General features: G+C 40.7%; 1 protein-coding gene across 5 annotated transcripts; it reads right to left on the reverse strand.

Annotated features, from left to right (window-relative positions):
- Positions 1-2,538: 2,538 nt before the first annotated feature.
- On the reverse strand, positions 2,539-116,874 carry RBMS1 (RNA binding motif single stranded interacting protein 1). Of its 5 annotated transcripts, none has more exons than XM_033165822.1 (14): positions 116,722-116,874; positions 52,275-52,450; positions 36,924-36,982; positions 33,608-33,699; positions 22,993-23,150; positions 20,596-20,675; positions 14,628-14,734; positions 13,200-13,249; positions 13,022-13,115; positions 10,726-10,776; positions 7,644-7,754; positions 6,673-6,753; positions 6,286-6,370; positions 2,539-5,191 (listed from the first exon to the last, which is right to left on the reverse strand). In XM_033165822.1, exons 1-13 carry the CDS (start codon positions 116,794-116,796, stop codon positions 6,293-6,295), a joined length of 1,212 nt encoding a protein of 403 aa, XP_033021713.1. In that variant the 5' UTR covers positions 116,797-116,874; the 3' UTR covers positions 2,539-5,191; positions 6,286-6,292. The 5 variants fall into 5 exon arrangements, with proteins under 5 accessions (XP_033021713.1, XP_033021703.1, XP_033021693.1 ...); XM_033165812.1 differs by having other exon boundaries at positions 14,619-14,734; positions 116,722-116,873; XM_033165802.1 differs by lacking the exon at positions 116,722-116,874 and adding an exon at positions 75,234-75,753.
- Positions 116,875-144,179: the final 27,305 nt, after the last annotated feature.

A 144,179-nucleotide genomic window follows, 5' to 3' on the forward strand; every position in this document is an offset into this window, starting at 1 on the left:
CTAGTCTGCAAATTAGAAAAAGGACTTTATGGATTAAGGCAGGCTGCTAGAGCTTGGAATCAGAAATTGCACAGTATGCTGGTGCAACTTGGATACAAGCAAGGAAACGCTGACAAGTGCTTGTACAGTAAGTCAAATAATGGACAATTTTCTTATATATTGGCTTTCGTTGATGACTTGATTATCGCAACATCTAATAACAGAGACTATGTGCAAATTGTGAAACACCTCAGCAAAGAGGTGGGAGTCAAAGAACTAGGAGACGTCAAGTACTACCTAGGAATCCAAGTGGAAAGAGAAGAAGACGGATCATTTCTTCTCAGCCAGCGACAGAAAATAAATGAACTGATTGAGTGCATGCAGTTGCAAGATGCAAACACAGTTGCAACGCCCATGGCCACAGACTTCCTGAAGAATCAGCAGGATTCGAAGCTGTTGCCAGATAACAGTGAATATAGGTCGGTAATTGGTAAACTTTTGTATTTAGTTACCACATGTAGACCTGACATAGCCAATGCAGTGGGGATTCTTAGCAGGAAAGTGAGTTCTCCCACTGAGCATGATTGGGCTGGTGTGAAGAGGGTGGTGCGTTATCTGAAGGGTACAGTGAACTGTAAATTAAGGTTGCCAGCTGTCAGTGACCCTAAGTTGGTGGGGTACACTGATGCAGATTGGGCTGGGGATAATGCTGATTATAAATCAACAAGTGGTCATGTTTTTATGTTTGGGGATGGACCTGTTGTGTGGGGCAGTTATAAACAGAACTGTGTAGCATTATCTTCCACAGAAGCTGAATATATTTCTGCATCGGAATCGTGCCGAGAGATTGCCTGGCTGGATGAACTCATCAAGGACTTTGGTTTGGTGAGAAAGGAACCTGTCAGTTTGCTGGAGGACAATCAGAGTTGCATAAAACTGACACAGAGTGAAAAGTTCCTTGCCAGGACAAAACACATAGGTGTGAGGTACCATTATATACGTCAGGCAGTCCAGGATGGACTTGTGGAACTGTCGTACTGCTGCACCAATGAGATGGCTGCGGACATCCTGACGAAGCCCCTCCCAAGAGAGAGTTTCCAGAATCTACGTGTCAAGCTGGGACTCTGGGTGGTTGAATAAAGTTGTATATTTTTGTATGTTGTGTTCGTCTGAGAAGGGGTTTGTGGGATGTAAACACAGAGCAGCCAAACACAACACTCCTAGAGAGGACATGAAGGTAACTCAGTCCTCCAGGCTTAACTTCCTGTTTACCTGGACTGAGTTACAGGAACCAGAAGTAGGTGTGGTCTTACCTGGGAGGAAGATCCCAAAGAAGACTCTCCATTTTGCCTCATCCTTTGAAGAAGCAGCATGCTATCTCTCAGCCTGCAGCTGAGAGAAGCAGAGGTGAAGCCTGTTCCCTCATGGAAGCAGCTTCACTGCATGTAAATACATTTATCTAAGTTTGTCTGCCTCCTTGAAGCATGTACTGTAACTCATGGATGTCTGTAAGTAAACTCCTTTTATATCTTATAATCAGTATTGTGTCTTTCTACTTTTAAGAGGGAACAAGGGGAATATACCAGGAATATAGCTGGCTTAAGCAAGCCTATGCAAACGTTTTTCTGCTGTGTTTTAAAAGGGAATGTAAACTCTGCTAAGTTTGGAGCTTGCTCACACAAGCTGGGATTGAGATATATAAATAATATATACTCATCCACACTCCTAAACATTCCCACACTATCAAGCCAGTTCTTATAGGTGGCACAGGCAATTCGCCAGGGCTCACTTCAGGTCACTAGATAATTTCCCTCACACACGTTCCCAAAGCAAGCCTGACTAAATTTGTGCTCTTATCTGATCTGATAGCTAAGGGACTGCCACAGAGTGCGGTCTTTCTTGGGGCTTCCTATACTAAGGTTACCAGATTTTTTTTCAATGAATCCGGGGGAACTTTTCAACTTCCTACTAAATAGATGGATTTTGTCAGGGGACTGATTTGTAAATCCGGGGAATGTCCCTGGGAAACAGGGACGTCTGGTAACCTTATCCTATACACAAGGGATCATATGACTTGGTGCAAGGAACAAGATCTCTGAAGGTACCACCCAGAGTAGAGACAGCCTACCTGGCTTGCCAAGTGAGCTAAAGTTGAAAGAAGAACTCCCCCTACATATTTGGCCAACATCCTTTGATGTGCTTTTTAATATTGTAAGATAAAGAGGAAACACTGCCACTATTTTAGATGAGGTTAGAATTATCCGAGAGGCTTATTGATACCATATCTTCCAAAAAAATTGCTGGGTCTGGAATGGAAGGACACTGAAGAGACAAATACTCCTTGTTTCATTTATGGCAGCTGGTTGTTTATGTTAGTTACATTTTACATTATGTAGCATTTCTTCCTTGAGAAGTTACTATTCATTTCAATAAAGCCTAAGTAAATTCACCTGAGATAGAAGTAATAGCTTTTCTAAGCCCCCCACAACCCATTTTTTTCCAATTATAAAGTTCAGCTGCTTGTTTCCACCCACTGTAAAAAAACCACACACATAAAAATTTATATTTTGATCTTTTTTATTCCAAAGTTTTCAAAAGAAACAAAACAGAAAAAAACTAATGATCTAATCAAATTTACAGTTCAAAAATGTCTTTTGGCATTTAACAACAAGTCCTAGGAAACAAAATGACAGAGTATCTTGAACCGGACAAATAAGTTACCACTGGCAAGTTTGTGGCACTAGTAAAACAAAAAATAAAAAATTAACTCTCTTGATCATATAGATATCTCTATGAAAATCTTTTTTTTTCAATCTGTACAAAAGGTCTTTCTTCATAAATTATTTTTTTATAATTTAATGGCTGTCTACTATGTGATGTTTAAGTAACTGATTATTTCTTTATGTACAGAGGTTACATTTTGCAAATCTTACCCAGATAATGAGTATGGCACTTAGTTCAGACTTTTCTAGCAGCATCTATTCCCTCCCTCTAACCCTAATGCTTAGCTAATTGAAATAAAACATCAAGTAGCAAATATCTGCCCCCACATCTTCTCCCCCACATCTGGAAATACACCAGCTATAGGGAATGAGTTGCAAGAAGTCTGAACTTTGACAAAGCAGTCAATTCCAGGGAGCATAGAACCAATAATACCACAACTTTTTAAAAACTTTTTTTAAAAAAACAAAAGAACTAAAACAAAAAGAAACAAACACATTTCTTATGACTATGTAATTTACTAGAATCTACACTTCTCAGAGCAGCATTGACTTTTGAAACTATGAAATGTCACTGACATCTGTACTTGAATACTCACATAAAATTTAAAAACTTAAAAAAAAATAAGTGAAAAGAAAGAATTGCTTAGGCCTAGCTCCTGAGCTAGGATGATTTGGTCTGTGGTAACAGGGAGGGCCAGCAACCTGTCCCATTACAAAAGGAAATAAGCCTTGAGGTAGATAACTGATCATACACAGTTGACCAGACAAGTACACAGTTTTGGAAGACAACTTAATTTACCGTTTGATTTAATACACATGCGATCATAATAAAATGAGCTTTTAATAGCAGTGAGTTTTATCATCTAATATGTAAAAAGTACAAATAACAGTGTATTTGTTAAATCAGGAATTTCATAGTTTCAAAATTGTATTTTCTTCTTCTTCTTTACACTTAACACTTGTAGTGATGATGTAAAGTGTGGCACTGCTTGGATCCAAGTCTTCCTTCATGCTTTTTGTTTGTTTGTTTGTGTCCATACATCAATTAAAAATTATAAAACCTAAATGCAAATGTACAAAAAAAGGCACATTCTTCTAACCGCAAACTGGTCCGGCAACAAAATTAAAAGAGTACAGAAGACGTAACTGCTGAGACAAAAATCAGAATTATTGGTTACTGGCTCTTTGTTCTTTGGTAAAGTTACCTTTAAAAAGTGCCAAGTCTTTATTTACCTAATATAGAGAGCTAGTACCCAATCTAGTATGTTTTCTACTTACATCTCAGCTTATGTTTTGAAAAAAAGTCTTTTAGCTTTTGCCTTTGCTGTAAAAGCAAACGCTTCTATTTGCTATTTTCTCTGCACAGCATCATTCTAAAGCACTATTCATTACTAGAAAGGAAGGACAGAAACATTCTGTGGATTCCCCACCCCCAAAACTCCCCCACCCTAAAACTAGAACATCAATTAGCTTCTGGAAAAAGGCAAAAAGATTTTTTTTTTTACATTGCATCATACAGCAGAGTTCCTAACTAGCAGAGGAAAACTAATTGGCATAAGGCCTTACAAACAATTTATCCTATTAAAATTTCCCCAGTCAGAAAATGTGTTTCACACAAAACATTTCCCTACCCCCCAATCTTGCATTTCACAACCTTACATTATTATGTGAGGGGAAACAAAATCATTAAAAACACCTACTACACATTTTTAAAAAGCCAAATTTTTCAGCAATTTTAATCGACTACCTGTTAAAAGCCCTATCCTGCTGTTTTACAAGGCATAATAGACCAGCTCATTTGGTCAAAAGCATTCTACACCATTAGTTTGGACTACGTACTGAAACAGCTACAGCATTAAAAGAGTTAAGGCAAATTGGAATTGATAGAAAAAGGATAAGACACTTCACACTACCTTAAAAAAAAGGAGAGAGAGAGAGAGAAAGCTATGAAAATAGACCCTACAACTGCAACACTGCACTATAGCGACACTCACACGGCAAGCACAGAACATCGGCATGGATGTTTTACTAGTTTAAACTTCAAAAAACAAAAACAAATTCTTAATACGATAAAACAAAAAAACAAAAATAAACCAAGAGACTGATTCTGTCATGCACGTGAACATGTCTCCATTGCAATCTGTGCATGGACAGATCCCCCCCCCCGCCCCATTTATTTAATTATTTACCTTTATTTTAATTTTTTGCGTCGTTAATACTTGATAAAAAATTTCTTACTAAAATAAACCTGTTCAAGGGGGGAGGGGGAGGGAAACAGCTACTAGGATGAATTTAAGGATTTTTTTTCTTTTTTCTTTATGCACCTTATAGAACTTATAGCAAAAATAGTTTCAGTTGATTTCATTATAAATAACGTTTTCAAGAACCTGTGCAAAACTGTCAATAATTTCTAAAGCACAATTGATCAGTAAAATCCATGATTGTTTCAGCCTTTGCATCCTTCTCCAGGTGAGGTCAACAACACATTTCTGAAAGGGAGAGAAAAAGAAAAAGTAGAATTCAGTTGTACTCTTCTGATTCATAGCATTATATCCTGTGTGACCTGACTCTGCAAGTCTAGAAATAGAAAAGAGCAGATAACTACATATTCTTTGTGCCTGTGTATGTACAGGCAGATTTCTACATGTGGTTACTTTGGCCAAAGGGTTTTTACTTCTGGTTCCTGGGACTGCATTAAGCATACAGAATGGGGAAGCTATACTGATCTGAGCATAGAGGAAGGAGACATACTTTTCCACATCAATATCATCCACTTAATTTATTACCTCCACTTCACCCTAAGATTCCAGGGTGCATTACAACAATTTAAAACACATTACAAGCTTTTAAAAACAACTTACAATCACAAATGCAGGCTGGATCCTTCAAACAGGCCTCATGTGCAGGACAGAGGATGTTGTTGTGAGGCAGATTCATGACCAAGTTACAATAAAAGGTTTTCAAAAAGACTCGAGTTTCTCACTTGTTTCCATATGTGCATGCCTATAGCTACAGCTGAGATGCTCTGCAGGTTCTCTTGCCTTGTGAGGCAAGGTCAGCAGCCTTCTCAGCGGTGGTGCTCTCTGGCCTCCCTAGAGAGATCTGCCTGGCACCTACTTTGTTCTCCTCCTATTCACAGGCACAGACTTTCCTATAGGATTGTGCTTCTCTTTGCCACTAACATGTTAAAATATTGCTGCCATCTTCAGTTAGCAATGAAGTATCTTATGTATGAAGCAATTATAGATCTAGTAGCTCAGTGCACTAAACAATTTGCTGCAACAGCCATAAACAGAGAACTTGGTAAATCGCTTTATCTGGAGTTGTTAAGTCACTTTTATAATAAGTTTGACAAACTGATAGTTCATACAAGCCAACTTTGGTAAGCCACAGATATTCTGAAGATGTTCAATGTACCAAGTGTATGGAATCTATGGAACATGCATGCAGCTTCTCAGTTTGTTGCATCATTAAGTGAACATCAAAAAGGCTCCAGAAAATGATTGGAAGTGTCTGAATATACTACATGAAGAGTGTTTTCCCTCCAATTATTTTTTTCAAAGAAACATGAAAGCAACTTTACCTCACAATTACTTGTTTTGCTGATAAGTATATGGCGAATGATCACTGGACGTCTCTACTGTAACTTGCTGTTGACCACTGGCTTCCTGTAAGAGAAGAGATTGTAAGCAGGAGACACACAGCATTTAATTATTAGCTGTGATATTACAAAGGGTAAATTTGTATTGAGTTTTATCATTGACTGCATGTGCATCTTCCATACTTTATATCCCTTCCTGAAGACTCGGGGGGGGGGGGGGGAGAGATCCAGGATTCATACCAATGACATCTTTTGCTTATTGCAGCACTGATATCATTTCAGCAAGTTAAATTTATTGAAACATTACGTACGATGAAAATAATGGATTTTAACTAAAACACTCTCCCATTAATTAAAAAGAAAAACTACCTCAACTGGAACAGCTGCTGTCTGAACGTGTGTATACTGGGGTATGTAGGCTCCTTGCATAGCTGTTGTGGCAGGCATGTACTGCAAAGGAAAAACAGATTAATGTATTCAGCTAAATGAAACTAATACACACAACAGATGGTTCAACCCAAAACAAATGTGAAAGGAAGGGAGATAAGCCACTAGTTGTGTTCCACAAATGCTTTCAAAAGTGTGATCTAATAAACAGGTTGCACAACACTTCTTTTACACGAGGTTGCACAGAAAAGACCATCCTTGAATTTCACTTTTCTTATGCAGCATTCCAGCATAAAACATAATGCAGTCTTTCAATGATGCATGCCCTCCACATGCATTACCGTGTCTTTGGATACCACCCAGATAATTCAAAACACATAGAAAGCCCAACAGCATTGGGTTTTGTTTCTGCTTTAGGATGTAAGAAGAAAAGGAATTGGGTCTTCTCAAAACTGTTGCTAAGAGTGATATTTCTAAAGACACTGGCAATACATCTTCCCTTTAGGACAGAGGGTCCATTTGGCAATGCCAATTCTTATCTCCAGCCTAGAGACAAGGAGACGACAGGATGATTTATGCTGCAATCCAAAAACATACATCCACAGTAGTGCTATCAGCTCTGACAGTTCCGATCACACATTTTGGTGGAGAACCCCGTCCAAGCCCCACATCCCCTCTATTCTGATAGATAAAGGAGATTCAGCATTACAGTGCTCAAAGCTGTCATTGGTAGCCAAGTTTTACCTCTTTAATATTAAAAGTAAAATTTTCGCAAGTGACTAAGATGCATTGCAATAGAAAATGGATTCATAATGTATATGCAATTACTGGTCAGTGAAAACAAAATGTGACAGATGGAATACTCTAAATGTCTTTCCTATGGGCAGAATATATAGTAAATATGTCAGTTCTTTCTGGGTGTTATTATTATTATTACTAGAATTGCCACGTACTGTTCCAGTACTGCCCAATGAAAGGTGACTCATCTGCTGTGTCAGTGGACTTATCATTGATGCAGGCTGCAGTGACATGGTGTGGTCCATGGAAGGAGTTAATACAGTACCCTGTAAGAGTGGGAAAAATTGTTTCAGATTAAAGCAGTAAAGTTGTACACAGCTTCTGTTGGTTTACGTTTTACTGACACATGTTCAATTTTTCTTTTGTAAAGGTGCATGTAATTGAAACACTTCATTGATAGCAAAACATGGTGATGTGACAAATACAGTAATAGTAAGATCCATCTATGGGTCAGAAAAGACGTGGGTATACATGAAATCCTGCACCTATGAGGATCCCTTAGGCATTTTTGTTGTTTCTTCCCACCCACCACCCCACTACCCCCGATTATGAACCTAGTATTTCACCAACCCTCACCTCCATTTTCCTACCTCCAGGAAGAAGAAGAAGAAGAAGAAGAAGAAGAAGAGTTTGGATTTGATATCCTGCTTTATCACTACCCGAAGGAGTCTCTAAGCGGCTAACATTCCCTTCCTCCCCCACAACAAACACTCTGTGAGGTGAGTGAGGCTGAGAGACTTCAAAGAAGTGTGACTAGCCCAAGCTCACCCAGCAGCTGCATGTGGAGGAGCGGAGACACGAACCCGGTTCCCCAGATTACGAGTCTACCACTCTTAACCACTACACCACACTGGCTCTCCGGATATCCCATTAAGGAATTTGAGTTAACTTTGTGGGGTTCAACATGCTCCAAAAGGTTTTGCGTTAAGACTATGTGTTTGGAATGCAATGCTAACAAAGTCTTTCTTTTATATTAAACTGGAGAAATTTTGGAATCGGCTATTAAAGTTATTCCCAGCTAGGACTTTAAAGCAGGTTAATGTTATACTGGGCACTATACAGTGGTGCCTCGCAAGACGAAATTAATTCATTCCACGAGTGCTGTCATACACATTTTGTCTTGCGAAGCACGGTCGCGGGAAGCGCGGTTTGACGGAAAACAAACAAATCGCAAAACGTTTTCGCTTTGCAAGTCGCGGCCATAGGAAAATTCGTCTTGCGAGTCGCCCTTTCGTTAGCGAATGCCTTTCGTCTAGCGAGCGGCATTCGTCTTGCGAGGTACCACTGTACAGAAGAATATGGGCTCTGCCCAGTTTCACCGAAGCAGATATCTGACTGCACAAGCTGCTTTGCCTAATTACCAGCAATTTCTCCTGACACATTCCAAATATTCAATGTGGCTCCTCTGACACTCAGGAGAGGTTTGCAGGTGGTTGCTGTGTTGTGTGTGTTCTGCAGCGGGTAAGGAGCAGGAAAGCCCCCCTCCTGCTTTTGTAATTCAGCCTACTACGTTTCAAGTGTGGGCATGGATTTTAAGTGGTATTGAGAAAATCAGTTGCAACCACACCTCTATTGGCATTTTACCTGGGGGAAATTCATCAGCCAATGATAGACTGCAGGCAACACAAAACATGTATGGTGATTGTTATCCATGGCTTAAACTTGCTTTTCTTTAAGTACCCAACTTAAAGTACCCCCAGCCACCTTAATCTGGAGCAGCTCTCAAAGAGTAAGGGAATGAAGAACTATGACCTCCATGTCCTTCCTGCCTATGTGCTTCCCTGAAGCATCTGGCTGGCCAGTGTGAGAAACAGGATGCTGAACTAGATGGACCTTTGGTCTAATCTGGCAGGACTGTTTATGTTCTGCCAATAGGACTTTTTTCTGACCAAGTCATTTGAGGACTGCGGACTGTACTGGGGTAAGGAATTAAAACACAAGCACTGGGGGGGGGGGGAGGAGGATATCCCTGCCCCATAGGTTGCAAGGTTCTTTAAATTAAATTCAGTGTCAAAAATGTGCACATAGAAAAAGTCAAACCCTAACCTTTAGAGACCACAGACAGGGAGCTTTTGTGTGTCAGAACTATACAACTGTGGAGGGTTTACATGATTCTGCATAATAGCCCAGCAATCTCAGTGCCTTGGCTTTAACTGCTTTGCTTTCGATTTGCATATTGTTTATTATTTTGGAACATTTGTTAAGTGCTATTACTGCACTTGTGAGAGACGAGTTCAGATATTCTAATTATTCTAATAGGAAGTATCAAGAGAATCTAAGTGTCCAAGACAATTGCATCTGCTTTCATATGCAGAAAAGGCATAATCAAAGATGATTCGGATTTTGATAGCTGTACGGAGATCAACACCAATACTTTGCCTATGCTAGATTGTAAAGTGCTATTGTTTGGAAGCCGTGACACTGCATACATTAACACAAGAAACCTTTATGTGTATTGTCATTGCTGTATGAATACGGTTCTCTTTTGCATCTGCCATGCAGTAGTACAATGCAGGAGATTAAGAGGCATGTATAGTCTGTGCAATATTTATATGTTAATGGAGCTTTGTTCCTTTTCCCTGCTCTGTACAGGTGCATGCATATGCTTCTTCAACAAGAAACTCTTAATTACCTTGGCTCTTTTACCTGGGGAAGGGCTGTAGCTTACCAGTAGAGGAATTGCTTAACATGCAAGAAGTCCAAGGTAGGACTGGGAGAGACCCTGACCAGGAGAGCCATTGCTAGTCAGTGTGGACAATACTGACCTAGAAGGACCAGGCAGCTTTTTGTTTACATTAACCTCTTCCTTACCTCTGTCTTTTAATCAAAATTTGACTTCTAACTTCCATGCGCCCCAACCAACACAGCCAATGGTCAAAAATGATGGAAGTTGTCATCCACAATATCTGCAGGGTCACAGGTTCCTGGCCCCCATTGCACAGCTTTCCCTCTCCCCCTCTACCACTCCCAGTTATTACTTCATTCCACTGGATGTGGCCAAAATCAATTCACTAGCCACCTATCAAGATTCTACTATTCACTCTAGGAAGACTTGGCATAAGGCTAGGCTATCTATTATTGGGCTGCAGAAAGCCATACTAGTTGGATAGTATTTAGCATGGGCATTAAGAAATAGCTCCCACCAGAAAAAGAAATAACTAATGAAAATGAGGAACAAGTAAGAATATTGACCCAAATCAATTCTAAGCTAACATAGGCGAAAGTATGCAAACTTACAGGATGCTGCATTATATATGGTTGAGGCTGCATCCATGAAGGGCTCTGCATCTAGATAATGAAAAGGTTTTGTTTTGTTAAGAAAACAATCTTCACAATTTTAATGTATATTTTGCAAACATTTCAAAGCATCATGCTTTCATCTTAACACATTGTTCTGGTGGCAGTATGGCACAGAGAGGAAAGAGAGAAATCTCCAATTCCTCAAGTTCACTCTTAGGAAGAACTGGAATGAAAGTATGATCAGTTCAATATTCACTTCTACTCAACATGCAGCAAGCCGAACGTAGACAATCCTATTCTGACATCACAAAGACAGCCAGAGTACAGGATGTGATCTTCTCTGTGTGCTTTTCTCAGAGAGCATGGAGAGGGAGTGGTTCTGCTAAGTGGTAACATCTGTTTCCTCTCTCTCCAACTGACTGAGATTTGCATTATCAGAGATGGCTTGAGCCCTGGTAGAATGCCCAACTGTGATGGCAGGTTAACTGCAGAAGATTCTAATAAATATGCTAAATAGCCATTCTGCTTTTATTTTGGAAAGGAGGGGGAAATCTGCTGTAAAAGTAACAGCTAGTTGTGAAAAGTAGAGATTCAAGAAACTTGGGGAAATTGTTCCTTAGGTCTGATAAGGAACAGCTGTAAATTGGGAGGCGGGGTAACAGAGAAGAAGCTATTCCACAACATACAACTGCAGCCCTAGATCCCTCTTTGTTTGGATAACTAAACATGAGTGTTTAAATGCTGCTTGCCTTTTCCAATAAGTACTGATTAGAATTAGAACAACATACTGAGTTGGCAGTTTAGTAGGTTTAGAGACTGACTGGAAAACCAAGTGAAAGTAACATTTGCCTTAAAAAAAAATCAAACTGAGGACCTGAAGTAAGAGGAGAGTTGTGATGCACCCTTCTACCACTCCCTCCTGCACTTAGCTCTGGGGAGGTTAGTGGAGAAGTGGAGAGGCAGAGGGATGGAGGCTCTGTTATTTGATCTCACCCATCACTTTTCACCGCATGCTCTCTTGAGCCCTCCTTTTCGGTTGCTTTTGGGAACTTGCAGGTAGGAGGATTCTGGGGAAGTGGCTAACATACCCAAATAAGATGTGGTGCAGATGCCCCCAGAGTCCCTTCTCTGTATGGAAGCTCCCGTGAGGGCAGTGGGGTTTACTGTTCTCTTTGTGACCAGCCCAGCATTCAGCCTATCTTAACCCTGAGGAGAGCAGCAGGATCTTGTGTTGGCTGAACAAAGCTCTCTTCCCTGAAACCAGAAGAGTTTCCTCTTCCAATGGGCCAAGTGTTAACACACACAACTTTGACCTTTGCTACCAGAGATATTTCCTGGAGGTATGAGGGGAAGTGTGCATGTACAACCTTCACCCAGAGCAGTTCAACCCCACTTCCCAAACCATGCCTCTTTCCCATGCTCAGTCTCTTTAGAAAGAGAAAGACAGAGACCCACAAAGGGACTCAAGAGAGGTAGAGAGTAAGTGGCGTAGCAGGATTCCCCTTACCAGTTCCCACCCATTTCTCCTACGCTAGTGGCCTATAAATCCTGGAGAGGCTGGTAAAGTATCCTGAGAACTCATGGGATGTAGGGTCAGACCTCCACAGAAACCCCCTGTGAAGAGTTTGGGGCTAGAGCAGGAGCTTGCCCACCACCTTCATTGACTCTGAGCCATTGTAGCAACTTGTCTTGGCATCACGGGATGAACACAAATTCTCTCTCCCCCTTCAGTGCCAAATCCTCTGTGGGTGGGGTATTGAGCTGAGCCAAAGGAAAGCAAACAGCAGGACATTTGCTTTCTTGCAGCCACCCATCTCTCCCCATCAAGACTGGCTGAGGTCTTTCGCTTGTGTAGTGCTCTTCAGAGTGTCCCTGCACCTCCAGACAGTGTGTATTTATAACTGCTGACCTGAAACAGGTTTTGGGAGGAGTTTACTGTGCACTTGCAGGATATGTTTGAAAGTGGTAAGCAAGCTCTCTTTCACAGAAGCTTGTCTTGCTATTACTCATCTCCTCACTGGAAAAAAAACTCCCAATGACATCTGCCTTAGCAGTAAAATTAAGCAGCACAAGCTTCTATTTCATCATACTCCACACACTGATTTCTGTTCTACAGGAAACCAAGAATACTTCAAAAGCAAGTTTCTTGTGTTTCTCTTTCTGTCTCCGGCTGTTTTATACATAGAATGACAAAAATGGTAAGGTATTGCATTCCACAAAGCCTTCATGTGAGCTCTACACAAATTCCTACTAAGTATTTTAATAGCATATCCTTCCATCTTGAAATACAGACCTGGTATGTAGAAACTGGAGAAGCAATATATGGCGTGATAGACGTCTGAGTGATCATTCTGTTTGTTGCAATACTGTATGGCGAATGATAAAATCTAAAAGCACAAACACTTTTATTAATACCTTTAAAAGGGTACCATGGAATAACTTATGTTTAATAAATGTCTGATTGTACATACCCATTTTGTAAAGCAGCTGTAGTTGGATCATACGTAAGTGTCATTCCAGCCTTTAGGGAAGGGACAAAACATATAATCAATGAAAAGATTGGCTACCACTCCAAACCAAAACATTAGCACTAGCCCATCTGTCTGAAATAGTCAAAGTTGCTGCAATGCCAGCACTGCCTTAAATTTTGTGAAATTTTGTTGGCACAAGTGATATGCAGTAAGTAACCTGCTTTGGATCTCCCTTGTGCATTAAAAGATTATGGATCCAATCCAGAGGCTTCTTGCATGGACATGGAGCTTCTGAATACACAAGGGCTTCCTCATTCGCTACAACACCAGGACAGTTTTGCTTCTGCTACATTGCAATGGCTGCTCTGCAATTATACACCAAAGTACCATTGGACCCATGTGTGTATCCACTGTATACTTTTTCACTATTTTTATGTGCACCACTAAGAAACTTTTGAAATTAAGCGGCTTATAAATACCTTAAAGAAAGTACCATCTCTTTTGAGAGGCTGTTGGTAAGATCTGCCTTCATGAAGACTCAAAAAGGCCCAGCTTACATGCACGTGAAACAATGTGCAGGAACACAGTTGAGATGTTAAATTATGTGCAATATGTTCTAGAGCGATCTACTAGCAGAGTTTCAGTATTTGCAGCCATTTCATCGGGACGCCCAACTGGCTCCAGTGTTATTTGCCTTCAGACACCAGGTTAAAAGCTGGCTTTAAAAATAAGGACTCTGGGGTCAGTGAATCTTGCTTTTCTAAAATGGACAGTTTTCTGCTTCCCTGGATTTCCCCTGATTAGATTATATCATGCTGATTTGGTTACAGATATTTGACTATTTATCTACTGACTTTGGTGGTGTCTTTATTGAGTCTGTTTGTGAGCTACTATGAATTATTTAGGAAAAGCCAGCCTTTAAAAAAATAAATACATAAATATAGGGGGGGGGGGGGGAAATACATTCGTATAAATTATTTACAATGGGTTGCATTCATATAATTACAATGGGTTGTACTCAACATTGGGCTAAGGAGATAGAAATGTGTGTGTTCATGGAATTATCTCCCTTCCCTTCCCATAGTGCACTGTTTTGGTAGTTTTCCAGACCCTCAAGAACAGATTGGGGGAGGGTGCATAGGGGGAGAAGTACTGCTGGCGGGAAGTCCCATTGCACTCACGGGAACCTTAGCACTGGTTTCCGCTAACACAATAAGTTGGTTGAATATGGCCCAATATTTTAAACAGTGCATTTAAATATGTCAAGTAATGAAGCAGAATGAAGGATTGTAATATTCCATTGAACAATGCAGGAGGACGCCAAGACAGCACATCTCTTTGCAACTATTATTTTCTTAATGCACATCCATAGACACACATACACACACACTCTGACTAAAGGTTGAGAGGAGGACTTACAAGTCTCACCTCGCCTTCTCGGTGCCACGCTCTTCCATTCTGTATATATTTGTTCTGATTCTGTCTCTTTTTTTGTCCTCCATCTGCAAACTTGCACAACAAAGGTTCTGCAGGAGCTAAAAAAAAAAAAACCAAACCAAACCATTTAGGAATAGTCTACATAATAACCTTTGTGATATCAAAGTAAAGTGCATTTCAAAAGTTGCCGCTTGTGAAAAGATGTTACGTAGTAGGTTTCCCCCAAAATTATTTTGCTTGGAAACTGTAACGTTCAGATACATTTGATAGTAGTGATCCTTCCTTACAGTGTTTTCATGCATTCCTGAACACCCTGATTGCAAAGATTTGCTGTGTTTTAGTAGATACAAGCACTCCAACACAACAACAAAGGGCCATAGCTGAAAAAGGATGGATACATAGATTAATTGATCTAATTTGGAAAGCCTGGTTTCTTTAGGATGCATCAGAGCACACTGAGCTCTAGACTGAAGGAAGGGTCTGCAATGTGGAATCTGTTTTGATGTTATGATCAAAAAAATAAGCTGAAGAGGAGGAGTAGGAGTTTGGATTTGATATTCCACTTTATCACTACCCTAAGGAGTCTCAAAGCGGCTAACATTCTCCTTTCCCTTCCTCCCCCACAACAAACACTCTGTGAGGTAAGTGAGGCTGAGAGACTTCAAAGAAGTGTGACTAGCCCAAGCTCACCCAGCAGCTGCATGTGGAGGAGCAGGGACGCAAACCCGGTTCACCAGATTACGAGTCTACCACTCTTAACCACTATACCACACTGACAAATGGTTTACACAGAATTCTTCCCTCATTATAAGTTTCTGGTTGCAGGTGTGTTATGTACGAAGTCACACCTACGTACTCTGTTACTTCATTGCTAGCAACTCAATTTCGTCCAAAAATACTGTATCTGAGACAAAAGTATTTTTTTTTTTTGCCTCTGGTATTAAACCTGCTTTGGCTTATTCACTCATGCACTTAGGTGATTGATGTGCATGTGTGCAATGGCCCTACTGAAACCAATGGGATTTACTTCCAAACAAACAGCTATGGGCTGAGGTCAGTCACTTAAATGACACTTAAATGGCATTTAAAAGGCCATTAAAAAAGCTACATTTATTGTGCTACTTTATGCAACACATGAAAGAAACTAATTAGATACAGGTATTCACTGAACATTATTTACGTAAGTGCTCTGGTTGGATTACTTATATAAATTTTAAATGAGGACACTATAAATTGCTCTCAGGACACACAATATATGTTCTGGCATGCATTTCATATTTTCATAAGCCAGCAGAATCTTGGAAGGCTAACTCTGTGCTTTGCATTCAAAAGAAAAAGTGGCAAGTTATGAGCAGAAGCCACTTGAATTCATTTCTGTGGTTTTCATGTCTGGTCCTTTCCTTAAATGAAAACACCCTTTGAGTGTTTCAACAGCATCCCTTTACTTACGTATTGTTCCAGTACCACAGATTTCTACAGAAAAGGGTTCTCTGAGAAAGTAAATTACTTTTGACAACCGTGCAACTAATGGGTAAGGGCATAGATACAAAGATGCTGCAAAAGGGTTTGAGTGCTTTTTAAAAAACTCTTTCCAGTTTGAGTGCTTCTTTAACTCTTTCCACTGCGCAAGCCAGAAAGGTGACTTTCGGCGTTTTCTGTCTTGTTCTATACAAGTATCATATTGGATGATGAGCTAGCAGGTGGCCTTTACTTAATCTGATAACATATGCAGGTGAACCATGCAAGCACTCCTATTTTACAGACATGAAACCCAGGCTGAAGAATTGAATTTACTAAGCAAGCTGGTAAAGTGCAATAACCCAGTTTCCAAGCTCCAAGTCAAGTGCTCATGTCCTTCATTATAGTTCTTGTTCTGTTTTTGAAGTTTAACACAGGACACTTTCAGGAATGGCAATACTTGTCTCAGTCATACCCCATTATCTAAATGCACCACCTGCATCTGGCTGAAATAGAGTCCTTCTCTCTTTTTCCTTGTTATCCCTAATCACTGATTGGAAATGCTGTTGTAGTCTTGGCTTGTCACACTTTTTGCTAATAGTTTCCTTCCTCACAAATCTACAGTTAGGTAACATCCCAGACAGATAAAGATGCCTATAGAAATGTGCTGTTTCACAAAATATACATCCCGTGTTAGAATTGTGTATGTCAGAGGGATTAAAAACAAAACCCAGATCATGGATGGGTGGCACAGAATCAAGCAATCAGCTTGAATATTCCAAGGTGTTGTGACAATTGCCCTCCTGCTGTGGTTTTGACAGCATTCTGGGTTCAAACAAATATTTGATGACGTTCCCCACTAAAGGCTCCTGAGAAAAATTAGCAGTCACAGGATAAGAGGACAAGCCCTTTATGAATTGACTTTTCTCACAGTGGAAGGAATTTCCCCCCCAAGGACCTATTGTAATGCCTTTATTCAAATCTATGGTATAACTTCACCTAGAATACGGTGTACAATCTGGATCAGAAAGGATATTGTAGAGCTGGAAAAAGTGCAGAAAACCGAAAACCAAAATGGCTGCAACTGGGCAAGTCCCAATATGAGGAAAAGTTACAATATCTTTTTTTGGGAGAGGCAGGGGAGTGAGTAAAGTGGGAAATGATACAGACATTTAAAAAATCATGTATGCTATGGAGAAAGGAGATAAGAGGTACATTTTTCTCCCACTCATACAGTATTAGGCCCCAGAGTCATCTAATGAAGATGACTGTTGGGATATTCAAGATGGAAAAAATGAAGCGCTTCTTCACACAGCACACAGTTAAAACTATGGAATTTGCTACCATGAGTTAATGGAGGATAATGCAATGGCTGCTAGTCATGTTGGTGGTGGTGGTGGGGAAGATTGAGGCAAAAATATTCTAGCTCCACATATACATGGATGGTGTCTGATCTGGTGGTGAGTGATGACTGATGGGGGAAGAACAGCAGGAGAGAGCTGTTGGGCTCCTATGCTTGCCGACTTCCCTAGGCATTTGGTTGGCCTCTGAAGGAAACAGGATGTAATCCAAAACATCCGGAGAGCACCAGGTTGTGGAAGACTGCTTTAATGTTACCTTGTAGCTACCGCAGGCTGTGCCTGAGACTATGGCAGGAAGTGTAATCTTCAGACTCAATCTGTTTGTGCACTCTGAAGTTTTAATGTGGTGTTTCCACATACAAATTTACAAAAAAACAACCCTACTAAAACTAAGTATGCACATATTTTTTTACCAGCTGGTCTAGTCTCCTTGGGTCTGCGCAAGAATTTCCTGATCTGCTTCGCACTATCCAGGAGGCCCAACCTCCTTTCCTATAAAACTATTTAGCTATTCCATTTTCAGTTCCAAACTCTTGTTATTTTAGCTAAGCTGCACTATGACAACATGCTTTTCTTAAACAGATGTTCCTCCTCCTCCCACACCTATTCCATTGCCATCTTCTGGATTCTCCGTCCATTATGGCATTTCCCCCCTTCCAACTGAAATTTGCCAGTTTACCCTAGTTTCTGTGAAACTTGGCGTTACAAACATTTTCATGCTGCAGATTATTACTCACCCTTTACCTGGGAAGAGCTTTGCTAATGGCATGTCTCCTGAACTTGGGAGTGAAGCAATGCCTGCCCACTCTCACAAAGCCAAGAAACAAAGTGAAGGTCAAATGAGACAGATGACTGAAGACACACATAGGGCTCCAGTAACATAACAAGGTCAGCTGAAGGCATATGTGTGTGCGCGTGCATGTAATTATGAGGCAAGGAATATTGTGTAGTGGGAAATGGCATTGACGACCTGCTCTGAGAAGATGCTCATGCTGGGTAGCATACATTATGTAGTGGTCAGGGGAGATCCCGTAGTAGGCCTCCATGTGGGATCACCTGCAGGGGCTAAGTCAACCACAAATAACCAACCATTCAAAATTATGCTGCAAATTCTATAACATCTGGGAAAGTGCTATAGTTCAGTGGTTTGCCTGCAGGAAAGTTCCAGGTTCAGTCCTCGGTACCTTCAGTGCCCCTCTTTGAAGAATTAGCCATATCCCTCCTAATAGTGATACTAACCTAAACCCAGATTTGTCACTAAGTCTGCTGCTATTTCCATAGCTCCACCCAAATGGCCTCTAAAGGCAGTAGCTGCTATGGAGTCTGTTAAAGGTTAGTTCCTGTAATATGAGAACTGCGAGTTTCTTAGTAATGATAAGAGTATGGCACGGCAAAGATTAATTTACCTTTCCCCATCAAACTGTGTATTCTGCTGGTCAGAGTCATGCTGCTCAAAAGTGGCTGGTTGCTAAGTCAGCCCAGTTACCTAAACAACAGGTGTTTGCAGTAACATCGGAAAATGAAGTTTATTGTCTTTTTCTTTTTTTGCACTGGGGGCACCCTGGGAAATTCTACATTGAAACCCCATCTTGAAGAATGTGTGGCTACCACCCACACCAGGCCGGGGGGGGGGAGGGAGAAAGAACCAAACATGGGATATAGTCTGAAGGTACATGAGGTCACGACCTTGCTGAAGTTCAGCCGGTCTGAGGGTGGCCACTGCCTGGATGAACAATCACCAGGGAATCACATGTATGCAGCCTTGGGCTCCATGATGAAATAAAGACAGGATATAAATGTAAGAAAAATAAATAAATATTAATACTCTACCTTTGATTTCTTTCTTCACCTGAATTCTGCCATGCATGCTACTATTCTCTTCTTTTTTTATAGGATACAATTTTACTATCCCCAGAAAGTCAAAGAAAAGCACTATTTATTGTATAGTAAATTTCCTCTCTCACTCTGTTATCGTCTTCTGTCTTTCTGGTCATATTAATTTAATCCTATCCAGCAATAATCTGCTACTCCCTGGCAGAGGCTGATTATAAAAGGGTGTCAACTCTTGGCTTCAAAAGAGCCCATAGTAAGAAGTGCAATCAATTATCATGAGCTGACAGCTTTCTATCATAAGATGGGTTGGGACTCTCACAGCAGCAAATGAATAAATTAAGCTGCATTAGGAGAATGCCTCATGGACCTTTTTTGTTTCCTTGCTAATTTTTTTGTACTAGAAAGACGCAAGTTAATTTAGACAGGAAGAGGGGAGATCTAAAATTATCATAGTCACCTGGTTCTATATTTGGGTATCAGGTTTTCTCATTGAGATTCATTCACCTTCAGCGCTATTGAACAAGCTCGCAAAGCCACAGGAAAAAGGGGACTAATTAAAAATAGAAGCCTTGTTTGTTCCCCTCCCTGCACACCTTATCTAGAACTATTTACAGCTGTTGGGAGGACCTGTGCCCAAAGCTTCAGAGCAATCCTTCTAAAGCAGTGGAATGTTACAATGCTCAGAGTAGCAATGGCCTATATTCAGGGTCTTCAGTGTCCAGGCTCACATGGTTTTACAGAAAATGGGATAAGCACAGTAGTTGGATCACTGGAGTCAACAACACCCTTAATCTCTCTGCCCATACTCAGCAGAAGACTGGGGCTGTGTAATACAAATTCAGAGAGCTACTTTCCCTTGTCAGTGTTACAGTATTCTCAGTGCTTTTCCTATTATATGCAAACCTCTATAATGTAAAGAAAATGCTGCTGTGATCACAGAAATTCTACCAGCTATGCCCACTTGCTCAGTTCACAAGTTGCATGTGTCCTCATGAATGCATTCTGGGGATGAGGACTTGGATGTTCAAGTAAGGGTGTGTGAATTAGTATTGGGTCTAGAAGCCCACTAGCCCACAGGGGAAGGACTCAAGGGAAAGGTAAGGAAGAAGTGATGTTTCCGCATTCCTGAAATTTCTTCCTCGACCCCCCAAGGGCCTGAACAGCCCAGAGTGTCCTTCTTCAGGGCTCCAGACAGTATGTAACAGGGTTATTGTAGTGCTGTTCACAATCCTTTTAGATGCCACTTGCATAATCTAGTTACAGGAATCATTAGATTGTAACATTTTCAGAATAATATTTAGACCTACCAGAAACTCCTGGGGGTGTTTTAATAAATTTCCCATTAAAATGAGCAATTACTGCTTCACATTTTTCTGTCGATTCCATCCTGTGTAAAAGACAAAAAAGAGATAACTCTGTAATATTAACTTGCACATGTTTTGCTTTCTTATTAGGTCACAATGACAAAGCCTCCAGCCCAGCCCAGTGGTAATGACAAAACAAGGCTTGGACAATATGTGGATAAACATATGACTTGTGCACTCCCTTCATCCCTTTGTGCACTGTGATGTCTTTCCTCGTGGCTTGCTGGCCATTGTTTGCCAGCACATGCAAAGTGGGCCAACTGTAGTTTTCTGACAAAAAGGGAGGCAGTGAGTCTTAGTAAATGAACCCAAGGCTTGTTCCTGTAGTGCCAAACCATGGAGAGAAGCCATGCTTTGAATGTAGCGTGTTCCTGGTTCACTCCCCAGAATGTATGGCTGGAAAATCTCCTTGAGAGATGCTATTGGTCAATATTGAGATGGATGGACCAGCCAGTGATCTGACTCATTATGAAGCAGCTTCCTATGGTTTGGAATTATGTCTGTGTCCATATCTGTCTATCTCACTGTCTCTCCCCGGCTCCTCCTACAAGCTCTATGCAGTGCTTGCACATTTTTGTATGTGTGTGAGAAGGATGCGTTAATTGTGTGTTTTGAAAAATAAATAAATTTGGGGTAAGGTTTATGCTTCCCCCCATTCATTGTTCCACTATTAAAGACTGAAGGTAAACATTCAAATGGCAATGTTTTTCTCACTGTACATTGGAACTATCTAAAAAGGAAATTCAACTTGTACTGGGTACAAATACAGTTTTCCTTATTTAGTTTAACAGGATTCCTGTGTCTGTGATTACTAATTGAATTCAACTTCGTATATTACCTTTGTATGGATATGGCAATACTGGGTAATTATTTCTGAGTACTCATTGTTTAAGAACCCTTAAAAGAACTGAGCCAATTAAAAACATGCAAGGGAATAAGGCAGCAATATTAGGATTGGAATAGAAGGCAACTAACAACTTGCTTGATTGCAGTTTAATATTGTCTAATAAGTCAATATTGCCCTTGTGTCAGTCGTGTCCCACCTTTTAATAGTAAGAGAGCAATAAAATTCAAATTGCACCTTAAAGCAAAGGTGGTGTGAAAACCCTTTTTTTTTTCAAAAGTCGAGGCCCCACACCCATTCCACTAAGACCAGCCTTTCCAAACCTGGTGCCCTTCAGCAGTTTTGGACTACAATTCCCATCAGCCCCAGCTGCCATGCTGATTTAGAGTAGAACATCTTATGTTCTTTAACCACACCCACCTTTAAACATACACTTTTGTCTTTTATGGCTGGTACATTAATAATAAGCTGTTAATGCCAATATTTGACATTTGCACAATTCTCTATTACAGTGGTACCTCGCAAGACGAATGCCTCGCTAGACAAAAAACTCGCTAGACGAAAGGGTTTTGCGATTTTTTTAGGTGACTCACAAGATGTAATTTTCTATGGCCGTGACTCGCAAAAGAAGGCGTTTTGTTCCGCGAGGCATGTATCCACGAGGCATTCGTATTGCGCGGTACCACTGTAAGAAGAAGCGGGGAGCCTGAACTCTGCTGCGAGGAGAGCGGGCGGCGGCAGCGGGAGAGCAAGCAGGGAGAGCGGGCGGCAGGAGAGCGAGGAGAGCAGCCTGCCCAGCAACAACACTCCTCCGATCCCAGCCTTCCGGCTCAACGGAAAGCGGATCGGAGGCGCGGCGAGGCTCTCGGAGGAAGCAACAGAGGGAGTCCCGCTTGCAATGCAAGGGAAAGTCCATGCTGACCTTTCCTCTGCCCCCCTCCTCCCTCCACCTCTGCGAGGAGAGCTGTGGCGGGAGAGCTGCCAGGAAAGTGGCAGCGGCAGGAGAGCAAGCGGGGAGAGCGGGGGGCGGGAGAGAAGCCTGCCCGACAACAACACTCCCCCTCCTGCTTCCCCTCAGGCACAGCTCAAGCCCCGTCAGGACGACAGTGCCCGGCAGCCCAGCAGAGACGGAGCTGGGAGTCGCTGCTGCTGCTTCCCCCCCCATAGGAACGCATTAATTAAATTTCAATGCATTCCTATGGGAAACCGTGCTTCGCAAGACGAAATTATCGCAAAACGAAAGGACTCGTGGAACGAATTAATTTCGTCTTGCGAGGCACCACTGTACAGTACTAATAGGTGTATGTCATGCATCCTTGAATATTGTTTGACCCGTTAGTATTTTGGTTAAATGATCAGTCCTACCATCTTTGTTTTGAGTTTCTTGTCATGGTAAGATACTGTTTTCCATTGCTAAGCACCTTCATTTTACTTTAACTATAATTGTTCTGAGGATACTATTCATGAAGCGATATAAAAGACAGCTACCATCGTACCTTGCAAAGCCCACCCCACGACTTGTGCCATTGGAATCACGAAGTATTCTTGTAGAGATAACTTGCCCAAAAGGTTTCAGCATATTCTCCAGCTCTTGTTCATCCATTGAAAGTGGCAAATTGGAAATATATAGATTAGTTGGATCCTGCTCTTGTTGCTGGAAAAAAGCAATAAAAATAATGTTACTTTTCAGAAGAATATTGGAAATTTTGAATGTAAAATTGTACCCATGAGACTTACTTTGCTGTGAAAGTCTCCACAATAAAATGGTACCAACAGCAGTCAAAAGCTAAATATGTAATTTTGAAGTCACTGAATAGCAGTCTCTCAAGACTTCCCTAGGAGATCAATGAAACTCTTCTAGAGAAATGGCCATGGCCAAAATGTATGATTACATCTATTCATCATTACTATCATTCACAGAATAAGCACTTCCTTCTTCTGACAACATAAGCCATTATCATCTCTAGAATTACATTCATGGGAAAATAAATAGATAAAAAGGAATGTATTTGCTGCACAATGGAAGGGCTTTTGCCATGCTGGACACTGCATCCCTGAAAAAATTGTCCCAATTTTAATCAGTTCACGAGGCCTATTTTAAAAGTTCTGCAGAATAAAGTGGCTTTGCTCAGAGTTGGTTAAAAAACAAACAAACATGGCTCGGGTTCAAAGATTCTGATGTGCAAGTAAGAGACCCTTCTCTCATAGGTTTTCTGTTGCCAATTTCCCCTCAAGAAATCCACATCAGGACTCCTATCCAACCCCCTGAAGCAAGCAAGGGAAGTTGTAGACAGAAAGGGAATCTGTATGTTTGCACTGGAGTATTTGGCTCTAACTTGTTTTACAAATCTTATTCAAGTGAGCTTGAGATAAAATAGAGCATGTATGATCAGGAGCTCTTTTTCTGTCTCCTGAAGCTGCCTTCCATATTTATATACACTATCTCATTCTCTCTTTGACATGGAAGACTAAGACGTCGTTGGCTCTATTTTAACATTATATAAAGATGCAGATTATGAATAAACACATGACATCAGAATAGTACAAACACCCCAAGGCGTTCATACGAAGCAGTAACAAATTTAAAGTGAGGGCAACCTCCATGCACGATCAGGCTCTGAGAATCCATTTAGCAAAGACTCACGAGAAGCACATGCTTCTCAAAGGCGAGACAATGAAACTGAATATACAATACAAAATTATGTACAATACAAAATTAATCAGAAAGCATATGTGTCACCTCAGCAACTTGTAGCAGGTCCTATCTAGTAAAAAGAAAGGAATAACATAGCAACGCTTTTAGGTAGAGGATGTTTTTCGGCCTGTCCAAAAAATACAACAGGCAGCAACACAGCAGTGGGCTTCTCAATGATGGCACCCACTTTATGCAATACAAAAGGCACCAACAGTGGTTTGTCTCAGTTACCTTTTAAATAACTATTTTATTTTTTTTATTTTTTGGATAAGCATCCCCAGATCATTGATGCCAGGTTTTATTTCACCTTCCACACTGCACTGTGGACGTTTTATGATATTTTATAATACTGTTGTCCTGTTGCTCTTCCTGTAAATATTTTTGAGATTATGTATCAAAATGTGCTGCTATGTTTCTGTTTCGAAGGGATTGCATTGTTTTATTGCATTTATTATAGTTATGTTTAATACTGCACCGCATTGAATAATAAATGCAAGAAGTAAACTGGTCCTTGCAAAAGAAGATCTCCTGTGTTGGGCTTCAGCTATCAAAAAGGGAGGGAAAGGTAACTTAGAACTAAAAGCTTTTGAGTCTGCTGAATTCACTTATTTGCTTTTCCTCAAGCATATCAAAACAAGGCTGATTTTAAGTTAGCGTTCTTCTGTATGTATGCATGTTATTCTTCCTTAGGCACTCAAGGGATTAAGTATCTAATAAGCATAAAGCTATGTTCAGCATTTATTAAGAAATGGGAACAGCCAGCCGTGAGCATCGACTTGAGCAGGGCAGGGGTGGCAGATGGGGGGGGGTGTTGGAGAGAAGAGTAGTAACTCCATGGTGTAAAACTCCCAGTCATCATCTGAAACTAATCAACAAAAACTCCCTGTGTGTAGAACTGTTCCTAACATGCAAGGGGAAAAAAATGCCCCAACAACTTGGCAGCATGATAAAACATCTGTTTTCTCTTCCATTGCAAAGGGTCACGGCTAACAGACAGCCATTCAGAAAACATGTGACCGAGGACTGTATGGAAGACCCTTTTGGCAAAAGGGATTCGATCCCAGCTGGCCTGCCTTCCCATGCAAGCAGTGCTCATGTGTATCACTGAAGATGCACCCACAGTTAAAAGTAAAACTAATTCAGCTTCAGCTGCAGTGCTGTCCGTTACTGCTCTGACCCATTCAGCAAATGGGTTGAACTAGGCATCCATATATGGCAAAAAGGTTGCTTTATTTCTGGTCTGGAGCAGCCACAAAAATGCATCAGTAAAAAAAGAACTCCCGAGTCTACATTAGCAAGCTAATTATCAGGGTCCTCTCTCTTAAAAAAAATAAAATAAAATTAGCATGGTTTTTGTTTTTGTTTATTGATCGCAGGGAACTATTTAAAGGTACTTTGTTACAATGAATGCTGTTGTAATGCTAACAGCAGAGTTAATTGTTTAATCATACGGTTTTCGTCTTCACGCACATCCTGTTTTTCCTTTTAAAAAGTACATGAAGCATGAAGTTGAAATAATTGTGCTCCAAGACCGCTTAGAACACAGAGCTCACCCTTGAAATCACAATCTCTATAATTAGAAGTTTCCCCCCCTCCTGAACAAGTTGAAATACTAAGCCTCTTTTTTTTAAAAAAAGTGGTTGTATTTATTTAGTTTGGAATGGTGCCTCGTATTGCCTATATTGTGCAATAGGTGCACAAAATAGGGGAAAAGATCGACAGAGGCAGAAAACATCATAATTGCAACAAAATTCATATGTTGTAGAAATTTGTATGGATTAATTGCAGCCACCGTGGATATACCTCAGCCTTTGATGTCTGTGACTGAATCCTTCATTCATGTTCCCAAATTTGTAAAGCCAAGTTGTAATATTAAGCTGGGCCTTTTTTCTAGTTATCATGGCATTATAGTAATTCTGTGTCTAGGAACATTGACTATGTAGCCTCCGCTCATAGCTTCTGCTGATAAAATTGTCATGCTTAGAATAAAGCAATTGAAATTGATGGGTCTTATATTAGCCACAAAAAGGGGCACGAGTGGTGCTGTGGGTTAAACCACAGAGCCTAGGGCTTGCCAATCATAAGGTCGGCAGTTCAAATCCCTGCGACGGGGTAAGCTCCTGTTGCTCGATCCCTGCTCCTGCCAACCTAGCAGTTCGAAAGCATGAAGTGCAAGTAGATAAATAGGTGCCGCTCCGGCGGGAAGGTAAACGGCGTTTCCGTGCACTGCTCTGGTTCGCCAGAAGCGGCTTAGTCATGCTGGCCACATGACCCGGAAGCTGTACACCGGCTCCCTCGGCCAGTAAAGCGAGATGAGTGCCATAACCCCAGAGTTGTCCGCGACTGGACCTAATGGTCAGGGGTCCCTTTACCTTTATATTAGCCACAACTAACATTGATTTTGTTGCATTGGGCAAAAGGCCCTTCTTCTGAGCTTTCAGTAGGTCTACTGTAAGCAAGGCTGGATCCAATCCAATCTGGCTGCTGTCATATAGGTGTCCTCCTCCTCTCACTTAATATTTTAAAATTAACTGTTGCTTTAACAACTTTTGTTATGTTTTAATATACTTGTAAGCAGCTTTTCATTCTCTTTGCTCTGCAGAAAGGCTGTGACCCTCAGGAAGTTCCAAAAGATTAGTGGGCCTTATTGCAGATTTCCTTAAAAGACCATGTTAGTAGAAGCTCTCAGTATGCTGGGAGCACCAAAAGAATATCTCAGCATATGGGGACCACCATATGCATTATCTAGCTCTCTTTGTAAGCTGGAGAGAGAGAGAGACAGGGAACACAGAGCCATTATGTTCCATGGGGATCACTTCCCAGTAAGTGGGTATAGAACTGCAGCTTTAAACTAGTTAGAGAAAGGGGAAAATTAAAACCAAAAATCAAAAACAAGAAACACACCTTGCATTATCCAGTCAAATATAAAAAATGCCAACAGAAGAAAAATTAACATTGTATGGCAACATTTTCAGTAGGCATGATTGATAACCCTTTCTGGTTCATAGAACTTGATTACATTGCAATGGCAGGGGAGAAAGTGCCATGTATATCATGGTTCAGTATGTTACTTGCTTCCCAACAAGGGATATACATAGGTAGTGAAGTGAAATGATGCTCATGTAACTCTTTCAAAAACTTGCCACCTGAGGAAAGATTGCACCCCCACCCCCCAAATGATCTAAGTATTGCAGGAGGAAACGTGTGTAGCAACCCACAATATGGGAGTCTTCAGCACATTGGTGCAATTATGACCAAATCATTCCTCACCTTGCAACTCAGTGCTGACAATCACAATGTAGTACCTCATTCATTCATTCATTCATTCACTGCATTCATATATGCTTTTCTGTGTGGATCTAAGTTAAGGGATTTTCAGAAACCCATGGAGTTTTATGAGTTCTTGGGCACCCCAGTTTGAGTGGCAGGTATCTCATGGGAGGCGGGACATTCCGCTCTTTAAAAAGAGGGAGCAGCCGTTAGAGAGGGTGAGTGGTGACTGGAAGAAGGAGGGCGTGGGGCCAGGATAGTGGTGGGTAGGTTAGGATAGGTTAGGATACGTTGAAGATGTGTATATGATGCTGAAAGAAAGAGTTTACACTGTTATGAAACTAAGCTTATAAACCATTACTGAAACCGTTATGTTCTGAAAGAATTAAAGACTTCTTATTGTTGAGCTAAGAAAATATCGTCGTTCATTTGGTCCAGCGAGTTATGTATGCTCATGAGGAGGTGAACTCAGGGAAAGGACAAAACTGACCTGCAGGGTGATAGTTTGTGTCTTGGAGTTCCCTCAGGAGGGGCTAGCGGGCGGAAACCCTGGTATTGCCACAGAGTTGCTAAGAGGGCTTAGCTAACTGATATAGTGAGGGATCTAATGAAAGAGAGACCCCCGAACTATAGGCAAAGAAGAGTTTAACCCCTGAAGCCCAGAGCAGAGGATATAACCGGCCACGGCCGCTGGACAGGAAAACTCCTGTTACTAAGGGATCCCCAGATTATAAATAAAAGGGGATTGACATAACAGACGGACCTCAGAGGGACAGGTGGGGTGGATTGAAATTTGACCCGGAACACCTGATTAGAAATTCACTTAGTAACAAGGGGAGAGTGTGAAGTGGAGGTTCGTCGCAGCGCCCAAGGCAGCTTATGATTCTAAAGGACTAAAACAAAGTTAGCCCGATGGGAGGGGACAGTCTCACTGGAGCAGGCCCTAATGTTGTCTGTACCTGCCTCTCTAGCCTCTTCTTCCTCTTCACAGGGCAGATAGTGCCGGAAGAGAAGTCTTAACCTCATAGAGCTTAGCACAAGATCCCTCGATTCAATTCCATCCCATCATGGAACTTTCACCACTGCTACTAGAAAGCTTCACTGAAACAGAAAAGTGGTGTGCCATTCATACTGGTCTTCAATCTATGTATGAACACAAAAGACAGTATCTGCTTCCTGATTATAGTGGCATTCAAACAAGACAAGCAGCATGGCTGAAAGGGGCCTTTATTTTTCTCCAGACTATGGTACAAGAACATAGCTGAGCAAATCTGAAACAGGGTTTCTTTTCAATTCATGAGAATGGAGACATTCCTAAGTGCCTTTTGGATAAGAGGACAACCCTTTGTATGAAGATGATCAGGGCTTTGTTAAGAAAACAATGCAATGAGACCTTTTAGAAGCTCTGTGTGTATTCCACTAACCTTATTTGAGAGGACCACAAAAAGCCAAAAGCATTCATGGGGGAAAAAAATCAAAATAAATACTTTTCATTTTGTAAGAGGAACTATCAATTAATAAAATCAATGGGCATATACTGTAGGCATGTGTAGGTGTTCAGGCCTCATTTTAACATTGCATTGTGCTCATGGAAATTAGGTGGAGTAGGCAAACTAACACAATAAACTTAAGAAGTGCACTTGAGTTCACATAACAGGAATCCAAGAGACCAAGCAGAGGTCCAGAGTAAGTATGTTGTAAGAGACATCTCACTCTTCTGTCTACGGTGATGGTCTGGTGTTTATGTAAATATAATTGTGTGCGTATGTCATGATATTAGAGTAATTAAGGTAAATGTGTAGGTAATTATGGTATGTAGATTAAGGTATGTGTTAGACTGGGAGAAGGAGAGAGTTCTTGGAATGCTGGAAGTGAGAGTTTGAGAGGGAGCCTCAACACTGGTGTGAGACTGTTCAGAGAGTAAGTTGAGTTCCAGACTGGGTGGTAGTTGGGAGTGAGAACTGGAGGTGTTTATGTGTGGTAGCAGGGTTGGTGTAATAGAATATTATTAGTACTACATAACCATTGCTTTATATGTAACAAAGTAAAATAAATAAATAAGATGAAACATAACAGAAACCATACCCTTCTGTGCACTAAGTGATCACATAACTTCTGTTTTAATAAAATTATTGTATTGCACCACATGCCACTTATTACATTAGAGATGGGAAGGGTTCAGGTACATCGTATGTGGGTTCGCAGTAAGATTAAAGGGAGTTTACAGAAAGCCATTAGAAGCCCAGCTCAGAACTGTACCCTTTGCAAAGAGTGAGAAGGTGGTAGAGGGGAGTAAGGAGATTAGTCTGTCAGATGACAAAAGCAACATACGAACAGTACAGAAAATAACCATAAATGAAACTGCTAAAGGACCACAGGGAAAACTTTAAGTTGTCTCATAAGCAATTTGTTTATAAAAGCAAGCATACTATATATTTTAAGAAGATTACACAGCACACCCAGATATCAAGACACAGCATCAACATCCCTTATTAAAAATAGGAAATGCTTTGTTGAAGAGCAAACATATTAATATGTCATCTCCTGAGCCCTGTCATTTATATAACAATGTTGTCAGCTGCCTAACTTTATAGCCCTAACCCCTTTAAGCAGTCAAAATAACGGTAAATTACACAAAAAATTAAGTTTACCTATGGGCTAAAACTAGATTTCCTTCTTGATTCAGGTTAGTAAACATGGTGCTCAGTCTATAGCAAACTAGATGTACGGGTTCTAGGCTAGTGCTCTCTGTGACATGTTAGCTTTCTGTGTGAGATTTTCATAATAAGCAAACAAAGGAACATTGAACCTTGTAAGCTACTGTCTGCAATGGTTCAAACCACACACAGGTTTATCCACTCTGTCAGACTAGGTCCAGGCCACTATATAATCTAGAAAATGTGGTCTCTGCATGCCTGAACCAGGATGACATCTCTGGTTAGTCAACTCTGCTATTCACATGTGAAATACATTTTCCCTTTTCTCGCCTTTGCTGACTGAAACTCTGCTCATTCCAAATACTATGGAATTAGATGCCTATCACTCATCATATGTAATAAAGGTGATGGAATTATAGTCACATTGCCTTTTGAGTTTTATAAGTGGACACCATCAGCACATACACATAGTTCAGAGCACTGTTGCCTTTTCAGATTTCTATCCTCTTGTATTTCCAACTTCCGCTTGAAATTTAAGAGCATACCCACAAACACATTGCTGCTTTTAAAAGCATCACCACCCAAATTCACACAAAGAGGGCTCGTTAACATTGGAGACAAATGTGCACTATTTCAAGTTTTTGTTTTGTGTGTGCCTCTCACCCGTCACGTGCCTAGATATTAAATATTATGACACCACCATTAACACAGAGACCCACAGAACAGCCATAACACAAGAAAGTCATCTAGTAAGAGCAAGTGTACATGCATGTGATAAAATGTGCATTAAGTAATAGACATATGGTTTTCATTTTGCTGTCCTGGAACTAATCCAAGGACATTTCAGGTTATTAGCTCCACTGTTCCTCAGTGGAGAATTTGGAAAAATATTGCCTAAGCTGAAAAAAGCCACCCTGGTTTAGACATTACTCAAGAAGAAGCAGAATGGACAAGAAAGGTATGCCAGATTTGTTTCATATTTAATCATCCTGAGCGGCTCTCACATTATTTAGTCACTTGAATACTTTAGAAAGTACTATGTTTTCAAACTTGGAAGGATAGGCTTTAAAGAATGATTGCAATATATGTGCAGAAGACCTGCATCACTCATAGTTTACAATAGTTCCCATTATTGACAGCTGCCTGTATTATAATCTGTCACAACTGGACAAAGATAAGGAACCAGACAGCAAAAGATTGGAGGATCAAAACATGGGAAATAGTAAATACAATAAAGTTAACTAACCTTGTGGAAAAGTGGAGTATGTCCATAATATATTAGTGTACCAGAGTACAGGAGTACATACTTTTCAGGATGTTGCAAGTCACTTAAGAAATTATATATATTCTGTTTAGGTAAACAGTATTGTTGGAATAGATTTGCTATTACAATGTGTTGGCAGCCAATGACCACGTATCCCAGAGAGTTCTGTTACCTTTACATCTATACCATTACAGTCATACCCTGGGTTGCGCATGCTCCGTGTTGCGTACGTTCGGATTGCGTACTCCGCTAACCCAGAAGTGCAACAAGGAGCGCGGATGCTTCTGCGAATGTCTGCACAGTCTGCACATGCGAAGCGTTCTGCGCAGTTCGCGCATGCACAGAAGTGCGATATCGCACTTTCGCGTATGCATGAAAGCGCCACCCGGGTTGCGCACTGTTCAGGGTGCAAACGGCACCCCGGAACGAATTGAGTGTGCAACCTGAGGTACCACTGTATGTCTATATCATTAATGTATCTCTTTTGTAATTATATTTTGACTGACTTGTAGTTTGATAACAACAAGAGTAACCACCACCAATGGCTCCCACTTGCTGGTGTTATGAAAGTTTGACATATAAATAAAGAAATTTATGGGTCTATGGACCGTAATAAAGATTGTTTGTTTAAATAAAGACTATTTGAACTGCTCTATTCTAACTCTGCAAAGATTCACACTCTCCGGCCATTTTCTCCTTTCATTTCATATGCCATAAATGCAAAGAGGTAAACACTGAATTACCATTGGAAGTGGGGAATTATGCTTTAGAAAAATAAAGTGTTTTGCTGCTATAACCAATACAAAATTTTCCAGGAAATGGCAGGGACTTTCTATTTAATGAAGTTCAGATTCTGAAGAAAGTTTATTCCCCCCTCCCCCCGCTGTTTAGTTCTTTCCACAAGAGTGCTCTTTCTCCTAATTTATATGCATTCTGTTGGCAGCCTTTGGCATTTGTAAAATGGGAACATTTGTAGCATTACTCAGGCTGACTTGAGTTTTATCAGATTACATTTCCTTTGGTGGCTGAAAAGGCTGGTTCTAGATCAGCAGAACCTGACAAAAATACCGCAATTTATTTTTTGGTGAGTGAACCATGCCTGACATTTGGCTTCCTCCATCTCCAAAGTAAGCCATTTTTCTAGTCCAAGTTCCATGTGCTAGGCCACAGTATGTGATGGCTGGAGTTGCAATTATTTACAAGAATTTGCCATCTTCATATTGGAGTACTATATGACCTCAGAATACTGGTTGTCACACTGTAGAGCTTGGTGTTTTGGTTCCTGATTAACTTGCATATTATGCACATAAGTCAACATACCTGTCTTTTAAGGGGAGTAAGAAGGGTGATGGGTAAATAGGCCTTAATGAGGACAATTGCACTCCCCCCCCAAATATAAATGCAGCACAAACTGCAGAGTTAAAAACTGTTGTGTTCCATCTTTTGAAAACAAGAAACAATGCATGTTTCATTGTCATAACAAGCTGCTGAGAATATGTGCCTGGTAGTGACATAATTTTTTTCTTGATGGTTAGCTTAGTATTACAAGTGGTACCTGCTGAGCATTCTGTCTTCATTGGGCTGTTTGGAGATTTCATCTTCCCTTACTTTTCTTCCTAAAGGTTTGTTGTTGCACACCTTGGAGTTTCCCCTCCTCTACTGATACCTCCTTTCTCTGCGTTGTTGTGCTGTTTTGGCTACATTAATCAACAACACTCATGCCTGAAGACTGGAATTAGAGGGAAAGATTCCAGGCATGCTCTGTAAGGTAGCCAAAAGTGATGACTACTTCCTGAGTAAAGTATTTAGTTTCTCTTCAAGTAACAAATTGTCATCACTATAGATTTATGGTAACAAAATCTAACTAACCCAGGAGTAGTACTGTCAAAAGTCATCCTAGGCAATGGTTTAATACCTTGCCCCATGAGTATGTTTTGTTTTTTAAAATGATGGAGGACCTCAAGTAGACATGAGAAGATCCATTATGAGAAGGAATTGACGAGAAGATATTAATTTCATGCCAGGAAGGATCCACTATCACCAGAGTGTAGAGCAGGGGTGAGGAATCTGTGGCCCTCCAGGTGTTGCTGGGCTACAACTCTATTATCATCCCCAGCCAATATGGTCAGCAGTGAGGGATGATGAGAGTTAAAAAGTCCAACAATAACTGGAAGCCACAGGTTTCTGAGGCTACTTTCCGAGTGGTCCAAATGCATTTATCTTACCTTTGCCATCTGTGCTTGGACTCCAGTGGCCTTCAGAGCGGATACTGCTTTCTGAGCTGCGGCTGGACTGTCAAAGTCTACAAAACCATAACCTGGAATTTAAAACATCACTTATTTATTGTGTAAGAAAAGCTGAAATGTTCACTTTCCTTTTCATTTGAAAGCTTAAGGGCAGTGGCTTATAACATGCATGTTTTATTTCATCCTCATAACCATCCCCCGAAAAATTAGGATGAGGAAATAGTGTCTATGAAAGCAGACTCTGCATTGTTTTCCTGAGATTCCTGAGCTTGTACTACTGTACAATTCACTAGAAGAGAGATGTTGTCTTAGTTTGAAACATTTCATATTGTGAAAAACAAATATCTTAGACGTTTGTTTAGATTTGGTTTTTTTATTGGCACATGCTCCATTTACTACCTATAATGATTCCTTGTTCAGTGCCATATATAAGGCTATCACTTGTAGCCTTTTACAAAAATTGTATATGCACATTATTTGTACATCTACTGAATATACAATGGGCATTCATCCATGAATGGTGATATCTCATCATGAAGAGAATGGCGAAATGTATTTAGCCCATATTTGTTGCTAACCCTTATCTGCACTGAAATATAACTGCAACATCACTAAATACAACAACCTGCTTATCCAGTTTTTTTTAAAAATAAACATGCTATTCTTGGGCTGGTTCATACTTGCACCATGTATTCATGGATGAGTGCTTATGTTGCCAAGCTTCTGAGATATTCAGCAAAGAGTAGGGCCTGCATGCTCTCCATCACCCACATGGCCAAGACTAGTTTGAAAGAACCATGCATGAACCAAGAATCCTGGTTTAAAACAAGCAACAGGCTGTTACAACAAGCCAGCTTCATAAACCATGGTTTGAAGTTGGCTTATTTAGCAACTAATCATTGGTTGTTGTAAACCGGGGTGTAATACGAAGCAGATATTCTTTTAAACTAAAAGTAAATTAGGAAGGTGCAGCCATGCAAGAAGATGTGAGGAAGAGGATGTGTCTGAGCTCATTAAAGCTTGCTCATGGTTTTGAGTGCTTTGTGCAGACCAGCAGATTTTCACTACATGCAGTTAAATTAAAAGGAGGAATGCATGCTGTCTGCTTGGGTGGACACTTTCATTGCAGTCATCCTAGATGGGAATCTGGAAATCTTTATTAAACCCGGTCAAGGATTAGATGGCAACTGGGAGTGCACCCATATACTAAATTAAAGAGACTGTTTTGCAACTTATTATATGTTCTTTATTGATGAAGGTCATGGTGGTAAAACAGAGGGGATTAAGCAGTCTTTTCGGTGGTGGAACCCATACCCTTCCCTGAGCAATAAGGCATGTGCCAATGCTAGTTCAGTTGCCGAATACCTTTTTATTTACTTTTGCCTTTGTTGGCCCTTGATGCCCATTGTTACAAGTTTTGATTTATTTGGAATATAGGTTGTGTTTGGATTTTAATTTTATTGTACATTGTATTTTTTTATTGTAGTGCATTTTCCCAACTATCAGAAATGTTTGAAATCAAGTATTTGATTAAAAGGGAGAAAGTCAACAAAGCTCTTTTTATATGCTTTGAATATGACATTTAAAGAAATGCAAAGCTTTACTTTGATATATATATATATATATATATATATATATATATATATATATATATATATATATATATATCACATCACAGTAGGTAGTATCCAACAAAGTAGTTCCATTAGTGCAAAGATTTCCATTTATTCAATGGAACTGTCAGGGAACTGTCCCTGGCTCAGCGCAGGAGTTTCCTGCAGCCAATTAGAAGCCGTGGTTTGGTTTCCAAGCGTTTTGGAAGTTGAACGGACTTCCGGAATGGATTCCGTCCAACTTCCAAGGTACAACTATAGTGGCCTTCTGCAAATGGAAGGAGTCTTTCCGTTCGCAGAAGAGTCTTTATTCTAGCATATGCCTTTGTTAATGAAAGAGCAAGAGAGACGGTTTGTGCAGACTGCTCTGGATGGTCCCCACAACCTCCTGGGAAGACACGCCTCACATGAAATGAGGGATTGCTGCACAACAATTTAGTACAAAACAATCCAATAAAGAAGATGGATAACATATGACAATTGCAGTAAGCAGGACTCATTTGACTAGTATCAAAGGCCAGCGGAAGCCTGAGTAAGTAAAAGCTCACTACAGTTGCCCGCTGTATGTATGTGGGAAGGTCATTCCACAGGCTGGGGACACCATGGAAAAGGTACTTTGTCATCCTAACACTGCAATCCTATACATGTTTATTCAGGTGAAGTCCCACTGAATTCCGTGGGACACTCCCACAAATGGATATAGGACTGCAGCCTACTTCAGTTTAAGTAATTCCTGTTTTCAAACACTGGATACATCTGAGCATTAAGTTTAGCATCAGTATGAAAATAATGTGGAAAAATCCAATTAACAGAATCCCTTTTGAGATTAAAATCCTCTGTATGTGTTATGAAATAACTGGCTTTTTAGCACCAGCCTTTGAGTAAAATGTTTGGGTTCAGTTAATGATGAGCTTTCACTTTCTTTGTTCTTGCTTGTCAACTTTGTCCCTAATCGTGGAGGGAGTCAATATTAGCCTTGCTAAGTTGGCAGATGTTTTCCTGTGCTTAAGAGTGGTGTTCCTCCCCTTTTGGAAAGAGGGGCTGCAACCTGATATGTCAGTGTTTGCCATTACGTTCCACCCACCACTCATTCTGTTAGGAAATGATCTAATCATAATTACACTGAAGGTCACCAAACTAAATTAATGCACCCGGTGTCTCAGAAAGAACTTTATTGTTTTTCCCCCAGCTATAATTATATCAGTGAAAATGAAACCCTCCCCCCCCCCGCTCCATTATATTCAAAAAGAAACAGAACACAAATACAATTAGAGGATTGGAACATGCAATTAAGAACTGCTTAACACTACTTCATTCTAATTAATAAAGCCAATTTACACAATATGTAATCTTTTCAGATACTTTCTGCCATCAAATGGTCCTTTGTAAAGAGTTCTCATCTCGGCAGGCTAAGGGGGGTGGAAGCATTTCAAACCTCCCTTTCTTCTTTGAAGCTGAAGCTAAATGGCAAACAGTGCCATGCATGTTAAATTTGACTGAAGTCATCTGACGTTTTGGCACCCTGTTTGTAGTAGGAACATTCCAGACCTACTAGGAACAAATGCTCCAGAGTAATGCATGGCAAGACCATGTGTGTGTGTGTGTGTGTGTGTGTGTGTGTTTAAAGCAAATTTTAAAGGATATTAAATCAAAAATTGAAAAAGAATCAACAAGGAACATACCTTTGCATTTGTTTGTCGTTTTATCCAAAATAGCTTTCGTAGACACAATTTTCCCATATCTAAATTTTTTTTCATAAAAGGAAGAAAGCAGAAGTTAAGCTTACAAAATTCCAGTACTAAGAACGAAACTGCAGTGCTACTGTGCAACCCTGCACTTGTGAAAATACATTTACTCAATTGCTTTAACTTCCAAAAAGAAAAAAGTACTGCCCAACAACCGAGTCCTACCCATAGCTGCAGTCACCTGAGTAAACAACAGGGCTTTGCATCAGACCAGCAATAGTGGCATCCACTGTGCCTACTTTCTATTAAACAGAAGGTGGAGGACCTGCATGCTTCAACTGCTTTATATTACGTAATACTGCATTTGTGGACCAGAACAGCTGGATTCCATCCTTTGTCCTTAAATTTTATCTGTAGCATTTCATTTTGGATTTTTTGTTCCCATTTTTCAGAATTGATACTTGAGAGTAGTAGAGAGAAGGTGTGGTCCACAACATTTGGAGGGAATGTCTACCCCTCGTATAGACATTATGTAGCTAGATGGAAAAATGGTCCGGACTTGATAGAAGGAAAAGTCCTTCTTATTTTCCATCAATTAGACTCAAGATCTGGGCTCTGATCAGAGTGAAGTCTGCTTAGTTTTATGTGCTCTAAGACATGTATTTCATGTGGCTGTTGCATGAAAGCTGCACTTTAGTTTTATAGTACACTGCAATAAGGTACAGTAATACTACACAGCATAAAATTGTCCTTTATTTCCTGATAAATGTATTTATCAAGAAATATGCAGACTAAAAATATGAACTCACAGTAGGAACCCCTCCATTGCATTGCTGCAACAGAAAACCTGTGTTTTCAGGGCTACGGGCTAATAAACATTTTTTAAAAATGTTTTATTTAGTGGCATAATAATACCCACTTTCAAGTTTTCCAAGGATGATGCAGGCCAGTAATACAGGGGTGGTAGTTTGCTTTCAGATGCTAGGTGCAGATGTATACAATTTATAGAAATTTTGAAACCAGGGGGGCATTTTGTTTCCTGATTTGTGGGTGGAAGGAATGGAAATCTTAGAGAAAATAGGAAAAATATGTTTTTTAACACCATTTACAGATCAAAACCCACTTGGTTTGTCATAAAATTATCATGTTTGGAAAGTAAAAGTACAGTTCATTTATACAATACTTACAATTTAAAATTCCTTAATTTTCCCCCTATATTAAAACAAATTATTGTGTATTTTGGAATACATAATTGGAATACACAGTCTCCACAGTGCCAAGCAGACATAAAGCATTCATTGCCATAAAAAGAGGGTTTTATTCTGGATTGTTCTATTTCATGGTTTAATGTGTTGTAAACTGTTTTAAGATTTGTTCTTTAAAATATAAAGCAGTATAGAAATGAAGTGAATAATAATAATAATAATAATAATAATAATAAAGTCCACCGCAAAACTAAAGCAAACAAAAACGGTGCCTAGACATTCCATTATGGCGACTGTAACCCATGTTTATGGCGCCATTTGGCACATATACCATGTTTCTCCTAAAATAAGACACCGTCTTATATTTTTTTTCCACTCAACAAAACACAGTATGGCTTATTTTCAGGGGATGTCTTATTTTAACCGTGTCACGTCGGCACGCTGCATAGCCACGCCTCTCCAGGCTGTATTAATGGGAGGTGCCGCGTCACTATGGCTTATTTTCGGGGTATGGCTTATTTTCGGGGAACGGCTTATATTTCACAAATGCATAGAAATCCTGCTATGTCTTATTTTATGGCTATGTCTTATTTTAGGAGAAACACGGTATATATCTGGGGATGATGAATGAACTAGGGAGGAGATGGATCATTCAGAAACACTTTTTGGTCTTACACATACTTCTCGCTTTAAAAAAAAATCTTCAAAGGAGCAGCACACATTCCTAAGAGGAAACTGTGCCCTTTTTGGTGGGTGGGGGACTGGAGGCAAGAGGTGCAGATCAGCAGCAGCTGCTAACTAGCTCAAGGTACCCCACATAGAACTGGACTTATTATGTCATAGGTCCATGCCCACATGGGATGCTACTGGCCAATAAGCAGCTGTGTGCCTGCACCATGGTGCCACTCCTAGACCTATCTGCCCTCCACCTCTAATTTCTGCATAAGAAAAGCCCTGCTGGATCAAGGCAATGGCCCATCTAGTCCTGCATGCTGTTCGTACAGCAACCAAACAGATGTCTGTTGGAAACATGCAAGCAGGATTTGAGCAGGAGAGAACTCTCCCCCCTCCCTTTGGTTTACAGCAACCGATTTCCAGAAGCATTGTGCCTCCAGCCATGGCTGGTGCCTAGCAGCTGACTTAGAACTGGTGCAGACCAGAGGAATCTAACTGTTCAATGTCGCTCAGAAGTAATGTTTTAAATATATTTAAAAATGGTTTTGTTGAAACTCCACAAACCTATACAATAATTCAAATCAAACATATGGGCAGCATCTTTTTTTCACAGATAGTTGCACATTTGTTCTCAAAAAATTAATAGCCAATTTCTTTGGAAGATTCTATCACTATCTAACTTCTCTGGACAGAATGTGTTGATTTTGAGAAGAGCAGAAGATCCATGCATTTTGTTTTCCCACTCCTAGGCACTTGGAATTTCCTCCAACCTCTAGTATTTTTCATGAGTTCCCTGCTACCATAAACAAGCATCATTACATCCCACCTCTCTCTTTAGTTATTAAAAAAAAAAACAAGTTAGAAGGAAAACAACATGATCTACATCTATTAAAGATTATTATACAAACCACATTCCCAATAATCACAGCAATACTTTTATTTAACTGGGCACATTCAGTCTTGAAGCAGCTTTATACAAATACAAAAAATAAATCATCATCATGAAATATTTTACGGTGATGTAGATCCTTAACAGTCAACAATGATTACAGTCTTACGTTGGAAGTTGAACAGAATCTGTTCTGGAAGTCTATTCGACTTCCAAAATGTTCCAAAACCAAATTGCGGCTTCTGATTGGCTGCAGGAAGCTCCTGTAGCCAATCAGAAGCTGCAGAAGCCCGTCCCAAAGAACGGTTTTGCAAACCAGAACAATCACTTCCAGTTAGGAAGGGAGGAGGGAGAGGCAAACAAAGCAGGAGACATGGTGCCTGAAAATTATCTGCAAATTATCTGTAAAGTATCTGTTCAGCTGATCTACCCCCTGGGAAGCTGTCAAGTCTCTACCTTTTGTTCACAGGTAAATTGCCTTGTTGAAACACTTATCACAATGTTATTTCAATACCGGTATTCAACATATGGCGATTTATCACACAGCCCTATATATATGTGTGTGTACATATATAAAGTAAATAAGGATTTATTACACATGCATTCTCTATCTGTTGTTTCATTTATTCCCCTACAGCTAACATTTTCACACCTCTTCTTGAGCTTCATAATTTTATATTTCTTTCCTGTATAAATCATTATGGATTGTTTCACATTATACAATCCTTTCAATAAAAAAGGGAGAAGGGAAGACTGTATATGTAAGTATACTTTCTACTGCATGTAACACAATAGAACAGCAGCATATGCAACTCTGCTGTTTTCAAGTCCAGATCACTTTTAAGTAACATCACTCAAGGTACTTTAAATTAAATACTTTAATAAGCATAGTGTCTCGGAATGTGTTCATCACACAAGAAATACAAGTCAAGCCAGTTTCTCTTCACTTAAAAAAAAAAGTGAATGGGAAGCCACATCCCTGCACTATTCATTTTACAATGGAAGTATCTAGACAAGTCAAGAACAACAAACGCAGACTTCAACAACTCATGCCCAAATCCTCCAAGGGAAACATTTTGTCAAGTCAGGTGGATGTAGCATGTGGCTGGAAGTTCCATGTGGTGTAGTTGGGGTTCTCTCTTGTTAACCATAGAAACTACCCTATGAGGCAAGTAGGTTGAGTCACTGCAATTTATCCAAGGCCACCCAGTGAGAGCTTGATAGCTCAACCAAGAATTTCATCTGAGCTACAAAACAACAAACTCTAACCACTACAGCATATGTAGAAGCTGGTCCGTTGCACAAAGTATTTCAAGGAACACGTAAGAAATGTAGACAACTCTAAAGACTCAACTCTCACTCTTCACTTTTTTTGCTATCAGCCGCATGTGCTAAAATGGACAGAACTCACCCTATTTTGTTTATACAGTGTTCAGTTTATTCTATTCACTTTCAAACTACATTTTGTAAGTCCCTCATTCTCAATTACCTTCACAAATGTCAATAACCTTTCATAAGTACAGTGGTACCTCTAGATGCGAACGGGACCCATTCCAGAGCCCAGTTCGCATCTGGAGCAGTCCGCAACCTGCAGCACTGCTTCTGCGCATGCGCGGGTCGCAATTCGGTGCATATGCGTGTGACGTCATTTGACGCACCTGTGCATGCGCGACCAGCCAAACCCGGAAGTAATCAATTCTGTTACTTCCGGGTTCAGCGCATTCATAACCTGTGCCGTTCGCAACCCGCAGCAAATGCAACACGAGGTACGACTGTATGTCCCCCCTTCAGGAAAAGGCAGAGGCGAGTCACACTGTGCACTCTTATGTGCGAATAAACCCCACTGAATATAATAGGACTTACTTCACTGTTAATTGGTACTCTTAATCAAAATCAGCATTAATTCAAAGAGAATGGGATCTTGGAATTCCCATTACGGAACAAACATGGCTCCCCATATTTCATTCTATTAAGACAATGCCATTAAGTCTGAAAATACAGTATAAACTGTTGCTTCAGTGGTTCTTATAACACCAGTGCAACTTAATAGGATATCCTCAATCATTCAATTCAAATGCTAGAATGTAAGGCATCTGGAGCAGATCATCTTCATATCTGATGGGGATGCCTAGAGGCTCAGGTGTACGAGCAACAAATACTGCACCATATCTCAACATAGCATCTCTCACATTTGGTTCATATCCTACTGATATCATTTAATGCGACAAAGACAGATTTACCAAGCCCTATGAAACTGTTCACGAAACTCATTGATTTCTGTTAAGACAATTATGGGCAAGACATTGGAAACATTCCCAATCAACCACAATTTGGGAATGGTTATTAAAACATGTTAAAACTGGGCTGCAATGGATAAATTAACCAAAGAGGTGCACAGGAAAGAAGGCTTGCAACATACAATCAGGGGAGAAGATAAGGATAGAATTTTAAGAGTTAATGATAAGATTATGGATAGCACTGAGCAAATGGCATTCCAATGCGAGTGCCAATTCATTATTATGAAATATGAGTATAAGTGTGTATAAATGACAAAGATGCCATTTCCCAAAGATGGATAATTTAGGACAGAGAAATGGACTAGGCCTACAACTATGGATAATGGGGATGCTATTCCTTTAGGGAAAGTGAACAAAGCATTCTGGAAGCAAAGGAGGAGCAGAAGCAAAGACAGAAGTTCAGTATCTTCAAAGTACTAACATCAGTGTCAAAGCATGACCCTGCATGTGTTTTCCCAAGAGGCTCTGTAGTGCTGGATGGAAGGGATACAGCGAGATGTGCATCCCACTGTGATAGGAATGTCCATGTCGCCTGGTGGCCAGCAGCATTAGTAGAACTTCAAAAGCAAAGTAGAATTTTATTCTGGAGTGTTTTGACATATGCTTGCATGTACCTGTGAAATGACTTTGTTCAAAGACTTGAAGAGGGCCCAATTATTTTCACAACATAAAAATAATTATATCCTTTTAAAAAATGTTTTAAATTGTGCTTCTGTGTTGCTATGAAGCTTGACCCTTCAGGGACCAGGTAAATCTAACTTTAAGCTTCATGGTTTCAAAGAAAATTAAAGTTCATGGTTGTTTTCTATGAAGTACTTATGCATAATAATAATAATTTAATTCAGTTATTAAATGTGTATACAGCCCTTCATCTGAAGGCCACAGAGCGGTTCACAACATAAAAAAACAAAATACACAACAAAAAACCAAATCTAGCCATATTAAGATTTATAATTTAGAAGAATGAATTATTTTGCACTGTATCACCCAGTGGCCATGTTTGCACATCATGGGAAGTCATACACTATGACTTAGTGCATACAAGTGAATTGTATCCACTTTGATCCTTCCCATTAGCTTGCAAAGGAAACAAAGTCTGCCATAGCAGTATGTCTAAATTTAAACAAACCTTGATCAAAGAACAAAATTTGGCTTACCAATCTTGATTTAAGGTTTACTGTGATGTGTGAATGCAGCCAATGCCTTTTGCTGGTTGTTTCATAACAATTTGTGTCAGGGCCAGATTTCTTTTGCTGGCACATCTTTGGATCCAACCCATGACATTTAAATTGTCTTGTGTATGCAAAGCTTGCTATGGAAAAGTTCAGCTGTGCAATAATTTTGGCATAGGAAATGAAATGAAGGCTATGCAAACAAGAGAAAAGGAGGGAAATGCTTTAGAAGTCAGGAAATGTTTCTTTCCTCCTGTTTGTAGAGACTGGGTACCAGCCTGTGTAGTCCAAAATCCAACTGGAAGTGCAGTAACCCACACATTATTTTAGCCTTGAACAGGCATTTTTTGGGTCAAAATTAAACTCAGTTGTTTCAATATGGGGAATGCATTTTGGTATACTAATAGACGAACAGGGAATTACCGTAAGTGTATTATGGCTGTGTCATCTCTAGGACATTTTGAATAAACACATCAAAGTGCAATTCCTAATCATGACCATAAGATCTGTTACTGGTTTACAGAGAGGAAAGCAACAGTTTTTGTTACAGAAGTTTCAATGTGAAAGTTTCCACCAGACAGAAGACAGAGCCTGGCAAGACACATCAAAGCATCCTTTAATTATTTTAAGAATATTGTATTCCATGAAAACATGTGATACGACACCATGCTCTAGTCATTGGGCTGGATCCAAAGGACTAAAAGTGGAAGGAAAATAGTCATTGGCTCTGTTCTGCAACAGATCACAAAGTGGGAGCAACTATGGCTCAGTGGCACAGTGCATGCTCTACAAGTAGAATATCCCAAGTTGAATCCCCATCATTTGGAGTTACAAGCAGGGAACTTGCCAGAACTGAGTTCTGGCACCTATCAGGTGGGCACCATTGCCATTATAAGAGAACAAGAGAGGCGTTCATGGTGAGTTCCGGCACCTCTTTTTCTAGAAAAAAATAGCACTGGTTATAAGGCTCAGGTAACAGGTGATAGGAAAGACCTCTGTCCAACTGTGGGGTGCCATAAGCCATAGGAATATTGCCATGTATACACCAAGAACAAGCACACACACTTCCTGTGGGAACAGAAATAATTTTGTTTTCTTTATAAAGCAAGGCCAAAAGGTTAAGCTAATCAAGAATTTACTGTGTTTCACAGTAATGTGCAGAACACAAACGAATGAAAAATCCAATAAAATAAATAAGATCCAAGCTTGCAGGCGACCCTTTACTGACCAAGGGTCTCTGGTAATGAATAGGCATAGCAAGATCAATAGTATAGACAGACACCTAAAGAGAGCCAATTACACTGAACAGTGAATTGTGAAAAATTAATGTGGCATTCATACAAGCAAAATTCATAGTTTGCTTTTTGTGATTTAGCAAGACAAGAGTGTAGCAATCACTAATCTCAAAATTTGATTACTTCGGCCTGGTGATGGTGCAATGTTCTTGTTGCTTAACCATGTTTAGGAGACTGGGATCATCTCATCTGAGAGCAACACATGTGCTATTCTTCTACCTCTCATTACTATTGGTCTTGAAACATACAAGAACATGAATAGGCTTAATTGGGACAGAAGAGTAATTGATGCCCTTATATTCCTATGCTCTTCTACTTAACTATTGTAAATTAAGTCAATTACCCTCCAAAACAATGGTCTGAAATCCATTATATGGGGTGGAAACTTTTCCATTACTGTAGTTTTCCATAGGAAAATATTCCACCTTTAAAACTGATCACACTAACATTATACACACAATACAAACTGAGCAAATAGAAAAGATACAGTATCTAAAAATCAAAGTTGTAATTTTTTTCATAGCTTCATTTTTCTCTTAAAATCTAACTGCACACTAATGAGTTGTCTTTAACATTATTTACACATATTCCAATGAAGTAACAATAACTACTAAGCTAAGCTTTGCCTTTCTTTCTAGTAGAACCTCCCCCCCGCTCCAATGCTGTGCAGCAGACTAGTCCTTTAAGTTGTTGCTGGTTGGAGGAACATGGGAAGCTGCCTTATACCCAGTCAAACCATTGAGTCCATCTAGGTCAATACAGTCTATACTAGTTGGGACTGGCTCTCTAGGGGACATTCCCAGCCCTACCTTAGAGATGCCAGGGATTGATCATGGAGCCTTCTGCAAGTGGTTGCTGTATCACAGACTTATGGTCCTTCTTGAAACTTGGAGAGTGCCTCTGATTCAACAGGAGAAACTAAGGCTAGCATAAAACATGAGGGAAACCACGAGGGAGAACACAGAAGTGCCTGAACACACCTCTGTGACTATCTTTTTAAAGTATGCCATTCCCCCCCTTTAAAAGGCTAAGTTACTAGAATCCCAGTATTCTGCCTGCCCCATCAGAAGGTATTAAAAATCACCAGGACAATCACCAGGACAAGATAATCAAAGATTACAAATATCTATTAATATGTATATAGCAGGTGTGGGGAGCCTATGGCCCTCCAGGTATTGTTGGACCCCCAACTCCCATCAATCCTAGTCCACACAGGTAATGGTCAAGGATGATGAGAACTGCAATCAAAAAAATATATGGAGGGTCACAGTTTCCCACCCTGATGTGTGGAGTGTGCTTCCCTTCTGCACGGGGAATTCCCAGGCCTCCACCAATACTGAACTGAACAGTAAGCTTGGCCTCAGAAACAAGCCAGGTTTAATGTACCTGCCAACCCCAACTCCCTGATGACAGAGGGGAGGAATATGTTTATATTCAGAGCAAAAACCTATCGTGCTCCCAGCTGGCTTTATACTTATCTTGGCTTCCTCATCTCAGAGGTGAGTCCTCCCAGGTTGGTCACCCCAGGTCTAACACCATATCCATTTAAGACTATCTGCTGCTAGCCTCCCCTTCTCCCACCAGGCCTAATAGGAAGCATTACCTTTCTGAGAATTCAAGTGATCCCTGAAGTTGTTTTACCCAGGGACTTCTGGGGTTGGTGCCTAACCATAACATATCAAATGAAGCAACAAACAAACAAGCTTAATGGATAAGCCCAGTTAGGAGCACCCTACTAGGAAAAGGCCAGAGTAATTTCAAAGGAGAGAACAACAAGAGGTTGCTTCTCTCTTGAATCTTACTGCCCAGTATAATCATTCTGCCAAGAATTCAAAGCAAGCACTACAATATTAGCTACAACACTGAATAAGACTATATTTAAATACATTAATCAAGATCAAAACAGGGTCCTTGCCAAGTGGTAACAATTTACACCACAAAGGAATTCATTCCTTGGGTTATTTGAATTAAAAAAGATCAACATTTCCTCTTCTGATTCCAGAATTAGAAATAGCTGTCATTAAATTGGGGGGGGGGGGAAGAGAGAGAAATTATTGTTATTATTAAACTGAAGGCATTAAAGATGCTTAATAAGAATGATAAAATTAAAAGTACTGGAATAATTTAAATAAATCCTTCCTCTAAAGACTGAATCAATGGTTAGGTTTCTGAAATAGTTAATGTTGAAAGGCCATCAAACGGTGGAGTCTCATTCCTACAACACTGCTTAGCATCTTTGTTCAGCAAGCATAGCCATTATGCTCTTGGGTCCCATTATCCATGACCACCTGGTGAGAGCTGCAGTCCAACAACATCTGGAAAGTGCCATGTGGGCTACTCCTGCTGTGTAGGATATTTTAAAAAAAATGATGCAAATGTGCATTACTTAAAGAGTGTGGCTTAGCAGCAGAGCACAGAAGGTCCAGATTTAATCCTTGGCATCTCTAGATGGGACTGTGGAAAACGCCTGTCTCAAATGCTGCAGAGAAGCAGAGCAGCTGCCTGTTGCTGTAGACAACACTGAGCTAGATGGCTCTAGTAGTATAAGGTAGTTAGATGCATTCTCTGTAAGGCAACTTCTTCCTATATTCCTACAACATAGCAGTTTGCACATTTTCCTTTTGATGTACAAGGCATTTTAATGTATGGCAAAGAGTATGCCAGGTAAAACATTTCAGATATTTATGCAGAAAGATTTTATTATTTCATGTTTGGTAATGCATTAAGAAAATTAACCTAGGCACAAAGGGAAGGATCTTTCTATATCTCCATTTCCCAGACCAGAGAATAGAATAAGTGCACACAGATCTGCGAATCAGCTGAGGTACCTCAATTTCTAACTAGTATTTTTTATTGCCACCCAGAAAGTAAGAAAGTGTGATTGATTCACTGCTGCATACCAATCTCTTTGTAGCCCTTCAGTAATCCAAGATCCAGCAAGGAGAAGATTCATAGATTCGCAGCCCTGCCCATCAGTGGCTGTTGTTTGGAGGCAGGAGGGCAAAAGACTTTAATTCCCAACCGCATCCATGTCCTCCCTTTTTTAAGGACAGCCAACAGGAGACATGGTGCAGTGAGAAGAAGCTGTTAAAGCAAGCATCTGTTCTAATGGGAACGAACAATGCATTTGTGCATAAAACTCAACACTGAAAACTTTCTTCCCCATGTTCTTCTGATAGAATGAGGATCTTGCCAGTTCAGAGACATGTGCAGACTTCGTGAGTAAGAAGAGGTGAGTGCCATGCCACTAAAGGTGCTGCATTAGGAGGCTTAACTGTAAGATTACTACACCACTCAGTTAAGAACAGTAGTAAGATTGGCAATGGTGAGCATTATGATTAGGGTTACTTACTCAGTTGACCTGAGGCTCCAGTACTTTGGCCACCTCATGAGAAGAGAAGACTCCCTGGAAAAGACCCTGATGTTGGGAAAGATGGAGGGCACAAGGAGAAGGGGACGACAGAGGATGAGATGGTTGGACAGTATTCTCGAAGCTACTAACATGAGTTTGGCCAAACTGCGGGAGGCAGTGAAGGATAGGCGTGCCTGGCGTGCTCTGGTCCATGGGGTCACGAAGAGTCGGACACGACTGAACGACTGAACAACAACACTCAGTTGAAACTATCAACATGTTAGCCCAAATGGAATGCACATGCTCTGCACCATGATCTCCTCTACACAAAATACTCATCCATGACTTGAAGGAACATGATCTTATTGATGGGGCTCACAAGAATGGAATTAGCACAGAAAGCGGAGGAAACTGTCAGTCAGGTCTTCTGTGCTCTTCTTGCCAACAAAGCATTTAAATCTTGCTACATGCATCTTTCCTCCTATCAACTGAAAAATCAGTGGTACCAAGTCAAGGTGCCATTGTTTTTGGCATACATTTAAAAACCTGTTCTGCTGGTTTTCCATACTTATGGCTAAGTTTGTAACAAATATTCAAGTGTTTATCTTAATTTTGTTTACTTTAACTTTTTACATCCCACTTTTTCAGCTGTTATGAGTGGCCAAAATCAGCTTAGAACTAAACTATTTGAATGTAATAATGATAAGCAGGTAAGAAGCAATGCAGCATGTATAATATTCCAAAGAAGAAATGGGAAAACAAAGTACACTGACAAACACCAGCTGGGCATATAAACCTGCTGATACAAACCAGTTTTCACTGCCATAGTAGGAACCAAACCATAATCAAGGGCAATGTGTTTCATAATCTGGAAATTACTATGGATAAGGCCGTCTTGTGGGGGAGGAGAAGAAGAAGAAGGAGTTTGGATTTGATATCCCGATTTATCACTACCCGAAGGAGTCTCAAAGCGGCTAACATTCTCCTTTCCCTTCCTCCCCCACAACAAACACTCTTTGAGATGAGTGGGGCTGAGTTACTTCAAAGAAGTGTGACTAGCCCAAGGTCACCCAGCAGCTGCATGTGGAGGAGCGGAGACGCGAACCCGGTTCACCAGATTACGAGACTACTGCTCTTAACCACTACACCACACTGGGAGGAAGGGAAAGGAGAATGTTAGCCGCTTTGAGACTCCTTTGGGTAGTGAAAAGCGGGATATCAAATCCAAACTCTTCTTCTTTTCTTCTTCTTCTCTTTGGCATCACCACCAACTAAGTCTCTTACTTGTATTACAGATGGCAAGAGAGACTTGTAACAATGGCAATGTAAAGTGCTCTTCATGAGGGTTCTAGGTAGTGAAGCAACAATGCCTTCTTTCAGGATACACCATTTCATAGTAACTACTATCTCAGAACTATGCATTTATGAAATTGGGAGGCAAATGAGGAAAACCTAAGGTTACTAATTTAGTTACCCATGCAGAAATGAGGACAATTCATCTAACTACACAATGATGTAGAAATACCTGCAATCTTGTTGGTGATACTCAAATATACAGAATTAGGCTACATGTGTAGCAGAAAAGCTTATTGCTGGACTGTTACATCTAAATGTTTTGCACATAAAGCCATCAAGTCAGCTACCTCTTGGATTATGCTGGAGCTACCTACAAAAAAAGTTTTGCTTCCTTGGTGCTAAAGTGTTCAACTTTCTAAGGCTAAATCTGCATCTTTCTGAAGTTCAAGTAGGGTTATAAAGGCATAATTCCAAAAGATTTGCAGTCTCTTTGGTTCATGTATCACAAAGCTAGTCTTTAAGAGACTGTGGTCCATTATTACATCAATCCTGGAAGAGCACTGTGATCTGCAGCCATAATTATATCACTAATTGTATTATCTTAAGAACAGCTGCTTTTCTAATTGTAGTTCAGTTTAATGTCTATGTGTGGCAGCCATAACAGCAACATTATAGGAAGAGGAAGAACTTGAGCAAAGCTTTGTTTCTGATATTTTATTATATATGCCTGCCAGGATTTTAAAGAATAAACAAATCAAATAGATTTTGAATAGAATATTCAAAGCTAGATATGTCAACCATGTTTCAGCAGCAGGAGGGCCACTTAAGAACAGAACACCACTTAATACTAAAAAAAAGAGAAATGTGCAAAAAAAAAAGTTTTATCTTGGAATATCTCCAACCAATGGACTCCTGACACAGGCATTGGTTAAGTTACACTGCTTTTTACAGTGTGGGGTTGGAAAGATAACAAGAGGACTTCAGGTTTTAGCAGCAATCTGGTGTTCTTATCACAAACTGTTTTGCTCTACCCTCGAGATATTATTGGACTCCAACTCCCATCAGCCCCAGCAAGGATTGTCAGGGATGATGGGAGCTGACGTTCAACATCACCATCTCTATTCTATGACACCCAACTATAGAATGAATGGGAGACAGCCAAGAAAAGGCCACCATCACAAAAAAGTGCTATGCATAAAAATTCCTATCCTTGGATCAAAGTACAACATGTTCTTAAGTTCTGAACCATGGGACTTATATAGGTATTCACCCCATCCATCTTTTGCTTCAGTGAGATGCCCATAGTTCAGTAATATTTTTCCCCCTGGGAAGCATTTGTATGATAATTTGAAAATGCAAAGCACTGGCTGCAAAATCACCTCAACAAAAAGTCCAATTGAGCACAATCCTCAAATCATTCCGCCGTCTCTCAAAGAGCAGGGGGAGGACTTGGCTGTCCTAAAGCAAAACAACACTGGTACATTTGTGTTTCAAAATAGGGCAACCTATTGAAAACAGAGTCCTGTCCCCTCACTTTCAGCGAGAGCTGCACTAATGCCATCTGAAAACACCTGCTCTCCCAAGCGAGTGTTTGACATACACTATACAGAGGTCTGTTCCAATCTGGCAGGAAAAGCACAAGCTGTACACCCGTTAGAAAGAACAGATGAATAGAGGTGAGGAATAGAAGATACCCACAGAGGAAACATACTGGCAACAAGAAATGGTCACCCCAGCAAAAGTACTTCTCCCCACATTAATCTGTTTTAAAAAAAGCACCCAAAGCAGTACAAAAAAAGAATGCAAACATTATAACTGTACTGCTACAAATAAGGAAGTAAAAAACACAACATGCCTGTAATTAGATAAGAGCTCTCTCAAGCAACTTCCCAAAAGAAGAAAATAATCATCAGAATACAAACACGTTCAAGTTTATCACTGCCAGTAGCACTATGCCAAAACCGAGCTGAATGCAGTGGACGAAGCATTAAGGGGCAGAAACAAATGGACACAGAAGTAAGAGCAACACAGATATAGCAAAAGCTCCTTCTAAAACCAGAACAAGAATCCAGAACAGAAATACAAATGAGCAGTTTAGGTGTAATTTTTAAAGTCAAACTGGGAAGATTTGTATCACTTTGCCCCTCTTGCCAAGTACAGGATGCAACATTTGCTGCTGTGGTATCAAACCACTTTGCATGTTATTGCTGCTAAAAGCACATTAATAAGGCAGTGTTGTCTGAGAGAGAAATTTAGCAGGGAACAACATTGTCCAAAGAGAAATTTAGCAGGAAGAACTTGGCTTGTGCTTAACTTTCCACAATACATAAAATTAATACAGTGACAACTTGGCGAAGGCCAGCTAGTTTTTATCTTCTTGAACCATTTGCTTCTAGTTGTTAAGGATCATGTTGAAACAAGTTAGCTTTCACAGACCCACATATGTTCGCTACAGTGACCCCAAGCCTCATGCATGTATCCGGATATCTTTTGTTAGAGAAATCTGGGCCTGTTCTATCTACATAGTTGCCACTTGATTCAGTTATAAACTTAACGGATTGTATCCAAATAATTGTGAGTGGAAGGAAAACAGCCACTAGCACTGCTCCACAAATGCCCATCCAAGAACTTGAACATATAGTGCTATAATATGTAGGTTCTCTTGTAGTTGTTATGCTTCCAAGTTCACAAGCTTTTGTGCTTATACAAAAGAATGTAACTGGATTTAGTCAAACTTTTCTTGTACATCACTTTAGTATGAGGTGTAAAAGACATCCCTTCAACAAGGAGAATACACATTCTTGCATATGAGGCACAATAGCCTAAAAAAGACCCCAACACAATATCCTAAAAAAGAACAGCACAAATGTTTTATTAGTTTTTATTCAAACAATTTCTGCAAAGCTAACAGCATCCCTTTTAAAGTATGCAAACAACAACCTTATATTTATATATGAGGAAGACGTTTTTGCAAGTGAATAGCTCCATAACACAAGTTGCTCTACAGCATACAGGTGATGCATATGGGCAACCTCAACCATTTTGACTTACTACGCTTCGGTATTTATTTATTTAGGGGTTGTCTGCATGCCCTGCACAAAATCACTTAAAGCATCTTCTCACTTTAACAACATATTTCTCAATTAATTTTCAAAATGTATACTTACGGTTGGCATAGTTTCACTAAGTCCTGGTCAGTGGTGTTTGGTGGCAGACCTCGGATATAAAGATTTGTTTTGCTTAATTGATCCCATCCTGAGTTGCTGCTGCTGCTGTTGTTGCTATTGCTGCTGGTGATGATGGGGCTAGGAGGAGCCATTGGATGGGCAGGCACGATGGGCTGCTGAAAAACAAAGCAAGAACAGAGGAGCTCATTTAGGACATACAATATGAACTGCACAGCGCTTTGATTCATCCTTAGAAAAGTTCTGATGCTATTACTCCGTGGTACAAATATCCCTGCTTCCACAGCACCTTGGAAGCCTACAGAGCAAGTCACTCAAAGCACGCAAGGAGACGACACACGTATTATGGTGCAGATACATCATATTGCCCTTTCACAGGATGGCATATAATACAAAGCAGAATGGTTCTCTTTAAACAGAGAAGCACAACTGAAGATGTAGAGAACATAAACCTATTATCATCAGCATGTCTCTCTTTGACCAGGCCAAAGCCTCCAATTTAAATAAGGCTGTCAAATCAGCATGAGCTGACTATATCTACAGCCTGTGTCTACCCTAGACATAGTGCATGGAAAGTTAGTCATTCCTTTGTGCAGGGGGAAGGGAGAAGAAATTTTTCAGGTAGAGGCAATGTACATGCTTGGTGATTTATTATTTAAGTTCATACACACTGAATGGCTTGGTCCTCATTGGAAATACATACATAACTGAATTTACAACAATTATTCTTTATTAATTTACTTCTCCTCTCTGTTACTGCTCTGCTGCTTCCTCACCCACCCATCAAGATCTAGCTGTAAGCTCCTTGAAGCAAGAGTTGACATTTTTAGTTCTGTTGCAATGAATTATGTACATTTATGGCATCCATTATCATAAGTGTACTGGATTACCAACCATATAGAACAGGGGTCAGCAAACTTTTTCAGCAGGGGGCTGGTCCACTTTTAATATTTGTTGTATTATTTGTTGCATTTTAATATTTGTTGGAAGCCACCCAGAGTGGCCGGAGAGACCCAGCCAGATGGGCGGGGTACAAATAATAAATAAACAAATAAATAAATATCCCTGGACTATATTTTGGAAAAAAATAATAATGAACGAATTCCTATGCCCCACAAATAACCCAGAGATGCATTTTTTTTAAAGGACACATTCTACTCATGTAAAAACACACTGATTCCAGGACCATCCGCGGGCCGGATTGAGAAGGCGATTAGGTCGCATCCAGCCCCTAGGCCTTGGTTTGCCTACCCATGATATAGAATAACAAGTCTTGCTGAAGCTAAACCAGCATGGCTTTTGCAAGGGTAATCTGCCCTGCCTCCTGGATATGGAGAACATTCTTCTTGGATCAGCAACAGCTAGTCAAAGTTATGGGGTAAGCTAGTTAGCATATGTTTATGTTGTTCTCTTCTGCTGGATTTTGGAGCTCATAGTCTGTTTACTCCAAATAAGTTTAAGCTTCAAAGTTAGTAAAATGCTTCTTCTATGTTTTCTCTGGTCAGAACAATCATCCCAGCAGCAAAGCCAGAAAGAACAATCTCTCTGTTAACAAATATATTAGCTGGTAGCAGTGAAAACCCCGATATAAGAAATGATTCCCTTGTTTCTGACTGTTACCACACATGTCCTCAAGGTCTGGTTTTGAGTAATACTAGAGTGACTTTCCTCCCCCAAATGCAAATAATATGTTAAATGCATAAAATCAGGTCAGAGTCTGTACAGGACCTTAACTATATAGTTACAGTTTTCATAGTGTCATATTTCTAATATTCTGTTATGATGTATATAAGCAGAACTACACAATTATATTATTGGCCAACTTTTTAATAGTCCCAGTGATGTTTGCTTTCATGCCCTTTTTAGGATACCTATATTTTAAGCAGTTGAATAAAATATGAATGCAATATGAATGTGAATGATCTTCACACCCACAGACAAGAAGAGCAGGCATCAAATTAGGTCATATTTTCTGCATGTGTTCCTAGTTATAAAATTAACTTGGATTTTTAATGTTGAAACAAAGAATGTATATATAAACCACTCAGCATATTAAAGGCAACCACTATTTCTACAGCAAATATTTATATTACCAAATGAGGGGAAATGTTCAGAGGACAAGCCAAATGTTCCAACCAAAATTAAGCAGTTTTAAGCTCAAAGGAAAGAGTAAAGAAGATGCATAAATCACTCCAACTTAAATGAATGAAACCAAGAGTTTGACTTGAGTTGGACTGTGCCCTAGACTTGAGATCTTCAAAAACACTGGTGCTTGGTAGTCTAAGCCAGCTGCACAGACAAAGCATGAAAGTCTGGCAATGGAAAAACTGAAAGTCTTAATTCCAAGAGTACCAAATTGTTCATAAGTACAGTGGTACCTCAGGTTACATACACTTCAGGTTACAGACTCCGCTAACCCAGAAATAACGCTTCAGGTTAAGAACTTTGCTTCAGGATAAGAACAGAAATTGTGCTCTTGTGGTGCAGCGGCAGCAAGAGGTCCCATTAGCTAAAGTGGTGCTTCAGGTTAAGAACAGTTTCAGGTTAAGAACGGACCTCCAGAACGAATTAAGTTCTTAACCCGAGGTACCACTGTACTGTTTTAAACAATGTTTTTAGACATGCAAAAACTGTTCACCTTGAAAGCCAGTAGGTACTGTCTGAACCCTGAAAAGACCTAGTGGCTGCTTAAAATGACATATTTCGACTCAATTAAATGCTTATGGACACTATGGGCAGAATAGTTCCGCTGGTGGAAGCCTACACAAGGGCTTCCATTAGTGCAATGGGGCTTCCCCTGGTCTCCTCAACTTGTACCCATGACACTCCCCCCAAAAAAATTGGCTTGGGAGAACTCTCCAAGTAGTGTATGCTGGAATGGGGGCTCATTCCATCTGGCAAGCTGAAAAGTTTGTGCTGACAGAATGATTGTCGTAACTGCTATGCTGAATTTCTCCCATGACAACTTAAAATTTGAGAAACACTGAAATATGCACCTCAAGCTAAAGAGCCCTATGAAAGCCAATTACTTTGATAATTGAACCCAATTAAGTGGGATGAAGAATAAGAAATTAGAACCAGTTTCTACTGCAGCCCTACTCAATTGTTAAAGTGGGCATGGAAATATCTAATACTGCAGACACATCTCCCCGCCTATATATATTTTAAATATCTCAAGAAATATTTGTAGCCATGGGAGGGTGGTTGGAATGTCATAACACCGTTTAGTTAAGATGAAAGAATTTTGTTCCAAAAATAATCTATAAACAGATATTTTTGGTCAACACAAAGTAAATCTGAGTCCTGTTTCAACAATAGTGAGGCTGATTTGCAGAAGACCCTTATCCAAAATAACATGTGCAATAAGTTTCAGGATGGGAGCATTGTTGTTGTTGTTCAGTCGTGTCCGACTCTTCGCGACCCCATGGACCAGAGCACGCCAGGCACGCCTATCCTTCACTACCTCTCACAGTTTGGCCAAACTCATGTTAGTAGCTTCGAGAACACTGTCCAACCATCTCATCCTCTGTCGTCCCCTTCTCCTTGTGCCCTCCATCTTTCCCAACATCAGGGTCTTTTCTAGGGAGTCTTTCCTTCTCATGAGGTGGCCAAAGTACTGGAGCCTCAACTTCAGGATCTGTCCTTCTAATGAGCATTCAGGGCTGATTTCTTTGAGAATGGATAGGTTTGATCTTCTTGCAGTCCATGGGACTCTCAAGAGTCTCCTCCAGCACCATAATTCAAAAGCATCAATTCTTCGGCGATCAGCCTTCTTGATGGTCCAGCTCTCACTTCCGTATATTACTACTGGGAAGACCATAGCTTTAACTATATGGACCTTTGTCGGCAAGGTGATGTCTTTGCTTTTTAAGATGCTGTCTAGGTTTTTCATTGCTTTTCTCCCAAGAAGCAGGCGTCTTCTAATTTCGTGACTGCTGTCACCATCTGCAGTGATCATGGAACCCAGGAAAGTGAAATCTCTCACTGCCTCACTGCATTAGGGAGCATTAGGACACACAATAGGGCAGGAGTGGGAAGACTCTGTCAAGATTATCCTATATTATCCAACTCCCTCTTTGTGGAAAGCGCCTAGGTAATACTGGTGAAGTGCATAATCAAGGAAATGGAGTAATCTGCATGGTATACCAGCTCCTTGGTACTGCAGCAAGAGTCCCCTAACCACCGCCGGGCACTGCTGGTAGAGGGACTCGCTCCACCACCAGTGTCCAGCACACAGAAGAACAAGCTGCATGACTCTGGGGCAAATGCAGCTCATTTTTCACTCTGTGCACTGCCGGGTCGGGACCAATGCAGCTCCTTCCTCTGCCTAACAGTCATCTTGTCCAGTCCACATTTTACTGGCTTCCCTGCAATAATACCATGAGGGATTTTGTCAAAAGCCTTACTGAAATAAAGATCCAACCCTCTAGCATCTGATGAGAACAAGAAAGCTACTCCTTTTACACAGGGGCCAAAGCAGATAGGGAGGCAGCTGTAGAGTTTTTAAACACAGACCTGCCCCCCCCCAAGTGTAGGTAACCCATGGCCCTCAAACCTTATTTTATGCAGGTCATTGAGGAAAAAGGGGGAAGGGGGATGACAGAAGAGACAAATGGCTTTTGACTCTGCCCACCACCACGGTGCAGCCTCCAACAGATTCTATCAGAAGTAGCATGACCCACAGCAAAGATTGCCTGATCCTGTTATGGAATGGGTGCTGGATTTTAGAGCCATGCACCCAGGGAGGACACATCCTTCTTCAACTATGCTGTGGCTCAGCTCCCTTCATTTTTCTGCTAGCAGGGAATCAGATGCCAAAAGTGATCCTGGGTTGAGAGAAAAATGATTAAGACAGCAGAGCTGCAGTGACATAAAACCTCAGGAGGGGGATGCTTCAGCTCTCCTAATTTGGATTACTGGTACCCTTTTGCTTAAGACACATGCCCCCTTTTAAACTATTGAGGAGAACCATGTTATGTTTAAACTCACAGGACTGCCCTAGTTTGGCCTTTGAACAAAAGCAGACTGTCTTCCTGTACAAAACATGCAATGCAATCCTATGCTTATTTTTATTTTTTTACAGTGTTTTTTTAAACAGGTTTTATAGTGCTATCCTATGCATAACTTGCTTGGAAGTAAGTCTCGCTCATCTAAATGAAGCCAACTTCCTACCAGTGTTAGAAACTCAGATAAATAATTTAATCGCCAAATGGCACCTTAAACCTAGAGTTACGTTCTAGGCACAGGTTGTTGGGGTTTTTTGCAATTGAAACTATTATTATTATTATTATTATTACTACTACTACTACAGTGGTACTTCTGGTTACGAACTTAATTCATTCCGGAGGTCCGTTCTTAACCTGAAACCATTCTGAACCTGAGGTACCACTTTAGCTAATGGGGCGTTCTGCTGCCGCCGCGGGCGCACAATTTCTGTTCTCATCCTGGGGCAAAGTTCTTAACCCGAGGTACTACTTCCGGGTTAGCGGAGTCTGTAACCTGAAGTGTTTGTAACCCAAGGTACCGCTGTATTTTAAATTTCATTTCTATACTGCTTTATACTTTAAAGAACAAATCTCAAAGAACAAATCTTTAGAACACATTAAAACAGCAAATAAAACAATCCAGAACAAAAGAAATTCAAGCTTCAAGGTAAGTATTTCAGATCCTTCTCTAAGTGAATTTTCCTTTTCCCCAGTCGCCAACTTGGGATCCTGAGATCACAACATGATTGCAATTGGACCTATGCCAGTCACAAAATGTGCCTGGTGCCTGGCTAGTTTCTAGCACTGCTTCCTACATAGGGTGCACAAGGTTGCCACTCTGTACCCTGAACTGTGGTCTAGAGGTCTAACAATATTCTCAGCACGCTTCACAGTATGCCATTCATTTCCAGGATTCTAAAGCCACAGCAGTTAAAAATGTAAGGAAACCATCACACATTTGTAGTAAAGCTAAGAACTTAGACACAATTATGCTCTGTATACGTAACCTGCAATAGATGTTAGGAGGATGCACAAGACTTAACTTGTCACTAGAGTGAGGCCACCTTCTTCCAAAAAGAAAGAAGGCAATGTTAGATGTCCAGATGTAATAGATTCACTAAGTTAGCCAAGTTAATTGGCTAATGATTTGTGACTCCTGCCCCTTACTAGGGAATTAAATCTGAAATGTTGCATACTAGCATGGACAGATAGTAATCTACCATTCTCCAAAAGCAAATGCTAGTTTGTTACATTTAATAAGCTGTATATAAAGGCTAATTGTATTTTCTTAACTTTGGTAAGGAGATTGTTTTCAGTATCCAAGTAATCTAATTCTAATATATGGTTGAAGGAGAGTCTGCGCTATGGGGAAATCGTCTCAAAATGAAGTACTAGCTGAATATTTGGATGATCTGAACAATCTTGCCATTGGCATTCAGCTTGCGACAAGGAATTAAACGTGAAGTATCAGCTTTAATCCACTTAACTGCCGTGCCTTTCATTAAGCCAGTGTCTTGACGTACAAAGACCAGCAGGTGTAGTTTTAAAATATAAGATGAGATGAAGTGTTTTGCCCAAGATACCTAAATTAGTGTGAGTGTCTGCACGTCCAAAATGCCCCTGAATTTGCAAGTATTTTTTTATTTTCCATCAGCAAACAAAATACATATACATTCATCAAATAAAGTTTCACAATTGTTACACAAACTCCGCCGAGCTTTCCTGACTTCCCTCCTTCTCTTCTCTGGTTTTTTTATTGTTCTAGCTATTCCCTCGCTTTCTCTTCATTCCCACATGTTTTATTGTCATATTGTTATCATTTTTTGTTATACATTTCTGTCCTGTTACAAGAAGTTCGTCAATCCTGTAAGTGTTTGCATATCTTTACAATCTTTTACATAATCCAGAAATTTACCCCATTCCAATTGAAACCTTTGGTCACTTTGCTCTCTTATTTTCCCAGTCAATTTCGCCAATTCAGAATATTCCATTAATTTCCTTTTCCATTCATTTACCGTTGGTACCTCTTTTAATTTCCAATTTTGCGCTATTAATATCCTCGCTGCTGTGGTGGCATATAAGAAGAATCTTTGATCTTTTTTTTCGATTTCTTCTCCAACTAAACCAATCAGGAAGGCTTCTGGTTTTTTCGTAAACGTATATTTAAAAATTTTTTTTAATTCATTATAAATTGCTTCCCAATAAGGTTTTATTTTTTCACATGTCCACCACATATGGAAAAACTCACCATCTTTCACTTCGCATCTCCAACATTTCTTATCATATTTCTTATATATTTTTGCTAATTTTACTGGGGTTAAGTACCATCGGTACATCATTTTCATAATGTTTTCCTTTAAGATTATACAGGCAGTAAATTTCATATGATCTTTCCATAGTTTTTCCCACATTTCGATTTGGATATTGTGCCCGACATCTATCGCCCATTTTATCATAACATCTTTAATCTCTTCGTCTTTTGTATGCCATTCTAATAAATAATTATACATCTTGGATAATATTTTCTCATCACTTTCTAAAATTTCCACTTGAAATTTCGATTTCTTATTATCAAAATTACGTTTTCTTTTGTCTTCATTAAATAGACCACACACCTGGTGATATTGGATCCACCCAGTCAATTTATCTGCCACCTGATCATAAGTTTTAATTTTCCAATCTTTCTCTGATTCAATCAACAAATCCTCATATGTTAGCCAATTTTCTTCCTCTGTATTAATTTTCTTTATGCCCCTGAATTTGAGAACAAAGGTCTGAAGTAAAGTAGTAATAAGGTTTTACAGGGTATTGCAAGAGGAATCACTGAAAATCTTCTCCCCTATCCTCCTCCAGCAGCATTCCGAAAGCAAAGTCCTACTCATCAGGAACTCTGTATCCAAACCATACAATTCCTTTGAAATTTTGAAAAGTCTGTTTTTCTATTCGGTACTACTCTGTTCATCTCTTCCTGGTTTTCCCTTCATAATTATGAGCCAGTTACCAGCACGGCACGCAAACCTCCCCTTTCTTGGTGACCAATAAATTTGCAACACCTGCCAAATGGAGAGTGCTTCAAATTGCTCCCAGTAGCAGTGGGAATTCTACAAGTAGACTCTAGTCCACAAAAGCTTCTGCCATAATAAATCCATTAGTCTTTAAGATATAACAAGGCTGAAGCAGACTAATGTGACTTCTATGCCCTCTAGAAGCTGGTCAATTAGAATATTTGGTGATGTGTCCATGTTTTGTTTTGTTTTGTTTTGTTTTGTTTTGGTTTGGTGTTTTTTTTTTTTAAAACACTCCTAATTTTATCTGGTGGTGGTGTTTCATATTATTTTATGTACACAGCTTAGATTTTTTTATTATTAAATGGTTTACACCTTTTTTCTAAATGAGCCAAATACAAATAAAATAAATTCTAATAATTTGAAGCTCCACTAAGTGAAAACTTAATAAAGCATGGACTGTGAGGTACAGGGGGCAACTGAATAGGAATCCTATGAATCACGAGTGGCTTTCAACTTCCAACACAGGGATTTTCTCCACTCTGCCCTCACATATGAGGCTGCTGCTGCAGGGAGAGGAGAAATTAGCCTATGGAAATCAGGAAAAGAACATGAAAAAACTTGAACAAATAAATAAAACACATGAGTGCTTTCTGCTCACATACTAGTGAGTATCTAATGTGGTAGTCTGTCCTTGGACAATGATGGAGGGAGAAGGTGCTTGGCATATCTGTGGTTAAGGATTTAGTTGGTTTATCTTTAAATGTGTTAAACTTTTCAGCCCTAATGTAAACACTGCCTGATAAGTAGAAGCTAAAGTGTGTGTGTGGGGGGGTGCCTCCTCCTCTATTTTTAAAGCAAACCAACAACCCCAAAACGTTGTATGTGTTTTTTAAAATCTGCATCAAAACAATTGGATAAAAAGTTACTAGAGTCAAGTTGTTACTACTTCTTTCAGTTCTTAAAAATGCTTTCTAGCAAGAAGTAGTTACTGTGAATTGTAGTGGTTAGAGTGCAGGATGAAGTGTGGGGCAACCCAAGCTTAAGGTCTCACTTTGCCATGAAGCTTTTGAAAGACCACACCTCTGATGCCCACGTGTTAAGTCAAGCTATATATGAAAACCCTTAGTTTAATACCAAACAGCGTTAACTGATGAAGTGATCTGGCAGCATTTAAGTGAAGGGCAATTATCCAGAGGGTTGAGCAACTCTTAGGAACAGAGTGAGAGATGGTGTACAGGACTGCAGGGGGGGGGCAGGGTGTGTGTGTGTGTGGGGGGGGTGAATGGCCTCTCTTTTCTTCTTCCCCTGGGAGATGCTGCTGGATCTCAACCTCTTCTGTTCACAGAAGGGACATTTGCCAGCCTTGAGTGTTTATTTAAAGAGATTGATTCTAAGCCTGCAATTCTATCTCCAATTACCTGGGAGTACGTCCCACTGAATTAAATAGATATATTTCTGAAAAGATATGGTTAGGATTTCCCTGTAAGATGGCGAGCAAACACAAATAAAACCACTCTTAAAATGCTAACATCAAATACCATTTGAAAACTAACGCCAACAATAAAAACAGCAGGTAAAAACTAGAAGGAAAGCAGCCACAACACAAGGCAAACAGCAGAAATAGAAGTATTCATTAAAGGAGAAAATAAATATGCCTTAAATAGTCCTTACTGTACCACCAAATTTGGTGCCACCTGAGGGTCCCTGGGGATGGCACAACCAGGGTGGTTGCCATTTTTGCAGGTGGCAACACTTCCAGGAGTGTCTTGGATGCAGATCTTAATAATCAAATAAGCTCTATAGAGCTAGGTGGTCCTTCAGATACATATTAACAATAGTATTGTGGAGTTGGAAGGGACCACAAGAGTCATCTTGTCCAACCCCCTGCAATGCAGGAATCTTTTTGCCCAACATGGGGCTTGAACCTTTGACCCTGGGATTGAATATTGCATGCTCTACCAACTGAGCTATGTTGAGCTCAAAGTGGCTCAAAATAGCATTAAAAAGCAAACATTGCAATCACTGTAATATCAAAAACAGCATAAAGCAAACAACAAATTCATCAAAGCAATTAATACAATTTAACAAAGTTATAGTAATGCATCACTGAGGAAGTTATGGGAATAAATAGGCTGGCAAAGGTTTTGTGCATAGGTGCAATTTCATTCCTGTATATTCAGAAAATTATTTTTCCACCTCCAAGCATGAACAAAATAGAAACAAGCCAGATCCCGTGTTAGCCAGAAAATCCATCTGTGGTCTAATCCTGTGACAAAACAACCTAGCAACAATCCCAGCGCCACCAATACTATAGGCTGGGTTTGCCAAAGAAGCAGATGCATCTTATAATAGATATCCTTGGCACACAATTTTTGCTTCATAATGGCTGTTTTAAGAGGAAAGAGAAGAATAACAGGATGTACATGTAGTCTGAGGAGGCCAGTCATTCATAGAAAATGTACTAAAAAAAAGTACACTAATGCAGGACTATTTGTAGCTGTTGTATAGCTTTCCCACTAATGACTTGTACAGTGTGGCTCATGCTATCTGAATTCTTTCAGAGACAATTCCAATACAAACTTCACAGATAAGATACTCTGGATCAATCATGTTTGTTTGTACTGAACATGGAACCTTTGCCTCTTCCTGATGGGCACAGAAAAGGCTATTATGCTTTTGCCATTTTTCTGAAAGAAAATCTGTTCCAGTTACTCAGAACTATCAGGGAATGGTAAATATTTGTGCTGAATTTCACATTAGGCAGCTGTAACAAGATTTTAACTTTAGCAAAACTGTCATTGGTTCTACAGCAGAGCGTCTGAACCAAATTTTTGTCAATTTCAACATGTCTTCCTGATGCACACTAAATGCTAAAATATTTTTTTCCAACTTCCATTCTCTTAAGAGATGGTGGAGCATTATATTTTGCTCCATTTACATTTAAATCTTGGATCCAGAGTCAAACACAAAGAACATGAAGTATTGTAGACAACATGTCATAGAGATGTCTCCAACACTTTCTGGCAGATGTATCTTAAATAAAGGCTTTAATAGTTATGTTAGTCATGTATTACAAAAAATTATCCAAAAATTTTTATTTTTCTGGGAAAGCTGGTTGCTCAAAAGGGTTTGCAAAGCTTGGAATCTTTGCTCTACTTACAAATACAGTGGTACCTCGGGTTACATATGCTTCAGGTTACATACTCTGCTAACCCAGAAATAACGCTTCAGGTTAAGAACTTTGCTTCAGGGTAAGAACAGAAATCGTGCTCTGGTGGTGCAGCGGCAGCGGGAGGCCCCATTAACTAAAGTGGTGCTTCAGGTTAAGAACAGTTTCAGGTTAAGAATGGAACTCCGGAACAAATTAAGTATGTAACCAGAGGTACCACTGTACTATAAATTTCTTAAATGAAATTGTGTAGCTTCCGAAGATGATATGACTGGATGTGGTACTATTATTTTAAAGTCTGACTTTTGTTGTGTTTTTTTGGTACTAACTAAAAATTCCAAATTTTTTGAACTCTCCTCCCTTGGTGATGTCTTGTTTTCCAAAAAGGCATTGCAACAATTCCTCTTTCCTCTGAAATTATGAACCACAAACTGCAAAACAGCTTCAAATTCTGCATAAAGATACCATTCCAAACAGCATCAGCCATGCACCACCTCCTTTTTTAATGAATGGGTTATGTGAGAGAATAAGTCATTGATTGAATGCACCATAAAACTAGAAGAACCTTGCCAAATATTAGTGGCAACCTAAGCCACGTTAGTTGAAAATTTACCCCAAATTTTGTTATGTCAGCCACTATTTAGTAATTGTTCCAGTAATTATCCAGTTTTCAGAAATGCTTTTTAACAGCTCTAAAGACATTGTTTAGGTGACTATACCTCAACATGTCCTGCATATGAGCACAGATTGCTTGAAATTTATCATTCACTTGAGTAAATTATTTAGTATGCAAATTTCAAGAAACACACTTGGGAAGTTATAGAATAGTTACTTTGGTTCAGAGACCTTGTGCATGTGATTTGAAAATGCACTACCTGAAGCAAAAACACACTAAGCAATCAGCTGAGTAGAAGCAGATGGGGATGTTGTGATCTTATTAGCACCAAACAAGTCTTGTATACATCTGTGAACTGCACACGGATGCAAATGTAATTCCCAGATGTATTGGGGGGGGGGGGGAATGATGTAGCAACCAAAGTGTCCCTGTAATCACAGTAGTCTTGGCATCTGCCATCTCCCAAGCACTGCATGCTGCTTCAGCTTGCTATATCACTGTGCCTATACTTAGCCTTTTTTGTAGTAGGTATTTATCACAAATCAATAAAACTGTATTTTATTTTACTTTTTTATTAAATTTCTATACTGCCCATCACCCAAAGATCAGAGAGCGGTTTACAATATAAACACACACACACACAAAAATGGCTTTGTAGGTCAAAATCAGAACTTTGAATTGGGCCTGAAAAATAATTGGCAGCCAGTGCAGTCGGCCCGTGGTTGACATTCTATGCTTAAACCATCTTGCCCCAGTGAGCAACCTGGCTGGTGAATTCTGCACCAGATAAAAGTTTCTGAACCATCTTCAGAGGCAGCCCCATGTATAACACATTGCAGTAATCCAACCTAGTGGTTACTAGAGTATAGACAACATACGTTAAGCTCTCACTGTCTAGATATGGGCACAGCTGGGCCACAAGCCAAAACTGATGTAAGGCACCCTGCACCACTGATGCTACTTGAGCCTCAAGCAACAGCAATAGATTCAGAAGTACCCCCAAGCTGTGTACCTGATCCTTCAGAGGGACTGCAACCCCATCAATAACAGGCATCCTCCCATCCATGCAGTCTAGGGAACTACTGACTAACAGTGCCTCAGACTTATCTGGATTTATCTTCAGTTATCTGGATTTATCTTCAGTTTATCAGCTGTCATCTAGTCCATTACTGAAGCAAGACAACACCACTCAGTGGTTTCAAACAGTATTTTAAACAGTATAGGGGATAAAATCAGTCCCTGAGGAACACCACACTGAAGGCTCCACGAAACCGAAAAGCATTCCACCCTCTGGAAAACCCATCTAAGTAAGACCAGAACCACTGCAAATTGGTGCCACCCACCCCTAACTCTTCGACAACTACTCCAGAAGGATACCATGGATTATGGTATCAAAAGCCACCGAGAGGTCGAGGAGAATTAACAAGGACACATTTTCCCTATCTCTCTCCTGACAGTGCAATACTACCTGAGAGAACATTGGAATAAAGCCAAGTATCATTAAACTGTAGGCACCATCTACAGCTTCACCAATATATATTAAGGAATTTATGAACGAAACAATGGGTAGGAGGGAAAGCAACTTATTTAGATATTGCGGCTTGTTCAGAAGTAAGCGTCTCCTTATCATGAAACATTAGAAATAAGCTTCAAGAAAGGGGTTGTGGTTTCTTTGTCCTCTGGCCCCTCAGCAGGTTACCTCCAGAGGCTCCTTTCCTGTGGAATAGATTCTTTACCCCCTGGAGGACCAGAACCTGTGGATTTGATCCAATATACACATCCAGTTAAAAATACATGTGCCAAAACTCTTAGGCAATATGACCTTCATTAATGGCCAACAGATTTTTCAATCAATATTTAGTAAAAGGAGGCAGTTTCAGCAAAAATGTATTCAGTGTTAGTTAACTTGGGACTTCTCTACCAAAAAGTTTCAGAATATCTGCAAAAAGGATTAGAGGACAATGATTACTAATGAAGATGGGTAGTGTACCTTTGGTTCTTTTACACTGGCAATTTATCATTCTTATTTCACATTGCTCTTTAGCAAGTCAGACTAAAAATAAAATATTTTTTTTGATTAATTAATCAAACAAACAGAAGCACTTGCTACAACGAACAAGAAATTCTAATATAATGTATATGTAATACAAACAGACCAGAAGCAATTCTCAGTGAGATCAACTTGTCCCTCAATTAACTAGGTACAAGGAAGCAATTACTCTGAAGTGGCTGGGTTCATACTTTGGCCAAGCCACACAGGGGACCTAGCTGCTCAGGGATAAGCAGCCAGAAGCACAAAACAAGCGCTAGACACAAATATTCAGTAAGAAGCTGGTGCGTCAGACAATCCACATGATCCCAACACTTGCCTCAAAACTGTGGTCAGTTGTGGTTTGAAGCTTTACATCATCTGATGCAAATAAACAAAACCAGAAATTCTAGAATACCATATTGAAACCAAGTCAGCCTCATAAATCCTTTCAATAAGTGCAGTTTCTAGGCTACCTCAACCTTCATTAGAATATTTAGCTACTCCAACATTGATTAGCCAACGTATTATAAATGTACAAGGACAGCTTTGTCACCTAATCAAAGGGCCTACTTGTAGTCTTCCAAAGAATGAATCAGTGCCCTATTACCACTGCAGACGTTACCATACCTGCTGCTCCTGCCCATCTTCCAGTAACAACACAACTAGGTCCATCAAGAGTTGCAAATCTAATTATGTAATTGCATCATGTTTTCCATTAAAGCACCTCAACAACTATATGTGGACTCCCAGAAGTTGTCAGACTCCAACTCTAATCAGCACCAGTCAGCCTGGTCAATGGTGAGAGCTAATAGGAGTTGCTGCCCACCAACGTCTAGAAGGTAAAGGTTCACCATCCCTGCTACAGGTCTTTTTTGACAGGCTAAAAGATGGTAATATAAGCAAGGCTTCTATAACAGGTCATTGCAAGAGTCAGGGGGCAATGGAAATCAGTTATGTATGCCATATGCCACCTGCTAAGCATAAAGGATGTGCTTTGGGGAGAGTTGAACTGGTCTTGGAAAACACATACTTCATGCTGCAAATTTCCTGAAGAAAATCACACCACTTTCAGACCTCAGTCTGAAGAGAAGTTTTCACAGGCAGGAGGCTGAAGGTTTCCTCACAAGTGTAGTGAATACATCTTAGTCCAGAACTGTCCTGTCTTCTGTTTTGCAACCCAACAGAGCTCTTAACATACCAATAAAGGAAGTAGTCCAAAAAGTGACAGTGTTGTAAAGGGGGAGAATGAAGGACGTCAATTGTCAAGCATAATACATTGTGAGTGAAATTGTAAGAGAAGCTTATATATTACCAAGTAGACTAGCCTGGCAACTAGTACCAAGAAAGGATTGCCATCAGGTAGCTCTGAAGGAGCTTTTGTAATCTGGAAGGAGACACTGTTCCCTGCCACCCTGCCCAAACAAAACAGGCCTTCAAATCCACCACAAAACTGCTAACAGAATTTTGTGTTTGCAGACAGGTTAGTAATTATTATTTATGGCATGGCAACTTTTGTTGGCATATTGGCAATGATTCAATTAAGTCATAATGAACTAATGACTGCTCTCCACTTGTGAACACCATCTCCTTCTGGCTTTTCGAATATCGCAAATGTTAAGGGCATTATGTATTTTAGCCGAGTCTTCGTCTTGTTAGGATATTGACGTTCCATGTTAAACTGGTTTTTTAAAGTTACAGTTTTTAAGTGAAGCAGGATAAAGACAAAATTGGCTAACACCTAGCTCAAACTCAACGAACAGTTTGCACTGTCTAAAATTGCCAAATTGTTCAGATGCTCTTAAAGCAATTTAAGCATATATTTTAATCTGGCTCCTTGCTATCTTTCCCTACATCTCACCAGAACAAGACTGAGTAGGTATTTCAGGAGGAGAGGATAGCGTAAGCATAAATGCAGCTGTAGTACAACACTAATTAAACCTGTACTAGGCTTGCAGCATTCTAGTTAATAGACAGTGCCGGTCTTACACTCCCTGCTGAATTAACAAATGGTTCTCCACCCACTTCTCTCATCTGTCTGCAGCACATCCCTTCCCTTTCCTGTTGCATCAGGAAACTGCAAATTGAGACGCTTCTGCAGGGTGCAGCTAAATTTACCACACTGCAATGCAAGCATCTAACTTATCCTTCCCCTATGGCAATGGCTTCAACCTCTTCTTTGAATTTAGTCAAGTGCAAAACCCCAGGCAAATTTCCTTAAGGAGAAAACATTCGTTATTATGGAGAGAGAGAGAAACTCATTTGGAAATACATTCCTTTGTTTTGAGATTTTTTTTCTCTGGAGAATCTCCCTTCATAAAGTGAAAACAGCTGCTTGAGAGAGCGAGACAGAGGCCTCCTATACATGAAAACTTTATTGACTGTTGTTAGCTATGGCTGTATTTCACACTGCGGTACACATCCTTGCTTCTTAGATACGATGGGATTTGCTTCATACAAGAGCAGTCTATTTATCCACCTAGCTCGGTATTATTGTGATTGACAGCAGTTTGCCATGATCTCAGGCAGGGATTTTGCCCATCATCTGCTACCTAGAAATACCAGGTATTGAGCCACATGCGATGTGTGAGATCTCCTACCAAGCTAATTACTTCAAGTTGACTTGTATGAAGTTCTAAACATTTCTAGCAGCCTCAGTTACTGCTATTTTGTCACCAGTTACAATCCTCTTTGCAATGGAACTGCATATACCATCCATAAAGATATACCACCAGCACAGGTGTAGGATCCCTTGGTAACTGGGGGAGGGGGAGGGGAGGAAGAACAAGAAGGCATGCTGTATTTTCTAAGAACTATATAGTTCTTAATCTCCATATTTTTTAAAATCTTGGGAGTTTCAAATAATGGCATGCCAAACAAGCAGAAAAATGACCAGCTTTTGTTATCCGATTCCAGCTATAACACTAATACTAAGCAGCAGCTTTTGCTAACATGCTTCTAAGACAGGTACAAGGGTGATTTAGGCTGCAATCCTAAACTTGCTTGTCTAGAAGTAAGTGCTACAGAACTCAGCAGGATTCAGTTCTGTCCATGAGTAGTCACAGTGTTGCAATGTACATTAGGTCACCTTGCTTGGATTTAAGATACAGTATTGATTTCAAACCACTAAAAATGAATGCCAACATTATTCCGTTTTCTCCTCCCAATGGACTTTCAAACGCCTGTCCTAAAAAATGCAAGGAGAGGGCACTTCATGATATATGTATTTCACTGCTATGTTTGGCAAGCCTATGGAAGCTGGTCAGCCAAATTTATGGTTTGCTAGTAAAACAATCTTTCTAAGTACATTTGCACACATGTTAAGATTCATGCCTTATAAAGTGTGAATAAAGTAGTGTCAGAAATAGTCTACAATAAAGATGTTTTGACAGATGCTCATAGAGGAAAACAAATGTGAGCATCTCCTGAACAGAATGACAATTTACAATCTACCTGAAGAATTGGAAGAAATTCAAGCAAGGGAGCTACTAACTCAATGTATTAAAAATGGGGAGAAAAGCAAGCAGTGATTGAAAAAAGGACCAAGGCAGGATCACCACTATAACTCACTGCAAGTGTGCACACTTTAGACCAATGGTAGTTGTCCTGTCAAGGACGGAGAGGTCTTTTGTCATATCCAGCTGTTCAAAAGAAAGAGGAATTTGTTGAATATTTTAATGTATTTTATGCTGTTGCCAGAAATGTATGTCACGGGCCTGAAGACCAACTGTGATCCACATGCATCATGCTTAAATGTTACAGGTGGGATAGGGATCATTTGTTGTGTGTGTTTGGTGGGATTTCAGTGCCAAGTTTAATATGTTCATCAACCATAACAATGTGTGTGACTAATTGGTCAGGACTCCTTGTTATGCTTCATCAATATATCAGTATACTAAAAACGTGCAACACATTTTTCCACTAATCAAAAATAAGTGGAGAATAAGTGGAGCAAAATTAGAACACCCAGATCAAAGTATTTTCAAGTTGTAATGTTTTTTTTCTGCAATTATACTAACGATATGATATGAGAGGCTGGTGAAATTGTATTATCAACCACAAGACAAACCAGTACATGGCGGAAAATAAAGCAATTCAAGTACATCTACAGATTAGCAGCAGAGTTTTTATATTTAAAAAGAGAAAAGAAAAAAAAGAAAGAATTGCAAGTAGATGATGACACATAAATTTCACTTCATGCTCCCATTGGAAACTACAACAGACCATAGCTTCAAGTGCAAAGCACTTCATGTACATATTCAGAAACACACGCGTATGCAATTAGTGCAAGCCATAAGAAACATTATTCTGTACCCAGAACTACTCTGTGTGCAGAAAATTGATATCTGAAGTATCTCTTACCCCACAAATCCCATTTTTAATAGGATTATTCCTGAGTAAATTAATTGTGGACTGATGCCTAAATGTTAATCCAGAAGGCATTTGTATACACATGCTTTTCCAAGTTCAAATGCAACTATAAAAATCTAAATATGTTAAAAGTTTTTAGGATCAAAGTGTGCTGGTGGGGGTGCTTTTAATTGTTATTAGTTTCCTGCAAATTACTGAGCTAAAATGCATCACCAAGCTTTTTCCTCTCCCTTGTATAAGGCTTTAACTTTCAAAGCTCTATACCATCGCTATCTACCCCCATTAGAAAAAAAAATATCAAAATTGAAGAAGGAATTTTACAATGGCAAACAGATGTGATGCTTTCATGCTATACTTTAAAATCAAAATGTTGAGAATCAGACATCGTACATTTTTAACTTGGATCCCCATATAGCTTTTTTTTTCTTTTTACCACTTCTAAGCAAAAAAAAGAAAAGAAAAGAAAAGAAAAGCCAGTTTTATCCAAATTTAAAATTCATAATACAAATCCTGTTGTGAACAGACCTGGGATCAAGAGTTTTGTGTGTCAGCCACTGAACAATCAGTGTTAAATTCCTCACATGCAGCTACGCCCAGTTAATCTGCTTGAAAGCAGCAAACTATGTAAATCTACTTATGCTGGTGAGATAAACATTACAGTCATCAAAAATGTAACAACATGCAACAAGAATGACTGTTACTTGGCAAAAGTGGATGTTGGCGAGGAGAGCAAAACACCTCACAAAACAGGTTGCCTTACAACCAACTCATTTTCAAGCAGTACTGACTGGCAACACACACACACACACACACACCAACTTCCTCCGCTAGTCAAGTTTCTCCACCAGCTCTGCAGAGGCACAAACTGCATACAGAATGGACAGCAAACCATGCTTTCCTAAGGAAAGCTTAAATCAGTTTTTGCTTTCACATCTGCAATTCAAATGCATTTGAGAAGCTGCTCTCTGTCTCACACTAAGATTCACAAGAGACAAAATTCCAGGCTAAATTTGCATCACCTGTGAAAACACCCCAATTCTCTATTCATATAGCAACACCCAGGAGCCTCAAAGAAATGTCTCGGATTTATACAAAGTGAGAAGGAAAAACCAGACTGCATAAACAGGTTTCTGAAATGGTGAAAACAAAAAAAATGTATTTGGTAAAAGAGTTAAAATTTGATAGCGCTCCAAGGTAGCCTCTTTGTTGGTAAAATGCACTTTTAACTTTAAATATTGTCTAAAGTAAAGCATCAATAACTTTTAAAGATATCACTGCTCTTGCTTGGAAGATTATTATTTGTATCTGGATATTCTAGAAAAAGAACACATGCACATTTCAACTGTGTTCCATTAGTCTGTATTACCTCCTAGCCAGAGTTTCCAAAATAATTCTGACCTGAGCAAAAGAGGACTTTAGCATGCTCCATTCTGACCGCGATGCAGGAAAATCCTGTTTAAACAGATGACTTCAGAGATCACTGTTCACCATAACAGTAGAATACAGGAAAAGATTAGGCACCACCTATCTCTTTCTGAACTGAAAAAAGAGAGCTAGCTGACTGGCTCCTATGACTAATGCAGACGAGAAGCAGAAAGCAGTATAGCAGGTCTTTACTCAAAGTACTGTAATTATATATTCTTCTGTAACGTGAACAGGTTATTTAAGCAGCAACACACTCATGCGCATATGGAAGACACATGAACTTTCAACATTTTGAAATTAATGCGCAATTTCTTTCTACAAAAGTTGTCAAGAAAGTGTCTTCCCTTTGCCTTATGCCATGTCCCAAGGTTGTCCAGGCTCTATGACCTTGGACAGCCCATCCTTCTCCACCTCTTCAGTGGGAGTAAGCCCCCTGAGATGAATGGAACTTCATTTCAAGTAGACATGTATGGGACTACCCTGTGACATATACTAAGAGCGCCTCAATGATAGTTCAAAAGATTTTTGGAACCCAGACTTTATTATCTTGTAGAACGATATCATAATAACATATACGCTTCGTTTTTCTTTTTGTTTGAACTCTATTATTTTGTCTGATCAACAACAAACGCATATGTGTTCTTATGATATATGTTTCATGAAAAGGCACATTTATGTTCTATTATGACTTATTTAAAAAGGGATATAATGTGACAATAATGTATTTAATTTTATTGGATTTTTCTAACTTAATGAACAAAACTGGGAAACATACTGAAGTGGTGTGTGTGTGTGTGTAACCTGTGCCAAAAAGCTTAACATGGGTCATTAAATTTTCTATTTAAAAATATTAGGAGAATTTTAGGGTGAAATAAGAATATCTGCACATTAAAAACCAGACAACTTTTTTTAATCACCTAGATTCATAAAGACATCTGCAAAAATGACATCACGAAAAGCACTTTTGAGTGACGAGGAGCCACAGTTGTCCCCAATTAAAATCAATAGGAGCTTATGCAGGCAAGAATGCAGGCACACTCAGCCTTCCCTGTGTGGGAAGTGTTTCACCAAAGAATGGCTTGACACCAATAAAAGGAATCTTTGGTACCCAGGGTCTTAGGACCACATAATGACCACACATTCGTTTTTTCCGCTCGCCATTGAAAAAGAAGTCTGTTTGTTTTTCTGATTCAGTCAGCCCTTTTAGCTCTTTGAATTCAAGGAGTGCACTGTGAAAAGAAGAGCATCTTATCAGTGTGTTCCAGACCAGCAGGCCGACTCACATCCACATGCAAAACATACACCCCTTCCAAGTGAAAGGCTTGCCCTCTGCACTCCCCACCCCCACCCCGCCTTTCATCATCAACAGCCCATGGTGCCACTGACAAATCAATGAACACACAAGACTCCAAAAAGTGCCTGGCTTAATTAACAGCTTTTCAGACTCCAACACTCCCTAAGTATTTGTTTACACAGTATTTGCAGACCGAATAATGCTATCCTTTACTGTATCATCCACACAGTAATAGTTCTCTATTAAAAAGTGAGAGGATACCAGCTAACCAAAAGTATTCACTAACTATGCCAACTAATAAAATTTACCAACACAATTCAAGGCTTTAAAACTTGGTAAAACCTGAAACAAAATAAGATAGGGTTTTCATCGTTCAAAGTACATTATGAAATTCACAGTATCCTCAAAAACTATTGGTGAGGTGGCTTTAAAAATTAAATCAGTACTCCATGAAATCCTTGGCAGAAGTATATATTGTGTAGTAACTATTCTCTGACTACAAGAGAGTCAAAGACAGGCCAATTCTGCTTGCTTGCTTATTTATTTATTTATTTATTTATTTTATTAAATTTATATGCCACTCTTCATTGTAAGATATCAGAGCGGTTCACAGAATAAAATACAGGATAAAAACCTGTAAATAAGTAAAACAAAAGAGCAAAACAATACTGTACCCCCATGCCTGTAAAGTTACAATAATTAACTTACTTAACCACTTACACTGGTGTAATCTCACTGAAGTCATCAAAGTCACTGATTCACTTCCTTTAAGTTACTGAGAACAGGCCCAACTCCCCACCACAAGAAAACCATGAATTCTTATTTTCTAACCCAATTTCTTCTTGATCACCTCTAACAGAGGATTCACAAACACACACACAATACATGCATACCCAAACAAAGAAACATCCAACAGCAAAATAACTTTGTGGAAGGCGGCAAAGTAAAAAATGAATGAACCACAACTGCTTCATAATGAACAGCGGAAAGCTCAAGATTGTTGGAGGAGGCATTTCCAACTGCCGTCTTATTTTAAAAATCAGGTTGTTGGTACAACCATTGTACAAACTCTGCCTACTACGATGTCCTTATGCGGCATAATTAAATCAACATGTCATACTGAGGCAGATTCATCCCATTTATTAGAATCCAATTTTCCTACAGTCTGAGACAGGATGGAGAAGAAAGTGAGCTGGAAACAATTCCGTAAGAATTTTGCATCTAGTTACCCTTTAACACGTTTTAAATATTATTCCTTAAGATTAAAGAATGGCAATTGGAGTAATTACACATGTTTTTACCTTACATGCTATTATTATTATTAGACACTAAAGGGGTATCTTATCCAAAATGATGTTGTTGTTTTTTAAACCTGGGGGGATATTTCCCACAAGTACGGGCCATCAAGCCCCGCGACCGCACTATTTTGGGGGTGGCTTTTTATTTTATTTTAAGGATATAAGTGGAATCGCTTCGTGTTAAGGGGTTCCCACTCCTTCTTGGCTGTTTCAGTAAAAACGGAAACGGTCGGTCTCAAAGTTTCGATTTCCAAATCATGTCGTCGCAGGCTCTAGAAAGCCAAAAGGAAAAAAAGGAGGGGGGGGGGGGAGCCAAAGGGAAAAAAACCCTAACTTGTTGCTCGGAGCCTGATAGGGAGTTCCCCCTGGCCTGCAGTGGTTGTACCACCTAGGAAAGTTGCCCAATCTGGCACCTCCTGCTCAACCCAATTACGACGAGGCAAAAGATGTCCTTTCTTAAATCTCCGGGGGTGGGGTGGGAAGGAGAGTGAAGGTTACAGAGGATCGCACGTGACATAAACTTAACAGCAAAAGAGACACAGACTTCTTGTCTATGGCCCCCCTCCCCCCGGGCGCTGGGGGTGGGGTGGCCCGAAGACGCTTCCTCCGCAGACTGTTCAAGAGCAAGCCCCAACGCCTCCAAGTCCCCACCCCTCTTCCTCTCCCCGAGACCACCTCCGCCTCTCCCCCTGCCATACCCACCCACGAATATTATAACGCGATTCCCCACCCCCACCCCCGTTTACCTGCTTTCTATAAGGAGTCCTGCCGCCGCCCGCAGAGTTACTGCTGCTGCTGCTGTTGGGGAAAATCATCGCCCAGCCAAACAGCGAGCCTCCCCTCCGCCCGGGAAGCAACTTTGGAGGCAACTTGGCCGGCGCGCGATTCAGGGAGGCGGCCGCGGGGAAGTGCCTCTCCCTCGCCGGCTGCTGGGACTGGGCTCCTCTTCTCCTGCCGCTGGCTGGCTCGACGCCTCTGCCGCCGCCGCCGCCGCCTCCACCCTCTACTTCTCCCTTGGCTGAGTCTCTCATGCAACGCTGCTGCTGCCGCTGCTGCTGCGCGTCCTCCTTCCCCTCTCCCGGGATCACTGGCGGCTGCAAAGCCAGGCTGAACGCAGACAATCAGCCCAGCCTGCCAGCCATAAAAGTCACTTCATTGATCGATCTACTACGATCCGCGGCGGCGACTTCTCCACCTACTATCGGCCTCAACCACCGCCCAGAGAGGGAGAGAGAAACACACACACACACACAGCGGCTGAGAGAGCGCAACCGAAGAGGAGGGAGGTGGTGGTGGGGGGGGGGGAGGAACAGCCCAGTGCAGGAACCGCGCCGCCTACACGCCTCCAAGCTGCAGCGGCGACAGTGAAGTCTTCGGCATTCGGCGCCGCTTGCCTTTGTCCCCCGAGGGGCGGGCTGCTCCCCCGAGCGCGCGGGGTTCTGCGCCGGCAGGAGGCGTCGGCCGCTCCCTTCCCCCCTGCCCGTCCCGCCGAATGGTTGGTTCTGCCTCCTGCATACCGCGCATTCCTCGGGGCAGCCAGTCAGTCGGCGCGCTCGGCCGCCCCTCGCCTCTTTGCGCGCACTAAAGCGGCGGCGGCAGCAGCAGCAGCACTGCTCTCTACGTGCCGCCCCAATAGCTCTCCGGTGGCGCGCGGGGGAGAAGGAGCGGGTGTGTGTGGGAAGGGGAACCCAGAAAGCCCCCCGCTGACACCTTCGTCTACCTTGGAGAACAAAGAAGCCCAAACTTGGCCAAAAGACTCGCGCTCTTCCACGCTGTAAATCACGGGGAAAGCTCGAAATGTAAGCGGGTCTGTTTGAGAGAGAAACGAGAGAAACTGCCAAGGGAGTGCACCCTCCCAAGCCTCTCGCGTTGCGTTTTCGCCGACGAGCACCGTAGTGGGCGCGGAAAACCGCGCACCATTTTAGTTTCTGTGTTCAAGGAGAGGCCCAGCTGTGTCTCTTATACAGTGGCCGACTCCAGCTTCTTGCAGATGGCTTGGAAAGGGCCCAGTCTTCATGCGGGCGCAGCCAGGACGCTTCACGTCTTCCCAAACACTTTAGGTCTCAGGGAGAAAGGTACTCTAGTCTCTTACCAACAGGTTCAGAAGCCAGAGAATTAATTCGCGGTGGCGCGAATACCGCGCTCCACTCACTGCAGAGTGTGGCATGAACTTTTCGACTCGTGCCACATCAAGGGACAAAACTAAAACGCGTCTCTCCACCCCACCTCCCTACCCCGCTGTCCCCGGGGAGACTGCAAGCTACCCTAGTGGCAGAGGAAAGAATGTGCGTGCGTAAAAACTTGACAGAGGACTCCAAAGCTTGTGCCAAAGCCTTGTGATCTCCAGTAATATGATTCCCGACACAGGCGCGTACAGAGATTGTGAAACTGCTATTAAAGCGCCAAACCCTGCTCTTCAAGTAAATGCGATCAACTTTTTAAAATGACCTAATTTTCATATACAGAGCGGCCAGCCCAATAGCAGTCAGGCGGCCAACAACAGTCCCTCCAATAAAACGATGAATATCTGTAAAGTAGTCGCACTGGTTTTTATGTCCCCTTAAGTTGCTTTGCTGTGGATTTGATTTGTTGACTGAACAACGAAAATGAGAGATATTATAGAATCTTAACTTGGGAGTAAGGTAAAGGGACCCCTGACCATTAGGTCCAGTCACGGATGACTCTGGGGTTGCGCAGCATGGAAACATAGCTTACCTTCCTGCCGGAGCGGTACCTATTTATCTGCTTGCACTTTGACGTGCTTTTGAACTGCTAGGTTGGCAGGAGCAGGGACCAAGCAACAGGAGCTCACCCTGGGGGGGGGGGAATCGAAGTGCCGACCTTCTGATCGGCAAGCCCTAGGCTCTACTTGTATCTTCCCTTTAAAAGTAACTCCCAACAAAAAACAACAACAGTAGTATGGGGTTGTATGTTTGTAATGGCTACAAAATTGAATGATTAGACTGCAGACAACCACAAACGTGAATAAGATTCTGCGGAGTAAGAGGGCCATAGGTTGCAACCTTGTTTCTTTTCTTTTGTTTGGGGGCACTGATTGACTATGGCTGCTAAGTCTAGACTTAAATGTTATACAGGAACATTACTTTGTTTCAACATAGTAACCCTGTGGCCAAAAAGTCTTTCCAGCATGGGAATGTAGGAGGAAACAAGCCAGTTTTTAAAAGCATATTGGCTTTACAACAATAAAAAAATGCATTTTTACCACCTGGCCCTATATGTGTTTACTTGGATGTAAGACACTCTGTTAAATGGTACACACTCCACATTTTAAGTGTCCACAAGAGTACAACGCTGGTACTTAGATAAGCTGCCAGATTTATGCCCATCTTGGTAGGGGGGAACCTCGATTTTCCTCATTCACTACTACCTTATATATTACACAACTGAGCAATTATGGAAACTTCAGGTTTTGACAACTTGGGAAATGTCCACTCATTTGCCAGTTACCATGAACAATGAAGAGTCACAAGCACTGGCTCCCGTTTAACTTGCTATCTGTGCAACTGAAAACATGCCACAACTAAATAGCAAATAAATGAACACCTAAATATGGAATTTACACTTCTGTTCTAAAACTAAACTTTTGAATGACAACGTAGTGCATCATCTGCTTGCTTCTAAACAATGACTATATGCCCGTATGGGAAAAGTCTCCACACTTTAATTTTATTATAGTATCACAGACAGATGACCTGAGCCGGTAGATGCATTTCCAGTGAGACAGAAAAGGAAACAGAGTTTTGCTGCACAACCCTAAGCAGTCTTGCATCATGTCATGGTTTATTCTACTATACTGGCAAGTCAAGCAATGCTGACACATTAGCACGGCACTTAGCCTTCGACATCAACAGATGCAAAGTTTTATACACCTCTTTTCTCATCACTGAAATAAGGGAAAGAGAAACATGGGGTGAGACCACAATGAGGAAGTCCTCATAAAGAGTGAACCTGCATAATATCTAAAAGTAATTCGGGACATTAGGGTAACTTTTACTAATCTAATACAGTCATACCTCAGGTTATGGCTGCTTCAGTTTGTGTGTTTTCGGGTTGCACACCACGCCGAACCCGGAAGTACCAGAACGGGTTACTTCCGGGTTCGGCACTTCGTGCATGCACAGAAGCGGCGAGTCGCAACCCGCACATGCACAGATGCGGTGCTGCAGGTTACGGATGCTGCGGGTTGCGAACGTGCCTCCCGTACAGATTGCATTCGCAACCCAGGTGTCCACTGTATTTGGTAGGATGGTGTTACAAGAAGATTTAAATTGAAAGTGCTGTTTGTTTCCTAATCCCACATGCTGCCAGCACTCTTCTCATTTTGTAAATTGCATAGCTCTAAGCTTGAAGTTTGTGATTTTTTTAAAAAAAGCTTTCTAAGATTATTAATTGTGGCTTATTTACAGTATGGTACAATCTGTGACCTGACACTAGTTCAATGATTCTTGGTTACTGTGAATTGTGATACATTGTTTTTCATGAATTGTTTGTATTCTGTGTTGAATCGCTTATAATTGTTGTTTAGCAATGAATTATTTTGTTGTATGCTACCTTAGTATTATGTACCGGTATATACTGCCTCTGATTCAAATATTTGAAATGAATACAAAAAAGTAAAGAAACACATTTTGCTGCTTTTTGCTATTCCTATGAATACAGTTTAGAATTTGGAAAAATGCAGCTACAGCTCATGGTTTGTTGCAAGCAAGACAAATCATTTTATCTCCACACCATTAAAAACGATGCCTGCAGATCAAGTTCTGCTAAAAGTCTAGGACACTTCTTCAAACTATTTGGCAACTAAACTTTCACTGAAAGCCAACACTCCACTAGCCAACCATTGGCCTAGACATGCTGCAGAGCCTTATACCTACTGAACAAGTTGGTTCAACAACATGGAATAATTTATTTTATTTTATTCATTCATTCGGTTTATACACTGCCCTTCCTCCATAGAGGAAGGAGGAATATGGGTACCAAGATAATAAATATCAATATGTGATACTGATGAAGGCAATCTTTTAGGTACTTGGGTCCCAAGTCTTTTAGGGCTTTGTATGCTAGTATTGGGCCCAGTAACTCATTGGCAGCTTTCATGGTTGGTGGTACATGGCCCTATCAGACTGTCCCTCTTACCAACCTAGCAGTCACATTCTGCACTAGGTGCAGCTTCCAGACCCCCTTCAAAGGGAGTCCCACACAGAGTGCACTGCAGTAGTCCAAGTGGGAGATCATGAGAGCATGGGCAGCTAAGGCCAAGCAGTCTTGATCCAGGAACAGCTGTAGCTGCCAAACCAGTCTAAGCTGGGCATAAACATTCCTAACTACAGAAGCCATTACTACTCTTGTGAGAAAACTGGAACCCAGGAATAGTTCCATATTATGTAATAAATAGAACAACTGCTCCATTGCTTGACAACATGCTACCAATTCTGCAGGCATATCTGTGTTGCAAATTAAGCTACACATCTGCACTGCAGACTCAGCTGTCACGGTTTATTTAAACTTGCAGCTCTTTGAAGAGCCTCAAGAATTGCTATTGACCTCAGGCTTCTTTGGGGTTCACATGCTAGTCAAAATATATGCTCACATTATTTCCAAACTGATTGAAATTTGTAGTGCAGCAGGTCTGTGTGGCTTATGCTTCATACACAGACATTCTGTTCCATGTTCTACAAACAGCTGCATTCGTATTTGTAATACAGGGGTTTTGCCTGTTTGTTTGTTTTTAAAGCTGCAAAATAAATTTTTCTGTGCTCCCTCATCAGCAAGAATTGTCCTTTTTTAATGCACAAAGAAATTCTTCCTCAATATCAACAATATTGCACTTGTTTGGCAAATGTTAGTAATCAGGTAAAGAGTTGACAACTGTGACCAGTTTCCTTTGTTCTTATTTACACCTGTCAAATGCCTTTCTCTTTCTCCCCCCCCTCCCCCGCCGGCCTGACAATATTTCTGTGTTCAAGGTCTCTCGAGTAGACCAATCACCTTGGAATAGTTCCATAATATGGATGTGATGTTTGGCAGTTTTAAAGGTGAGTAGTAGTGTTGTTTCCATTTGTAATGAAAAGTCTCACATTCCATCCCACTCGCAAACCCTCCTACTTCCTCTTTGATAGCGTAACTAGTCCAGAACTAGCCCCTACTAGCAGTGCCGGATTTATGTATAGGCTAAGTAGGCTGAAGCCTAGGGCCTCTAAATCTAGGGGGCCTCACCAGCCTGCCCTCTCCCCAATGCTGCAGTCTCCCCTCTCCCAAAATTGTAAACCCAAGACTTCATGCGAGGGCAGGGCAACTCAGGCCCAGCAACTATGAGACTCAGGGCTAGACAGTGGGGTCCAATTTGAAGCAGTGGGGCGCAACTTGATTATTATTATTTTTTTGTAGGGCCCCAGTTCACAGCCAGATAATGGAGAAAGCTCATAAACTGTATCCCTTCTGGCATCCTGGTGTATCAGAAGCACAGAATAGCAGCAAATAAAATCCGCTCATACATCAGCAACTGATAACACTTGTCAACCAGTTCTTCCAAAGTCTTCCTAAATTATAAAGCTCCAAAATACAGGCCGAAAGAGAGCAGGTCTGGGAAGAGCGGGGCATACAATGGGCACCACCAGTGAAAAGGCCCTGTTCTGTGTAACTCCTGCCTTGTCATTTGATAGAATGCCCACTTGCCCTCCTTCTTGACATGGAATGCTCTCTATTGGAGTCTCCAGGTCAAGTACAAAGACCATAAGAAGGGAGAGCAGGGACCTTGAAGTTCCTAACAGCTGTTAATGAAGCAAGCAAGCACGCAGGTCACCTTTGTCACAGGTCACCTTTGTCACAGTCAGGATGCCTATGTCCTGGCCAGGCCTGCACCCAATCTTGCTTTTGTACAATCCTGTTTGTCCTCAGTAACCAAAATTATATTATCAACATATACAAGCAGAAAAGTTGTTTTCCTTCATTTGCTAGGAATCGTACAAAACAAAGTGGCACTAATAAAGAAAAGTTCCAGGGTGGCAACAGAAAGCAAACTAAAAATGCTTTTGCAGTTCATCAAAACTATCCAGCAATATCAAGTTATAGGAAAACTGGTGCTATTAACAGTAATCCTTCTAGTTGGTTAATTGGTTCGGCAACTTCCATGCACATGACGTGTGATGCTAATTATTTTCCCCAAGGGTTAAATGATAACTAATCAGAGGCAGCTACAGGAGAACTATGAGATTCAGGTGAGGGTCAGATGCCTTGTCAACCCCAGTAGGTATATAAGAGGATGACCCTGCGGCCTTCCCCTAAAACCAACAAAACGTTCACTAGCTGACAGATACTCATCTATCATTAACATTGCATCAATTATAGACTAATCATAATAATCTTCTATTAATATCCAGAGAGTTGACAAAAATTTACCTGACAGACTCTCAGGGTAGGTATTTAACAAAATAAATATGTTTTGAGTGTTTTATTTCAATAGAGGTGTAAGTACTTTTAACAAACATTTAATCTTGCTGAGTATTCTCTTTTCAAGGTTTTTAAATGTACTCTCATACTGCTTTGAGATACAGTGGTACCTCTGGTTACGAACTTAATTCATTCCGGACGTCCGTTCTTAACCTGAAACCATTCTTAACTTGAGGTATCACTTTAGCTAATGGGGCCTCCTGCTGCCGCCGGCACGTGATTTCTGTTCTCACCCTGAGGTAAAGTTCTTAACCCAAGGTACTACTTCTGGGTTAGTGGAGTCTGTAACCCAAAGTGTTTGTAACCCGAGGTGTTTGTAACCCGAGGTACCACTGTATTCTGGTTGCATCCAGATGTAACATCAAATCATGGTTTAGCATTATGTCTAAACTTTGCCAACTTACAAGCCATGTAGGCCTATTGCAAGGTGCTGTTTAGGCCCGGTCCTTCTGTTAGGCAGAATGAGTCAAACTGCCTTAGGCAACAGATTTTGGGTATCATGAAAAAGCAACAAAATGCTATTTAATTTTAGTTCTTATTGCATTTTTATTGCTAGGGAAGAGTAGAAGTGCATGGGTTTTTTTCTGGTGCCAAAATAATTTGGTGAGCCCTGCGTTTTCTACAGCTTGCCTTGGTAGGAGGGTTGGAAGCCATTTGCTACTCTGTCTCACGGAAGGCAGGGAGGGAAGGAGGAAAGTATAGTGCCATACATGGGGCTCTTGTACTGGGATATGAAACCATGATTTCAAGCTAGTTTGCACACCATTGGGTCTAAGTCCAAAGGCCCCTCTGAGAGAAAGATCTAACCCTTGAAGCCACTTCTGTGAGGCTGCCAACTATAGTTGGTGCTGCCCTGACATCAGACAGGTGAAGAAGACCCATTATTACAGTATGCCAAGATAGGCTGTGAATCTTAAGGATGCAAAGCTCTCCCATTCCTCTGGCATGCCCACAGAATGGGTGACAAATTACATTTGCCTTGGTGCAGTCTTCTCCCTTCCATGGAGTCTATGAAGACACATAATTATTAAGGGCGTTGAGGGAATCAGTTCACACAAATCCTTTCTGCCCTGCTGGGAGAAGCCTGGAAGGGCTTGGATATGGTGGACTCTCTACCTTCGGTTCTCCCTTTATCACTTCCTTTCAGTTGCTGTGGTTGCTGTTATGCCTGAATTCACAAGCTATGGTTAGTATAACTACTCCACCACAATAGGCTGCTGCGCCATAGTTATAGAAAACTGAGTTCTGAGCAGTTGGAAGACTTATGCAGTCAAGCAGCTTTAAATCATGGTTTGCCTGCTGTGAGTTGTATCCAATGAAGTCGTCCCATTTGGGCAAGGAGTTCAATTTGTGCACCCAAAATCTGTGCTGGGTGTCCTCTCCAACCCTCCAGAACAGATTTGTAGGATGTGTGGAAGAGAATGGAGGTTCCACTGCACAAGTTGAAGTGCTTGTACGAATAGGACCACTTCATTGGATACAATCTTGTATGCCTAGAACAGGCATAGGCAAACTCAGCCCTCCAGATGTTTTGGGACTACAATTCCCATCATCCCTAGCTAACAGGACCAGTGGTCAGGGATGATGGGAGTTGTAGTCCCAAAACACCTGGAGGGCCGAGTTTGCCTATGCCTGGCCTAGAAATTCAAACCATAGAGTGGTTTGGGTCGCCAAACCATAGGTTTGTCATTTTCCCCCTGCACTGAGCCACTGTTGCTTTTAAGGTAGAGAGATTAACAAAATTGGAACATCTATTCCTATTATTATCCAGGTAAAGCTTGGGTTAAAATAAGTTGAATGAGTAAGGGTTGAACCTGTCTGAATCAGAATTCTCGTTTTACTTTCTATAAGTGGATGACGATAATATCTACTTCTTACACAGTTTATTCCAAGCAGCTACATCTTGCTGCTGCAGATTGCACTACAGGGGGAACAGAATGCATAAGAATCATGTTGTGTCATGTCAGCCGAGTTTTATAAAGCTAAAGTGAAAAATAATTTTGAATCCAAGAAATGCCAGCTTGTTCAATGAATAGAGAATAATCTACTTGTGGTTTTCAAGACCCCTAAGAAACAATTCCAATGAACAGATAGGAAAAAGAAGCTTCCTTAAGTATCACATCTATTTTTTTGGTCCTGCTGTTGTGCCTTTAATAATAAAAAAGAGCAGTCATATACATAGAGTGGAATTCAATATTGTGCTATGTTGAATGTTCTGTCTGCACAAGCATATCAGCTTGCCAGACAGAACAAGCATGGGGGGGGGATCCTTGTTGTGCAAGGAGAAGCCCTTCCACTGATGGAGTTCATTAGGTGAATCCTGCCCAAAGAAACTGAAGTGAAATTTTTATGAACTGTGGATAAAGTAATTTAATTTATGTGGGTCAGGCTGGTGTTATAAGGTGCAAGAGTGGAGTCAATGAGCAAGGATCAGGATGAGTCTTCTTCCATTTTATAGTGAGGCAGAGGTTTACACTGGCTGTCAGTAGAGGTGATATTATGAGTGGCACCATCACCACCCTGCTTTCAGAAGGGAGTCTTCACCACATCCTAATCCCTCCATTGCAATGGATTGAGGGTTAGGATGGCTCTGCTGGTCCTAATCTTTCTGAATTTATTGTTTAAAATAAAAGCAAAACTTGAAGAATTGTTACTTGAGGAACACAAAACTGCTTTCTCATGTTCTGTAAACGTCAGTTCCAGAAACATATATGGGCTTAATTCAATTGCATTTTAATGCATCTTAACTCATAGGTAAGCGTGTTTATTATTTTCAGCTTCTGGTATATTCCATAAATTTACAATATAAATAATATGCACTAGTTTTTGGGCAAATTCAGTATTTTTATCCCCCACCCCTGGTGGATCTTAAAGGGCACTGAGTACTCATGCAACTTACCAGACATCAATAACTATTGCTTTACAACCCTGTTTGTTGCAGTTCTATTCAAGCCTCAGCAAAATAAATGGAGGCTGCACTGCAGCAGTGGAATATGAATTGCCCCCTATATCTGTCAAGGATTAAAGCACATTTTACAGAGCCTATTAATAAAACAATGGTGATAGAGGAGCCATTAAGCAACAGGCTAGATTATAAATTCTTTTTCTGGGTAGATGTTCCTTTTCTATGAGTCTGAGGGAGTAAGCAGTATTTTTACACCTGTTTTACTTTTCAGCAAGGCCAGTTCCATAGTCATTTTTTAATTCTCTTAATTTATTTACTTAACAAAAGGTATATATCACTTGAATGCAATAAAAACTCAAAGCAGTGTACCACAAAAAAATAAACCATGAAAACTATCAATACCAAATAAATGTTAATCCTTAGTTATTTCTTTTATATTTCTTGCAAAAAAAGCACTAAATCCTTTTATCTTACAGCTAGTAAATGAATCAGTTTTACAATGCAATCCTAATACTGAGAATTAAGTCTCATTGGGACCAATGGGGCTCACTCCCTTGAGTTTAGTCCCACTCATAACTGAACAATTTCAGGCAACCCACCAGCATATCTTTACTGGTTCATCATATCTGTCCCCACATTTTCTGCAAGCATATTTTTAATGGCGCATTTAGTCTTCCGCTAGCACAGTGGAGCTTCCATCAAATGCTATAGGTTCTCCCCAGCAGATATTCATTATAGGATTATGCCTTAAATCTGTAAACTATTATTGCAAACTACTTACTTATGACAGATGGACTACTTATAAAACAACAACCATGCACACCACAAAAATCAAGCTAAAATCTGTAGCTGGCTGGAGATGCAGCATGATTTTTTTTTTTGCAATATATTTTTATTTTCCAAAAATGAACATAAACATACATTTGTCAAGTACACTTTTTGCAATATAACAGGAACTCCGCCGAGTTTTGACTTCCCTCCTGCTCTACTCCAGTTTTCTTGGTCTACATCATTCATCCGCTTTCCCATAAGTTTCCAATTTTATATCCCCTATTACAATCTCACCATTTTTGATCATACTTTCCTGCTAGGTTACAAGAATTCTGTTCCGCCTGTTAGTGAATTACATGACTATAGACTTCTAGATATTTCAAAAATTTACTCCAATCGTCCTGAACTTGTTGATCTCTCTGGTCTCTTATCCTTGCAGTTAATCTCGCTAAATCCAAATACTCCATTAATTTTATTCTCCATTCCTCTACCGTTGGTAAGCTTTTCAATTTCCAATTCTGAGCCAATAAAATTCTGGCTGCTGTGGTGGCATATAAGAAAATTCTCTGATCCTTCCCTTTGATTTCCTCACCAACCAAACCAATTAAAAACGCCTCTGGTTTTTTCGGGAATGTATATTGCAGTATCTTCTTTAACTCATTATATATCGCCTCCCAAAAAACTTTAACTTTGTCACACAGCCACCACACTTCCAGCATCTTTTACTGCCTTTCCTATACATCCTGGCTATTTTAACTGGTGTTAAGTACCAGCGGTACATCATTTTCATTAAATTCTCTTTTAAATTTGTACAGGCCGTAAATTTTATGTGGTGATTCCACAGTTTTTCCCACCTATCCAGTTGTATATTGTATCCTACATCAATCGCCCACTTCGTCATGACTTCCTTCACCTCCTCATCTTTTGTATACCATTCTAAAAGTAAATTATACATCTTTGATAGTAATTTTCTATTTCCTTCCAATATCTCAATTTGAAATTTAGATTTCCTTATATCAAAGTTACATTTTCTTTTCTCTTCGAGATGCAGCATGATTTTTTAATACAATGCCAAAGCAATCCTATGCATGTTCACCCCACTGTATTCAGTTAGGCTTACTCCTTAGTGAACATGCTTAGGATCGGAGCTTGAGTTTGGAATGCTGGTGTTTCAATGCCTTCATTGAGTACACCCAAAAAACCCTTGTTTTTAAAAGGTTTTTATTTTTTTTTAAGTGCAGGTCTAGGTGTAGATTGAAGAAAAATGGGAAGCACGTTTAAAATGTGTGAATCCTTAGCTCTAAAAATTGTGACATTGAGTATTTCCACAGTGAACTGTTTATAAGAAATTACCTCAGCAGGGTGCACATGTTCATTTTCATAATCAGGCTCCCCTACTCTACAGTATTATATTCCAAAGAAGTTTGCATACTAAGTTGAATTTCACTCTTTCCAGGAAATCATTTTTGTCCAGATTGAATACAGCTGTAAAAGGATTTGTCATTGTCAATAAATATAGCCCGAAAATGTTTCACAAGCAGCCAATGCTTGCTTCTGTGAAACATGCACACACCAGCACACACTCTAACAGAGAGAATAATAATATAGAATAACCCTATTCTTCTGAGGGCTGCAGAAAATTCATTACCTTTCCAAACAAATAATACAACTACCATAAAAGGTTTTTTTTAAAAAATGTTTTGCACCAGCTATCTTTTATGTTGTTTTCTAACTCCAAAGAGATCCAAAATAATGGGGAGATATATGTTGTTGCTGGCATCCATCTGTCTTGAGAGACAATGGAGTGCGCCTCTGGGGGGTGAAGTCAAGCCGCAGCATCACCAGACCTGAAGTGAGGAAGCAGTGTGTATGGAGGTCCTGGGCAGAGTGTATGGAGGTCCTGAGCTGACCAGGTGACAAGACCCTCCTCTTGACCTCGCTCAGAGAGCCGAGCAATGTTTGGCAGCAGCTTGGCTGCAAGAGTTGCCGGAAGGAAGCATACAAGGTGCTATCCAACTGTCTTAAGGACTCCACTCTGGATTTGTGTAGGGTTTACTCCTTAGCCTTTTCTTCTCCCAAAGATATCCCACAATGCAGTGGAGGTTTAGAACCAGAGTTTTCCTTCTCTTAGATGGGCAAGCTTCCCAGGTTGACGAGCCCCATCTACCCCACACTTCCCATTATGGTATGTGCAGAAACTGCCTTCTTGACTGGTGGACCCAATATTGGTCTTGTCTGTTCCACCAGCCAGAGACCCATCAGCTACCCTCACCTGGTTTAGTCGGCCAGATATTGATATTGATATAGATTATATAGATATATTTATTGCTTTGCCTCATATTCTAGTATGGAATATCACGCTCCTACCCTTAAAAAACAACACCATTCTGTGTTCTCTTGATGTGTGTTACAAATGCACCCTGGCAAAGACTGGGGCCTTCAGAGAGGAAATGCTGCCAATTACTAACACAGGATATAACTGAGACCACAATAGACACACACTCTGTTTTAACTGTTGAGTATGGGGACGACGACCCAACACTCTGGTTGTTTCATTGAAACAATTAAAATAATCTCACTCTCTTGTTCTAATGATACACAAATACATATTGTAAGTCTGTGTGACATCTAGTCATTTCTGCTGGCCTAGATTTTTGTAGTAGTCCCTCTGCACCACCCAGTTCGGACCAGGGCTGGTTTTTATTTTTATCTTAAAAGTATACTGACTGGATACAAGGAAGCAGTATCCTCTTTAGAATCCAATGCGCAAAGTGACCAGTTCACCTTACTGTATAGTAAGGCCAGTCTTGCACTTTATCTTCCTAGAAACCTTGTTGTGCTGGGAATTTAAGACTGGAAAAATGGGAATCTGAAAATCTGGGTTTCCACATCCACCCTTAATTCACTTGCCTCAGAGAAGCAGAGTTGGGTGTCAGTAGCTTACCGACCACACTTTGTCCAGGTCTCCCAATTACCACACTCAACAACAAATAACTGGTTAAACAGCAGTACCATGGTACCCCATGGAATCCCACAGCATAGTTGCCAGGGGGCAATAGGAAGGCCCCAGTACTGTTTGCTAAAACCAACCCTGCATATAGGAGTGGGTCCACTGAAGATCAGTGTTCTCCTAATTACCGGTAACTTCCCACATACAGGCATTGTGCCAGACTCACCCAGCTGTCAAATACATTACAATTCACAGGCCGTCAATGATTCTACTGGACATTAAAAACTATAACTTATATTTAATTCGCTTATTTATATATTGCCGTGTCATCATAAAAAACATCAAAGTGGTTTACGACAACAATATATATATGCAATAAAAAACCGCGTAAAAATGTTAACATCGCAGACCAACTAAGGAAATGCGCTTTCTTTATTGCCTGCATGAGCATGGCGAAAGTCTGAAGTTGTCTACAGATTTACTGTCATCTACAGATTTACATACGCATATATGAAATATACAAAGAAATGTATGGGGAAAGTTAATCTTACCTACTAATGTCTTAGAGTTTTCAGGTCAAAGTGTACCAATTATTTCAAGTTGAGTGACTCAAATGCATTTGTGGAATTTCCCTGTACATTTCTTTGTATATTTCATATATGCGTATGTAAATCTGTAGATGACTAAATCTGTATACAACTGCAGACTTTCGATATGATAATTAACATAGGGTCTCTTAATTTTCCAGCTGAGGAAGAATACCGAAACAAGGCCTTGCCCTGGCATTTTCATCTCATTTGTATTACAAACCTCAAGGAATAAAACCTACAAGAGACTTGAATAATTTATATCTATCAAATTGTTATTTTGGCCTGCGTCCTTGGTGTCCTTTTTGCCTCTTTTCCTGCATTATTCTACCAAGAACTCCACTTTATTGCATGAGCATGGCAGCATGGAAAGGTTTTGATTGGGTGTTTAAGTGGTAAAACACAAGGCTTTGTAGAAACCTTGTTTTCCACCTCAAAAAAGGGTGAGGAGAAGGTCCATGGATTAGTTAATGCAGCATCATATATACCTCCATGATATAAAAAGCCTGATGTGCCTTATCACCCTGTTTTCAATGCATGCATTTTGAGCTGCTGGAAACAAAATTGCTACACTGCTGCAATCCCAGTGGTTGTTTTGGTTTTTTGGTTGTTTTTTTAGAGTGGAGGAAGTTAAACATAAACTTTGTTAGCCAAAGATTTGCTTCAAACCTGGCACACAGCTATCTTAGTAATTAAAATATTGACTTTGGGCAAAAGGCCATAAAGTGTATGATTAAAAAGTTTATGAGCACCTCTTATCAAATGACACAACAACATAGCATACATTATACATTTCTCTGCCTCACTTGTTGTGATTTGTTTCTATTCGATCATGCTTCCTTTAAACCAAAAAACCATTTATTTATTTAAAATACGTATATAATCCTATTCATAAAAAATATCAGAGAGGTTTACTATAGCAATACATAAAACCTTATAGTAAAAACCACATAAGAAAAGTAAAAGTAGTAAAATAAGAAATCAGCTAACTATTGTAGAAATATGTATTCTTAATGGTCTGCATAGGTCTGGCAGAATAGAAAAGTTTTCAGCTAGCATTTGAAAGTTGAGACAGGAGGCACTTGCTGAATTCCCATTGGCAAAGTATTCCACAATACTGGGTCCATGCCACTAAAGGCTCCATTTATTGTCGTCGTCAAAAGAGGAATGACGTTGCTGCAGATGATCTCAGTGATCAAGCTGGGTTATAAGAGTTCAGGCACTCCCTGGGGTACCCTGGACCCAAGTTGTTCAGGGCTTTGTCCATTAACACAGGGACCTTGAACCTGGCTCGTTATGTTCTGTTTGTTTGCACTATGAAAGATTTCAAGACATCCCACCCCTGCAAGAGTCAGTGCTGCTGCTGAACAAGGGGAACCAATGCATACAGTACATAGCTCTTGGTTTATATACAGTACAATGAAAGGCATGGCCAGACACAGCCAAGGAAAATGCCAGCAAGTCGGCAGGCAATTGTTCGGTTATTCTAGCTGCTGGATAGTTCCAAGGAGGAGGAGGTGGTGGGTGCTGGTGGTGCTGGTTTGGGATTCCTTGTCCGGGGGTGGGGTGGGGAACAGCCCCTTCAACCTCCATCTTGGTCAATAGCAAAGTGTGGAGGACTCACAGATTGCCACCTTAGAAAAATACCACCTGACCCCTTCAACAAATTCATATGGTGACAGACAGACACTGGTGAAGAAAGTTTTCTCATACCTGCCTCTTTTAAGCAGAGTATATAAAGAGTACATGAGCATGTGTGCTACATATAAATAGTACACAAACAAAGATTTAGATAAATCTATTTATTCATCAGTTTTGTGACCTGCTCTTTCTATCAAGGAATACATATCATTCTATCTTTATCCAGACAAGCAGGCTAGGCTGAGCGATTGTTAACTCCCCACAACTGCCCACTGAGCTTCATGGCAGAGTAGAGATTTCAACCAGTTGAAGCCCAAAAATCCATCCACTGTGACTATGCTATGTTGGTTCTCAGTGTGAATAAATAATCTCATGGTACCACCATTCCTCTAAATCAGCTTGCTTGCACAACAGAATTCCACTTGCACAATGGGACTTCCCTTTCCTCTTTCCTCCCACAACTCCCTCAATATATTAAGGAGAGGTCAACAGAAGGCAGACCAGGATTTACAGGTAGATCGGTTGGTGATTGGAAGTCGATTAGCAAGGATTTGTAGCTCCCAGTTGTTGAACAATGGCAACAAAATGTCCCCCCACCAAATTATGCTACTGAAAGGAAGAAGGGTGGGGACCAGAAGTGGGGTTTTTTGTTTGTTTGTTTGTTTGAAAGGAATGTGAACTACAAACAAATCCCCGGGCTCAGAATTTTTTAAATTCTAAGTGTATATCATTTGCACCTGGCTCCTGTGTTTAGTGGATTTCAGTGTTCTAGTAGAAACTAAGTAGATGCCAGAATCCTGAAGTATGCCTACCCTTGGTTAGGATATGCCGAGTTTTCTCCCTCCTATGGGATTTCTCAACATGAGAAATGAGCTTTAAAACATTTGTTCTCTAAGGAAGGGCAATGTGGGATCAGCCCTTATAAGCCATTTCTGATGTAACCATTTTGTTTGTGGAGGGCCTCTGCCAATAACTCATATGATGAAAACAGTAACATTAGAAAACCCCCATACCACTTTTGACAAGCAAGCCAACCTGTATTCATTACCAACCAAAATACAGCAATGTTAGGTACTATGGAAAGGGTCACTTAGAAGGCTGTGGTGTGCTAATTTTTGACTGTATTTGTATTTTGTCATTTTATAATTGTGTACCATTCAGGTGACATGGTTTACTAATGCAATGATTTAAATAATTCTTGAATTTTCATTTTTAAAGCCACCAGGATGGTCATATTGGGGTTTCTCTCCTATAAACAGATGGCGATTCCTCCTCTGGTACTGGAGGAGAGGGAGGTATTTCGTCACTTATCTTGTTGTGCTACTCTTATTGCACTGTAATGGGTTGTTCTTAATATTTTATTATTTCCAACTAAACATCAGGAAGAACGTTCTGAAAGTAAGAGCTGTTCAATAATAATAATAATAATAATAATAATAATAATAATAATAATAATAATTTTTTATTTCTATCCCGCCCTTCCTGATCCAAAAACCGAGCTCAGGGCAGCTAACAACAAATGTAAGACAATGATTAAAACAACTTAAAAACAGCATAAAAACAGCATAAAAAATGCATCAATGGGATCACCAGGGCTAACTGGCCAGGTTAGTCATGCTAGGCCAATAGGGAGACCAGGGAGGAATTTTAATGTGGGGACCAGAAAGGTTACTTCAGAAAAAAGGGACGGGGAAAAGGAATAGGGGATCAGGCTAGATTAAAGGCCAGGCAGAATAACTCTGTCTTACAGGCCCTGTGGAAGGAGGTCGGGTCCCGCAGGGCCCTAGTCTCGTTGGACAGAGTATTCCACCAGGTCGGAGCCAACAATGAAAAAGCGCTGGCCCTTGTGGAGGATCATCTGGCTTCTTTTGGGCCCAGGACCCTTAGGCTATTGTTATTTGTGGACCTTAAGGTCCTTTGTGGGGCATACCAGGAGAGGCAGTCCTGTAAGTACGAGGGTCCTAAGCCGCAAAACAGACTCCCACAAGAGGTGGTGGAGTCTCCTTCCTTGGAGATTTTAAAGCAGAGTTTGGATGGGTGTTGGACTAGATGACCCTTGGTACCTTTCAGCTTGGCAATTCTATGATTCTATTATTCTAAATCCCCACCCATTTCAGCCCCTTAAACTAGGCAGAGTTACCACAAGAGTGCTGTGCTCCAAAGAGAGGAAATCATTCTTCCCTTTATAGTAGGCAGAGGCACCATAGGAAAAGTTGGAACTTAACCCTGCTCTTGTAACGATTACAGGAACCAAGAAGTCAGGAGCAATTTCTACTTACTAAGTATTGTTAGGCAGGTAAGTTAAACGGTGTTAAGGGTTTAATAAACTGATGGAAATGCTTATAGTTTCAGGGAATGCCAACCCTTTCCATGGTTTTTAAAGGGTCAAGTGTAAGCTCAGTGTTACTATTTTGATCACAGTGGTCACTTGCAAGAACACTTCTATGGACAAAAATAGTAACATTAGAAGCAGCCAGCGGCACCACCATGTGTGCCATCCAAGGCACATAGAGAAACATTTCTCTTCTCTTTATTCTCCTGCAAAACCAGTGCCAGCACTCAATTTACATGCTGCAGGAATACAATACACTGTACTTTTGGAAAACAGGGTAACTCCTGCGGTAGAAAATATTAAGGGGCACATACATTATCCCATGATTCCAAAGGTCTATCTAGTTAAGCATCTTCTTCTTACAGAAACCATCCAGATACCTACGGGAAGTCTCATGCATGGCCTGAATGCAGCAGCAGTCTTCCCACTTATGATTCCAGCAGCAGGTATTCAGAGACTAGAGGCAGAACAAAGCCATCACAACTAGTAGCCATTGATACCCCTATCTTCCGCAAATTTGCTAATTCTCACTTAGAGCCATCCAAGATGGTGGCCGTTACAACAACCTGCTTAGCTGTGTGAAGTGCTTCCTTTTGTCTGTCCCAAATCTTCCAACATTCAGCTTAATTGGATGGTCCTGAATACTAGCATTATAAAAAAGGAAGAAAACTTCCACCAACTTTCTCCACATCATGCACAAACTTATTCAATTATACCATGCCCCCATTATATGCCTCCCCCCAAAAAAATAAACCCCTTAAAATCTCCAATGGTTGTTACCTTTCCTCATAGTGGACTTGCTTCATTCCCTTAAACATCTTGGTTATCCTTTTATGAAACTTTTCCAGCTGTACAATAATCATTTTAAGATGTGGTGATCCAAATTGTATGCAGTATTTCAAGTGTTGATGCACCATATATTTGTGTAATGGGATTGTGCTTTTGGCAGTGTTATTTTCAATCCCTTTCCTGATGATCCCTAGCATTGAATTTGGCTTTTTACAGCTGCCACTCATAGGGTTTACATCTTCATGGAGCTATCTGCTACAATCCCAAGGTTCAGCCCCCATTAATCTATATGTTATACAGGGGAGGACTGCCCCAATGTGCATAATTTTACATTTGCTCACATTGAAGCCATTTGCCATTTTCCTGCTTATTTATCCTGGTTTCAGGGATTTTTTGGAGTTCCCCACATTCTTTTTTTTTTTGTCTTAACAATCCTGGGGAATTTGGCATCCTCAGTAACCTTGGCTACCTCGCTGCTCTCCTCTTAGATCATTTATGAACAAGTTTAAAAGCTCATAATTGTCCCAATACTGATCTTTGGGAGAATCTCCTTTCTACTTCCCTCCATTGGGAAAACTGTCCAGTTATGCTTCCCGTTCCTCAGCCAGAATGACATCTGAACTTGGCCAAAGAGTGCTCTTATTTAGCAGTGTAAGAGTGGAGGATGCATGTTTTTATTAAGTTCTTATTAAGTAAACAAAAAGGTTAGGATTACCCCTCAAGGCATTACTTTGGCTGTTATGGGTACACTTTATTGTGTTATTCATAGTAACATAAAGGAGTGGGTGGGAATGTGGGTGTACACTAAACTGGAAGACAATGGGGTTGACTTGGTGATAACGTCTGAAAAGTTCCATTAACAATATGGTCTGTTGGTTGATTAATGCTGCTGATCTGAGTTTTAAAATAATAATAATAATAATTTTGTGGTTGTTTTAAACATTGCTTTAATAGTATTGTGCATGTTTTATGGTGTTAGTCACCTTGTGCTCCTGTTAAGATGAACAGTTGGATCTAAAAATAATACAATAAATACATAAATATGTCAAACTGTACAACTTCTACTGCTGTTTTCTTTATTGTTAAAAATGTCTGTCTTTTTGATTGCTAGCAAATGTATTAAAACATAAATTCAATCAACTCTAATCTTGTTGCTAAGATCTATTTTGCGGTGTTTTTTATTTTTATTTTGCAAAGCTTCTGAAGAATGCACCATTGCAGGAAAGGTTGGCAAGTAGTACCTTGAGTGTGGGAAGAAAGGAACCCTTCCTTTGGCACTGTGCCCCACTGTGTACCCAAAGCAGACCAATATCTCACACAGCCACAGTCTGCCATAGCCTTTCTAAATAGTAACTGCAGATATGAAGCTCAGCATTCTAGGCTGCATTTCCATTAAACCAGAAAATAAATTTACAAATGCTTCTGGTGTGGATTTTCAATTATGTCTTGTTTCTGTATAGAGCAGATCCACGTCAGATTAAATATCACTTACTTGCTTCTGCTGCCAAAAAGTAAGTGACCCTCCTTTGCCCACAGGCCATAATGGCAGAGAAACACAATCTGTATGCACAACGTCCGGGGTTTAATCTGTAGCATCTCCACTTTAAGAGTTCTGAGATTAGCCAGTCTAGGAGAGACCTTGGAGAAATGCTGCCAGTCAAAATATAGGCTTTGGGGCCTGTGGTCTGATTCAGTACTAGAAAGATAAACAACAGCAGGCAAATGATATATTCCAGAGTTGGGAAGCCTGTGTCCCTCTGGTTGGACATTCATTCATTCATTCAAATTGATACATCAGTTGATTATTTTTAAAACCCTCAAAGCAGTTCAGAAAACAACAACAACTACTACTACTACTACTACTACTACTACTGCAACTACCATAATCTCTGACCACTGGACATGCTAGTAGGGGGCAGATGGGAGTCAGTATGTCCACTATCTGGAGAGCTACAGGTTCTGTACTTATAATCTTTGAATGAAAGGTGAGTAGATGGATAGATAGATGATAGATAGATGATAGATATGCATTATATCTTGACACTCAAAGAATGTGTTTTTAACCTAGAACAGTGGTGGATCTTGGCATCTCAAATTTCAGTGGCACCCTGTGCGATGCCAGAATCTGGTGGCCCCTGCCTCTTGCCTTCCATTAGGCGTCATTGCTGCAGCACCTGCTGCAGTGCCCCAGAAGCTTAGCGCCCCTCCACTAGATCCGCCTTTGCTGAGAAGGATAAAGGATGATGGAGAAGAAGAGTTGTTATCTGTTATCTGTTTCTTTGCATTTTCAGAATCTTCTGGCAATTTCCCCCACTATATTAGAAACATTTACTAAGAACAAGAAACTGAGTCCCCTTCCACATTTACAATAGCGGATTTAAGTGCACAGTTGCAGTTATCATCTTCACCAGCTAAAGAAGTACATAAATAATACTCAGATTGTTCACAAGATTTTGCCTCTTATTTAAAAGATGGGAAACTGCTCCCAGTTTCATTAATTGGTAATGAATTACTCTTAATTTGGTTAGACTTACTTTCATGTTAACAGAGACATACGAAGAAAAACATTTTATGTGATAGAACTGAGGTTTTCATTCATTTTACTGTAGGCTAAGAACAAGATTTTACTTTCTTGGGATCCATGATCACTGCAGATGGTGACAGCAGTCACAAAATTAAAAGATCCCTGCTTCTTGGGAGGAAAGCAATGACAAACCTAGACAGCATCTTAAAAAGCAGAGACATCACCTTGCCGACAAAGGTCTATATAGTTAAAGCTATGGTTTTCCCAGTAAAAGCTATGGTTTTCCCAGTAGTAATGTATGGAAGTGAGAGCTGGACCATAAAGAAGACTGATCGCCAAAGAATTGATGCTTTTGAATTATGGTGCTGGAGGAGACTCTTGAGAGTCCCATGGACTGCAAAAAGATCAAACTTATCAATTCTTAAAGAAATCAGCCCTGAGTGCTCACTGGAAGGACAGTTCCTGAAGTTGAGGCTCCAGTACTTTGGCCACCCCATGAGAAGAGAAGACTCCCTGGAAAAGACCCTGATGTTGGGAAAGATAGACGGCACAAGGAGAAGGGGACGACAGAGGATGAGATGGTTGGACAGTGTTCTCAAAGCGACTAGCATGAGTTTGGCCAAACTGTGGGAGGCAGTGGAGGATAGGGGTGCCTGGCGTGCTCTGGTCCATGGGGTCACGAAGAGTCGGACACGACTGAACGACTGAACAACAACAACAACAACAACAACAACAAGAACAATATAAGTTTATATATATATATATATATATATATATATATATATATATATATATATATATATATATCTTACTTTGTTGTGCATCCTTAAGAATCCACATTATTTTTGTGCAACCCAACTCTTCTATCCTTGCTTTAATGATTTTCTTCCTTGGTTTAGTATGTTGGACATGGATACACACTCACACACATACACGTATATATATCTTATTACATCCCACTTTCATGTTAAAAATTTGTAACCAAAAGCTTGCAACACAGCAATAAGAACAATTAAAACAAAACAAAACTACAACCCGCAAAACATCAGTAAAATAGCAGAATAAAAGACAACATACCTAAAGCTGAGAGCAAGTAAGAAATGAATTAGAATTAAAAGTCCAGGCATTTTTAAAATCTTCCCTCCTGATTCTTAATATTGGGTGCTCAAAGACTAGATAGTGATCATTAGACTAGGATTAGACTAGTGTTCATTATACATTTTCAGCTGCAGCAACATTATGTTGCTTCTTTGCTTGATGGAGTAAATTCAGAAAGGAGGGGAACAGGCAGATATCAAGTAAAAAGAGTTCCCTGCTGCAACCTGAAAAAGATGTTCTTTCCCACTGTATTGTACTCTGATACAACTACACACCATCTCTCAGATAAACTTAGTCTTCCACTAAGAAAGGTTTGTTTAAACAAGCATTGTTTAAAGTTATTATGTTATTATGGTTCTGCCCCCTCAAATGAATATTGAAAATCATTTTGTCTAGTCATGTCCAATCTATTAACTAAGACACAACAAAACATTTCCCTAACTTTTGTAACTTGTTCTTCAACCTGGTTTCTGCTTTCCTGAGTTGCATCCTACAACAGGGTCCACTCCTACGTTTGCTAATAGGGATTAATTACAGAAACAAGGCAGCGTCTTATCTACACAGGATGAAGGATAATAATGCAAAGGAGTGCTGCTGTGAAGATACCAGCGAGTGTCATTTAGGATGCAATCCTAAACACACTTATCCAAAAGTCAGTATCTTTGAACTCAGTGGGAATTAGTTCTGAGCGGGCCTGGATAGGAATGTTGTGGTATAAGTCTCTTAAATAAAAGAGACTTGGTGAGAGACTTCATTAAGAAAGATGAAAGGTGGCAATAGTTACACTTTCTTGGAGTATCATCATTTTAGAATATTAAGCATGCAGAGGCACCGCCTGTAGTAAGTAGTTTTATTTTCCAAATTCATGCCATTGTTCATCTGTATGTTGCTTTCTCTTGGTACTTCAATTCTATCCAACAAGACTTTTAAGTAGAGATATTTCTCAGTCTGCATCTGTACAGGAATTGAGTTGGAGATGTCGTTATATGTTTTATCAATTCGTGTTTGCTGTCTTGGGCTCCTTTGGGATATAAATTTAATAATAAATGAATAGATAGATGATAGATAGATAGATAGATAGATAGATAGATAGATAGATAGATAGATATGTAATGTGGCTCTAGCACATCCTAGTGCATTAACTGGGGAAATAGGTAATTATTTGAAATTAATTAATTAATAATTCTCATTTTGATCTCTAGGGCCAAACAGGCCATAATATCAATTAATGAATTTTGTTTATAATTGATTCTTCTCTGGTTCACAGGCTATATATTTGTTCTTTGGTGAACATATTGAATCTCAGTTCAGCCCTTTAGAAAAGCTCACAAACCATGAGAATTTAATTCTCGATATTCTGAATTGCTTATATAATTCAATTCAAAAGTCATAGTTCTGTCACCAGCACATGCATTCTCCATTAAAATCAATTCAATCTCATAGAAATGAGGAAGAAGAATTATAGGGTATAACCTCACCATTCATTTTTGTGCAGAATCTGCCATTTCCTCTTTATAAACAGCCAGTGGGTAACATGCCTAAGACTTAATGTTCTCATATCCTGGTTTGATTTACAACTCTACTTCTGGGGGTTTGTATAGGAAATCTGACACTTCCCAAATAGATATCAATAGGACTGTCAGCTGTCAACACTACTGGAAAAGAACTTAATTAAAACATCTTGAATAGAACATTAATACTTTGCCCCAATAGTCCTGTATTTTATATTACTGAGGAACTCTTGAAATTAAAGGAGAAATGTGCTGAACATTTAATTATACTTGATAAGGTCTGGTGGGGTGGAGCAAAAGAATAAAGCATTCATTTTGCAATATATGTAGTGGATGAGTATTGCCTGCAGACCTACAGACCAGCTAACAAATGCAACCATACATCCACTAGCCTGGTGTACAAATCCATTAGTATTTCATAGTATTGCATTATTCTGCATTACTTGATTTCTAGCTTCTGTTCCATCATATCTAAAACTTTATTCTCTGTGTACTCAGGAAGCATAGGAAACAGTTACAGATTACAGTTTTCTGCTCCTGTTTATGTGAAAAGTTCCAAGAACGGCTATCATATGAGTACAATGGAGGTCTTTTAGCAGTGTGCTGACACGAGAGAGTCATGGAACTATGTTGTTTAATTGTGTATTCTCCAGTGCTAGGCAACTCTCCAAAACCTTATTGTAAACATTGTATAAGATTTGCCAGGATCAGCACAATAATGGAACTCATGCCTTTATATGCCTAACCAAAAGTGACAGTTACTTCTTCTTTAGCATTTACATTTCTCTTACTCTGAATTGCAGATTGTGACTTTATGCCTTTGACTGACCTTTCCATGGACACGATTAAAACCTGCCATTTACAGCTCCAGCCTCATACCAAGCTCATGTACTGGCATATTTTTAATAATAATAATAATAATAATAATAATAATAATAATAATAATACAGAAGCACTCATCAGTTATCTTGGGGTTGCCTGCCTTTTTACACCCCCAAAATATTCATTTGTATGGTAATATGTGACAACAAGCAATAGATTAAAGGTGAGCATGCATCTTTTGCAATCATTTTGTGCACATTTCTACTGCAGTAAAAAATGTGCAATTCTTTCTCAATGTGTTTGTTTGCTGTGTTTTTAACTAGTGTTCACCCACATTTTAATATTATCACTATTAACTACAGTGGTTTATAGTTACGGTGTTATGGGACAAAGAGTATAGTGCAGAAATAACAGAGACAATTTACTGTTCAAAGAATGTGATTTATATAGTTCAAATTTCCATTGTATAGTTGCTCTGTTAACTACATAAAATAAAATAAAATAAAATAAAATAAAATAAAATAAAATAAAATAAAATAATAATAATAATAATCTAGTGCAGCTGGTACCCCAAAATATCTACTATCTTTAGCCAGAATAAACCATACTTTAGTTTCTCCTATGTCTAACGATTGCATGTTACAAATGCCAATCACAGTGCATTTTAATATAAATAAGAAGCGAATCTCTCATCTTTCAGCTTTTTACATGATGTCTCGATTGAAATAATGCAATTTATATGGAAGTTTTCAGTTACAAAGACAGACTATCTCAGGCTCTGCAAGGTACAAGGAAAAACAAAAAGGAACTGCATGGTATGATCTGCAGCTATTCTCACAATTAAATGTTTTAGAGTCACGTGGTTGACTGGCAATTTATAAAGAAACAACAAGAGAAAGCATCCAACTGGTAAAAAGTTGTTCCCAACCAGGTCAAAAAATGTTTGCATATCTTAGATTTTGCAGTGCAGTATCTTCTTTTAAAACCAAGATTGAGAAAGCCAAAATTTTCTTTGGTTTTGACATATTATTCTTTCTCCCCTCTTTCAGTGAACAACCATGCATTATTTCTGTCTGATTCAAGAAGTCCATTGCCAAAGAGCCAGAACCATTCACCAAAGAGCAGGTGTGTCCATTTTGGCTACCTCAAGAAAGATAACTGATTATATATATTAATGATTGATTGAATGAAAGCAAGACTTGTTTATAACAAATGGTATTTGCAGTGAAATATTGCTATATTGTACCATCACCTCTAAACAGGAGTGTTTCTGTTCCAGATTCCAGCCTTGTAGTCTTCACCAGGGATACAGAGACTCAGGCAAGCCAATTCACTTGTCTTCCTCACCCCAGTTTTTTTGTTTTCTTTTTCCAGCTGACTTTCAACATTCCATGTTGTGCTTTGAGACCAGTCCTGTTGGCGTTTATCCACCATTCCTTTAAGTGTGCCATTAGATGAATGATTTATGCAACATTGGTAAGAACTATCAATTTGACAAAAGGCACAATGTTCACAACCCCCTGTTATCATATGCTTAATATATCAGTATCTAAAACATTTACATTTGATAATTCTCTGTCCCATGTTATAATTTATCTGGGAATATCTATAAACCTTTTGAAATGCAGGACACATACATGTGCTTTTAGGTTCACAGAGTCTTCCTTTCGTAATTTTGTTCTGCCTTGTGTGCCACTGTAAGCCTTTAAGACATGGGTAGAGTTGCACTGGGCAAAACTGCAGCTTTATAGCAAAATTTTCACATGACCAGTTTTCAATCTGTAGAAAGCTACCATGAGAGTGGGAGAAAAAATAAGCTATTATGGGCATCCAGCACTGATGGTCTGGTTCAGCTCTTAGGAAATCCTATCAGCTGGAGAAGCATCATCATTGGCCAATATGTAACCCATGTATCCCAAATGTTAAGGGTCTGTGTCATACCTGGACCTAGGAACAGCAAAAAACAAACCCAAGCCTGCACTCCTGCCTGAATCCTTTGTGCTGTTCTGCCCATTGGCTCAATAAGCAAAATCACTCCAAAGCATGGGAAGGAAGGGGCTAAAAAGTATGCTTGGCAGTGGCACTCTGTCATATTTTGAGATTTGACTTGTAGCCCACTTGATAAAAACAATAGTAGGTTAAGTTATCTGTCAAAAACTTTCCATGCATGAATCTGGTCTACCAAGACAACAAACAAGATGGACTAGTAATAGGATTCTTCTTGTCAGTAACCCCCTGTTATGGGTTACATTGATATATTAGATTTGCTGATCTCATAGCAAAAAATAAAATACAATAAAGGATATGATGTCTTTCCAAGTTGATGGGTGAATGCTAATGCCAATTAAAAATGAGAAGGATTCATTTTCTTCTTGAAAGAAGTTTACTTTAAAGGCATCCTTTTTACTGGCAGTACAACTAAAATTGTAACATGTCTGCGTATTAATCAAACCATGTACTTATTCATTTCACTCATCCTTGCAACCTAAGCTTTCCATTAAGTATATGACTTTCAGAAGAAAGAACTAGAGAGCATTCATTATTCACATTGTGCAATATGTTTCCTTGAAAAGGACTGTTTAAATCATTCCCACTGCATCGTTTGATTTGAATTCCCTGTAACATGTTCGTCATGAGACAAATTCCATTCTTATGACGTGCTTTGTTGATGAAAAATGTGTGCTTCCTAGCATCATGATGAATTCTGTCCTTTCAAAGAAATTATACTCAATATTGTTCATATGTGGCTAATATCGTACCTTTGATTATTCACGTATATTGGTGGTGCTGCCCCACTGATATGCTCCTTGCCATTTCCATTTGCTCAACCTACTTTACAGAGGACAACCCTCTATCTGAAGCGCTATCAGAGGACAGTCCTTTTGGAATAGGTTATGAAGATCACTGGCTGGCCTTTTTAGGAAAGTTTAGAGCTCCAGGCAGGTGTGATCCACAGGGAGAAATAACTAAGGAGTTGAAGAAGCCATATGTAGTGCAACAATGGGATTGACCCAGCACACTCAGTTCAAAAACCCTTTCAAAGTTCATTATGCTATCTGAGGGAGCTCTGATTCACAAAGAATCCCTGCCCACTGAAGTAAAAAGGACCCAAATAATACAAGTGACTTTCCAGTACAGGACTACTAATGAGAAAAGAGGGGTCCATGATGGAAATAATGCAGGGTATAAATGAAAGAAAACGAATCAATATATTTTCGCAACGGGAGCGTACTTTTCCTGTCGTGCACCGGCAGCATGAAACACCTTCTGAAAACTAAGGTGTCTCTTTCTTGGAGAAAAACGTAAGAATGGTGTAATCAAATAAAACATGTTTTTACAAGCTTCACTGAATCACAACACGAGATGCTGAAGCCCCCAAGACATTCCATGAACTTCCACAAAACATGGACCCAGATTTATCTTTGCAAGTCACTTATTGGATCAGGAACTGCAGACCTACAGTTCTTCACCCCAATGCACCTCAGAATGCATACCTTACTGCCGATACAAGCTTTCAGTAGCTGCATTGCTTTCAATGGGATACACCGAGACTACAAAAATCAGCAACAGAATATATTTCTTGGAGGTTTTCTTACTCAGAAAGGAACCACCATATAATAATAATAATAATAATAATAATAATAATAATAATAATAATAATAATTTATTTATACCCTATCCATCTGGCTGGATTTCCCCAGCCACTCTGGGTGGCTCCCAACAGAATTAAAAGCACAATAAACCATCAAACATTAAAAACTTCCCTAAACAGGGCTGCCTTCAGGTGTCTTCTAAAAGTCAGATAGTTGTTTATTTCCTTGACATCTGATGGGAGGGCATTCCACAGGGTGGGCTCCACCACTAAGAAAGCCCTCTGCCTGGTTCCCTGTAACCTCACTTCTCACAGGGAAGGGAACTGCCAGAAAGCCCTCAGCGCTGGACCTCAGGGTCTGGACTGAATGTTGGGGGTGGAGACACTCCTTAAATACCTCAGTGCAAACTGAAGGATGCTGCCTTATACTGTGTCAGACCATCTGGTCTAGTATTGTCAGAAATGCCTAGCAGTGGCTCTCCAGGGTCTATCCCAGCTAGAGATGCTAGAGACTGAACCTAAGAACTTCTGAAAGCAGCTGATCTACCCACTGACCTACCACCATTCCCTTGTGGCAGCAAATGTGAATATTGTGCATATTATGAATATTGTACATATTGTGAATTGTGCAAATGGAGCCAAAAATGCAAGTTACTATTATGACACCTTAGCTGAGATATTTGTTCCCTCTTGTCTGTTTGCAAATGTATTGTGTCAAGTTGGAAACTGAATATACGGAGGGTGGATGGCCAGTGCTGCACTTTCAAAATTGTATGAAAAGTGTTTAATGGAGTTAATTTAACTTCCAGAAACATACTGTTGCTGTGCTAGGTAACTGTTTACTGATCATCTGTTTAATCAAGCTAAAAAAGTATGATCCCTAGCTCCTTGGGATTGCATTCCCACCCAATATATAGTTATAGAGAAGCAATATTAGTACGCTTTTAGAACTCTTCTGTTTTCGTTTTCGTTTACACATTCAGTAAATTGTGTTTTCCATTATTTAAGTTTAAAATATCCCTAAATACATGTTTTTCATTCTGTGCCACTCTTCCAAAGTTTCATTTATTTATTATTTTAAACCCTGCTTCAGCTTCCTTGTTTTTAAACAGAAGACATGACAGACACAGATGGAGTGTTGCCTTTGTGTGCACAAGCTATGATGCTTCTTTCTTTCTTTCTTTCTTTCTTTCTTTCTTTCTTTCTTTCTTTCTTTCTTTCCCTTCTTTCCCTTCCTTCCTTCCTTCCTTCCTTATCTCTGGGGCAAGGAGACACTTCACCTTGGCAGAATCAGGTGACAAACACCAGCACTAGATAGTGACAGACCTATTTGGCAGGTATAAACCAAATTTGTTCTCATTAAACAATAAAAACAGCAGCAGCAGTAGCAGCAACATAGCAGCAACATACCTATGAAGTATGCTTCATAGACTGTGTGGAAGGTCGCTGGCAGATGAGCTGTTCCATTGTGCATTAGAACCACACAAAGGAGAATCATAGTCCCACTCCCACCCATGAATATTAGGTATACTGTAGGGGCATGAAAAGAACATTGTTAAAAAACTGTGGCAAGCTTGGGACCCTCTTTGATCTGCACTGCTACAAGAAATTAGGAGCAATATTGGAACAGTTGGTCCTGTAGATACAGTAATGATTATCCTTATTTCGTTATGTTACCCTTGATATTCATAGATTTTTTAAAAACAGCATTGGTTTTAAAACAGGTGCTAAACTAGTATTTAGAGGCAGGGATGGGATGAATGAGGGCTAGTAAACTAAATATGAATCTCTAGAGGGAAGACATGTAGGTGAGTGATTGTCAGGTAGGCAGCCTGTTCTGGATGGGGACACACTCCCCCTGAAAGAACATGTGTGCATTGTATGGTACTCATTGATTTAACTCTGTCACTGGAGGCTCAAGTGGCTTCAGTGGCACAGGTTACCTTTGTCCAGGTCTGGTTGACTCACCAGCTATAGGCTTCCTAAACAGAGATTACCAGAGCTGTAGGTCTTGGTTTGCTAGGTTATCTGCTCTCTGTATTACTGTAATACACTTTAGGCTGCTGTTGAAAATGGTCTGTATGCTAAAATTAATGCAAAATACAGCTGTGAGGATGTTGCCTGGGGCAGTAGCTGGGATCGTATAACACCGTTGGGTGCCTATAAATGTCTTGACTGCATTGAAGGTACTGGTATTGACTTAGAAAGCCCAAAACAATATGGGACCTAGGTGGCTGAAGGAGCATGTCTCCCTCTACCCTTATATTTAGGCATGAAGTCCTTCTCAAGACACTATGCAGCAGACAGAGCAAGTATATTCTGTGGTGAGATGAAATAGGCCCTAGACTCTAGATCTAATTTAGAGCATACAGAATGATCTAATTTAGCAGGTTTATTTTACTTGTATTTAGAAAACAAAGCTGAAAACTTTGAAACTGCCAAATTTGCGTATTGCTGTACTTGCAGTTGGCACTGATTCATAGCTACTAATGAATTTATGAAACAAACAAACAAAAAAAATGTTCTGCAAGAAAACGAAGCCCTGGAAAATTTCCCATAAAATTTCCTGCCTCAAATCACTGTGACTAGAGGGCCAGAAATCTCTCAGATAGATAGATAGACAGAGAGATAGATAGAACAGAAAAACAAAAATATAATTCTATAATAGTAATCAATGGCCATATCAATTTAGTGCTCCTGCTGTGCTTGCAGCCTGCTAATGGTGATGTAACATCAAGACCCAGACATACAGCTATCTAGCCAACATACTCAGAACGTAGGCTTCCATCCTTATAGCTCAATCCTAAGCATCCCAAGTCCCGTTCAGATACATGGAGCTTACTTTTTCTCTACCTTTAGAACAGGGGTGGCCAACTCCCAAGAGACTGCGATCTACTCACACAGTTAAAAACTGGCAGTGATCTACCCCCTTTTGGGTGGTTCAGGTCAAAGTTGTTGAGTTTTTTTTAGGGAGGAAGGCCCTGTTTTGGGGGTTCAGGTCAAAGTTTTTGAGCTTCTTTTAGGAAGGAGGAAGGCCCATTTTTTAGGGGTTCAGGTCAAAGATGTTGAGCTGGTTTGACGGAGGAGGAAAACCCCGCTTTTTGGGGTACAATGCAAAAATGTTGAGTTTTTTTTAGGGGAGCCAAAGTTGTTGAGCTTCTTTGAGGGGAGCCAGTGATCTACCAGTGATCTACCACAAGACGTCCAGTGATCTACTGGTAGATCACGATCTACCTGTTGGACATGCCTGCTTTAGAAGATTGGGTGTTCCTGATTTAAAGCAATAAAAACCATTTAAAAACCTTCAAGGCAGCTCACAATATTTGGTAAAACACCACAAGACAACCCAATAAAAATTGAGAGGATAATAGAAGAAAAAGTTCACAAAGTCAACATATACCATAAATGGGAACTGGGGTTGTACTCAGTGTAGCTCTAAGCAGATTGTTCCATCAGTGCAAGGATTTCTCCTGATGCAATGGAACAATCTACCACCTCAGTCCTCCACACACACTCCCAATTAGTTCTGGGATTTCTCATCTACCCTCCAGAACCAATTTGGTGGGTTATGTGGGGTGCACATAGAGGCAGGAAGGGGGGGGGGGGTAAATACCCTTGAGCTAGTGTTAATTCTCATACTACTGCAAAAATTCAGTTGGATACCACCCCATTGTATATCACCTCATTTTTGAAATTAGGAGGTCATTAAATTGTTGTAAACCTATCTTTTCTCGTTTGTTTAACAGTTCTTCTTATATTCAAAAAAGATACTAAATTTTAGAAAGTAAGACATCAAGACCTCACAACAACAGACAGTTCTTCCATAGGAGGCACATCTTATAGCTGGCAAACTGAAATACATTGTAGCACGACAATGACATGTTGTCATAGATAGATTTGTTAAAACAGACAAAGTGAGTTACTTCCAAAGCTCCCCCCACCTTTTAAAAAGACCTACATTTTAAGAATACTTCTGTAGCATTTTGACTCTTCTGCCTTCATGTCCTGAGGTAGCAGAAACAAACAAGGAAATCCTAAATATAAACTACAGGAAATAAATAGAAATTAAACCATCAATTCTGAGCAAAGAATTTGATAGAGACTGCTCTCCATATATGGTCAAATTCTCATAGCACATCTGGGGTGGTTCATTCCATCCATGAAACCTCTGAAATGCTCCCTGTGTCTGTGCACATTTCACCTACTTTTGGAAGAATAAGAGGTTTCAAAACACAGAAATTTAGCTTGTCTTCTAGCTAACCAAAACATCTTTTGGAAAGGTAAAACTGAGATTATCTTCCACTGTCACAAAGATTTGTGTCCAGCAATACTTGTATACTGGTATTTGTTCTTTTCTGTGTCCCTCCCTGCAGTCATTCCTGATTTCCCATATCAAGTATGCTTTGCAGTCATTATATTCCAGCCCTCCAAAGAAGCAAGTGTTCATTTTCCTGTTTGCTCTTCCTGAATTATGATTATGTTCTGGTTATGTAGTTTCCTTGAGTGCTGCAGAAACACCTACAGGTGAAACTCGAAAAATTAGAATATCATGGAAAAGTCCATTTATGTAAGCAATTGTTTTCATTAGCTACTGGAGTTTAATATATTAGATAGACTCATGACATGCAAAGCAAGATATGTCAAGCCTTTGCTTGTTATAATTGTGATGATTATGGCATACAGCTGATGAAAACCCCAAAGTTGAAATTGTGAATTTGGGGTTCTCATCAGCTGTACACCATAATCATCACAATTATAACAAATAAAGGCTTGACATATCTCGCTTTCCATGTTACGAGTCTATCTCATATACTAGTTTCACCTTTTAAGTTGAATTACTGAAAGAAATGAACCTTTCCACGATATTCTATTTTTTCGAGTTTCACCTGTATAACCCAAGTGAGTGCGTGCGGTGCCACTTGAAAGTGTTATACCAGTATTAATATTTTTATGCTGACAGCCATTCACATATTTCACAGGCCAAAGGCCTACAGCCAACAAGGTCCAATCATATGCACTGAAGGAAGATGTAGTTCTATGAAGTGTAGGTTCACATGTAGACAAACCCAGGCTCAGAGCACTTCACATGCATTATCTAGTTGTAATCCTTACAATGGAGGTCAACAGCAACTCCCATATTGCAGGTGGGGAAATGAATGTTTAGGGAGATGCTTAGGCTTGCCCAAGATCACCTAATAAGTTCATGGCAGAGATGAGATTCAAGCTGGGGAATTCCAGGTTCATAGTCTATTTAACCAATATTTAACCACTACACCTCCCTGGGCCAGGGAGGTGATCAATGCCTCTTTACGAGAGGGGGTGGTTCCTGCCTGTTTGAAGGAGGCAGTGGTAAAACCACTCCTTAAGAAACCTTCACTCGATTCGGAAAACCTTACTAACTACCAGCCAGTTGCTAATCCCCCTTTCCTGAGCAAGGTTCTGAAGTGAGTGGTCGCAGACCGGATCCAGGTACTCTTAGAAGAAACTGATTTTCTGGATCCATTTCAATCAGGGTTTTGGCCCGGTTTTGGCACAGAAACTGTTTTGGTTGCCCTGTATAATGACCAATGTTAATTCTCCTTGATCTCTCAGTGGCCTTCGATTCCATTGACCATGCTATCCTTCTGGAGTGACTGTCTGAACTAGGGGTGGGTGGCACCGCTTTGCAGTGGTTCCAGTCCTACTTGGATAGTCATTCCCAAAGGGTGTTGCTTGGGGAATGCTTTTCAGCCCCAGGGAACCTTCAATGTGGGGTTCCACAGGGCTCAATCCTATCCCCTGTGTTGTTTAACATCTACATGAAACCACTGGGTAGGGTTATCCAGAGGTCTGGATTACGTTGTCAGCAGCATGCTGGTGTCACTCAGCTCTGTTTCTCTTTTACATTTTGTTAGGATGCCAACAAGTTGGCGTGCTGAAGAACAGCAGTCAGAGTCGGATAAAGCCGAGGTCAAACAGTCCGGGTCAGAAGCCAGCTGAAGTCAGGCAGTAGCACAGGGGTCAGGAGTAGCCGAAGTCGGTTCAAGCCAGGAGTCAGGAAGCCAAAGAAATAGTACCTTGGATTAAGAACTTTGCTTCAGGATGAGAACAAAAAACATGCGGTGGCAGTGCAAGACCCCATTAGCTAAAGTGGTACCTCAGATTAAGAAACAGTTTCAGGTTAAGAACGGAAACAGCAGTGAAGTGTTGTTTCCAACCATTCAGTCCTGGGTGATAAATTTCTTGAATCTCTTACAATGTATATGTTTTCTGTGTTTTCTGGCTCTTGTATCTGGGCCTGTATTGACATTTTTGGTTTATATATCATTAGATAAAATATGTTTTAGCAACTCTTAATTTCCCACCAAAACGACTTAAGAAAAAATGATACATGGATTTTGCATACTAATATGATATAACAATCAACATTTGTTTGGAATCACCAAATAACATTCACATACGACCAGCTAAAGGTAAAGGTAAAGGTACCCCTGACCGTTAGGTCCAGTCGCAGACGACTCTGGGGTTGCACGCTCATCTTTCTCTATAGGTCGAGGGAGCCAGTGTTTCTCCGCAGACAGCTTCCGGGTCATGTGGCCAGCATGACTAAGCCGCTTCTGGCGAACCAGAGCGACACATGGAAACGCCGTTTACCTTCCCGCCATAGCAGCACCTATTTATCTACTTGCACTTTGACGTGCTTTCGAACTGCTAGGTGGGCAGGAGCTGGGACCAAACAACGGGAGCTCACTCCGTCGTGGGGATTTGAACCGCCGACCTTCTGATCAGCAAGCCCTAGGCTCTGTGGTTTAGACCACAGCACCACCCACATTCCCCATATGACCAGCTAGCCAACAACAAACCATGGCTTAAGGTCAGCTACTGATCATGGCTTGCTAGAGAGCAACATATCACTCTTCCTGGTTTAGATATAATGGGAAGCTAAGTCTTCTGGGTTTGCTGCTCCACTAGCACAAATGTTATAAGCAAAGTGGGAGTGATTTAGCAGTGTGCACTAGCAAGCTGCTCGTTCACAATAAACCATGATTAGCCTGAAAGTTTGATTTATCCTTACAGGAGAAAACAGATACCATGCAGATAAGTTGTGCTGAACTAGGCATCATTGTTGTGAAATCCTATCACTCTAACACTTCCCAGAACCAAAGAGTTTGGCTAAAACTCGGTAGTCTAGTTATTTCAAATCTGACAGTTGTGTGGGAAGCTCAAGTTTTATGTTTCGGCTGGCCAAAGGCAGGATATATTTTATATACTATATTCATTTTACAGTATGCAACAGCCAGCTTAAAAAAAGTTGCATTCACACAGCACCTTTGTTTCACAATTCTGTTTTGTTATTAAGCTAAGGGTGGGTGGGGAGGACCACTATAACTACATGTTCAGAATATTTTTACAGTGTTGTAAATCATCCTGAGTGTTGTGCCTGCAATTGGAGTCCAGAGTATAAATTCTCTTTAACAGGATAAATAAATAAATTTACAGACAGAAAATAACAAAAAGGAACCTTTTTAAAACAAACAAACAAACAAACAAACAAACAAACAAACAAACAAGGGCATTTATCCTAAGTCAGTTTTCTTCCCGTTTTAAAGCGTAAGGTAGAAGTGGGATTTTACACATAAATTTAAATATATACACCTTTTTGCACACATCAGCTCCCTAAACATTGTTAACTCACAGGAAGCACCTTGTTCAAAATGTTGCTTAACCTTAGAAATTGCTCTCTTTACTTTTTTTCATCCTGCATCATTTATCGTTGTATTTCTAAACTTGCCTTGAAACCAATATTGAAGGATAGTATAGCAAGATATGTAGGTATGCAAATGAAAAGTGGGGCAATTCCCCTCTTCCACCTGCTGCTTTCCAACTCTGTGCTTTACACAGTGAGCCATTGGAGAATGCTGCCATGAATGTGTGTCTGTGAATTCCCTTGTTGCATGACACTAATTAGGTTTTTGCAGTTCTTATAATGGAAAAGGGGGATATTACGCTACTATGGGAACTGTGGATAAGCAAAACCAGCTTGCTATGGAAATGATAGATGATAACCTAGTAGATATTTAGTTGCATACGCTGACATTTTGAAAATGTCTCAGATTTTAGGAAGTGTTTTGGAGAACATTTTAAGAAAGCAGACTTCTGTTTTCAGGCCTATTAGTTTCATCAATGTTAAACAACTAAATATACATGCGTTAAATGGAGGTAGAGCATATCATTTATTCACTTATTCAATGGGATTTGAAAGTCCCTGAAAACTGTGAACCTGGTGTTTTAGGAAGACGGCAACCCCTTCCAGAACAGGTTGAATACTATTCTCTTGGTGGACAACCAAGATTGCATGGTCTAACTACCCACAAGAGGATTTGGTTTATTTATCTGTTTGTTTCATTCACTTATTTTTTCAGGCCACTGTATAGAGTACAGCTTAGGCTGTCAATATACAAAGGTTGGTCAACCCTGGGCTAGGTCAGCCACTGTTGTTCATTCTGGTATATATAATATATTGACATAGCTATTTCACTACCTCCACCCACAACAATGACCATGAGAGAAAAGTACATTGTGTTATCTTTACAATCTGTTATCACAGGGCCATATCCATTTTTGTAATACTTAAATACTATGCACATGGCTGCAGTTGGAACATATTCAGATAATATTTATGGTATACAGTTGGGCTTCCAGCCACTAAATTACAGCTAAAATGAATTGTGGATTTTCCTTGGAAAATCTTAATATAGGTCTAGCATCAAACTCACAAAGCTGCATGTGTAATAATTATTGAATTTTCCACATATCATACAAATGCTACAAGTGCATTCTTATAGGAATTCCAGAACAAAATTCAGTCTTGTTGTTCCAAAGTTTACTACACCAGTAAGCAAGCACACTAAAGAAGAAGAGTGTTGGTATTTGAAGTTGCTGTGTTTGAATGTTCCTCCTTATTCCAGGTATCAGGTATTCACAGCATTAACAGGAATAAACAAGTATATTTAAAGTGTTCTCAAAGCAAAATGTTATAGCATCACCAGTAGAGTTTGTTTATGTACCATTCATGATCTGGAGATAAGGGCAAAATTAAAGTTTCATCAACCACACGGCGACATTTTGTAATACTTTGAACCAGGAGAGGCTATGTTAAGAAACATGGTCAATACTTTATTACGACTAGGTAAAAAGCTATTGGATTTGCCTGCATTCCAGATGGTTTAGCCACTGTCATGAAGTTCTGAATTCAACAAAATGCAAGGAGAACCTATAGTATTCATCCTTAATATTTCTGCACTTGCATTGTATTACAACTTTTGCTTAGTAGAACAGGTCAGCTGTGCAAATATGCATGTTAAAATGGCCTGTTTTATATGAATGTGGACACAGCCTTAACATTGCAGTTATCACCTGCTAATCATGTCTCCATTGTAAAACCAGATCACTTATTCTGCAGGAATATAAATATTATGGGCAGGGTGCAGCCAAAGTTAAGTGATACAGATATAAGTGTTTTCTCATGGAAATATGTTGTACTTAAAAGAGTTTAACTTCGGCTGAATGATCACCTATGAAATCTACCCAATAACTTATTACAAAATAAATTGTCTCTATTTATAGCAATAGACAGAGGAGAATTCTTATTCAAAACCTATTCTATACAAGATAGCTCTTTCTATTTTGGGAAGAGTCATTGTGTCCTTGATCCACAAAATTTACCATCTAAATGTGGAGAAGGGAAAAGAGATGGAATCACAGCTACTTACACTACTCTGTGCTTTCATCGTATGACTATACTGCAGAAATAATGAGAATGTTTCATGACTAACTGCAATGAACACATTAAAAATGAAGATTGGGTCGTTTAAATTGCTTCATGCATTTTGAATCTGATGAATTCATTTACAGTCATTAAAATATCATATAGGGATATTTGACCTTAAAACCCCATTTGGGTTTTTTGTGGGGGTTTTTTGGTTTATAATGAATATTTTTGCTAGCTTAAAGATGGGGATCTTTAAACTAAGTAGCTTGTCAATTCACATCTTTTGATGGCTGTGTAATTTTTATTTAAATCTGCTTTAAAGAAAAATCTTATTATATCGCATTATATCTAAACGTGCTATATAAAACCTGTGGAGCACTTCTATTGCTGCCGTGTAACAAAACCTGAAGCCACTTGAACTACTGGAGTATTTAAACCTATTTGGGTGAGTATGCGCTTTTAAGCTAAATTACAGGGCAAATGAGCTTTTGTGTATGGAAACAATTTGCCTACATGTCCAGACCAGATTTATGTACTGACAAGAAATTGCTTACTTATTCCACTGAATTATACAAAGTAGCTGTCTGCCCTTTTTCAATTGGAAACATCTATAATTTGTTTTTATTTCTCCCCTCTCCCCTCTCCCTCTCAAAAAAGAAAAAAGAAAACAAAGAGCAGGATGTCACTAAATCAGGAAATTTGGATATACCGGTAATCATCAAATCTAGCAGTTCATATATGTAGGTCAAACTGACGTGTGAGCTTCCCTTATGAAACAAAGACTAATGTGATTTCAGACCATAATTTCATAGGAATAATTGCAAGACATGTTTTGAAGAAGTCACTGACTACAGAATAAATCAATATTAAATACTTTATACAGGAAGCATACTTTCAGAAGATGGTCCTTGAGGCTTTTCTCTAGATGATATCCTAATTACAAGTGCAAGCTTATTACGGTTTATCTCTCCCTTCAATTATTTACAGGGCAAAAAAGGCAAGAGGTACTGCATTAGCTATATTAAAATATTGTGTGCTTTGTTTCTCTATTATTAATAACATACAAAAATAGCTCAGGCAAATATTCCCGTGCAAAAGTGTGCTTTCCCCACCTGAGCTCATTCATTTATTATTCATATTGTTATGTGCAGAAAAGAAAAACAGAAAAGAAAAACACACCAAACCCTTTAGGCTTCTACTCTGCATTACTGAAATAATGAAGGTTGCACTTCAGTCATAAACCATAACACTTGGTAATAAATGATTCTGTTGTCTCATATGCATGTGTTGACTTAAACCTGAGTCGAGGCAGAGCTTCTAAGGACCAACCGTATTCCAATGCCTACTATGGTTTCAATTCAAAATATCCAAAAGTGCTGATACATTTAGTAAGGCAACAACAACAACAACTTGAGGTTACTTTTTATGAAATGCAGCTAATCTGTAGCAACTTGATGTGAAATAATGTGATTGCTAACAGATAAGAATTTGCCAAGCTCAAACTGCTGCTGCCAAAGACACCAAGACAGAGAGAGTTCAGAGATCCATGTTTCTCAAAGCAGGAGGCCAAGGGTTCCCAATATAGCTGCTAGAAGTGTGAGTTCCTTCCCATTCCCTCTTATCATAGGCTCAGCACTCCTGCCTACTAGTCACAGCCTGGTAACTGCTCCATTTTATAAATTACAGTCTTAGGTGGCTTCCCTCTAAGAGAACTAGCATGTGAACTCTTCTAGTTTGTATAAAACAAATGCTAAGATTTGTGGACTTTGGGGGTACCCATGTGAACACTAGCAGTCTCAGATTAATTTAATGAATGTCTGAGAACATATGTACCGTAAATACACACACACACACACAATTAGTACCGGTAGGTGCTAACAGTCCTATTTCGGTGATTGTCAACATTCACCGGCCTATATGTAAGTTTTAAGACAATTTGTCCGAGACTGTCAATGTTCACAACTGACTTTTCACATTCACCACATTTTGGACGGTTGCATTTTGGATGGTCTGTTAGCTAGCAATCCATTACTGAATAATGGTTGCCAAAGTTCACATATGATACAATTTGTGTATTGTGTGCAATGCTGGTAGCTGGAGAACATTTGGGATGCCAAATATTCCAGACAGTTGATGCAACCAGCCCTGAATTTGCCAGTTTGCAGCATGATGTACCGACTGGCCTTAGGGATTCCACAGGCATCCACAGTCACAGACATGAGCATAACAAGAGATGTCAAATGCACTTGAATAGAAAAACAAAACAAAACAGCAAACAACAAATCCATCTGCAATCAAACTAGCTTCGAGAGCTGTACTTTCACTGAGATTCCTCTGACTCTCATCATCCAGTGATGAAAGATAAATGAGAGATAAATCTGAGCTTCATTAAAATGTAAACCACAGCTACTGACAACTGATTTCATTTTAAGCAGTCTGGATAACATTTTAAATTTCTAAAAGCAAACTTTCAAACGCACACACAATCACCGTCATTTTAAAAAGGGTTTTCAGTTGCAGTACAGCTGTTTCCAGACCTGAAAGTATCTTTAAGGTCAATTGCAAGTTACAATGCACTTATAAGGGGGGGGGGGAGGCAACAGAATGTGGATGAGGGCTGGCTAAACTTGATCCCATTTTGTTACTGCACAGAACAGAGATGGAATGAGCGGAAATGGGGAAGGCTTCACTTAAACGCCCAAGGGAAGCCCCAAAGCCCAGGGGCAGCGAAATGCCCATCCCTGCACGGATCTCTATTTAACATTGTGGAAGGGGAGAAAAGAGGGTTGTCAACGGAGGATACATCTCAGATGGAGGCCAAAAAAAAAAAAAAAGGAAAGGAAAGGAAAGGAAAGGGAAAAAAGGAATGTTCTCTGGATGAAGGAAGACAGAGTGAGGTAAAGGGGAGGGATGAAGAGGAGGGGAGAGAGAGAAGACAGCTGAAGACAAGGAGAAAACAGAGAAGGGTCAAGAGTCGCTGATAGATCTGAGAGAGGAGGAAAGCCTGGGAGATGGCAGCAAGGCAAGAGATGGGCACAGAGAGGCAGCTCTTGCAGTTCAGTGACCCAGCCAGCTTCAGAGGGGAAAGCCTGACACTCATTTCTTTCTTTCTCTCCCAAACACACATAAATATATATATATCCTGAGAGGGAGCAGAGGAGAGGCAGAGCCAGGAAAGGGGCTGCAGGCTCTTTCCTGTGTGTGTGTGTGTGTGTGTGTGTGTGTGACTGTAACCTGATGCCATCCCCAAGAGCCTTTCCCCTCCCCCTTCCCCCAGAGCGCCCCCTCCCTCCCTCCCTCCCTCCCTCCCTCCTTCCCGGCTATAGTTAGCAAGCCTGCAAAACTGCAGCCCAGCCCAGCCCAGCCGCCCCCCTGTGCCCTTCGCTGGCAAGGGAGAAGAAGAAGAAGAAGAAGAAGAAGAAGAAGAAGAAGAAGAAGAAGAAGAAGAAGAAGAAGAAGAGAGGGAGAGCAGCCCGGCGGCAGTACCGTACCTTAGCCTGCAGATACTGGGGGTAGTAGTAGGTGGTGTACTGGGGGTACATCTGCTGTTTCCACACTTTGCCCATGAAGCTGGAATAAGGGAGCTCGCAGCGCAGGGATGAGGGAGGGCACTTGACAAGGGGAGGGGAAGGAGGGGGGGGAGAGAGAGAGAGAGAGAGGAAAGAGAAGGAGACGGAGAAAGGAAGGCGCGGGAGTGGGGGGGGGGCTCTCTCGCCCGCTCTCCCTTGCGCGCGCGCTCTCCCGCTCCCTCCAAATGTCCCTGGCTCGGCTCCTTTCTTCCTGGCGGCGGTAGCTGCGGGGCTCCTCCTTCCTCGGCTGAGCCCAGACCTTCCTCCTGCTGCTGCCCTGAAAGGCGGCGGCGGCGGCGGCAAGAAAGAGGCTGCAGAGGGCACCGAGGACGGCACCAGAGCGCTCTCTTCTCCCTCACTCGTGTGTGTGTGTGTGTGTGTGTGTGTATGCGCGAGGGCGAGGGCGCGCGCGCGCGAGGGCCGGGAGTCGTCTCTCTCTCTCTCCCTCTCCTCACCCCCCCTCGTTCGCTCTCCTCAGCAGCCCAGACACGACGAGGGAACAGACGGCGCTACCACCACCAGCGCCCGGCCGGTTGGGAAGAGACCGAAGAGTCCTGCGCGCGCGCGAAGTGGGGTGGGGTGGGGTGGGGTGTCGTGCCCGCTGTGTGGCAATGCCAAGGGGCGGAAAGGAAAGGGCCGGGGTGAAAGAGAGAGAGACAGAGTCAGCGGTAGTGGTGGTGGTGGTGGTGGGGGGGGGGGGAGAAGAGGCGAGGAGAAGAGAGGCGCGCGGGGAGGGCAAGGTGGGCGGTGCTTAATCCCTCCGAGGGTGGGATGGGCTTCCAGTACTACTGACTTGGGGGAAGCGGCGGCAGGTCCAGGGAGAAGCGCGCGCGACGAGCGCTCCGGAGTAGCGTCCACTCGGTCGTCGTGAGGGGAGGTCCGAGAGGCAGCCGGGCCAGCAAGCGGCGGGAGCCGACCCACTCAGGGTTGCTTCGAAGGGGCATTGCAGCGTTGGCGCCCGGTGCTCCGGCTGCTGGACGTTGGAAAGCGAGAACTTTAAAAGAAAGGAGAGGAACGGAGCACCTGCCTCCCGGGATTCCTGGCTTCTCGCTATAGATGCTCAGCTGCCTCCCCGGAAACATTTTTGGAGAATTGAACGAGTCTCGCATTGTTCCTTGCAGAGCACGTTCCCTGCGCTGCTAGTGGGGGCACTTGGCTGTTTTTTTGAAAGTTTTTTTTTTTTGTTTGATTTTAGTTTGGATTTTCAGGAACACACAGCTCAGCCTTGAACAGGGGTGCCTCGACTGTACATTATCAACAACGGCATCACAGAGCAGGAGGGAACCCCCCCCCCAAAAAAAAACAACCACCCTGTTTCGGTGGTTTATATGATGCTTGTTGCTCAAGATTGTTCTTGCAGCTCATTTCCCAAGCGAAATTCTGGGGGAATTGAACGGTGTCATCATAGTCTCCATTCTGTAACTTACAAGTAGTTGACTTTCTACCCTGATTTAAGTTTCTCCTGGATACATTTGTGTCTATCTAGACTAGCCTACTGTACATCTGACATTGTACCATTAAGTAGGCTATATTTATATTACAAATGCAGTTAAAGAAGTACAAGCATGACAGGAGCAGAGGTTGTTCATAATTCTGTTCTTGACTCTTGGCAGCTTGTTTCTCCCATTCAGTTTTCCAGTTCTTCCCATTCAGTTTTCCAGAACTCATGCTGAGTTAGCTTCTCTGTGCAATTCCTTGTTTCAGGGTTGAGCCTCTTCACCTAATAATCCTATAGTAGCAGTAGTTGTTGTCACTTGGAAAGAGTAAGGGAAATAGCAATTCATAATGAAGTATGTCACGCAGCATAGAAACAAATGTTTCTTGGTCATCTTAAAAATGAACATAGGATTTAACATAGCGTTCTTCTTCTCAACAACAGAGAAGCCTGGACTGACACATCATCAACATTTTTGGTACCACAACTGAAGAGGTGGAGAAATGCAGGCACATTTAGGCTGCAGTCTTATGCACAGTTATATGAGAACAAGCTCCCATTACATCTGAATTTTGATGTACAGAATCTGACTTCTGGAGTCTTTTGAGAAAAATTACAAATATGATGATTTAGAATGCCCTTAATATTTATTACTGCTATTAACAACATTTCTATGTTGTGATCAACTTCATCCTTTGAGGTGGTGTTAAACGATATATACGGAAACATAGTTAGAACATGGTGCCAAGGTTGCAGGTTCGATCCCTGTAAGGGACAGCTGCATATTCCTGCATTGCAAGGGGTTGGATACTAGATGATCCTCAGGCTCCCTTCCAACTCTGTGATTCTATGAAATACATCATATACATATCAAAGCATTAAAATGCAGGAAGGAAATCTTCAGATGAATAATAATAGCAATAGTAATAAACGCAACTGAAAAATGAGGGCTTCTGTTTCCATTGTTCAGAGGTGAGTGCAAATGCTTATGCAAACAAAACTTAACTTGACACTAGGCAAAACTCCCTGAGAAGAAAATTTCACAGTGAGGTGCCACCACTGGAAAGGCCCTCTCTGATCACTACCTGCCTGGTCTCAGAGAGTATTGGAACTCAGAAAGTGACATTTGAGGAAAATCTTATGTGGGATGCTCATATTGAATAAAGGCTTCCATAAGAAATTTAGGTCTCACTCCAAGTCTTATAAATTTTGAGGCTGCAGTCCTATATTCCTTTTCATGGAAGAAAGACATGTTGAACTCAATGAGATTGCTGCTGAGTAAGGATGTTATAGGACTGTAAATGTGAATGTCAGAATCAACATTTTAATTTGCACTTCATAACACACTGGAAGCCTGTACAGCTGTTTTAAGACTGGTGAGATACATTCTCTACATGTTCTCCAATGCGTTTTGTACTAAATATAATGTCCACTCACTCAAGGCAGCCCCATGTACAACACTTTTCAGTAGCTCAAATGGGATGCTACCAGAGCTTGGATAACTGTGGCCAGGTTTATGTCTTCAGCAGCTGCCCTCTGCAGTTTTGGCATGACACTTAAATATTGTATTTAATTTGAGGTTACCTGATTTAGCTCACTGCTTGTTGATTTTTCATATTTATGAGGAAGATAAGTCACAATATCTGGTGCCTGGTTTATGGTATTGATTACTAATTAGACAAACAGCAAAAAAAATGTTGATAAGCAGAAGCAACCATATAATTGAAAAGATGGGTTCCTTTCCTTGTGCAGCAATGTATGTATATACTGTATGTATGTATGTACAGTTTTAATGGTTGATTTCCAGTTCTTTTACTTCTATGGGCCATCTGTAAATTTTGTTTGATTTTTGCTATGATCAATGTATAATACCAGCCAGTTTTCTCCTGGTGGAATGTAGTAGTGTATGCAGAATGCTTTCACTCATGTATTCAGATATGCTTTATTAAGGATTCTTGTTAAGTAGCAACACTGATCCATCCCCCACATCCTCACCATGATCGTCACACTCACAGCATTAGAACAGCATGTCTCTATGGCTGGCATTTACAAAGGTCAGCAGATGTACAGTGCTATGTCTGAACGGGTTCCATGGAACTTCATGGAGAAATATGTGGAGGGCAGGAAGCATGTTTAGAATTAGAAAGGGTTAGGCTTTGCAAGGTCGGAATTTCTTTCTCTCTTTCTGAAGAAGAAGATTTTATAGTATTTAATTTAATAAAGCAAATATGCTTCCTGCAAAACCTGCCGAAATTCAATGTTAGGTAGTCAAAACCAAACACAATCCCTTTTACCACTTAATATAATTTCAGCTGAATTGTATGCTATGTACACGATCACTGGCTTAAAACATAGCAAGGTGCTTTGTGCGTGTGTATGTATATGTGTGAGAGAGTGGGAGAGGGGGGAGTGCCTTGTTGCATTTCAAGTCACATTTTTATGCTGCTGTATGCACTAGGGAGAGTCAGAGATGTTTTCACCTGATGCACATCACCTGTTTCTCCATGCTTGTAATAGGGCAGGCATAGGCAGACTCCGGCCCTCCAGATGGTTGGGACTACAATTCCCATCATCCCTGACCACAGGCCCTGTTAGCTAGGGATGATGGGAATTGTAGTCCCAAACATCTGGAGGGCCGGAGTTTGCCTATGCCTGCAATAGGGGTTGCATTCCAAAACCCCTATTCAGTGAAAGCACCATTTACACAGCTGCTTTAAATGTACACACCCCACCTTAACTGCATCTTATGTTTTCCAATTGGATGGAAGCTGGTTTGTGGGGAAACATATCAATCAGCAGTATTTCTTAGGAATATACAAGATACAAATGGATTGTGGCTAACATCATGCGTACTCGGCTTCAAACACCTGCAGTAGGAGCCGGTGTTAACGGTAATGTTTGCACTGTCTAAATCTGCAGTGTTTCAGTTGTAGTCATTGTAAACTTGAAGCCAGACAAGGATGTCCTTATCAATCCATTTTATAGTGTCACCAGAACACTGTCTCCTCTTCCCTTAACCACGATGTTAAGGCCTTATAAAGTAATCCATGTTTAATGATGGGATCTCTACTGCTTCCTCAAGAAACAGTTAAGCAAGAAACAAAGAGCTGTACTCCCCCCCCCCCCATTTCATTGCCACCAAACACTACCTTTTACAATTATTTTCCCTCTGCGGCGGAGTCTACAACAATGAATACACATACCTGCCATGTCATTTGAAGGAAACTCAAATCCACAGAACATTATGCCGTAATAAATTTGTTATTCTTCAAGGTGCTACAAGATTCTTCATATTTTCTTTTCCGGGCTGCAACAGCTAAAATACCTACCCCCAGAAAGGAATGGTTGTTATGCTCTGCAATTCAGGCATTTGAAAATTCATGCTTCTTTTCCTTATTTAGCAAAGCCACAGCCAGTTGTCTGTTCTTCTGTTGTGTTAGTATTTGTCTCTCTCTCCCAGGCATCTTTGACTTTCCCCACTCCTAACTTTGTTTTTCAACCTACCAAGCAGGACAGCTGGGGGGAGGGATGAGGGTGACTGTCTATCCCCTGCCTACATAAATATTTGACTGATAGCATGGCATTGTTCCTTGCCATTTTCCCTTCCACTGGAAGTAGCCTCCTGTGTAAAAGAGAAGGCTAGGTTTCTTTCTTTCTTTCTTTCTTTCTTTCTTTCTTTCTTTCTTTCTTTCTTTCTTTCAAACTTGTTTCTCCTATCACTTCTGGCCTTAAAAACAAAACTGAAGGCAGTAGACTGGCAGAACATGGACCTGCTTTTGGCCCCAAGAGAATTTGTGGATTCTGGGAATTGTTTCTGTGGATGAAAACATCCTTTGCTGCAATACTAATCCTACATCTTAATAGCTAACTCATCATCCAAGTTCCAGTTACAGGTAGGCAGCCGTGTTGGTCTGCCATAGTCAAAACAAAATAAAATAAAAAATTCCTTCCAGTAGCACCTTAGAGACCAACTAAGTTTGTTCTTGGTATGAGCTTTCGTGTGCATGCACATGAAAGCTCATACCAAGAACAAACTTAATTGGTCTCTAAGGTGCTACTGGAAGGAATTTTTATTTCATCATCCAAGTGTGGATCCTTATGTAGCCATAACAGCACCATCCACACACCAAAGGGTGGTATCAGCAGGCTCTGTGGGAAGCCACAGTTTTGCAAAGGCAGAAAATGGCTTTAGGGGATACAACACTAAGAAGGGAGAATATATGTTTATTAAAAAGTAGCTCAATGAGGACTGAGTGTTGAGGAGGGGGGAAACTGGGAAAAGGGGGGGGGAGAGGAGATGGAATGAATGATTGACTGGGGGTGGGGGAGAACCCTGAACAGCATAATTTTGCAATATAACATTTTGTTGAAGGTCCCAGTTGGTTAAAATCATGTTTAGAGAACTGCAATGGATATCAGTTTTGTTACCCTCCAAGATTATGTGAGTGTAGGGCATTTTTATCAGATCCAAACTATGGGCACCTGCCCATAGTGCCTCCTTTTGTCTCCTAAAGAGATTGCAAGCTGTCAAGGTCACTTGTATAATTTCATGAAACATGGCCCTGTTTTGTATAAGAAAGGGTACAATCCAGCCAAAGTTAAACACATTTAAATCCTGCAGATTTCAATGGGATAGTTTATCATCCAAGTAAATCTCTTGAATTTAAGTGAACAGGACATAAAAGCACAACTTTAGATGGATCGTGCCTTTAATCTTTATTTAAAAAAATTAAAATCCAACCCAATATGATGTGGCAAGCATTCAATTTACACAGGGGTCATGAGAATGGAGAACATTTTCTTGAGGGACATACAATTGCACTAAGAAAGAGTTCTTACAATTCGTATAAGTATAATCAACACCTGTCTATTACAGAATCAAAACACCTGCCAAGTGAAAAGACGGTTAATTATTTTTCCCTGTGAATGTGCAGATTAAAATAAATTTTGGTAACTTCAACAGCCATTTACAAATGTTTTAAATGTGGTTTTAAAATGACAAGTTGGTTTAAAGGGGACTGTTGTAACCCTCTTTGGCACATAGCAGACCTTGTTTTCCTCCAGGATTGTGAGGTCTTTCCATTGTCCAAGGAGGAGTGAGGAGGTACAGGTGCTGGGCAAATGAGGACAAACTTAAGTTTACCATTACTTACCATTACTTGTGAACCAGTGCTGATGGTTTGTTGCCTTCTGACAAACCTTGGTTTACCAGGTTGGGCAGAAGGCAAATAAACCATGAGCAATGGTTCACAAGTAATGGTAAGACAGCCTCTGGTCCCCCCCCCCCTTACACCCCAGTGTGCTGAAGAACAGAGTAGGGAAGGAGTGAAGTTCAGTCTTTTGAGCAGTGCGGATCAGCCTACTGCTCATTCACATGAAACCATAATTTAAACTATGGTCTGATGTGACATGTGAACCAAGTCAGTGGCAGAATGTAGACACACAAAATATTTCCCCAGCCCTTATCTTAGATTCTATTTTTAATCATTATGTGGATGAGGATCCAAAGAACTAAATACCTTGTTCCATGACCCAAAGGGAACTTTGTGACTGTGTTCCTCAAACAGCAGTTGGCCCATACCATGCAGCAATTTGCTTTTGGAACTGAAGACAGCTTGAAAAAGGAGTTTATGATATACCATGTGTCTAATGTGCAAACAAAAAAGGTTGTAAAATAATCCCAAGGTGCATACCTAAACTCTTGGGTGTGACTAAAGTAGTTCTTTGGATCCTGGCCATAAATATTTGGGCCACAATCCAAATGCAGAGTTAAGTGCACTTGGGCCAACTCATTTCAATGGGTGTAAGTGCAGAAGATCTTAACCTGGTGTCCTTTGAAAGCAGTGGAATAACTTAAGCTACGTGGCGTTGAGTTGAAGTGCCTGTGGCTCCAGTCCAGCTGTCCTTGGCTTCAGAAAGACCTCTTCAACCTGCGTAAATGGGCATTAAAATGGCAGAAGTGGTTCAATGTTAGTAAATGCTAAGTTAAGAACATGGGTTTCAAAATAAAAATTCAAACTTTACGTATATACTGGTGGGGTCTGAGTTGGAGGTGAGTGATCAGGAAAGGGATCTTGAGAGGCATCAACAACACAGAAGGCTGAAGACCAATCCCTTCAAGTTAATAACAAGAGTGTGAACATGCATTAGCCTTTTATGTGTGCACCTGTGAGCAAAATGCATTGTTTTGGATATACCATTAACAGTTGTACACATAAATAAAAGTAATAGTTTTGGAGGAGCATGTATTCCATCCCTGAACACAAAGCTCAGTTTGTACTTAGAACACAAAGCCAGATTGTAGCCAGTTTCTACATATATGGAAAGCCTCTCTTATGCTTTACAATTATACTAATTAAAAGGAAAACAGATTAGAATCACACCAATACCCATGTGCTAATTAAATGTGGCAAAGGCTGATCTGTTTCCTTTTTCATCTCTCTGCGATAACGAAATAGTAACAATGCCTCACCGCTGTAATGTACAAAGAATTTCCTCCCACATTCACCCATACAACACCTTCTGTTATTGTTTGGTCTTGTGTCTTTTGTTACTTTTTCCTATTTGCTCCTAAGATAATTCCATTTCACACACACACCAAAATAAATCTTCTTGAATGAGCTGGTCTTACATTTGTCTCTCTAAACCAATGAGATGTCCAGCACATAATACATGAGATTTATATTAAACAGTAACAGGAAGGGGGGGGGGGAAGGAAGATACTATAAGAGAAGCCAAAGCTTGCAATGTTAGCACAAATTTAAATTCCACAGGTGTCCATAGGAGTTCAGCTGCCTGTGTGCAGCATTGCAGCCAAAATGAGATGTGTGACAGCTGGAGTATTCCAGAACATCTGGATGGCAGCAGGTTGGACCTAGATATCCCTCTTGCATTGCAGGTCCACAAGTATTTAAACATTGTACACATTATTCCAAACCTACAAGCACACACACTGTGTTGCAAGGACCACACCCTAAACAGATTAGAAGCATTTCACATACTACTTCAGAAATATAAGACTGCATTTTTTTTATTCTTAAAAAGTCAACCAGGCTGTGAAATAGTTTTCCTAGCATGTCATAAGGAGCCCCAGCTAACAGATTTTCAACTGAATACTCTTTAAAATTCGATCAGATAGCCAGCATATTAAATGCTGAATAGTTCCACCCTACCTCACCCATCCTTGCAACCAAATCAAAAATAACAAACACTGTATTTGTTCAAATCCCAAATCAGTAAAGTGGAGTCAGCACAGGGGGAGGGGAAACCCACCAATGCTCACTTCAGATCCAAGTGGGAAAGTGTAAGTAGAGTTTTCTCCTCCCAACTGAGTGCCCAGGGGAGAGACAGACTTACACAGCTGCTCTAATGAGTACAGACCAGAGCCAGAAAGTCTTTCCCATAGCAGAACTTGCAAGAGAGCAAAAACTACTATAAGAACACCACATTGTTTTGCACTTACAAGTGCCTCATGCTTTTCTCAAATGCAGGAGTTCTGATGGCTTTTGCTCCATTGTAAGAATCTCAGCTTTCCTTTTCGAAGAAGCACATTAGAAGACCACTCAGGCCTATTCACAATAATGAATGTTTATCCTCATGGTTCTTATTACCAGGCTAGGCCCTACCATCGGGCAGGGTGAGGCGGCTGCCTTAGGCAGTGTATGCTTTTGTCTGGCTTGAATGAGCCCTTCAGCTGTGATAAGGCCACCCGCTTGCCTGGAAGGAGTAGGGAGAGAGGTGTGATATGTGTGCCTGCACAGGAGTCAACTCCTAGGGGCTGAGAGGGCTTTGGTCCTTCCAATAAAATATTTGAGGGGGACAAGGGCCCCCTAGTTAATGTGCATTGCCATTCAAATTGTGTGCATGCACCGCATGATGTGACGGATTATGCAGGGTGAGGCTTACCTGCCCCCCCCTCCAATACTTTATTCAAGTTGGCACCCCTATGTGCATGTGTGCAAAGAAATTTCTGCATGGCTGGAATGTGCCTGATTGTACAAAGGTAAGATTCACAACCATCGCTCTGCTCACTTTTGCATCTGGCGACGGGGTGAGCTCCCGTTGCTTGGTCCCTGCTCCTGCAACCTAGCAGTTCGAAAGCACATCAAAATGCAAGCAGATAAATAGGTACTGCTCTGGCGGGAAGGTAAACAGTGTTTCTGTGTGCTGCTCTGGTTTTGCCAGGAGCGGCTTAGTCATGCTGGCCACATGACCCGGAAAAACTGTCTGCGGAAAAACATTGGCTCCCTCGGCCAGTAAAACAAGATGAGCGCCACAACCCAGAGTCATCCATGACTGGACTTAACGGTCAGGGGTCCCTTTACCTTTAAGCCCACCACTGGTTTGCGGCTCCCTGGAAGGCTGCACATGAGGGAATGTGGCCCTTGGGATGCAAAATGTGACAAAGGGATGCAGACTGATCTGATGATTTGGGGGGGGGGGGCTGGAGGCAGACAATGGGGGAAATTATGTTTAGCTTCATGTTGTGAATGACTATATCTGCATGTGTGTGTGTGTGGGGGAAGACTCTTACATACACACACTAGGCAGTCTCACACACAGAACAGAGAGACTACATATCATGCATTTAAAGCGTCTTGAAAGAATTGTGGCGACTGAATTTGTTAAGGGTGCTGGGAACTGTAGGACTGTGAGGCATAAAAACAAATACAAATTACAAACTAAATATCCCCTTTGACTCCCCCCCTTTTGTGGATCCTTATGTTATGATTTCCCCCCCTATATCTCCATAGTTCAGATTTCAACTACAAGTTTTCTGTCAATCCTACTAATGAATGTAATTTTGTCTGTTGCAGCTTTCAATCTGGCTATGCCCACTGCTGGAACACAGCCTTCAGAGGCTTGCCAATAGTGAATAGTATGCCAATGGCACAAAACCTGCCCTATATTGTTAATATTTTGAATATAAAATAAGAAAAACCCAAAGTTTCAAGTTCTCAATAATCATTCCCCCCCCCCCACAAATATACCTTACTGGAATCAACATTTGTTGTCGTCATCAATGCTGTTTTTAATTTAACTTTTAGGGTTGCTCCATTGGTTGGCTTTGACACTGGGAACATTGCAAACCTGTCAGAAAATATTTTTAGCACTTCCTGGTTTTGACATAGGGCTCAAAAATGTTTTGTTTTTCATCTTTTTAAGTGTGCTTCTAATTCCTAGGAAATGTCATGTAGAAAAAGTCAAGTAAGCAAATGAGATTCAGTGGCCTCCAAAACGATTCAAATATAAACGGATGTTTTGCAGCGTGTGTGTGTGTGTGTGTGTGTGTTTTAGATTATTATTTTGCTCAAACTGTCTCTCAGTGTCTAGCTTGTCAGCAAAGGATTTCTCAAGCATATTTCCATAACAGGCCTATCTTGAAGGCAGACCAGCAATGTGGAATCCCTAACCCAGCTTGTATTCTGTTGCAACTAAAAACAGCAAGTACATTTAAAACAAAGTGGAGCTGATAACACAACTAAGACAATAAACAATGCACTATTTTATAGTCTCACCTACATGTTTCATATGCACAATAATGCAATTGTCATCCTCTAGGCTATTGAATGAGTTATTTCTACAAGGAAATGATGAAAACCTGTTCCCCAGGGACAAGAATCTCTCTCTACCTGTAAGATTGCTGCTGATGGACTTCCAGGCTTTTAGGGAAAACAAATAAAAAATGCATGGTGAAATTATCACATACTCCTTAAGAGAAGCTATCAAGAGAGTTTAAAAAATGGTTGACAAAAAAAACCCTGAGAATCAAATATTAAATTCCTAACAAGGTTTTTTTGGGTTTTTTTTTTGTTATTTTGACTATCCAGTTAGATGTTATTTACCGGTATTTATTTATTTAACATATTTAAGAGCTGCTTTTCTGAACAATTGCTACCTATATTCAACATCAGCATAGTTTTAAGATACAATATAACATAATATGTTACTGTATTAAAAGCTGGCCTCAACAGTTGGGAAATGATGGTACAAAAAGATAAGTTACTGAAGCACATGGGTGCCAGCCATATTGTCAAAGTGAGATCATTCCAGAGTAGGCACCACCACAGAGAAGGCCACTTTCTGTGTTGCTGCATGATGGAGTTCTGAAGGTCATGGTACATATAACAGGACCTTCTCTGAAGATCTTTGTGATCAGGTAGCTCTATATGGGGGAAGGTGCCTGTCTGAATCAGGAGCTATCTGAGAGCCAGGAATGGGAGGATCCTCTTATAGGAATATAGCCTCTCGGTCTAAGCCAGGTGGTTATTAATGCAGCAGCTCCTTTGGGGCTCTCCAACCAGCCTCTCCTTTGCCACATTTGCACCCACTACTGCAGGGGTAGGCAACCTAAGGCCCGGGGGCCAGCTGTGGCCCAATTGCCTTCTCAATCCAGCCTGCGGACAGTCCACGAATCAGTGTGTTTTTACATGAGTAGAATGTGTGCTTTTATTTGAAATGCATCTCTGGGTTATTTGTGGGGCCTGCCTGGTGTTTTTACATGAGTAGAATGTGTGCTTTTATTTGAAATGCATCTCTGGGTTATTTGTGGGGCCTGCCTGGTGTTTTTACATAAGTAGAATGTGTGCTTTTATTTAAAATGCATCTCTGGGTTACTTGTGGGGCATAGGAATTTGTTCATTCCCCCCCTCCAAAAAAAAGTATAGTCCAGCCCACCACATGGTCTGAGGGACGGTGGACCATCCCCCTGCTGAAAAAGTTTGCTGACCCCTGCTCTACCCAGATGGGCCAGGGGAGAAACAGACATTCAAGTGTTTATATTCTTAAATGTCTGCCCCCATCTTATCTGTATTATAAAACATCAGGATGGCGTGCTTGTCCAGAGTCAGGAACATATGAAGCTGCCTTATACTGAGTCAAACCAGTAGTCCATCTAGCTCAGGATTGTCTAGAGTGATTAGTAGCTGCTCTCCAGGGTTTTAGACAGGAAAGTCTTCTGGGTTTCAGACAGGATACCAACTTTGAGATACCAGAGTTTGAACCTGGGACCTTCTGTATGCAAAACAGGTGTCCTACTGCTGAGTAGAAAGCCACTGTTCTCTCTCAGCCTCAGATCCTCATCTGCAATGTGATAATAATAACACTGATTCACTTTTCTTTACTGTTGTGAGGATCGCTGAGATAATATCTGTGAAGTGCTTTGAACAGTTGAAAGTGATAGGTGAATTATGTCAGTTATATGAGTTAAGTATTTATTAACCAACACTAAAACAAAACAAAACCCAAATGCTTAACATTACATGACAGGCATAGTTGCTACTGCAATTATCCAGATGTTGGCTTATATGTTGTTGTACCAGTGTGCACAAGTCTTTCAAGCTTTTCTTAAATGGCTTTTGAGGTGCCACATTTTGTAATGGAGCACAAATCTTTTTGTCCACAAATAGTAAATAACAGAGATGTGAGCCTGCATCCTCAGTTGTGTGTCTTAAAGTACTGCTCTAGCCTGACCACAGACATTCCAGCATCACACAGCACATCCCCATGGACACCATAGCTTTATTTTCATCACTAGAGCAAAAGTTCCATGAACACTCAGTTGAGAAGGCGTGAAAGCATTATTAGAGCCAACATAGTACTTTGCATGGCTCCTGTATGAATGCAATTAACTGTTGTTATTGTCTTTATTGGGACCCAGGTGGCACTGTGGGTTAAACCACAGAGTCTAGGGCTTGCTGATCAGAAGGTCGGCGGTTCGAATACCTGCCACAGGGTGAGCTCCTGTTGCTCGGTCCCAGCTCCTGCCCACCTAGCAGTTTGAAAGCACGTCAAAGTGCAAGTAGAGAAATAGGTGCTGCTATGGTGGGAAGGTAAATGGCGTTTCCATGCGCTGCTCTGATTCACCAGAAGTGGCTTTGTCATGCTGGCCACATGACCCGAAAGCTGTCTGCGAACAAACGCCGGCACCCTTGGCCTATAGAGCGAGAAGAGCACTGCAACCCCAGAGTCGGACACGACTGGACCTGATGGTCAGGGGTCCCTTTACCTTTATTGTCTTTATTACAATCATAATCACCACCATTGCTATTACTTATTTCGTTCATAAATCACTTTAAACCCTAGAATTTCAATTCAGTGTCTATACTAAACATGGTTGTCCTCCTCCTGCATCACATTCTAGATTATGGCTTGTATATTGATAATTTATATTCAGTACATAGTGCGGTCTTCAACAGAGGTTTGAGTGCCATCAAACAGAAGAGTATGGGATTTCGCTGCCATATATTTAAAGTTCTAAGTATGAACTTCCTCCTATCTTACAGAGTGTAACAGAGTTAATGTATACACAACTATTTTAGCACTGCACATGTTCTTTTTCTGTGAATCTATGTGTCATTGCTGTAATGTGAATGGTCATAGGCAGACATTCGGATATTTTGCAGCTGAACCCACCCTTTTATTATTCTTACACATGCACATGTTCAGATTTGGCTGAATACATGCAATGCAAAATTGAAAAATGGACCATCTTTCAGTGGTGCCATGTTTATTTGGCAACTGGCAACAACTGATGAAAACATTTCCACATTTGATAGGTGCTTCTGCCAATATGTGATTTTTTCCTCATTTCTATAACCCAAGCTACTGAGCATCCCAAGGGAAGTTATTAATATTATCTTGAGAAACTATTAACAGGCCTCCTCATTAGCACATTCCACCACCCCCTGCCCGTATCCCGTGTACACTACTAGTGCTTGGAATCAGCACTGATGGATGCTCAGTAAATAGTGAGTCACAGTATGTTAATATTGCTCCACTATGCTAATGTGTTTATCTATTAAGCATGCCAGAGAATTGTGTTTTCTGTTTCCTTCTTGTTCACCTGCATGCATATGCAAGGCTCTGTCCACAACCATTCTGCATGACAATATGTGCTTTCTGAATACCTTGATCCCGCCCAACCTGTGTGCATCTGAAACAATCACTGTGGCAGTGAAATATATACAGGGTATGCGGTTATACAAAGCCCTCTTCAGGCACTACAACCATGAATGAACAACACAATTAGAAAGGACTTTGGCACCACACTCCTCTCATTGGGCTGCTCTGGTTGGCTTCCCCATGTCTGCAGTGGGGAGCCTTTTAATCCACAAGATTAAGGACTATGATCTAAAAGGCATGGATGGCCCCATAGCCCTTTTCTTCTCATGCTGTCCCTTCGTGAACAGAACACCTGAAGAGGACCACCAAGAGTGGCAACATAATGCTGTAGGAAAAGCCCTTTCATTGTCCATAAATAGCTGTACAGCTTAAACACTTTGGACACAAGCCAATCAAAGGCCCATTGATTTCATTGGGAAAGGTTTAAACATGTGCTTAACTTTCATGGTGAAACCAATGGAATGTGAAAGTTAGGATCAATGTTGGACAAATTAATCTGAATGGATCAAGTGATACAAAATTAAGCAGGATGATTATCTATCTATCTATCATCTATATCTATCTATCTATCTATCATTTATTTGTCTGTCTGTCTGTCTATCTATCTATCTATCTATCTATCTATCTATCTATCTATCTATCTTCTATATCTAATCTATCATCTATCTGGGTTGCTGTTGAACTGACCTGTTACTTGCAGCAAAAGTGTGTTTCATTTTTCACCTTGCTTAAAAGTTATTCTGAATACAGTATTTACCCTTCTCTGAATGTGATCTGCATGCTTTATGTGCCACAAATTGAAGCATACAAAAGATCAGTGAAGGATGTTAGGAAGGTAGGTGGAAGAGAAGCACACTAAGCCATTGTCGTGTGCCATTATCACCATGTTTTTTATATATTTTGCAAAACAAAGCATGCAATGTCACTTTGTTGTTTTACTACCGTATTTAGCTTGCACACTCAAGAATAAAATGTAAATGCATTCATCATGCAGTAATGGGCTGTACAAGAAAGCAGCAACAGGAGGCGTGGTGGTACATTGGAGAGATTATTCTCAGGTATGCCATGATGCATGGTAGAATTAATTCCAAGGTGCCCACTATGACAGGTGTGAAGGGCAGGCTTAGTTAAAGAGACTATTTGGAATACAATTTCAAATTTTATAAAAGTCCTAGGGCATATTTGGCAATCTGCTCCAGAAGGAAGGAGAGTTGTGCCAGCTCTACAATACTTTCAGAACCAGTTCATCACACATCATCAGCTGAGGTGGCAATGATCACAGACCATTTTACTTCAATAGCAACTACTCAGTTCACATTATAATAAAGCTCTGTCCATGGTAGCTGTTCAGGGACAGCTGATTTCACAACTCCAGTGTATAAATAACAGCATAGCTGCAGCTGGCACATGATAACAATGGTTTTGTTAAATGGACTCAACACACTTGAAAACCATTGTTAGCTGCCAGAAAGAATTCTGGTTACTGGAGAGTTCTGCTCACAATCTTTGGTTCTCACCATAGCTAATGCTTTTTCTACCATTGATCAGCTTTACATTCACCTCCTAGCACTCTTTCTAGTCTGCATAAAAGTGAACCATGTTAAACTGAGTGAGGGGCTTATTCTCCTTAGTGCAGGATGAGGGGTGTGGTCATATCCCTTCATCCTCCACACTAATTCTGCCTGGGTTGGTGGAACAAACATTTATGAACACTCTCTGAGTGCTTCATTAATCACTTGCATCAAGAAATGCATCACATGAAATAGATTTAAGGCAGAAGGGGAATGATGACCACAGCAAGTTGTTTTAAATGGCCAGTGAGTTTTGTACTTATCAGAAGCATTGCAACATTGATTATGGGTGCTATTGTTTGTTTGTTTGTTATGAACTGATTATTTTACTCTTCTGAGATGGTGGGTTGACAGCAAAAGGGAAGTTGAGTTATTTCCTTAAGTTTCTGCTGTCAATTAACCTTGTTTGACTATGAAGTTGTAACTGTCTGTCAGGCAGCAGAGAAACCAACCCCCATGGCAGGTTGCCAGGAACAGATAAGACAGGGAAAAGTCCTTACCATCTGCTTTTTATTCAATATTCACAGAGAGAGTCTTGGGAATGCAGCCTCTTGGAATAATAGTGTTGCCCTGAGAGACTATCCACTCCCTTTTCTCCCACTTCCTCATTCGTCACCTTCTCCCCTATGGGTGGCACTGAGGGCCCTTTGCTTCTGAGACCTTTGCTCTACTACTTTCAAGACTCGCCAGGTTTTGGGAGAGGGGGTGGGTCTGGAATGCTTTCTAAAGACACTGTGTCCATCAGCTGTTGCCCTCCTGGTGCTTCTTCTTCCTCCTCTCCCATTATTTCTCAGCTCCCCCCCTCATATGCCTCTCATAAGCCCAGCTCCCCCCTCCATCATATGCCCAGCTCCCCCCCCCATATGCCTCTCAATCCTGGATTGAGAGCCAGTGTGGTGTAGTGGTTTAGAGCGGTGGACTAGTAATCTGGGGAACTGGGTTCGCGTCTCCGCTCCTCCACATCCAGCTGCTGGGTGACCTTGGGCTAGTCACACTTCTTTGAAGTCTCTCAGCCCCACTCACCTCACAGAGTGTTTGTTGTGGGGGAGGAAGGGAAAGGAGAATGTTAGCAGCTTTGAGACTCCTTTGGGTAGTGATAAAGCGGGATATCAAATCCAAACTCTTCTTCTCTGAGCTGTGATGTCCCTCAACCCCCTGTTGTAATTCTGAACTGTCTTCTTCTTCTCTGGAAGGGTCAGGCTGGGGAGGTGGTCTCCACCATTCCTCCTCTGCCCAGTCCCTGACACTGTGTGATGAAGGTTATCTGATCTAAATAACCTAAAGGAGCTCATCAAAATTAAGAAGCATCATGTCATTGAGAATACTATTACCCACCTAGGCATAAGAATAACCCAAGAAGATCCATGGTTCAAGGTCCATCTAGTCCAGCATCCTGTTCTCACAGTTGCCAACCAGGTGCCTAAGGGAAGTCCAAAAACAGAACATGAGTGCAACAGCACTCTCTCCACTTGTGGTTCCCAGCCACTGGTGTCCAGAGTCATACTGCTTCAGTCACTGGAGGAAGTACATAGCCACCAGGCAACTACCCATTGATAGCTCTTTTCTCTATGAATTTGTCCAACCTCCTTTTAAAGCCATTCAATAAAGGAATGTTATCATATGGCCATTTGCATACAGTGATTCCAGTAGGAATGTATTGAGTGTAAGATATCAATTAGGGTATCCTGGATTGCAATGATACCTGCCAAAGGGTGGGGTGGCAGGATGCCCTGGGCAACTAGACCTGGAAGCCACCCACAATCCTGGTTACAGGATGAAGCCCACCAAAGGGCATGCTGCTGTGGGCTCCATTCAAACCTGGTGCCATCTTTGCCACTAAGCCATGTAAACTGGTAGGTAACCTTGGACCAATCGCCACCTCCCAGCTTTAGCTCAATTGTTCATTTTATTTTCTTTTACATTTTTCTGGCTTTAAATTGCTTTTATGTGTTGTATTTCATGTTGTCAAGTTGCTTTAATATTTTTTATTGAAGTGACTGATTGACATAATAAATAACAGCAACAATATGAGGATAAAAACACAAGAATACATTGCCCAGCCATGTGTGCATTGGCTCATTTTCCGATCCTAATTGGAAATTTGTTTGAAAAACAAGAACCCTGCCAGCATCTGCAAATAAGCGTTTCTCTTCCTGTTTCCACTTTAGCTGTTGATCTCTGATCCTCCTCCAAGTGACTTTATTTGACAGATAATAAACATTTGTTTGTTCGGCTAGTAAAATAGTCACTGTCAATTCTGACCATAGAGATTTGAGTAAAAAAATAGATCTTTAAGCTCGAAGCAGAAAGTCGACTGTGCAGGTTTCTCCTCAAGAGGTGTAACACATCTCATTACCACATTTTGGAAGAAATCTGCTGTTAACAGAGGATTTTCTTCTTGTTTCAAGGGCATGAATATAATTATCACTTTATAATTTATGGAGTGCCAACTGCTCTACCACACATCTCCGAAACAGTAATGTGCTTTGGGGAATGCAAAAGTGTGTGGCACCTGCAACTCATTAGGAGGGCAGATTTTTAAAATCTATATCTATATCTATATATCTATATAGATAAAGGTATTAAGGAAATACTTGAGCAACCTGCAGTTTTTCATTTATTTATGTGGACAATTTATATGCTACCCATATTTAGCAAATCTCTGGTTTACAACAGAATTTAAAACATATTTAATAAAGGACAAATTAATACCAGACACCGTAAGACACAACAGCTAAATAGAATAGCTTCAAACTAAACATTACCTGCCCTGAATTCACACAGGGAGGGCAGTCCAGGATCAAGCTGCTGAATGCTAGAAAGGAATCGGGACATCTATTCGTTAGACGGCTAATTAACAACTTTGGATGAGTTGCAACATAAATATTGCCAACAGACTATGCACTTTGAATGACACCTTATGAATGTAAATCGGTGGTGTAATTCTGGAACCTTGCAGAGCACAGCCAAGAATGACAGACAGACGGCACTTGGTGCTGGTAAGACAGATCATGTCACACTGAATATGAGAAGAATATCAAGACAGCATTTGTAGAATTCTATCAAATGTCTAGCAAAAACCCAAGCTACACTGCTTTGATCACCCTCCCTTTCCTCTATACTCTCTTATTTCCTATGTTCTTGGCTTGTTTCTCTTGTCCACAGAGCACATAACTAGAAGTCATCCATATTCTGCAGGGATGTCCTCACATTCGTTTCCCAACACAAGGTGATGAGTCCCAAGTTATAACGGAGTAGGGCAATATTTCTCCCCTATTTTTTTTTATTAAGATTGGGATGCATGTATCATCTGTCTGTTAAAGATGGAAGTGTGGATGAAAAATATGCTAGAGTGAGGGGGCAGGGAGAGAGAAAGAAGCTCTGAGTCACTTCATGAAACAGATGCAGTTGCCCCAAATGTTTTCCTTCCTGCATTTTCATGCAACAAATAAACCACACATAGTTCCAGAACGTGCAGGCTGCTGAATACGTCAGTGCAGCACTCAGCCGTTTCAAGGTGGCGATGGGGTTTGGTCCATACTATGCCAATAGACCATGTTTCATACTTAGAGCAAAATACAAACCTAAATGGAGATCTTAGTCAACTTTTTCTTTGCAGTATTCAGCTTGTTTCCAGATATCACTAGGGACTGGACAGTGGTTGTCAAAAATATGTTTACTTGCAACTGTGGAAATGCCACACCTGGATCAGAAAACAGGCACTCTAGTTTTTGGGGTCCCCTCTTCCAAATTTTCATATTAGAAGAATACTGTTAATTTTTCATGAATGATATTTATGATTGCACAGTGTCTTTTTAAGGTTACAGGTAGGTAGCCGTGTTGGTCTGCCATAGTGCATGCACACGGAAGCTCATACCAAGAACAAACTTAGTTGGTCTCTAAGGTGCTACTGAAGGGTTTTTTATTGTGTTTTTAAGGGTATGTTTTCTCCAAGATATACAGTACACTTTTCCCTGGGAAAAATAAATATTAATCACTATTCCCAAGGAAAAGAAACGACACTTTTCTCAGGAAAAGTGTCAAGATTTTTTTTTTAATATGCAGTTTTTAGCCTCCTAGCAAGCTTCCTTGCCAAGTCACACCACCAGTCCACCTAATTCAGTACTGTTGACATTGAGTTGCAATAGCTCTGTAGGGTTTCAGAAAGGATCTTTCCCAGCTTTACCAAGAGACACCAGGGATTGAACATGGAGTCATTTATATGCAAAGCAAGCACTCTACCTACTGAGCTACGGCCCTTCAAAGATTCCCCCCCCACACACCTCATTCTATCATTTTCTGACATCTTTGTAGCTTTCCTGTTGCTTTGTATATTCTAGATTGCATTATTATTCACTCAACTTGGCATACCAGCCTTGGGTGCAGAAAATATGAAAACATGACGAGAACACAGAGGCTTCACAGTTCCGTGAAACAGGGATTCCATGGCAGAGAGTTCTATCCCCATTGGAATGTATCCTGGTACAGTGCTGTCTTTCTAGAAAAAGAGGTGCCAAAACACACCATTAACACCTCCCTCCTTCTCTTAGAGTGGCAGTGGTGCCCACCTGAAAGGTGCTGGAACTGAGTTCTGGGAAAAAGCCCTGCTGGTGGGCAGGTAAATCTGGGTACACAGGAGCAAAGGAAGCCTAGAAGTAGAGGCAGAGCCTGCTATGGAACAATGAAGTGGCAGCTACAAGGGTCAGACTTGTGGGATGTAATATCACAAAAGCAGTCAAATACAACATTTCCTGTTTGCCCAGAGTGGACACACAGGGGAATGTTGCTCCAGCCAGGAGGACTTCCTGTCACATCTGGTCTGGAGCATCCTCCCTCTGCATGTGACCAGGTAGATGGGTGTGACCCTGGCAGACCCTATAAAAGGGCTGGCCATGCAGCCATCTTCCCCTTTTCCCTTTCACTTTTTTGCCTTGTTCCATCTTGATGCCTTTTGCTGTGTGCTGGCTCTCAGCCAGCAGCACATGGGCTCATCCCTCACAAGACGATGAACCCACACCTTTCTCTGTAACTGTAACTAAAAGCTAAAGCCTGCCTTCAGGATCATACTGTGAACTGAATGTAAGTAAACCTCTATCATTACTTTTAAAAGAAGACTGTGTGTCATTATTGTTTACAAGAGGGAACAAAAGGGGATTTACCAGCAACAATCCAATCTGGACAAGCCAGACTGGATTGCTTAATCAAATGGTTCTAACGAATCTATCAACCAACTTCCTGCTATGTGCACGGGAATGTGCTCTGCTACTAGCTCACTAGCATGAGTGATGAAGGCTAATATTTAATCAATATATCCTCTCCTACTATCCTCAACATTCCCACAAGACTGAATGTCTACACAAGCCTTCACAAGCCTTCCCCGCCCCTGAAGTCTTGGTCACATGGAGAGTGGGCATCCCTGCCCCAACCACTGTAAGGAATGTGTAGCATGCAAACTGCAGCATGGAAACTTTTCATGCAACCAGCTGGTGAGTGGCTACTTCAAACATAGTTTCAGTTCAGTGGGTCCCCACTCATCCAACAGAATTCAATGATCCGAAAAGTTGTCTTCTGACTGATCATGTGAACAAACTTATATACATGTCAGCTGAAGGACTAGAGCTACTAGCTATCTGAGAAGCAAGCAGAAATGTGTTCTAGTTGCTCATAGATAGAGTTGTGCAAAAATGCAACAAGGAGGCTATCAGCTCTCACAGAGAAAAACAGATCCTCTGTGTTCCCAGGCAGGTTGACAGGTGCAGGAGACAAACAACAGAGGAAAGCTATTACAATCATTACCTTGCTTTTGATCTTCCAGGGCATCTGATTGGCCACCTTAGGAGTGCTGAAGCTGAATGGCAACTCTAATGCTCCGTCATTCTTTGACTATAATGAAACAATTGTCTGTCTGTTTTTATAAAAAGGAAGAATGGTGGCAAGCAACTCACCCTGTTCAACTTCTGAACGCATTGGTGGGCTAAACAGTTACCAGGGCTGGAAACTATCCCAGTTGCAGTTAATATCAATGGATATCTTCCACTGTTAAAGTGAATACCGGTATGTCCCTGAAAACAAATGCTACCAAAGGCCACTTGACCATCAAGTGGACAGTGATGGATCCAGAAGTACCCCCGGGCTATATACCTGCTCCTTCCTGGTAGGGTGCTTTAAAGGTATGGTATGTCAGCCTATGCTAGCAGAATGCCCCATCTGAAGGCATTTTAAATTAGCTATGTCCAAGTCCTTCCTGTGGGTAACTCAAGTTGCTGAACGCCATGATACAGTAACCATTGTAGAAGCTTAACCTATAGTGCCTCGCTATATGTTGGCTGGTTCATAGTGCAAATAGGCTACTTTTAGATATTTTGTGATTCTGCTGAGATTGTTACAATAATAGATTATTGTATCTTTTGTTGTATTAATACATTGTTCACAATTCTGGGGTACGTGACGGTTAACACAGTGTATAAAGTACATGGGGGAAGGATCATCTATAGCCTCCATACTATGTACACAACTAATCCCAACACTACAATTCCTCTGTTTTTATTAGATTTCTCACTGGTCACGGCAGGACAGTAGTTCAATGCTGAACCACATAGCCAGAGACAAGGACAACTTCTTCCTGACTTTGCAGGAGTTCATGGTAAGCCAGCATGGAAAACCTCCAATAGGGGTTTGAACAACCACAAAGAATCCTGATTCTGGAAAACTGAAGCTTCACATTGTCTCTGCACTCACTATGATGGGGAAAACTATCTATTTACCATCTATCTATCTATCTATCTTTTTTTTTTGACAGGATTTGATGAAATGTGTAGGCACAGTAGACTGCTCCTGAGTGAATTAATGCTTGCTGAGAATACTTCAGATGGCTGTAGATTTGTACACAAGGATATGGGAGTATAACATATCCTAGAAGTATATCCTTTGGCAGTTGATTAACTGATATCTATAAAGTCCTGTAATAGTTTTGTATATGTGTGTATTTTGTTGCTGCTGCAATGAACTGCATTTTAAATTCCCGCAGTGTACAATTTCAGAGAGTAAAATATGCACCCATACCTATTAATGCTGGCAGTTCCACATTTATAGCAATGTCGTGGAATTTATTTACAATAATTGTTCTCATTAGTAGGCTGGGAGCAAAAATTCTCAGTCTTTTGGGTCCCGAGGGAAATTCAGGTGTCTTAGCTCATCAGACTTGTGTCAGGAGGTGAGACTGATCCTGCGCTGCCAATTAGAGCAAAGCCTCTCCCTTGTTCAGTAGTGAGCAGTACAGAGGCTGTGTGGCCTTGTTGGATTGGGAGCCGGGGGTCATTTTCAGAAATGTCTTCCTCCTTGACACACCCCTCAGCTACAGGCATGGAGGACAAGATTGTCAGGGGCTAGTAGCCATGATGGCTAGGCTCTAACTCCACTGTCAGAGGCCACAGACCTCTGAATACCAGTCGCTGGGAATTGCAGGTGGGCAGAGTGCTGTTGCATTCATTTCCTGCTTACGTGCTTCCCACAGGCATCTGCTTGGCTACTGTGAGAACAGGATACCGCACTACATAGACCAGTGACCTGATCCACCAGGGCTCTTCTTATGTGGGTGTATAAGGAAGGTGGAAGTGGGCAACATCAGGCCTCTCTGTCTCTTGGAAGTCTCTCCAGAACACACCTCTCACCACTCCTGCTCTGCACTCTCCTGGAATGCTTCTGCTTGGCTGTAATGTGTGCTTGAGCTGTAATTGTGCCTCTTGCTTGCTTGGACAGAGGATGGAGTGTTAAGTGTGGGGCTGTCTGTACAGAAATCTATTATTGTGTGTGGCTAGAATGTAGTCTACTGTACAAAAGTTAGTGTCACATCCGTTGCTCTGCCCATGTTTGACTCTGGCCCTGACATGTGGCCCCCAATAAGTTGCCCACTGCTGAATGCAGCCCTTGGGTTCCCTGATTTGTTAACAAATCACACACACACACACGTGGGTCCCTGCCCCTGGTATAAGACATTCAGCCAATATGTGAAACTAATCTTCAGATGAGACACAATTGCACTCCTAAATTTCCCAGCTGAAGGAAACATCGGGCAATCAATAATTCATACTTCTGATTTAGTACAATGCAGAAAACTTTCTTGCTCCAGAACTTTTAATGGAGCTGTGCCTTCAACTCTAAATCAGATGAGTAAGAGAGACAAAGAGACACACACACACACACAGAGAGAGAATAAGACTGGAAGGAAATCCAGTGTTTCGCTTCATTATGCCGAAACAGATTCTCTGCTGTCTTGAGCTGATGGGAGTTATAGAATCATGGAATTATAGAGTTGGAAGGGACCCAAGGGTCACCCAGTCCCTCCCACTGCAATGCAGCAATCTCAGCTGAGGCATCCGTGACAGATGGCCATCTAACCTCTGCTTAAAAACCTCCAAGAAAGGAAAGTCCACAACCTCCCAAGGGAGACCATTCCACTGTCAGAAAGTTCTTCCATATGACAGCCCTTTAGATATTGGAAGATCACTATCGTATCTCCTCTGTCCAAATGTTGTAGTCCAAAACATCTGGTGGGGGGGGGGGCACCATGTTGGCAAATGCTGCACTAAACGATTATCTGTACAGTCAGTTAAGCTGACTTTCAGCCTGGAAGATGGTCTCCACAAACAAATCCACCTCCCTGCTTTGAGTGTTGTTCTTAAACATCCAACCATAAACCTCTCAGCTATTAGGCTGTCTTTGCCCTGCTCAACAAGAAGAGAGGCCCTGATTCAGCTAACTTTAAGCATTGTGAAATTAGATATTTCTGATCAAGTCCCTCTGTGTTCCATGGGGAAGTCTCAGGGAATTATGCATAGAATTTCAGCCTTGGTCATGACTAATTTGAGTTGGATGGGAGCCAGGGGTGTTACAATAAATCTGTTTGACCCTCAGGAACAGGACCCTATTAGTTTAATTAATATGCCCTTGATTTCATTTATCCAAGTTATCATTAATTATTGCTGAAGGCTTATATAAGCCTACAGGTCATAAATATACCCCGCAGCTCCCAAACCTCATGTTTAGAAGCAGGCAACTTCTGATTAATAGATGCTGGGACACACAGCAGGCAAGGCTTGTTGCTTTCATGCCTTGTTTACAAGCCTCCTGCACAGAGCCAGTCCTGCCATCAGGTAGAGTGAAGCAGCCACTTCAGCTGATTTTGGGTGTTGTGAAAGGGCAGCAAATTGCTCAGTTATTTACTCTGACTGTATCTTCGCTGCAAGGGAGGAGGAGGAGCGGCTGTGGGATTTCCTGCCTCAAGTGCCAAATAACTTGGAACACAGAACAGAGACATAAAAATACAGTGATACCCGGGGTTATGTATGCGATCCGTTGCGGGTCGCGGTACGTAACATGGGCGTGCGTATCATAAACGCATGGAAACCCCCCCCCCGGAAGAAGCGCGATTTGAGCACTTCTGTGCAGGCGCAAAGTGCGCAGAATGCTTCTGTACATCTGGGGGTCACGCACACTCCAGAAACACTTCTGGGTTACGGGCATTTGCAACTCCAACGTCCGCAACACGGGGTGTGCGTAACCCAGGGTACCACTGTATGTTGCATCCACACCTCCATTTGACCCACTGCTTTTGCCCTGGGCAGGGGTGCCAACTCGAGTAAAATGTTGTGGGGGCCCAGGTAAGCCCGCCTCACAGAATTGATCACATGATGCGTGCATGCAGTGTCTATTGAGGGTTTCAGGCAGTGGCAGTCACAGCTCTATTTGTTGAGTCTGGGGACAAAACTGAATACTTTCTGCATGCTTTGCCACTGAGCTACCACAGTTGGCCAGTCTTGGTCACTGTGCACCTTGATTTCATTCAGCACCATTTGCTGCTCCGCTTCAAGTGACAGGATGTCTTGTGCTGGTTCTGCTACTGTGGCCTCTACACTAGAGGAATATTGTACAATTGAGGCGCCCTTACCTTATGAAATTCTCTGCCCCTTGAAGACCAATAACTCCATCCTTATATACACCCTTCAACATTTCTCTGATGAAAATAGGGATGTCCTATTATTATTATTATTATTATTATTATTAGTATTATTATTATTACCCCACCCATCTCACCGGGTTGCCCCAGCCATTCTAGGCAGCATATAACAAAAATAAAAACATAATAATACATTAAATGTTTAAAAACTTCCCTATACAGGACTGTCTTCAGATGTCTTCTAAAGGTTGTACAGTATAGTTATTTATCTCCTTGGCTCAGGGGTCGCTCGATACTTTCCAACTCCATATCTTCCAACATTTCTCTGATGAAAATAGGGATGTCCTAAGGAAAAGTGAATGAACGCGGGTGGCGCTGCTGGTTAAACCACAGAGCCTAGGGCTTGCTGATCAGAAGGTTGGTGGTTCGAATCCCCGTGACTGGGTGAGCTCCCGTTGCTCTGGTCCCAACTCCTGCCCACCTAGCAGTTCGAAAGCACATCAAAGTGCAAGTAGATAAATAGGGAAGGTAAACAGCGTTTCCGTGCGCTGCTCTGGTTCTCCAGAAGCGGCTTAGTCATGCTGGCCACATGACCCGGAAGCTGTACGCCAGCTCCCTCGGCCAATAAAGTGAGATGAGCGCCGCAACCCCAGAGTCATTCGCGACTGGACCTAACGGTCAGGGGTACCTTTACCTTTTAAGGAAAAGTGGACATTCCAGGATCAAATCAGAAATCGAGACGACTTCTGTAAATCTGGGACTCTCCCTGGAAAATGAGGACACTTGAAGGATCTTCTTATACATTTTACACTAGTAAGTAAAAAGTTTTTTCTTCTTCTGTGAAGCTTTTAAAAATTGCAATTCTGTAGGGCTGAGTTGAGCTTGATTTTAAATGGGTTCTTTGTTTCCATTGCTTTTAAGTATCTTTAACAAACCTTTTTTTTTAAAAAAAAATTAAAATAATCTGTGTTCGATTCCCTCTCTTCTGGCATTTCATAGAGAAGAAACAATAAGTTTTATAAACAAACAAGCAAACTGTTGTTATTATCATGCCAGCATACAGATAATTTATCTTAAGAGTACAGTTTTTATCTGGTAAACTGTCTTTGCTGTAGGAAGTAACTGGGATTTTGTACTGAAGGCTATTGATAGCTCTGTGTGCTACTGATTGAATAGTACCATGTTATTTTGAATAGTTGAATGTTACTTTTAATAGATTTTATTTGATTATTAATATTTTTATTGTATTTTATTCTATTTGCACATCGCTTTGAGATTCTTTTGAATATAAAGTGTGGAAAACTGTCTAAATTAAACTAAACAGATTAAAAAAATGAAAAGTGATGATTTGCCACAGTTTTTTCGCTCACAAATGTACCAGGGAAGGGAATATTAAAAAATGCTTTTGTAACAAGTGAAACTAATGTATTTTGAAGCCAATGATATCTCTCAGATTACTTTAGTAGCTCTTTGCTAGGGAATATAATCATGACAGAGATGACACAAAAATCAGACA

This window comes from Lacerta agilis, chromosome 1 (assembly GCF_009819535.1).
Source record: "Lacerta agilis isolate rLacAgi1 chromosome 1, rLacAgi1.pri, whole genome shotgun sequence".
Lineage (NCBI taxonomy): Eukaryota > Metazoa > Chordata > Lepidosauria > Squamata > Lacertidae > Lacerta > Lacerta agilis.

Bases quoted from the DNA above. Each gene is read 5' to 3' on its own strand.
- RBMS1 (XM_033165784.1), bottom strand. From the start codon at position 75,518: ATGAGAGACTCAGCCAAGGGAGAAGTAGAGGGTGGAGGCGGCGGCGGC. The intron at 33,700-36,923 runs GTATGTTCCTTG...TTTAAATTCCAG, and splicing joins AACGACAAACAAATGCAAAG to GTTATGGTTTTGTAGACTTT. The intron at 13,116-13,199 runs GTATGTACAATC...TTGTGCTTTTAG, and splicing joins ACAGCTGCTTTACAAAATGG to ATTTTATCATTCGCCATACA.